Here is a 115,836-nt window from a genome sequence, read left to right as displayed (position 1 = left end):
CTTATTTTTCGTCTACCTACATTGTCAATATAATTAGTCAGTTTTTTTTTCGTTTGCCCGAAAAATCAATTATTATACAATTCCTCAAATGTTAACAGTTGCGAAGTTATCAGCGAAAAACGAAATCCCCTTTTTTTCAACTTAATAAATTCATTACTTTTGCAAATTTGTTTATTGCATGCTAGAAAATCCTTCCGGCCCATTTTTCTAGATGCCATTCCGAATCGAATGAGCTATGGCTCAAATTTTTAGGAACTTTGTATATAATATATAACTCGTTTTAAATATGCTGACTAGACTATTGAACACACTGACACTGAACACGTACTTGTCTGTCCCCCCTCCCAATGGATTGTTTCCAGTTTTCCTGAAAAATTGCTGACCTTACCTAAACTTACCTAAACCTTTACCGTTGTTCTTAGTTATATTATTGAATCTAAACTTTGGGTATAGTAATATGGTATGCTTTCAGTTTTGAAAGAAAATGCTAGCTAAGTTTATTAATGTAGAAACGAGCATAACTTCTTTTCTAAAATAAACACCATAGCCAAAGTATTGAAAAAAATCAGCACGAATCATGAACAATATAAAAATTAACTTTCCTTATTTCCATTACTTAATATTTTAGTTATTAGTCAAACAACTTAAATACAAATAAAACAAAACTACTAAATAATCAGTCAGATTAGCATCTGATCTTATCTTCATACAGACGTTTCTGTAGCATTTGATGAAGTTACCAACTCTATCTTGGAAAGGAAAATCAAAGTGATTGGCATATATTATTTAAATACACATAGATACCTTTTACGATCTGTAATATCCTATCTCTGTGAGTTCAGTCATTCTGTCACTACAATAGGATTCAGTTCTATGTTTACTCCGGTTACCTCAGACATACCGCAAGGCTCCCATTTGGCACCAATTTTATTTAAAATATAGCGTGAATGTGCACCATCTATTTTCACTTTCAAATGAAAAGGACACAGAGATAACAACTTTTTTGCACTTTTTTTCTAAACGTCTAAATAACCCTTTCCGCTTCGTCACATTCGTTTTTATTCATCATTTTTGTATGCTCATCTTTCTAAAATAAAGTGAAACAAGTAAAGCTTTCATTTCTCATGCAATTTTTACAATTCTTACAAAGTATAGATAGATTATTTAGAAAATTTTCGATTTTAAATATTTAATTTACTACAGTTTCGTGTTATGTTGTATACTATTTATTATTTTGTATGTTTTATTTGATTTTTACGTAGTTTTGTAAGCTTTTTTTATTCTGCAGGTAGGGAACCTGGAGTTTTATAATTTTGCGCCAAGTTGTGTATAAGGTTTTAAGTTTTCACGGCCACTATCAACACTTAATATACAAAACTTATCACATTTGTCCTTTTCAAACACTCGATGTTTCGATGACGTTGCAAAGGTTTATGATCATACAGACGTAAGTCTCAAAACCCAGCCTGCTCTGGTAGCCTGTAATGCGGCGAGTACTGCGGCGAGAACATTCGTAACGACCCTCGAGAACGGTTTATAGCAGTGTCTTAGAAGTGAGAAAGGTATGTAATTACTCGAGAGAGGTTTATCACTACCAATTTCCTATTACACTCCTGGATAACGCTACCAGCGTGGAACCTTGGTGAAAATTAAAAATAATCTTGTCGTACGGCGCAAGTTTGCCGTATTTTGGTGTACAGAAATAATTTAGAGGAATCTAATACTAATATTATGAAATCATGGAGTTTGTAAGATAGTTTTGTTTATAGGTCCTAAGCGTCTGTGTTCACCACACCACGGACTAAAACCTCTGGGGTGTTCCTTCGACACATCATCATTCATCATCATTACAGCCTATACAGTCCACTGCTGGACATAGGCATCCACAAGTTTACGCCAAAAATAACGTGAACTCATGTGTTTTGTCCATAGTCACCACGCTGGGCAGGCGGGTTGGTGACCGCAGTACTGGCTTTGTCGCACCGAAGACGCTGCTGCCCGTCTTCGGCCTGTGTATTTCAAAGCCAGCAGTTGGTTGTGGAACCTTGTTATCCCTTAGTCGCCTCTTACGACACCCACGGGAAGAGAGGGGGTGGCTAAATTCTTTAGTGCCGTAGCCACACAGCACGACTTCGACACGCTTAGGCGAAATCACGGTGACGCGGTTGCACTTCCGCGATGTGTTCACCACACCCCCTGCCCGATAGGTAAACTTGAGCCTGATTTAGCTACAGTTATTTTGTAAAGTAATTTATTAAACTTCTTACCAAAAAAATTTTTTTTTTCTTTTTTTTGTCAGCATTGTGGAAAACCGGGATGTTTGGCGCGAACTTGGGGCTACCTATGTCCAGTAGCGGATTGCAATAGGCAGAAGGAAAGGTGAAATAGCATTAATCCTTAAAAATAAAAGTTATTTCATCGTTGACGACCATTGTTCGAAGATAAACTTTGCCTTCAATATTAGGCTTATTATTAATGTTGGTGATACTGTGGCTAATTAATTCAAGGGTCAAGATCAAGTACTCAGTCTAGATTTGAGTTGCGGCTGAGACGAACGTCAGTGATCAGTCGCCAACATGAAACAAATACTACTACTGTTTGTGGGTATGTATGAATATTATTAACGGACTTGTTAAATTTTTTATTGAAGCACGTTTATAAATAGCTTCACTAGTTATATTATCATTTTTAATACAACGGCATAAAATATACAAATACAAATCTATACAAATAAATAAAATTAGAGTGTGTGTTTGTAACAAATAACCGCTTTTTACTAAATGCATAAGGATGTATACACGGTACATATACCAAAATAACATTTTTTACCATTTTTGTCTGTCCGTTTGTATGTCTGTTTGTTCCGGCTAATCTTTGAAACGGATTGGCCGATTTTGACGGGGTTTTCACTGGCAGATAGTTGATATAATGATGAGTAACTTCGAGTACTTTTATTGTAGAAATTTATTTATTTTATAACTCTGCAAACTGAACAATAGCTTTTTTATTAAATTCCACGCTGACGAAGTCGCGGGCACAGCTAATTTTAAATATTTTTTGTTAGTTTGTATTATTTATATAAAAGATATGAAGAAGCGTTTGTGAATTTGTTCGTAGGGGTTATCTTTGAAACAACTAAACCAACGTCATAAATACTTTGAATATTAAAAAGGTATTACTGCTAATACGTAGACGACAATTTAATTAATGTTTTATAATTGCTTATGTCTTGATTTAATAAAATATGTATAGTTTATTGTAACTATAGATTCTCTTAAAAGGTTAAATAAGTTAGTTAATTATGAATTCGTAAAAACAACAACGAATTAAATACGTATAAATAAAATTGAACTAACTATTAAGATTAATTTATGAATTGGAGATGTCTTCCAAAACGTACAGCCGGAGTGTTATTTATTGTTACCTAACACATATTCGTTCCACAGGGATCAATTCTTAGACTTTTTCTATTTTTATTATGTATTAATGATCTGCCGCTTTGTCGAAGGTATTTATTAAATCGTATAGTTTGCTTATTTTAAAATAAACCTACGGTCCGCCTGATACGGACACCTGAATATATCAAAATCATCGGACGCGCGTTGATTCTGCCATGTTTTGATTATGATCCACTAATCTATCTTATGCTGCATCACGACTCGATTTGAAAGGCCACAATATAATTTGCAAAATGATTTGTTGTTCTTATTGGTTTGTTAACCTTTGTTTTTGAAACCAGTTATTAGACTTATATAAGGTCACTGTCCTGCTTTTGTTTCCAGTTTCACTATATAAAATAAGTGAAATCTATACAACTGTGGCTACCTACCACATCGAACTATTATTACATAAGTAGTAATAGTAATTCAATGAGGCTACTACAAGATTACTTACCTGATACCTTTACCATTTAACCATACCGATACCTTTACCATTTAACCTTACCGATACCTTTACCATAAAAATACCTTCACCGTTCATAACCTTAACCATTACCGTTACCAAGATACATTGACGCATTCGTGAAACAGAAAGTACATAGCTCTGAAAAGAGCTGTTCTAATGTTCGTGAAACAAGATTGTTAGCTCTGAAAAGAACTGTTTCGAAGCACACCATGCAAGCGGATACACCAGCAATTACATGCACAGAAGTCTTCGAGCTAACTTGCACGTATTCTTCATGGATATCTTCACGAAGCACAATCACGCCGCCGCCGAGTGAAGTACACGTCAGAGATCCGTTCGCCGCGCCGATCGCCGCCGAAAAGGGCGAGACGCGGGAACGTATGATCTATTTATAGATATCGCTCCGCGCTACCGTGCCTCCGACTCGCGACGAAGCGCATGAGTAATCGACAGCGGCACGCGCGGAGAAAGAGATAGCCACGTGCGGAAAAGAGACGCAAGGCTTAAATAATAAAGATCTGCGATTGGTCATAAATCTTATCAACTATTGTAATACTTACTTTTTTATTGTTTATTATTTTATATAAATATTACCATTTTTTACGTAAATATATTCGATCGACACCTTCTGAGAAGACTTTCATTTCGACACAACAATAGTCCCTAAAGTGGTGACCCGACGAAGAACACGAAGAATCCCTGCTAGTAAAGAAGAAGAATCCCTGCTCGTGAAAAATGGATCAATCAAGAACCACCGAATCCCTGCCCGCCGCAGCCGCCACCGTCGACCAGCCGTCAGAAATCGCGAACATTTCGCTTTCACTGCGAATTCCACCTTTCTGGCGCGACCGTGTTCGATTATGGTTCTACAGCTTCGAAGCCGCCACTCACGACCAGAAGAAAAGCGAACAACAACTAGCGCAAATGATAACCGCTCGACTCGAGAAGCAAGATATCGAACAAATATCGGACCTTCTTTACAATCCACCCGAATCCAAGCCATACCAAGCGATTAAAGAACGTCTCATCACTGCATACGAAGAGTCAGACAACCGGCAATTTCAAAAGCTCTTGTCAGAAATGGAACTAGGGGATCAGAAACCATCACACCTACTACGACGAATGCGCGATCTCGCCCGCGATAGAATCCCTGATGCCACGCTACGCATCCTGTGGACCAACCACCTACCACCACACATCCGCTCAGTTCTAGCCGTGAGCGATTCCTTCAGCATGAAGACTGCGTTGGAAGAACTCGCACTGCTCGCTGACAAGATGCTAGAACAACACCGCGAAGTCGCCGCTGTCAGCACAACACTACCACCTCATACGTCCGCATCTCAGAATATTGATACAAACTTCTTAATAAACGAAATAAGAAAACTCTCCATAGAAATCGCAGAATTAAAATCAAGACAACCGCAACATAATTTCAGAAGAAACCGTTCTCGAAGCCGCTCCTACAACCCTCGATATAAATCTCGATCGAGAGACAACACACCATCGTCAGCGTGCTATTACCACCAACGTTACGGTGCCCAGGCAAGAAACTGCAGGTCACCGTGTTCCTTCGCGTCTCAAGGAAAGCAATCGGAAAACTAGAGAGAACGCTGGCAGAGGCGGAATCCGGCGCTCAAGAATACTCCTACCGCCTATTTGTCACAGACAAGAAAACAGGAATATCTTTCTTGGTAGACACGGGAGCTAACATATCCGTTCTACCTAGAAAAAAAACTCATTTCACTACACCGCTGCCATTCAAACTCTACGCCGCTAACAACACCACTATATCGACATACGGTGAAAAAACACTCGAACTAGACCTCAGCCTTCGCCGTCCATACAAGTGGAAGTTCATAGTCGCTGACGTATCAAAGCCGATACTAGGAGCCGATTTTCTAAAGCATCATCAACTCATCGTCGATCTAAAAAACAAGAAACTCATCGATAACGTTACTAACTTAACAGTCAAAGCACCCGTTCGAGCCACAACTATACCTACAGTACGAAGCATAGACAGCAATAATATTTACCACGATATCCTCTCAGAATTCCCCGGCATAACAAGACTGACTGCAATGAACATAAACGACAGCAAGATCAACGTCCAGCACTATATCGAAACCGAAGGACCACCCGTACATTGTCGTGCACGTCCTATACCACCGCATCGCTACGAACAAGTCAGGAAAGAATTTCAAAATATGATGGAACAAGGTCTATGTCGCCCCAGCAAGAGTCCATGGGCGTCACCCCTTCACGTCGTACCAAAGAAGAACGGAGACATACGCGTCTGTGGTGACTATCGCCGTTTAAACGCTATCACCAAGGCCGATCGATATCCGGTACCACGCGTCAAAGACTTCACATATCAACTCGCTGGGAAGACAATATTTTCAACAATAGACCTTAACAGAGCATACCAACAACTCTGCGTTCGCGAAGAGGATATTGAAAAGACTGCTATAATAACGCCAATGGGACTATTCGAATTCCCGAGAATGTGTCCAGGTTTAAAAAACGCAGGGCAGACATTCCAGCGATTCATACATCAAGTATTAAGCGGACTGCCTTACGTATTTCCTTTCATCGACGACGTACTTCTTGCATCTGAAAACGAAGATCTTCACCGAGAACACCTCAGAACCGTGCTACGAAGACTGGAAGAACACGGCATCACAATAAATCCATCGAAATGTCACTTCGGTCAAACAGAAGTTCAATTCTTAGGATACCACGTTTCAAAAGACGGTATCAAACCTCCAGCACAGAAGATCGACATCATCATGAAGTATCCGAAACCTACGAACATCGAAGAGTTACGTCGTTTCCTCGGTATGTTAAATTTTTATCGCGACCACATACCTAACGCCGCATCTATTCAAGCGCCACTCAATGCATACTTACACAACGTTAAGAAGCGAGACAAGACTGTCATACAATGGACCGAAGAGTCAACACAAGCATTCGAAGCATGCAAAAACAGCATCAGCAACGCTGCTTTGCTTGCTCATCCGTCACATAAAGCTACGTATGCGTTATTCTGCGACGCGTCCGACAAGTCAGCTGGCGCCGTCTTACAACAATACGTAAACAAATCATGGCAACCTCTCGGCTATTATTCAAAAAAATTCTCCGATGCGCAATCAAGATACTCAACATACGACAGAGAACTTCAAGCAATATACATGGCTGTGAAACACTTCCGCAAGATGTTCGAAGGACGACCACTCATCATATTCACCGATCACAAGCCACTCATATTCGCAATGCATAAGATTAACTCAACCACAGAAACACCAAGACGCACGAGACAGTTATTATTTATTAGCGAATTTACAACCGACATAAAACATGTAAGCGGCAAACAAAACATCGTTGCCGACGCTCTAAGTCGCATAGAAACAATTACATGTCCTTCTACAATCAATTACGAAGAAATAGCAACCTCACAGCAACAAGATCCTACTATTAAACAATTATTACTTCAAGAAAATATTAATCTAAAGAAAATAACTATCCCGAACACCGATATCGAACTATATTGTGAAACTTCATCATCGCATATACGACCATACATACCCGAACAACATCGTCAACATGTATTTAGGAGCGTACATAACATAAGCCACCCTGGAACGCGTACGACACGAAAGATGATATCACAAAAATATTTTTGGCCGTCAATGAATAGCGACATATCAATATGGACTAGAAGCTGCATCGATTGTCAAAAAAATAAGATTCAACGACATACACGCAGTGCTACATCGAAATTCCCGCCTACAGAACGTTTTCAACATATTCACGTCGATATCGTAGGACCTTTACCGACTACAACGCAAGGTTACCGCTATCTCATAACAATGATCGACAGAGAAACCAAATGGCCCGAAGCGATACCTACCGACGATATAACAGCTGAGACCGTCGCCGAAGCTATCTACAAACACTGGATAGTAAGATTCGGATGTCCATCGACACTAACTAGCGACCAAGGCCGTCAATTCGAAAGTCAACTATTTAATAACTTAATGAAAATTATGGGAATAACGAAAAATCGTACAACTCCGTATCATCCGCATAGCAACGGTATAGTCGAACGCTGGCATCGCACATTAAAAGCCGCGCTACGCACGAAACTCTCAAGTACAAGGTCATGGATCGACGAGCTACCTACTGTACTACTAGGATTACGAGCCACCCTACGCACAGACGCCGAAGTTAGCCCAGCCGAACTTACATACGGCTATAACCTACGTCTACCGGGTGATTTTTTCACTACATCGATACCTACAACTACGGACGACTATACTTACGTAAACAAGATAAGAACGGCAATAGAACAAAATAGACCGCAAGCAGCGACGACGCATCATAATAGCAAGCAATCTATTTTTATACATAAAGACTTACGCAACTGCAGCCACGTATTCGTTAGAGTCGACGCAATTAAAAAACCTTTACAACCACCCTACGAAGGACCGTATCGCGTAATAAGAAGAACAGAGAAAGTATATACGATACAACTACAAAATCACGAAACTAACATCTCAATAGATCGTCTCAAGCCCGCTTACTTATTACAAGAAAACATACCTAACGATACGTCACTACGAAATAGTACCTCGCCACAGAATACTTCCGACAAGCCGCACGGCAACGTGACGTCACAACCGACCGCGAATAATAATAAAGTCACAACGCGAGCCGGCCGCTCCGTCAAGCTTCCAGTACGTTTCACTTGAGGGGGAGCACTGTGGCTACCTACCACATCGAACTATTATTACATAAGTAGTAATAGTAATTCAATGAGGCTACTACAAGATTACTTACCTGATACCTTTACCATTTAACCATACCGATACCTTTACCATTTAACCTTACCGATACCTTTACCATAAAAATACCTTCACCGTTCATAACCTTAACCATTACCGTTACCAAGATACATTGACGCATTCGTGAAACAGAAAGTACATAGCTCTGAAAAGAGCTGTTCTAATGTTCGTGAAACAAGATTGTTAGCTCTGAAAAGAACTGTTTCGAAGCACACCATGCAAGCGGATACACCAGCAATTACATGCACAGAAGTCTTCGAGCTAACTTGCACGTATTCTTCATGGATATCTTCACGAAGCACAATCACGCCGCCGCCGAGTGAAGTACACGTCAGAGATCCGTTCGCCGCGCCGATCGCCGCCGAAAAGGGCGAGACGCGGGAACGTATGATCTATTTATAGATATCGCTCCGCGCTACCGTGCCTCCGACTCGCGACGAAGCGCATGAGTAATCGACAGCGGCACGCGCGGAGAAAGAGATAGCCACGTGCGGAAAAGAGACGCAAGGCTTAAATAATAAAGATCTGCGATTGGTCATAAATCTTATCAACTATTGTAATACTTACTTTTTTATTGTTTATTATTTTATATAAATATTACCATTTTTTACGTAAATATATTCGATCGACACCTTCTGAGAAGACTTTCATTTCGACACAACAATAGTCCCTAAACAACTTTATTCAAATAGGCTTCAAAAAGCACTTTCAAATCGTCATTTTACAATGTATAATTTTAAAGTGATTATTTTTAATATTTTTTAAGCAAAACTACCACCGATTCAGAATGTACATTCTGCAATGAAGAATCGGCAAGAAACTCCCGCAGATACTCTCTTGAAAATAATATACAAACTGCGTTTCAGTACGAAATTCATCCATGTAATTCTGCACCGAATAATACGCTTTATCTATTAATTTCTTCTTTAATAAGAACTTTAAATTTATGTTAAGACAATTGCAAAATTGTTTGTGGGATTTTATTATACATGCGAATACCAGAAACGAGACGCCTACTTTGCGCTGTCGCGCAAAACTTGGGAGTTACAATTTTGTTATTCCTCCCCGTGTACGACGATACGATTATTACTATTTATATTAAAAGATCAATATTTTTGTGAATATACATAATATTAATATATATATTAATATATATATTAATATATATATATATAACGCAATTGTTAATATGTCTACCTTATGTAAAACATTCTGTAGGGATACTCGAGCTCGAGATCATAAATGCAAAACACAAATACAATCTCAACTCTGTAGCATTACCCCACAGTAAAATACTGTAAGACATAACACTATGGAAATAGCTAAAATATATTTAGCGTGCAGTTTCAACGTCGGTCAGTTGTCGTACTTTTCTAAGTGAGAATGCTGCGGAGCTGAGTCTACCATTCAAAGATGACAAATGGGAATTCCACTGAAGTTTTGAGTCCAAATGGATCCCTAAGAAAACTGTAGTATCATTGAGAATAAGCCTCTCGTTATTTATTATAAAATTATAATTTGGATGCTTAACATTGGCCAACGCAAACATAACGCACTTGGTTTTTCTTGGCGTTCAACCAAGTTGTTTGATTTCAACTAACCTTGAATTCGTGACAAGGAACTGTTCACGTCATCATAATTTACTTTTTTCCTATCAACATTAAAAATCAGCAATAAGTAATATCACAACTACCAATAACATAAAATGGCAGATCATTTATATATATTAAAAAAAGAAAAGGACCTAGAGTCAATGCCTGTGGAACACCCATTTTAAGTAAGATCCAGAAGATATATATTTAAAAAATTTATGAATTACGTTATATCATCCTTTTAGTGTAGTGATCATCGAATTCATACCGTACTCACTTTACTTGGGAATTTAAATACGGTGAATATCGTTTGTTTCAGTTACCATTACGTCGACTATGTCGTTTGACATGTTTTCCAATTACAGAAGGACGGACCTTGGAAATTCAATTGACATCGCTTCCATGAAGCTTCTTAAAGTATGATAAGTAAAACAAAATTATAAAATTTAACAAGGAATGAATTTGCTCGTAAACCAAAGTGTTTTACCAAGATTGTTCCCAAGTAGTAATTGTCAATAAAAATAATTTATTCACAGGAAATATATGACAAATCCTCCGAAAAAAATGTTGTCACTTCTCCTCTAGGAGTGTTGACCCTCCTTTCGCTGTATGCGTCCGTATCTGAGGGAAAGAATCGTGAAGAGATCATGCGACTACTCGGTGCTAATGACTACAAAGACAAGCAGAACGTAGAATATTGGGTATATGTAAACAGATTAATAAATTATGATATGCAAAAACAGAAAACCGTTTAAGTTTAGTTATAAGTCTTGAATAAATTATCAAGTGACTTCTGGAAAACCATGAAACCATGAGATATATAGAGGGACAATAATTTACTCTATAGATCAACAGAATCGTTTGACAAATTTGTTTGTTCTTCTACAATAGATTTTAGTTATCTTCTCACTCAGCTTTCAGATTCCTATGAGCGACTAAGCGAACATTATTCTAAAATGGATCCAGGGTTCCTGAGTCTCGCTAATAAGGTGTTAGTATCAGATCGATTCACTCTGAACGACACGTTTGCTATTAAAGCGGGAGGATATAATACCGAAGTGTCCAGTATTGACTTTTCAGAACGGAAAGGTGCTGCCGATGCTATTAATACTTGGGTTTGTTTGAAGTTATTTCATATTAATTTGTACACCTAAATAAAAATGAGTTGCTCCATGCCTAAAGGATTTTTTTTGAAAATATTATTACTAATTACATTATAATTTAATAAGACATAATAGTTAAAATAAAGTTTAATTATTAATCCCTTGGTTCAAAACAGATATGATTAACACGATGGCCGTAACTGAATTTGATGAAATCATTTTTTGTTTTTAACAACTTTTTTTGACAATAAAGGATATATAAGCAAAATCACGAAGCGGAAAAGTTTTAGAAATAAAATTAGATGATTATGCATAAAGCATTACAACCATCTAATCATCGCATTTCTAAATCTATATTATACTCATAATAATAATAATATTACTGATCTATACAAATAAATAAAATTACTGTGTCTGTTTGTAATATTAAAATAACCGCTTTTTACCAAATCCATATGGATACACGGTACATATACCAAAATAACATTTTTTACAATTTTTGTGTGTCTATCTGTCTGCTTGTCTGTCTGTCTATTCTGGCTAATCTCCGAAACGGCTGGTCCAATTTTGACGGGACTTTCACTGGCAGATTGCTGATGCAATAAGGAGTAACTACTTTTACTTAGAAATTTATTTATTTTATAACTCTGCGAACTGAACAATATTTTTTTTTTTTGTTAAATTCCAAGCGAACGAAGTCACGGGACCCGCTAGTTTATGAATAAAAAGTTATAAAATTTCAAAACCATTTTTAATTCTTATTTTTTTTTTATTTCCAGTCATCCCAAAAATCGATAGGAAAGATCAACAATCCAGTTTCCGAATCTGACATTGACCCAGCTACAGTTATTGCTCTCCTTAATGTGATCTTCTTTCAGGTGTGTATCCAACGTAAAAACAAAATCCATTTTTGTGATATCTTAGAAATTTTCGTTTTGAATAATCTATAAATTCCTCAAAACTTGTACTACTAAATGTAAAAAAAAGTTTTTAAAATTCTCACCACCACATTTAGCTTGAGTTTGCCGTTTTCAAGCGAATCCTTCATCAGATTCACCCCCCGCTCCAGCCCCAAGCGACTCTAATCAACGAGTACAACATTGTAGGCATCATCATTAGCCACGTGGACTGGTTGTAGTAAATAGTTTTCACTAATGGTTATTCTATCTATGTTTATATTACACTCAGGGTCACTGGTTCGTACCATTTAACGCGAGCGAGACCAAAGAGAAGGAGTTCAACGTCGATCGATCCACGGTTGTCAAAGTACCTATGATGCATCTGGAGCAGTCGCTTTACTATCTGGAAGATAACAACATGGGTGTTCGGGTATAAAATTCCTCTAGGAAGTTCTGTTTATTATTTTTTAAGAGAATAGTTATAAATATATACTGTTAGACACTTTTAGCTACATTTTTGAGACTTTTTGGATTCATTTGAACAAAAATAGGGCACAGCATGTCATTAGGGGGATCCAATATCCCGAAGTGTCTGAAGACGAAAGTCTTCAACCAGTGTGTGTTGCCAGTGATGACATATGGATCCGAGACGTGGTCGCTAAATATGGGCCTCATAAGAAGGCTTAAAGTCGCTCAGCGGGCGATGGAGAGGGTAATGCTTGGTATTTCCCTACGTGACAAAGTCAGAAATGAGGAGATCCGTAGGAAAACCAAGGTAACCGACATTGCTCGAAGGATTGCACAGCTGAAGTGGCAATGGGCAGGACACATAGCTCGACGAACCGATGGCCGGATGGATGGGGCGGAAAGGTTCTCGAGTGGCGACCGCGTACCGGGCGTTGGCAGGCCCCCCACGAGGTGGACCGACGATCTGGTCAGGGTCGTGGGAAGCTGCTGAATGCGTGCTGCGCAGAACCGATCGTCATGGAAAGCTTTAGGGGAGGCTTATGCCCAACAGTGGGCGTCCGTGAACTGATGATGAGGGCACAGCAGGAATTACCCTACGCAACATTTGGCGCAGCCCAACTAGTAACTAAGTACGGTAGAACTTACTATACTGCTTTCAAGCAGTGTTGTGTTCCAGTGGTGAGTAAAGTGACCAGAACTTCCTTAGGAGATTGGAGGTAGGATTGGTAACCCTCTAGTGTTACAGGCGTCTATAACCTATGGTAATCGCTTACCATCACGTGAGCCGTATGCTTGTTTGCCGACCTAATTGTATAAATAATAATAATAGGGTTTTAAGTTCTTCAAAAAGATGGTTTCGTACATGAATATTTATTCAAGTTGTAAACTTAATGACAATCGATTTTGTGTAATGGTATGGATCTTTGCCCAGCAATAGATGTCCCATTGCTAAACAAAGGTCTCCTAGGTATAATTTGGCATTCATGAATCGATCATTCTTATTTGAAACTTATTTATTTCACTTTTTATGAATTTTGTGAATTTTTAAAGTGTGTTTATTTAATTAGTTAGACTTAAAATTATTTTTTTAAATTGATTTTATTGAATTGTTTAAATTATTTGTTAAATTTAATGTTATTTGTATACAAAAATCTGTAGATAGAGGTAGAATTTGTGATCAACTTAACTAACGCATTGGGTTCACTGTAATGTTAGTTTTAAGTTTTTTATGCATAAATAAATAAAACTTTTGTTTGTTATTGTTCTACTTACTTAATCAACTTTTCTACTGCGCAGATGATCGAGCTACCTTACCAGGAGACGAAATTCCGTATGATCATTGTGCTACCGAATGATATAGATGGTCTCCCGGAAGTATTAAGGAAGGCTTCTGAGAAGGGACTCCATGAAAGTATTTTCGAGATGTATCCTGTAGAAGAAGTTCATTTAGACTTGCCTAAATTTGAAATCAAGTCAAAGATAAATTTCAAAAGTATTCTGCAGAAGGTACGAAAAGTAAATGATTGAGTTTTTAAAAACAACCATGTTTTTTTTTTTTTGGTTCATCATTATGTTATTAACATCGAGAATTTACAATCTATTCATTGCGAAATTGTAAACCGTTCTTGAGTGTGTGTGTCCCAATGATTCTTTTATTATTTAGACCTTTTAATATGTTTTAAGTGTATATAATGTAACAGTAGAAAGAAATCATTTCAAGAAATAAATATATAAGATAAACTATCAATTTACAAAATTACGGATGAAATATTCTAGATTTAACAAATTAATCTTGACGTGTTGTTAATCGAGTAATTATTACATTTAGGTGGGCGTGTCGAGTATATTCAAAAATGAGTCAACTGGAATTGTGAAAGAAAGCAGCGTGGTTGTGTCGGAAGTGTTACAAGAAGCTTTTGTTAAAATTGACGAGGAAGGTGCAACGGCCGGAGCTTTCACAGGTATAGTCGGACTTTTTTACTCGAATGTTATATATTTAAATTAATAATTTTGGGGACTGAGTCGCCCTCGTCCGTAGGTGTATACCCCGTTGCGAAACCCTTCACATGGTCCCCGGTTGGTGCTAATTAGGTGACATACTGGTTGTAGGCTCTGGCCGACCGCTCGCGACCACCCACTGAACAAAGTCGTACCGTCAAGCGGTTTCGTGTTTCGGTACGTTGATCAGTGTAGCCGACTGTGAAGTTGGGTCGAAATAGTTGTTCCGCGCGAATTGACCAGACTGACTTGCACTGGTGCCGCTGCGCTGTGGTGATTGGAATTGGAGGGTAGCGGGATCCGAGGCACGGTGCACCGCTGGCCGACCGCAGATAGTTGGGGGCCCGATTTGTGCTAGCCACACATGAAAGGCTGCCCCGCCAACTGTCGAAAAATCCCGGGATGCGCCATCGTGCCGGTTGGCGACCGGATGAGAGGGCCCGGTGGACATCTCCGGGGGGGCTCGGGCGTCCCCGCAGTCTCCAGTCCAATCCCCTTTCCGGCGCGGTGATCCGGTGGTAGTCTGGGGGTTAGTTGCGTGGAGCCTCATTTCACTGCCTTCTTCTCGCCTTCCTTCACTCGTTTTATATGACTAAGAGGTACAAAAACAAGGCAGCACAGCGGTTGCACTCCCTCTCACTATCAGTGCACCTCTCCAACATTCGAGGTTTGTACTCCGATCTCGTTGCAGTCCACCACCATCTCGAGACTGAGAAACCGGCCCTATTGTTCCTCTCGGAGACGCAGATCGGCAGTCCGTCTGACACGGCATACTTACGTTACCCGGGATATACCTTGGAGCATAATTTTAAACCACGCGCGGGCGTTTGCTTATATACCCGCGACGACATATGCTGCCGGCGTCTCCGTAATCTTGAAGACCCCAACTTCTCCAACTTATGGGTTTTGGTGGATACAGGAGTGGCGAAAATTCTTTACGTCTGTGTTTACCGTTCACACAGCGGAGACGTGGAGACAACCAGGCTTATGCAACACCTTAGTGAGGCGGCTGACGCGGTTCAGCAGCGGTATCCTACTGCTCAATTGGTAATGCTGGGAGACTTTAACGCCCACCACCAAGAGTGGCTATTCCCATACCAGCACACTGACCACGCTGGTAGAGAGATTCGCAACCTCGCTTCAACGCTCAATCTCACCCAGCTAGTCCGAGAAGCAACTAGGGTACCCGATGTTGACTCGCATATTGCCAACTGTTTGGACCTACTGCTGACAACAGATCCTGACCGCTATTCGGTATCGGTCTCATCGCCTTTAGGCAACTCCGACCACTGTCTGGTGAAGTCTGTATCCGTTTATTCGCCGCCCTTTCCCTGCCCCAAAGGCACCCGGCGAATATGGCGATACGAGTCAGCAGATTGGGATGAGATGCGTTCTTTCTTTGCATCGTACCCGTGGCGGCAGATTTGCTTCTCCTCTGATGATCCTTCATCATGTGCGAATGCTGTGGCTGATGTGCTGCGTCAGGGAATGGAGTATTACATTCCATTCACTGACGCTTCAGCCTCCGTGGCAGCTCGACCCTGGTTCAACTCTGACTGTTCTCGTGCTGAAGCATGAAAAGAACACTGCTTACCTGGCCTGGGTCGATGCTCGTAACCACAAGACAACAGACGTGGGCCAGAGGAAGAAAGCCTATAATAGAGCTGCCAAGTCCTGCAAGAAGGCTCTGCGGAAGGCTCGATTTGACCACATTGGCAGAATTGGGACTAGAAGCTTTCGTCATACCCACCTGGTAGTAAGGCCTTTTGGTCCCTGGCTAAGTCGGTTGAGTCGAACTTCTGTCGCCCCTCACTACCTCCACTGCTAAAACCCGATGGATCACTAGCCCACACCGCAGAGGAGAAGGCAAACCTATTTGCAAATCTCTTTGCGGAATCCTCATGTTTAGACTCAGGCAGCGCCACACCTCCAATTTCTTCGATTCGATGCGAGACGTCTATGTCTGAAGTCCGAATTCGTCAAAAAGAGGTCCTTAAAACCTTGCGCAATCTGGACGTGAATAAAGCTAGTGGTCCTGACGGAATATCAGCCATAGTACTCAAAACTTGCGCACCTGAGTTGTCTCCAATCCTGACACGTTTTTTTCGTCTGTCTCTAGCGACAGGACAAGTGCCGAAAGCCTGGAAGCAAGCTAACGTGCAGCCTGTGCCCAAAAAGGGCAGTCGAGCTGACCCTGTCAATTACAGACCTATTTCCATAACGTCCATACTCTGTAAGAGTATGGAACGTATACTGAATAACCGGCTCCTGGCACACCTTGAGGAGAACGATCTTCTTAGCTACCGACAGTTCGGTTTTCGCCGCAAGCGGTCCACGGGTGATCTTCTCGCGTATACCACACACATTTGGAGTGAGGCTATCGAGAAACACGGGGAAGCCATAGCGGTCTCGCTCGACATCTCGAAGGCATTTGACAGGGTCTGGCATGATGGCCTTATTAGCAAACTTCCTTCATACGGCCTACCCGCTTCTCTCTGTGTTTGGATATCTGACTTCCTGAGGGATCGATCAATTCGCGTGGTTATAGACGGTTGCGAGTCCGATCGTTTGGTCATCAATGCCGGGGTCCCTCAGTCTTGCTGCACATCAACGACCCTCAGTCCCTCAGTCTCAGTCCCAGTCTCAGTCCCTCATTCTTGCTGCACATCAACGACCTGCTCAAACCCGGGACCTTTGGGTATGCAGATGACAGCACCGTTGTCGAGCGTTACATGTCCGATGCACGAGCGAGTGAGTCTGAGATCCAGTCGCTGAGGGAAGCCATGATTCAGCGACTGAACTTGTCCCTTAAAGCCGTCTCTGATTGGGGTGAAGCAAATCTGGTCAAGTTCAACGCCTCTAAGACCCAGGCGTGTCTCTTCTCGGCAAAACGGAGTCCTTTCCAACTGACTCCCTCTTTCCGAGGTGTGCCCGTGCCCATATCCGGCCACCTGGAGCTTCTTGGCGTTACTCTATCCTCCACCCTCAATTTTGGCTCGTACATAGAGGCAAAAGCTCAAACAGCTGCCAAAAAACTGGGCGTCCTCTCGAAGGTGAGACGGTACTTCACTCCGGAACAACTTCTGAATTTATATCAAGCACAAGTTCGATCATGCATGGAGTACTGCTCTCATCTTTGGGTTGGCTCAGCCAAGTACCAATTGGAGCTTCTTGAATCAATTGAGAGACGAACCAGGAGGCTCATCGGTGACGATGCACTGGTCGCCACAAAGCTGCAAAGCTTACATCATCGGTGTAGGGTGGCCGGCCTGTCGGTTTTTTATCGGATACACTTCGGAGAGTGTGCGCAAGAACTCCATGACCTGATTCCCCCTCCCCCTTCCATCATCGTACAACCAGACGCTCTGCGTTACGTCACCCTTATATGGTTGACATTCCCCCTATACGCACTAAGCGATTCGCTAGTACATTCTTGATCCGTACGGCCAAAGAATGGAACTCTCTACCAGCGTCTGTGTTTCCCGAAAGCTATGACCTGGGGATCTTTAAGTCGCGAGTGAATAGGTTACTTCTAGGTAAGCGTGCTCCATCTTAGACCGCATTTTCACTTATCATCAGGTGAAATAGCGGTCAAACGCCAGCCTATCTATGTATAAAAAAAAAAATATTTTTTCTATACACAGAAAGTGTATTATCCACCTAATGGTAAGTCGTTACCATAAACTATGGATGTCGGTAACACTACTACGTTACAACGTTGACATACTACAACAGTCGGACTGCTCTGATATTTTGAATAAGATATATCTGCTCTACTGTACGCCAATAAAAGTAGTGTTAATTCATCTTTTTTTATTCAGGTATATTTGCAGTACAGCCATCGGCTTTGATTGAACCTCCTCCACATATTATCTTCAAGGTAGACCGACCCTTCATGTTCGTGATCTTACATGATGACATCGTGATCTTCACTGGAACCTACTCAGGAAATAACATGAAATAAAGTTAATTAATTTCCAATACAATTTAATGTTTTTTATTAAATAAACTTTATAATAAAGAAAAATTGTTTAATTACTTTTTTCTTGTTTTTTTTATTATTATAATTTATTTGATCTACAACACATGTGGGATTCCTGTGTTAAATATACTTTTTAACTTTTGTTAAAAATGGCCGCTTTTATGTTTACACGGTACATATACCAAAATAACATTTTTTACAATTTGTGTCTGTCTGTCTGTCTGTCTGTCTGTCTCTCTGTCTGTATGTTTGTTCCGGCTAATCTCTGAAACGACTGGACCGATTTTGACGGTGCAGATAGCTGATGTAGTAAGGAGTAACTTAGGCTACTTTTATTTTACAAATTTATTTATTTTATAACTCTGCAAACTGAACAATAACTTTTTTGTTAAATCCCACACGGACGAAGTCTCACGGACACCTAGTTAATAAATATATATAATCGATATGTATAAATCGTGTCACAAAAGATGAGGACAAGGAAATGAGTGGTTGTTCGAGCTGTTAATGGATTAATTATTGCAATGAGTGACGGCAATTTGCTAAGCAAGTGATTTAAATCAGATAATGTAGCCAGGTAGCTCAGAGCGACTAGTGTAGTTTAATTTAGGCTAGTATCAAGTCAGTAAAGATGCCAGTTTTACCCTAACTGCAACAACCACGTGATTGAAGGCGGATGCAATTTTTTCCATTGCAGGCGTCATCCTGTGGCTATTTACGTGTTTCCATCACCAGTAGGTATAGGTACACGCAGGTCGTATATAACTACTGTTGGGTGCTTTGAATCCTCAATTTCACCCGTTCCTATAAATAACTGGTTCACAAGCTTAAAATAACAAAAAAGATTCATAGTGTTATCTGATTTCATTTTTATGTTATACTATTCGATCCAAAATTACAACCACAAAAAGGGGTTTATATATATATATATATATATATCAGCCGGCTGTTACCTTATAACACAAGCATTAAGTTGCTTATGTTATAAGATATTTATTTATATTTATACAAAATTACCGTTCAAAATTCATTAATTTTTGTATTCCACGTTTCTGATATCGACTATCTGGGGTTAGGTTATGCTAGATAATAAACAAAGTATAAATATTTTTAATACATACATAACGTTAATTTGATAAACGATTATGTAATATTTAGTTTTTACTTATTGTGGTGTCTTAAAAAGGAACACTGGCAGCCTAGACTTTAGTGGTATCAGACATAAGCGAAAGGTTCAGACGTGGACATGAAGGATATTTTATTTTACCTTGTGGGTAAGTTGTATTTATCAAATACGAAATTATTTCTGTATGCTTTTTATGTTCTTGTGAAACTTATTAAGCGTTATGAAATCAAATAAAAAAAAAGATAAAATATTCTTGTTGCTAATTTTTAGTAATAAATATTATGTGAAAATGCAAGGGCTTATACTAATATTTTAGAGAGGAAAGATTAGACTGTTTTTGTTTTTGGACAAACAGTAATTTTAAAAGTACTAGACCGGTTTCAAATTTTTTTTCACCAGCTAAATGCTTCGTTATCACTAAGTGACGTAAGTTATCTCTTAACGGAAGGAAACGGAACAGCCACTTGATTTGTGTAGCCCTGAGCCCAGACTCCTTAATTAAATGGACTGTGTATTTCTGCCCTAAACTTAATACAACGAAGTTATATTGAGGTAAGGCACAGCAGGAAATATCTTGGTCAAAATCTGAAGGAGTACCCCAACCTCACACAAGATCGCAGCAAAATAATACTGCTCTAAAGTATCATTTTGCTGCTCTAATGAATGAGGTAGCCAAAACTTTTGAAGAAGGTCAGGATTAGAATCAGCAACAAGATTGTGATGCAGCTATTGTTGCAAATACAGGAGCTGCGGTATCCGCACACCATCACACGGAAAATACCATTGTGTGTAAATAGCAATATTATCACCTTGAAAATCTTTTTGAAATTTTATTTGTTATAAGTACATGTGTACATATGCTGGTATTGTAGCAGTTTCTTAAGATTTCATATCTGCTGTGATCTACACTTATAAAATAACATGTCCGTATTCGCCGACTGACTGATTAATCACCGAGCGTAAATTGTTTGAAGTTCAACCCATGCGTTTTGTTTAGTAGTGTCATTTATTCACCAAGGATGGAGTTTTGGAATGTCTAACCCTAAGGGGGTGAAATAGTTAGTAAATCCATCACTTTTAAGTTATTATAAAATTATGCGTGGACTACAGTGAGTTAGTTACAAACGAAGATAAGCCATCTGGTTTCTTTTTTATGTTTCAGTTATCGCTTACGTCACAGCGGGATATGGCGAGAACTCAGCGCCTGGCATTGGCTCAATGGACATACCTTCCATGAAGCTTTTAAAAGTATATTTATACATTTATTCGACAGTCTTAATTTCTCTATTTAATTTATTGTTTCAAATAGAACTTACAATAATGTGTTTAAGATAAAATTTTTAATCTATAGCTTGGGCTTGGATAAAAATCATTTGCCTCAGTTTTGGGAAAACTATAAATTTGTACATTTCCAATGTTATTGATGTAGTAAAACCTAATTATTAATGTAGTTGTAGGTACGGGTGTATGTATGTTTTGTAGGTTCTATGTACGCATGAATGTATGTTCTCAATTGAACGTAATTCAAGAAAAGTAAGTAACGATAATATAAAATTTATTTGCAGAAATTATACGAAGAGTCACCTGACAAAAATGTGATAATATCTCCTATAGGCGTTTTCACCCTACTCTCACTGTACGCATCAGGGTCTGAAAAACAGAGTCGTGATGAAGTCATGCAGCTCCTCGGATTTAATGACTTTACGCAGGTTCGTTTCTGTATAAAACAGCAATTTGAATTAGCACCTAAAAAAATATAATAATATAAAAATTGAGAAATTATATACATAACAGCACATAAAAGCAACAGTATCTATTTGGATAAGAAATTTGTTAAGTTAAAAAAGTTTTGTAACCGCGCAATCTTTAGGAAACTAAAAATTACGTCCAAGTCAAATGTTACTTTGTGTTACATATCTACTAAAAGACTTGACTCAATCTTACTCTTTATTTAATTGAATAGATTGAAACATAAACTTACCAGGTAGTTTCAACCGTTCTCCAGAAATTTATTTTCATTAATAAAATGGCAATTGTGATGTTTCGTAAAATAACTGCGATTATTTTATTTAGCTTTCAGATTGCTACAGTGGATTGAGTGAAATGTTTAGTTACATGGATCAAAAATACATTATTCTAGCCAATAAAGTGTTTGTGTCTGACAAGTATACTATAAACGATGGATTTTCTTATACGACGAGCTTGTACAAGAGCGAAGTAGACAAAATAAATTTTGAAAATCAGACAGCAGCTGCAGAAGCTATTAATAAATGGGTATGTAACAATACATCTTTCACTTTTAGGTAAAGCAATAAACATTTAGATAGAACTAAGTTGGACATTTTTTTGCGACATCATTTAATTAATTAGTATATTATTTTTAGTTCACAAAATTTGTTGGTTAACGTACCATATTAGAAACGGTAGTGAGACATCTCATGCTTGGAAATGATAACAATTGAAAGTGAGAACATTTAAGCCCTAATTCTTCTCATTGACTGATCAGGACATTGAGAAGATTTATAGACTCCTTTTTTTCTTTGTTCTTATATAAAATACTTTTTTAGTCATCTGAAAAAACAAATGGAATTATCAACGAACCGGTGTCCGCGTCTGATATTGATGCCGATACGGCTGTGGCGCTCCTTAACGTTATTTTCCTCAAGGTATGTACTTGCTTTAAAGAATTACAATTTAATATAGAAAAGAAAACGTTTAGTTAATATGTAAAATTATAAATTAATAATATGCTCTTGGTCTTCAACAACAATAAGGCATCAATTTACATTTCTAAATATTTGCAGCAATTGTATTTTTTTTAAATAAGTAAATCTTTATCTATCATTAGGATAAGTGGTATGTTCCGTTCTCTGTCGCAAACACTAAGGATCAAGACTTTTATGTAGATCGGTCGACAGTTGTGAAGAGACCTATGATGCACTTAAAACATCCACTTTACTATTACGATGACAAAAACATGGGCGCCAAGGTTGGTATTAAGTACATACTTCTAGAAATCGAACGACAGGATATTAACACTTTTCTAAGAACAACTTAGCCTATCTTGCTTATGCATTTAGATGCTCCTTGTGTTGCATGCATCTATAAGCTACGGTAATCGTACGGTACCGTACGCTTGTTTGCCGATCTAATTGTATATAAAAAATTGATAATGTTATATTTGTATCATTTTTAAATCTGATCGTGAAAGTTTAGTTCGTGCCTTTAGGTCTATAACTGGAAACTTTTCGGGTCCATGCTCTAAGTATACAATAATAAAACAAGACGTCTTCGCTACGACTTTATTATACTTAGTTTAGCTGACCCAGCTACCTTCGTACTGCCGTATTTTCTATACAAATACATCGATATATTTTTTAATTTTCTTTTATATAAACCTGATAATAACGAACAAAAAAAAATTTCGTGCCATCATGCGAAAGTTACTTGGGTACATTTATTTTAGCTATTCATTTTTATTTATATTATAAAGAAACGTCGATGTAAATTATTCATTAATACATTTATATTCTATAGATGGTCATACTGCCTTATAAAGAGACGGGTTTCCGTATGGTCATTGTGTTACCTAATGAAGTGGATGGTCTCCCGCAAGTGTTGGAGAAATTTTCGGAAACAAGGCTTATGGATAGTGTCAACAAGATGCGCCCTCAAGGAGTTAAAGTGGACTTATATATGCCTAAATTTGAGGTCAAAACGAAGATAGATTTAAACGTCATTCTTCCGAAGGTACGTCGTAATAACATTTTAATTTTCCGGTAATATTGCAAAATTACAAAATAGTTCCGTACCTTTACCCTCGACAAAACAAATCACCTACTTTATTGCTAATTTCTACCTACTAATCATTTGTTTAAATGTGTAGGCAGTTGAATTAGTTTTGACTTCGTCAGTTCGGAGATATGTATCATGATTCATGACGAAGTTGTTGTTTACGTAAAAAATTAATAAATGAATAAATTTAATAATGCAACTGTTATAAATTACAATAAAATAATTTTTATTTAGTTGGGTGTGACTAGTATATTCGGACAAGGCTCGTCAGGAGTAGTTAAGGAGCGCACAGTGTCAGTTTCCAAGGCGTTGCAGCAGACCTTCATCAAAGTGAACGAAGAGGGCTCTACTGCCGGAGCCTTTACAGGTATTTTAACGATATCATTCGCCATTTTTTTTATACCTTAAAAAATTAATTCAACTATATAAATTCGAAAAATAAATTAACCAAATTTAAAGAATATAGCCACCTCTTCTCTTAACGTGGGTGTCGTAAGAGGCGACTAAAGGATAGCACGGTTCCGCTGCCACCTTGGAATTTATAAAGCCGACCGATGCGGGATAACCATCCAATTGCTGGCTTTGAAATACACAGGCCGAAGATGCGCAGGAGCGTCTTTGGCGCGACGGGGCCAGCCCTGCGGTCACAAACCTGCCCAGCGTGGTGACTATAGGCAACACACATGAGTTCACGCCATTTTTAGCGCGAACATGTGGAGGCCTATGTCCAGTAGTGGACTGCAATAGGCTGAAATGATGATGATGATGAAACCAAGGTTTATATAGAATACGAGCTGTGCCCGCGCCCGTTATTTTTCTCGTTTTTTTTTTATATATAATTAGCTTAAGTTAGTTCTTATTACATCACCTATCTGCCTGTGAAAGTCCCGTCAAAATCGGTCCAGCCGTTTTAGAGATTAGCCGGAATTGTCTTGGACCCTTAACGTAACCTTAACGTGCTCGCCGCGGCACGGAGGGGAGACCAACAAGGATAGATACCCAGACCTGAAGAAATATTTGTACCAATACAAATATCCATCCCGCCTGAATAAGAGCCCGCGACCGCCGATGTTTAGGCCCTGCACACGCACGCGCAACACTACACAAGAGCTATTAAAGCACAGCTATTAAAAAAATCTTTTGCAACACAGTTATGTTTGATAATTTTTATTTTGTTATCTAGGATTTCTATTGATGCCTACGTCACTGGAAAATCCCAAACCGGAACCGATCCCCTTCAAGGCGGACCACCCCTTCTTGTACGTGATCCTACAGAATGACTTCGTGCTTTTCGCTGGGACCTATACGCACTAATGAATAATTATTTTAGTTTTAATAATGATACAAGATTGTATCTTGAAATTGCTTCTGAATAAAAAATGTTAAATATCTTTCTGTCTTTTACTATTTTCAGATTTATTGCTCAATTAATCTTACTATCAACAAGTTTATTGACCTATGCAGATGAGAAACAAAATCCTTGATAATAATTTCATACTAATAAAACATTCTTGTGTGATACACATTTAATAGTGCGTCATGTAAGTTATCTAATAGTTAAGCGATTGTGTCATTTGTACAGTTACACTGTAGGTACCTTTTTGTTATTAATCTTAATAGTCAGATTACTTAAGGTCTACTGCGGTGCCAGACGAGCATCCTCTTTGCTTTTGTATAACGAAATGCCATTAATGCCGAGTGCATTTCGACACCAGCAATTTATACTAAGCTAACTCTTAAAAGTGAACTTTACAATAGAGGCTTATAAAAGGGAAAAACGTGATACCTTTTATATTAATTAAGAAACTTATTTGAAATTTGGTATCTTTAATAGTTAATTTATTCATTGCAATTTCACAATTCTTTTTTATTACATATAAAAACACATTTTATCAAGTTCGCATTAAAAAACAAACTTATCGAAAAATCGAATTGGCGTAGTATAAATTGTTGGTGTCGATTTATAGTCCGGTCAATTTAGACATTCGATGTTACCTAATTCCCACCAAGCTGAAAATCGGTAAGATTTTTATGATAAAACTTACCGTTTTGCTGAAAATCGCGAAAAACTCATTTTTTTACCTTTGACCTTGAATAAAATTTTTTCATTACAGGGGAAAGATGGGGAACTTTCAAATTTTGTTTTTAATGATATTTTAAACAATCTTACCGATTTTCAGCTTGGTGGGAATTTAGGTAACTTTACTCTTATTTTTTGGTCTAATTTGACCGGACTATTATTACCTTGGCCTACTGGTCACCTCCTACCTTATTTTTCAGCTTTTAACATTTAATGGCCACGATTCGTTGCATCTTTCAGCGCTTTGTTACGACAGGGGGAGATAGATTGCAATCACTACTTTTGCAATTAAAATAACTGTAATGATGGGAGACAAAAGTGCCAAGTATTTTAGAAACTTATAAGAGTTATAAGTGACTTTCACACAAAAAGTAAAACACAAAACTAAAATTGTTTTATGAACACTACAGAGTACTACGGCACTACTGCAGCGTCACGCTCTACAAAACTAGATTGTGTGATGTTCCTATGGAGTGGCGTAGTCCTTATAGACTAAATGTCCGTAAATAAATTTAAAAAAAAACTAAAGTAACTTTAAATACCAAGAGAATCAGGAGCTAAATTAACAAACTTTAAGTTTCTCTAATATAATTTTGAACATCGTCGGCTTAGAGTGTAAAAACGCTAACTGCATAGGTATATAAATTTTCAGGAGAGTCAAAAAATATTCATAAGCAAATACGAATAGATTTTATGTAAGGACTTTCATATTTTTAAACATCTATTAGTATTCCATATAATTTGAAATAAAAGAACGGTCATTTAATTTAGGATTTATTTATTTAATATTACTTTTGTGACTTAGAAGGTTTTCGTAATCAAATATTTTTTATATACTTAAACAGCTGGTTTTTCGTAAACAAAACAAATATTTTAAAAGTATTTAATAACAGTCATTAGTTCATTAAACAATATATTAAAATATTTTATTGGTTACATAAAGTTATTGTAGTAACGTATTATGTTAAATTTACCCTTTTACATTTTGGAATAGGTATTTTTTGAAGTAAAACTTTTTTACGCACGCTTGACACCTATTGACCGCCACGCCTCAAAACCATTCCCGTGCCCTGTACGCCAAGGCATAAAATAAACAAAAATACCTACGAAAAAAATAGTGCTGCCAAGAGTCGTTATCGAGTACCACACAGTGACTTGTTTTTGTTGGTTTTTATGCAATAAATGACTACTTATATAATCTAGGAAGGTTTATTTTTTAATATTTTTCTTGTGTTATCTTGCACTCGTTATATATACTTACAACAACATAAATAAAAAACAAACATTACAAAAATAATCGTAGTAAAGCACAACACTCTTTTCTATCGCCATGACGTCATTGTCACGACTGGACGACTACGGCGCAGCTGACCTACGGTCATAGAGCAACACGGAGGGGAGTAGCCATTGCGTCTGCTACCGATACAAAATAGTCTGTCATTTTTTGCGGGGGGAAATTACACACATGCACACTTTATCTAATTCCCACACAAAAATAATCGTCTGTCACTACGAAACTCACACATACTAAATTAAAATCACATTTACATTTTTCACACACACATAGATACATTCTGTGTCATTACAGTATAATGGCACGCCGCAACTACACTGACAAGTTTCTTACAGCCATAGTTGTAACTACTGTCGATATTCATTATCGATAAATTCAAGTACTCGGTTAGGGAAATAAGGTTTTTTAATTTGATACAAAGGTACGATGTTATTATAAAAATAGGCTTAATTTATTATATACTACAAATCAAACATCTTCATGTAAAATAAACGATTATAAAGAGTAAAGATTTGATTGTTTGTTTGTTAGCATAGAATAGGCTCCGAAACTACTGGACCGATTCAAAAATTATTTCACCGTTGAGAAGCTACATAATCCTTGAGCGACATAGGTTATACTATATTTTCAAAAATATTAGGGATCCTTACTAAAACTCCAATAATGTAACCCAAGGGATAAAAAAATAACCTAAAAAATTCCTTACATTGCGTACGCTGCAAAAACTAATGATAATAGAAATATATAATGTAGTAAGACTTTGTACAACACATCATTATCTACAATAATTGTATTTGCTCGCAAACGAAAACAAAACTGACTTCAATTACATCGACAAGTAATACAATATACGTAATATATACGCGTTATCAAAGGTTACTCAAAAAGTTGTTATCAGATCTCGATAAAATTTAAACGCGACCACATGATAAACATCAGCTTTCTATTAGATTAAAAATCATCATAATCGGTCCACCCAGTCAAAAGTTCTGAAGTAACATACATAAAAAATACAGTCGAATTGAGAACCTCCTCCCTTTTTGGAAGTCGGTTAAAAAGTATCGCGACAGCATATGTCTGACTATTATAATTATGTCACAATACGTTTGGTGCAACGTTGTTGTGCTAGATAGAATGATTTGTTGATGACTCTGAAAGGATGGACACTGTTAATTTTCAAAGTTGATAAATCTAAGCTTCATTTCACTACTATTACTAAGGTGAACCATATCTTGATTACCTTGTACATGAGACAAAAAAAAAAAAAAACTTACGGAATAAAAACAGTGTGGCGTTAGTGTTGGTTTGGTGCCCTCGACCTATTTCCTTCTATTGTTCGCCAACACTTTAAAGTTAGTGGTATTGATATGATCTGAACAAATTAAACTATTTTTTGGGGGCCTAGGTTAGTCTGTCTTTACAATTTTTTTCCATGTATCTCTTAAATTTGGATTTTTAGAAAACCTGCCAAATTTTTATATAAAACATTATGGTGGAAGTTCACATTAAGTAATTCTAGTAAAGTGTAATAATACTCATAATACGTGTATTATATTTAATTTACTGCAATTTTATTATATAACTATGTTTATTAAAAAAAGCTAGCAATATAATATTTTAAATAAATCAAAATCTCAAAAATGTCTGTCTCCTCTTTTGCATTTGCCGTTTTTATCGATAACCATCTACAATCGAACCGGTAACAACACTATCGCTCGGCGACAGTGACTTCTCGGAAATAGACTCCGATCAGTCGCTCGACCGATCCGCATATTGTATGCGGGCGAGCGGCCTGTGTTTGTAAACAAATCGAGTCATTACGAACGATAATATTTGTATTTTTTAAGTTTAAAAAAGGTTTAAAAGAAGTATACAAGTAATAATGTGATTAAAAAATACTTACGTATGAAAGGTAACGCCATGTTTTAGTCAATTTGACGTGGCAGATCTTTTTTTGCAGCAAAAAACAAAACAATTTGGCATTTTTTGAAGGACATCGATTCAATCGCGCAACTAGATTTAGTCTAGTGATCAGTGCGGCTGCAACTAGTTTTATTGTTTGCATATGGCCATTTGGCCTTATACCTTGACAGAGGGGAACGCCTCTACATGGCTACTCCCCTCCGTGTTGCTCTTTGCCTACGGTTATGAAACTCTCTTTAGAGACGTGCTGTGTCGCACGCAAGGATATATCGATTTCGAATCGAATCGATATATACATGAAAAGTAATTTAGAAAAAAATTAACCGAATTTAAATTTGTAATTTTTTAACCGACTTCAAAAAAGGAGGAGGCTACTCAATTCGACCGATTCGATATATATTTTATATTTTTTTTTATTTATGTTCGGGGATAACTTTGTCGTTTATTAAACGATTTTGATAATTCTTTTTTTGTTGGAAAGGAGATAACCCCGGTATAGTACCATGGTAAGGAAACCAGGATTTTATAATGAGATCTCGAAAATCTGCATAACTTTTACTGGGTGCACCGATTTTGATGATTTTTAATTTAATCGAAAGCCGATGTTTATCATGTAGTCACATTTAAAGGAGATGGAGAATTTTGGGCCAAAATGTAATGAGTAGAGATATTTTTTAAAAAATTGGTCATATTTTTTTATTTTAAAATATAAAATATCAGCTCAATTCTGAATCTAGAAGCGGAGAAAATTGAGAAAGATAGTTTTTATCAAATTATTTGGGTATCAATTCAACTATAATCGATTACAGAATTCAAAAAGAAAATGTTTGCACTAGTTAATTAACTCAAGATATTTAGATGCACAATTAAAGCTGTAAACAATAAAGTGCATTTAAATAAAGTTACATTAATATCGACAATATCAATTAATATCTGATAAACCAAAATGATTATCGATTTCATATCGATTTAAAATAAATCATTTTTTTAATGACAGCTTTGACAGACTAACAATGATACTCTGATACTGTGTCCGTCACTCGTTTCGTGTTTATTGTTTTCCGATGCATTCTGAGTCCATTCCTGATATTTATTTATGGTTTCAAGTGTATATCAATATTTGTAGTGAGTTTTCAAACAGTCTTCACTAAATATAACAAACATTAATGCTACAAGAACTTAGTGATCGGGTTTTTTTATAGACATTGTAACATAACCTCACTTTTACAAAAAGTCTAATAACTCCACTCTCAGATAGCCAAAATATAGATAATCTTCAGAGAGGGAGCAATAAGCCTAAATGCATTAATTGATACCATTTTCATTTCATTACATTTTGGCCCAAGAATGTATGGAATCGTATCATTCTTCTTTCATCCAAACCCGATTACAACTTTTTGATTGATCTTTGATAATGCGTATTTACTTGACTATTTTTTCGTTTACCTACGTTGTATTACTTGTCGATATAATTGAAGTTAGTTTTTTTCGTTTGCCTGCAAACACAATTATTATCTTATTAGATAATAGTTTATTATTTAAGGTTCATTAGAACAGTATTCCACTGTGCCCCGTTCCATAGTGCCCCATAAGGCCAACGTTATAACGAGTTTTATAAAAACTTAGGTTATTTTTTGAACTTTCCACACAATTGTCTCAATTGATTAAAATTAATGAAAAAAAAATATCATTTACCTATTCTTTAAACTTTTTTACTAAAAAGAAAGTACTTTGAAAAGAAATCTCAACTTTTGAACAAGAATTTGTGTTTGCTCGAATACAACGTAGATCGACGAAAAAATAGTCAAGTAACTATGCGTTATCAAAGATTACTCAAAAGTAGATATCAGATCTCAATGAAATTTATATGTGACCACATGATAAACATCAGCTTTTGATAAAATTAAAAATTATCAAAATCGGTATACCCAGTAAAAAGTTATTACGGATTTTCAAGAGTCCCTACGCGCTGTAATTGGTCGAAGCGTTACTACACGAATTAGTTTAGAATTCAAATTTTTATCGACACTGTTCTATAGTGCTCCGTGTTCCATTGTTCCCCAACTCAGTAGTTGATCCGATGAAGCAAATTAATATAATCGGTGCGGTCGATGCCAGCCTTAGTTTGAAAGAAATATTTACATGCGTTAAATATTTTTTTGCTTAGGTAGCAAATAGTACTAAAACAGTACTGAGTAAGTAGTATATTTCAAATCAAATATTTCACGACACACGACACGACATGGGTCTCAGAAAAAAAGCTTTTATGAGAGTGGGGGTTAGAGATGATATTGATGCTGCCAGATGATTTTGAGAATGAGAAAGAAAATCGTAATTTCGCTCTTAACCTTAGATAAAAAAATGAAAAAAAAAAAATATTTTATTGTATATTATTAAAATCATCGACATCGATATGTTCTAAGGTATCGCTCGTCTTGCACTTCACTAGTTTTCTCGCTATTCGCTTATGACGTCATCAGCGTGTCGTCTATACTTGACAACGGCGTGTAGAGAACGGATTAATGACTACGCGCTAGAGATGCGCCAGATTTGAGATATCAGATTTATTATGGCGATTTGATTGATTTTAGTTGATTTGATTTTTTATTCATTTGCTATTTATGTGTTAGCTGATGATAGCTTTATGTTTTTTACCTTCTGTTTTATTCAAATATTAAATTATTTATAGAAAATATAACACGTTTGAGTTGAATTTTGAATAGCTAATTGCAAAAATGACTTGTAATTATGATTTTTTTAAAGTGCAATAAAGAATATATAAATCATCTATACCATTTTGACTAGCCCGTTGGCGCAGTTTGTAGTGAGGAGGTTATGGGTTTGATTCCCACCCCGAGTCTGGGTATAATATATATTTATTTATATGTATGCTTATCAAAAAAAAAAATTGCTATACCAGTCAGCTGTTACCTATAACACAAGCATTAAGTTGCTTACTTTAGGAACAGATGACCGTGTGTGTATGTTGTAAATATTTATTTATTTATTATTTATTTATACCTCTTGCGTCACATCCCTAGCGGTCAACTATAGACGACTTCGGCGTTCTGGACATATCATTTACGTGGAATAAGAATGCATGTTTTTATTTCAATGTTTCTCAGTACGTGTAGCTCTAAAAGACTTGTTTTTTATACCTCAAATGTTGCGGGGATATTCTATTTTCATATTTTTTTAATAATTTTATTTAATATTTTTGTGGTCCGGGTTTTTCGTCACCTATAGACGTCGCTGGCGCATAGGACTCGCGATCCCTTGTCAAGTATAGGTGACTACGGCGGTCAAAAGGTTGAGTAAGCTGGTGAATGTGTGACGAGAGCGTTATGGTCTTTACTATCCTTGATATATATGGTAGGACTCTTCGTACGCAGTATATGAGATATTAAGGTTTTAGTACATAATTGTGTTTGCTCGCAAACGAAAAAAAACCGACTTCAATTACATCGACGAGTAATACAACGTAGATCGACGAAAAAATAGTCAAGTAACTACGCGTTATCAAAGATTACTCAAAAAGTAGTTATTAGATCTCAATAAAACTTATATGTGACCACATGATAAACACCAGCTTTCGATTAAATTAAAAATTATCAAAATCGGTACACCCAGTAAAAAGTTATTGCGGATTTTCGAGAGTTTCCCTCGATTTCTCTGGGATCCCATCATCAGATCCTGGTTTCCTTATCATGGCACCAAACTAGGGATATCCCTTTTTCAACAAAAAAAGAATTATCAAAATCGGTACATCCAGTAGAAAGTTATGCGATATAATACAACGTAGGTCGACGAAAAAAGCGTCAAGTAAAAACGCATTTTAAAAGTCCTCTCCTGTAAAATTAAGAAATGAGCTGTTTTGACTTTGTTGCATCGAAGGCGCGATATATATATATATATATATATATATATATATATATATATATCACTACATAGTATAAAACAAAGTCGCTTTCTCTGTCCCTATGTATCTATGTATGCTTAAATCTTTAAAACTACGCAACGGATTTTGATGAGGTTTTTGTTATTAGATAGAGTGATTGAAGAGGAAGGTTTATATGTATAATAACATCCATTAAATAGTGGAGAAATACTGTTATTTTTGAGGTTTCTAATGTGATGCGTATTCTTAACTATTTTTTCGTGTACCTACATTGTATCACTTGTCGATGTAATTGAAGTCGATTTTTTTTCGTTTGCCTGCAAACACAATTATTAATGAATTAACGCAAAATAAAAATAAAAAATAACGATAAATTAAAAATTGATACAAAATACACAATTACAACGTTTCAGCCTGTAATATCCCACTACTGGGCATAGGCCTCTTTCCCCATGTAGGAGAAGGATCATAACTTAATCCACCACGCTGCTCCAATGTGGGTTGGCGGATATATTCCCTACTGTGAGTAACGATCGCTATTAGGTGTACATGATAACAACCGGGGCCGACGGCTTAACGTGCTCTCCGAGGCACGGTGGGGAGACCCACAAGGACTGCACAAACACTCAGACCACGGCAAACACCTGTATGGCCAATACAAATGTTTGTCACGTGCGTGGATCGAACCCGCAACCGCCAGCGCAACAGGTACAATCCATGGCGTAACCGTTGCCCCAACGCATGTCACACACAATTACAAGATTGAGAGTAATTGCTTCTTAAAAACTGACAGGCGCTCCAACAAATCGTGTTTTTTTTCTGAATTACATATTTATAAAATATGAATAATATTTTTTTTACCGACAATAACAAAAAATATAAATAAATATAAAAAATCAAAAATAAAAAATAATTAATAAATAATAATGATAAAATATGAATTTTTCGATTTTACCGACATAATAATAAAAAATAAGAACAGCCTATTTAAATAAAAAATAACGAGTTCAATTAGAAAAAGAAAAAGAAAAAATAATTGATCACATGGGGATTTGAACCATGATTTTCTCGGTTGATCCCGGCCGACCGATTTCCCACCGAGCTATTTGCAACTGAATTGACAAATGCGAAATTTACCTTCGCATTCTAACGGTATATTTTTCACTCCCTAAAAACAGGAATAAAACGACATTTTCTGAAAATGAATCCTAGCTAGATAGATTTATCTCCCCCGAAACCCCCTATATACTAAATTTTATGAAAATCGTTGGAGCCGTTTCCGAAATCCAGATTCTATACAGGGTGACTGGTGAATTACTATCAATATTTACAGAGGATACTCGGTACATGATTCTCATTCGAATTATGTAAAAAAAAATAGGTACTTAATTTTTGACAAAATTCCCACACATTTCAATTTAAATAAATGAAATGTAGACACATTAATTTTCAGCCATAATGGCGGCGCGTGCGGCCTTGGCCTTGTACTGTGTCGCTTGCCGGCGCCCGCCGCAACCCCCGCCAATTCTAATTCCCCCCTAAATTCGATTAGTAGGTCACTAGGTCAGTTGGGCGAGCGCCGCCATAAGGTTTGTACGCCGGAGTACGTCCAACTTCCCGCGCGCGCGCCTAGTGATCGATCTTACGCGTATACCTAATGTCTTGTGTGAATGTGACCTGTCATAAGTAATTAGCTATGACTTATCAATACACAAATGCAGAGTACTTAAAAGTGACCCGTTCGTGTTATATCGTGTAAAAGACAATAAGTATGGTTCATTTATTACGTAAGACGATTAAGGGGGAGAGGGGGTCGATTATGTCTTTAGTCTCGATAGTTTTTAGGTAAAATTACAAAAATGCGCAAAGTGAAAATACCTTGAAAAATCGCGGGCAACCGCGCGAGTGCCGAGCTTAAGCGTAAGCGATTTCCATTTCCATGGCAACGAACCCGCGCCGCGACTAGTCGTCACTTGCTTTCGTAAACAATTCGTTATTTCTTTGATAAATTTTAATATTGTAGTTGAATAATAATTGGATTATTGAAGCGTGTGAATAGTTTCTTTTATTTGTTATTTATTATTATTTTTTTTGTTAAGCCTCTGGACTGAAAATCTTATGTCGGTAAAGATCATAATTAAAACCAAAAGTTTATTACTACCAAAAAAATAAAAATTATTAGTACCTACCTAAGTACAAATAAAAATAAACAATGAAACAAACCAAACGTGTATTCATTTTTTCGTTTAGATTCTTACGTAATAAATTAATATTTATCAAATTATCAAGGGGAAGGGGTCGGCCTAATCTTATTTTGGTATTTTTGCCTGTCCTAAGCTAAAATTAAAGTATGAAGGGGGATTAGATCATACTGGTTTATCAAAAGTAGCCTGCTACCCTGTTAACACTTGGCGGTGTTTGGACGTAGGTAAACGACCGCGCGATAACTAAATGTACCTATACCTACACACCTGCTTTGTGACGACTGCGCAGCTAGGGCGTCCAGACGACGCGTAATTAGCGAGATAACTGTTGGTTAACTTTTCTTAGAAGTTTATGAATATTTATTTTATATGTAATTTTTTTTCGTCATATATGATCCTCAAATAACACGTCCTCAAATATTGATAGTAATTCACCAGTCACCCTGTATATATATATATATATATATATATATATATATATATATATATATACAAGAATTGCTCGTTTAATAGTATAAGATATCCAAAAAATAACACGATTTACTAAAAATACCGAGTTATAAGCTCGGTCACCCAGGTACTGTAGCTTAAAGTAGTAGGTATACATATGACTAGCCAGTAGGCGCAGTTTGTATTGGCCCTGCTTTTTGCTCCAGGTTTCGATGTGGTGTTCGATTCCCGTTTGAGTCTGGGTGTAATAATTGTAGTTATATATATCAGCCGGCTGTTACCTATAACACAAGCATTAAGTTGCTTATGTTATAAGATATTTATTTATATTTATACAAAATTACCGTTCAAAATTCATTAATTTTTGTATTACACGTTTCTGATATCGACTATCTGGGGTTAGGTTATGCTAGATAATAAACAAAGTATAAACATTTTTAATACATACATAACGTTAATTTGATAAACGATTATGTAATATTTAGTTTTTACTTATTGTGGTGTCTTAAAAAGGAACACGTGGACATGAAGGATATTTTATTTTATTTTGTGGGTAAGTTGTATTTATCAAATACGAAATTATTTCTGTATGCTTTTTATGTTCTTGTGAAACTTATTAAACGATATGAAATCAAATAATTGTGTTTGCTCGCAAACGAAAAAAAAACCGACTTCAATTACATCGACGAGTAATACAACGTAGATCGACGAAAAAAATAGTCAAGTAACTACGCGTTATCAAAGATTACTCAAAAAGTAGTTATCAGATCTCGATAAAATTCATATGTGACCACATGATAAACATCAGCTTTCGATTAAATTAAAAATTATTAAAATCGGTTTACCCAGTAAAAAGTTATTGCGGATTTTCGAGAGTTTCTCTCGATTTCCCTGGGATCCCATCATCAGATCCTGGTTTCCTTATCATGGTACCAAACTAGGGATATCTTCTTTCCAACAAAAAAAGAATTATCAAAATCGGTACATCTAGTAGAAAGTTATGCGGTATAATACAACGTAGGTCGACGAACAAAGCGTCAAGTAAAAACGCATTATTAGATATAACTCGAAAAGTAGTTGTTAGATCTCAAATAAATTTAAATGGGACCAATTGGCACACACCACCTTTCGATTAAAACAAAATTAGTCGAAATCGGTCCACCCGATCAAAAGTTCTGATCTAACATACATAAAAAAAAAATACAGTCAAATTGAGAACCTCCTCCTTTTTTGGGAGTCGGTTGATAAAAAAAAGATAAAATATTCTTGTTACTAATAGTAGATATTATACTCTTGTTGGTAATTTTTAATAATAACTATTATGTGAAAATTTAAGGGCTTATACCAATATTTTAAAGAGGAAAATTAGACTTTTTTTTTGTTTTTGGACAAACAATAAAAGTACTGGACCTGAAAATTCTTTCACCAGCTCAATGCTTCGTTATCACTAAGTGACGTAAGTTATCTCTTAACGGAAGGAAACGGAACAGCCACTTGATTTGTGTAGCCAAGACTTCTTAATTAAATGGACTGTGTATTTCTGCCCTAAACTTAATACAACGAAGTTATATTGAGGTAAGGCACAGCAGGAAATATCTTGGTCAAAATCTGAAGGAGTACCCCAACCTCACACAAGATCGCAGCAAAATAATACTGCTCTAAAGTATCATTTTGCTGCTCTAATGAATGAGGTAGCCAAAACTTCTGAAGAAGGTCAGGATTAGGGTCAGCAACACGATTGTGATGCACCTATTATTGCAAATACAGGAGCTGCGATATTCGCTCAACATCACACGGAAAATACCATTGTGTGTGAATAGCAATATTATCACCTTGAAAATCTTGAGCTACACTTATAAAATAACATGTCCGTATTCGCCGACTGACTGATTTATCACCGAGCGTAAATTGTTTGAAATTCTTCCCATGATTTTTGCTTAGTAATGTCATTTATTCACCAAGGAAGGAGTTTTGGAATGTCTAACCCTAAGGGGGTGAAATAGTGGTTGAAAGTTTATAAGGAAATGCATCACTTATAAGTAATTATAAAATTATGCGTGGACGACAGTCAGTTAGTTACAAACGAAGATAAGCCATTCGGTTTCTTTTTTTATGTTTCAGTTATCGCTTACGTCACAGCGGGATATGGCGAGAACTCAGCGCCTGACCAATGCCAGGCGCTGAGTCCATTGAGCCAATGCCCAATGGACATACCTTCCATGAAGCTTTTAAAAGTATATTTATACATTTATTCGACAGTCTTAATTCATCTATTTAATTTATTGTTTCAAATAGAACTTACAATAATGTGTTTTAGATAAAGTTTTTAATCTATAGCTTGGGCTTGGATAAAAATAATTTTCCTCGGTTTTAGGAAAACTATAAATTTGTACATTTCCAATGTTATTAATGTATTAAAACCTAATTATTAATGTAGTTGTAGGTACGGGTGTATGTATGTTCTCAATTGAACGTAATTCAAGAAAAGTAAGTAACGATAATATAAAATTTATTTGCAGAAATTATACGAAGAGTCACCTGACAAAAATGTGATAATATCTCCTATAGGCGTTTTCACCCTACTCTCACTGTACGCATCAGGGTCTGAAAAACAGAGTCGTGATGAAGTCATGCAGCTCCTCGGATTTAATTACTTTACGCAGGTTCGTTTCTGTATAAAACAGCAATTTGAATTAGCACCTAAAAATTAAAATAAATTAAAAATTAAGAGATTATACACATAACAGCGCATAAAAGCAACAGTATCTATTTGGATAAGTAATTTTTTAAATTTTTTAAATGTTTGTATCCGCATAACGTTTAGTAAAATAAAAAGTACGTCTAAGTCAAATATGTTACTATACTAATTGTGTTTGCTTGCAAACGAAAAAAAAACCGACTTGAATTACATCGACGAGTAATACAGCGTAGATCGACGAAAAAATAGTCAAGTAACTACGCATTAACAAAGATTACTCCAAAAGTTGTAATCAGATCTCGATGAAATTTAAATGTGGCCACATGATAAACATCGGCTTTCGATTAAATTAAAAATCATCAAAATCGGTACACACAGTAAAAAGTTATGCGGATTTTCGAGAGTTTCCCTCGATTTCTCTGGGATCCTATCATCAGATCCTCATTTCCTTATCATGGTACCAAACTAAAGAATTATCAAAATCGGTACATCCAGTAGAAAGTTATGCGGTATATTACAACGTAGGTCGACGAAAAAAGCGTCAAGTAAAAACGTATTATTAGATATAACTCGAAAAGTAATTGTTAGATCTCAAAAATAAATTTAAATGGGACCAATTGACACACACCACCTTTCAATTAAAAAAAAAAAAAATTGTAGAAATCGGTCCACCCGGTCAAAAGTTCTGATGTAACATACATAAAAAAAATACAGTCGAATTAAGAACCTCCTCCTTTTTTGGAAGTCGGTTAATAAAAACATTATAATTGAATAGATTGAAACATAAACTAACCAGATAGTTTCAACCGTTCTCCAGAAATTTATTTTCATTAATAAAATGGCAATTGTGATGTTTCGTAAAATAACTGCGATTATTTTATTTAGCTTTTAGATTGCTACAGTGGATTGAGTGAAATGTTTAGTTTCATGAATCAAAAATACATTATTCTGGCCAATAAAGTGTTGGTGTCTGACAAGTATACTATAAACGATGGATTTTCTTATACGACGAGCTTGTACAAGAGCGAAGTAGACAAAAAAAATTTTGAAAATCAGACAGCAGCTGCAGAAGCTATTAATAAATGGGTATGTAACAATACATCTTTCACTTTTAGGTAAAGAAATAAACATTTAGATAGAACTAAGTTGGAGATTTCTTGCTACATAATTTAATGAATTAGTATATTATTATTAGTTCATAAAATTTGTTGGTTAACGTACCATATTGGAAACGGTATTGTTATGTATGAAAGTTTTTAAATCCTAAATTTGTTAAAATAGACATCACATGCTTGGAAATGATAAGAATTGAAAGTGGGAACATTTAAGCACAAATTCTTCTCATTGACTGATAAGGACCTTGTGAAGATTTATAGACCTTCTTTTTTCTTCGTTCTTATATAAAATACTTTTTTTAGTCATCTGAAAAAACAAATGGAATTATCAACGAACCGGTGTCCGCGTCTGATATTGATGCGGATATGGCTGTGGCGCTCTTTAACGTTATTTTCCTCAAGGTATGTACTTGCTTTACAGAGAATTACAATTGAATATAGAAAAGAAAACGTTTAGTAAATATGTAAAATTATAAATTAATAATATGCTCTTGGTCTTCAATAACAATAAGGCATCAATTTGCATTTCTGAATATTTGCAGCAATTATATTTTTTTTTAAGAAGCCGACCGATGGCGGGATAACCATCCAACTGCTGGCTTTGAAATACACAGGCCGAAGACGGGCAGCAGCGTCTTCGGTGCGACAAAGCCCGTACTGCGGTCACCAACCCGCCTGCCCAGCGTGGTGACTATGGGCAAAACACATGAGTTCACGTTGTTTTTGGCGTGAACTTGTGGAGGCCTATGTCCAGCAGTGGACTGTATAGGCTGTAATGATGATATTTTTTTTTAAATAAGTATATCTTTATTTATTATTAGGATAAGTGGCACGTTCCGTTCTCTGTCGCAAACACTAAGGATCAAGACTTTTATGTAGACCGGTCGACAGTTGTGAAGAGACCTATGATGCACTTAAAACATCCACTTTACTATTACGATGACAAAAACATGGGCGCCAAGGTTGGTATTAAGTACATACTTCTAGAAATCGAACGACAGGATATTAACACTTTTCTGAGAACAACTTAGCCTATCTTGCTTATGCATTTAGATGCTCCTTGTTGATGCTGCATGCATCTATAAGCTACGGTAATCGTACGGTACCGTACGCTTGTTTGCCGATCTAATTGTATATAAAAAATTGATAATGTTATATTTGTATCATTTTTAAATCTGATCGTGAAAGTTTAAATCGTGCCTTTAGGTCTATAACTGGAAACTTTTCAGGTCCATGCTCTAAGTATACAATAATAAAACAAGACGTCTTCGCTACGACTTTATTATACTTAGTTTAGCTGACCCAGCTAGCTTCGTACTGCCGTATTTTCTATACAAATACATCGATATTTTTTTTTAATTTTCTTTTATATAAGCCTGATAATAACGCACAAAAAAAAATTTCGTGCCATCATGCGGAAGTTACTTGCGTACATTTATTTTAGCTATTCATTTTTATTTATATTATAAAGAAACGTCCATATAGATTATTCATTAATACATGTATATTCTGTAGATGGTCATGCTGCCTTATAAAGGGACGGGTTTCCGTATGGTCATTGTGTTACCTAATGAAATGGATGGTCTCCCGCAAGTGCTGGAGAAATTTTCGGAAACAAGGCTTATGGATAGTGTCAACAAGATGCGCCCTCAAGGAGATAAAGTGTACTTATATATGCCTAAATTTGAGTTCAAAACGAAGATAGAATTAAACGACATTCTACCGAAGGTACGTCGTAATAAAGTTTTAATTTTCCGGTAATATTGCAAAATTACAAAATAGTTCCGTAGCTTTACCCTCGACAAAACAAATCACCTACTTTATTGCTCATTTTCTATCTACTGATCTTTGTTAAAATATGTAGTCAGTTGAATTAGTTTTGGCTTCGTCAGTTCGGAGATATGTATCATGATTCATGGCGAAGTTGTTGTTTACATAAAAAATGAATTAATTAATAAATTTAATAATGCAACTGCTATAATTTACAATAAAATAATTTTCATTTAGGTGGGTGTGACTAGTATATTCGAACAAGGCTCGTCAGGAGTAGTTAAGGAGCGCACAGTGTCAGTTTCCAAGGCGTTGCAGCAGACCTTCATCAAAGTGGACGAAGAGGGCTCTACTGCCGGAGCCTTTACAGGTATTTTAACGATATCATTCGCCATTTTACTATAACCAATTTTCAGTATTAATACTTCAAAAAATTAATTCAACTATATAAATTCGAAAAATAAATTAACCAAATTTAAAGAATATAGCCACCTCTTCTCTTAACGTGGGTGTCGTAAGAGGCGACTATGGGATAGCACGGTTCCGCTGCCACCTTGGAACTTATAAAGCCGATCGATGCGGGATAACCATCCAATTGCTGGCTTTGAAATACACAGGCCGAAGACGCGCAGCAGCGTCTTTAGCGCGATGGGGCCAGCCCTGCGATCACCAACCCACCTGCCCAGCGTGGTGACTATGGGCAACACACATGAGTTCACGCGATTTTTGGCGCGAACTTGTGGAGGCCTATGTCCAGCAGTGGACTGCAATAGGCTGAAATGATGATGATGATGAAACCAAGGTTTATATAGAATATGAGCTGTGCCCGCGACTTCGTCCGCGTGGAATTTAACAAAAAAGTGATTTTTCAGTTCGCAGAGTTACAAAATAAATATATTTCTTAAATATAAGTAGCTTAAGTTAGTCCTTATTACATCACCTATCTGCCACTGAAAGTCCCGTCAAAATCGGTCCAGCCGTTTTAGAGATTAGCCGGAATTGTCTTGGACCCTTAACGTCACCTTAACGTGCTCGCCGAGGCACAGAGGGGAGACCCACAAGGATAGATACCCAGACCTGAAGAAATATTTGTACCAATACAAATATCCATCCCGCCTGAAAATAGAGCCCGCGACCGCCGATGTTTAGGCCCTGCACACGCACGCGCAACACTACACAAGAGCTATTAAAGCACAGCTATTAAAAAAATCTTTTGCAACACAGTTATGTTTGATAATTTTTATTTTGTTATCTAGGATTTCTATTCATGCCTACGTCACTGGAAAACCCCAAATCGGAACCGATCCCCTTCAAGGCGCACCACCCCTTCTTGTACGTGATCCTACAGAATGACTTCGTGCTTTTCGCTGGAACCTATACGCACTAATGAATAATTATTTTAGTTTTAATAATGATACAAGATTGTATCTTGAAATTGTTTCTGAATAAAAAATGTTAAATATCTTTCTGTCTTTTATTATTTTCAGATTTATTGCTCAATTAATCTTACTATCAACAAGTTTATTTATCTATGCAGATGAGAAACAAAATCCTTGATAATAATTTCATACTAATATATAATAATATAATATAATAATAATATCTTTATTTCACAAACTTAGAACTATATTACAATGATAATGTGGCAACAATATCAGAAGTAATGAGATTAGCATCTGTAACCGAACTGGGCATAGCCTGTATTTCGGCTATCAGCACCATTCCCTTCCAGTAATTATTTATTATACCATAATAGGTGCCAGGAAATATATATCTTATACATTCATTTAATATATACATAGGCTTTAAGTTTGTAAGACGACGAGTACATAAACTTCTAATTTATTTCATGAATTGTTTTAATATGTGAGTTTGTGTGTTTAATAATAATAAATTCTTGTGTGATACACATTTAATAGTGACTCGTGTAAGTTATCTGATAGTTAAGCGATTGTTTCATTTGTACAGTTACACTGTAGGTACCTTTTTGTTATTAATCTTAATAGTCAGATTACTTAAGGTCTACTGCGCTGCCAGACGAGCAACCTCTTTGCTTTTGTATAACGAAATGCCATTAATGCCGAGTGCATTTATAGTCCGGTCAATTTAGACATTCGAAGTTACCTAAATTCCCACCAAGCTGAAAATCGGTAAAATTTTTATGATAAAACTTACCGTTTTGCTGAAAATCGCGAAAAACTCATTTTTTTACCTTTGACCTTGAATAAAAAATTTTCCTTACAGGGGAAAGATGGGGAACTTTCAAATTTTGTTTTTAATGATATTTTAAACAATCTTACCGATTTTCAGCTTGGTGGGAATTTAGGTAACTTTACTCTTATTTTTTGGTCTAATTTGACCGGACTATTATTACCTCGGCCTACTGGTCACCTCCTACCTTATTCTTCAGCTTTCAACATTTAATGGCCACGATTCATTGCATCTTTCAGCGCTTTGTTACGTCTGGAGGAGATAGATTGTAATCACTACTTTTGCAATTAAAATAACTGTAATAATAGGAGACAAAAGCGCCAAGTACTTTAGAAACTTATAAGAGCTATAAGTGACTTTGACACAAAAAGTATAACACAATACTAAAATTGTTTTATGAAAACTACAGCGTACTACGGCACTACTGCAGCGTCACGCTCTACAAAACTAGAATGTGTATTGTGTGATGTTCCTACAGTGCGTTCACAGTTATTTTACCTCTAGCTCTTATGTTGGCCAATGTGAGCGTTATGTTGCCATATTTAGCTCATATGACTGCTTTATACGAAATGTTAAATTTTTTATATGCAGTTATTATTTAACTATTGGTAATAATATCTATGCCTATTTTTTCTTACACAATAACATTGTAATGTTTATAATGAAATCTTTTGTTTTCAGGATGGATGAACGCATTTAAATTTTTCTTTTTAAGAAATCAGTTCGGTTGTACGAAAATTGGTTTAGCAAAGTTTAAATTTTGTTCTATTTGATATACAAAAGTAAAAATTCGTAAATTACATGAGCGTAATATATTAATTATTAAATATAAATTATAAACAGCCATTTGAATTATAAATATATTTTTTATTTTGAATAAGCATGATCCATGTGGAATGCCAATGATGAATAATCACTATCAGATGAATCCTCGGAACTGCTGTCAGATTCTGTATCAGACTCATTATTTAATTCTATTATGAACCTGTCCATTTCAGCGTCCATACACACATCTCTTTCACGAAGCTTGTCTTCAATGTGGCGCACATGTTCGCATTGTTTTTGCCAGTCTTCTGCAGTGATACTTTGAAAAGCTTCTTCAGCTAAATTAACTATATTGTTTGTTTCTTGTCCTACGTTTTTATTTGCTACTCGCCTTTTGACAAGACTGCACATAAATTCAATTGCGTTTAACTCGCAGTGATACGGCGGTACTCTAGCCACTTTGTGGCCATGAGCTTGAAGCATTTGATCGGCTTCATATATTGGAGCTTCTTTATGTTCTTTTATAATTTATAAAGTTGAGCTTTTATCATTGTAGGCAGATACGATAACCCCTTATTTATGATCCAGGTTTGCATTTCTGCTTTGGTAGAGCTTAATGTTGGTGCCTTGTTTAACTTTACCGTGTGATAAGGGGCATTATCCATAACCACTAAACTATTAGCCGGCAAATTAGGAATTAGTTTTTCCTGAAGCCATTTCATGAAATTTGTTTTGTTCATGTCATTATGGTAGTCACCTGATTTCGACTGGGATTTAAAAATTAATAAAGCATTTGGTATAAACCCCATTTCACCACCCGCATGAACAATTATCCATCGTGCACCGGCAGAATCGTTTTTTAGGACACCTTCATTTTCTATTTGCCAGCATTTATTCACTGTGTAAGACGCGTGAATATAAGTCTCGTCCAAGAATACAACAGGCCTACCTTCATCGCGATGTTGTTTCAAAATAGTTAAGTATCTGTATCTCCAAGCTACAATATCAGGCCTTTCCATAAGTAACTTCCTTTTTGACCCACATTTTTTAAATCGAAATCCAATTTGTCGGATAATTTTCCACAATGTAGTACGACCTCCACGAAAATTTATGTCAGTTTTTAACTCTGCTAAGAGTTTTCTCAAAGTCGGTACCTCCTTTCTGACGGTATACATTTCATGTATTTTATTTCGAACTGCACACAGATCAAAATCATCTAGTATAATTTTCTTTTCTTGCACGCGTTTCTTTCTTGGCGTAGAAATTTTTTGACATGACTCGCCTTCTTTGGTAATGGTGCTGACAGTTTTTTCAGATATACCTGAAACATGAAAAAAAGCTTTATTTGATAGTCTAGGTATTTCTTAGCCTATTTCTTCTCAATAATGTCCCTACTTACGTTTAAGGTACAATCATTCGCTTCTAAAGGAAAAGTGAAGTACTAATTGTTAGTACAAAATAGAGTACAGCTCGGACCCTTGTTTATTTTATTATATATTAAAAACAAATAGCAAGGACATGAAAATTAAATATAGAATTAAAGTCAACTGAATACAAAAACTCGACATGATACTATAAAAATAATACATAACAAAACATCACAAAATATTTGTTGTCCTCGTGAAGGTAGACTTACAATAAATACAAGCAGTCGAACATGCCTTGTGGTGTTAGCAAATCGAATATCATGTGACAGAACTATATATTATATTGATGGTGGTTATGGTTTAAATTAAAATAAAATTTAAATTGGGTAAAATGTTAAAGACTGGTAACCCTTTTTACATACCTGTCATGGCGGCTACTCGTTGACGAACATTTCCAAATGGAATTAAAGGAGCGTTATTGTCTTTTCCCTTTCACAAAAATCACGCACTGATAATACAATATTTCTTCCGCTACTTTGAATCCTTTTCGGCATGATTATAGATGAAATATCACAAATATTACAGAAAAACGCTAGGAACTTCAAAGGACGACTCGAAAGTAACGCCAACATAAAGAAAACATATTATGACATCTGTCAGAGGTAAAATAACTGTGAATGGACTGTATGGAGTGGCGTAGACCTTATGGACTAAATGTCCGTAAGTTAATTTAAAAAAAAAACTAAAGTAACTTTAAATACTGAGAGAATCAGGGGCTAAATTAACAAACTTTAAGTTTCTCTGATATTATTTTGAGCATCGTCGGCTTAGAGTGTAAAACCGCTAACTGCATAGGTATATAAATTTTCAGGAGAGTCAAAAAATATTCATAAGCAAATACGAATAGATTTTATGTAAGTACTTTCATATTTTTAAACATCTATTAGTATTCCATATAATTTGAAATAAAAGAACGGTCATTTAATTTAGGATTTATTTATTTAATATCACTTTTGTGACTTAGAAGGTTTTCGTAATCAAATATTTTTCATATACTTAAACAGCTGGTTTTTCGTAAACAAAACAAATATTTTAAAAGTATTTAATAACAGTCATTAACTCATTAAACAATATATTACAATATTTTATAGGTAACATAAAGTTATTGTAGTAGCATATTATGCTAAATTTACCATTTTACATTTTGGAATAGGTATTTTTTGAAGTAAAACTTTTTTACGCAGGCTTGACTTAATGAGTAAGCTGGTGAATGTGTGACGAGAGCGTTATGGTCTTGACTATCCTTGATATATATGGTAGGACTCTTCGTACGCAGTATATGAGATATTAAGGTTTTAGTACATAATTGTGTTTGCTCGCAAACGAAAAAAAACCGACTTCAATTACATCGACGAGTAATACAACGTAGATCGACGAAAAAATAGTCAAGCAACTACGCGTTATCAAAGATTACTCAAAAAGTAGTTATTAGATCTCGATGAAATTTAAATGATAAACATCGGCTTTCGATTAAATTAAAAATCATCAAAATCGGTACACACAATAAAAAGTTATGCGGATTTTCGAGAGTTTCCCTCGATTTCTCCGGGATCCTATCATCAGATTCTAGTTTCCTTATCATGGTACTAAACTAAGGATATCCCTTTTCCAACAAAAAAAGAATTATCAAAATCGGTACATCCAGTAGAAAGCTATGCGATATAATTCAACGTAGGTCGACGAAAAAAGCTTCAAGTAAAAACGCATTATTAGATATAACTCGAAAAGTAGTTGTTAGATCTCAAATAAATTTAAATGGGACCAATTGACACACACCACCTTTCGATTAAAAAAAATTTGTCGAAATCGGTCCACCCGCTCAAAAGTTCTGATGTAACGTACATAAAAAAAAATACAGTCGAATTGAGAACCTCCTCCTTTTTTGTAAGTCGGTTAAAAATAGAGGTAATTATGCGATTTTTTTGTATCGAGAAAATTTTATGGAATCGTGTTTTCGAAACATATGGAAGATAGTTTATGTCCTGAACTTTACCATACATAAATTTCAAACTTAAATAATCAGTAGTTTGGAAGATATGGACATCCTGCCGAGTGGAAAATAAGCAATTTGAGGTACCATACACTCTTAAGCATAAACTAATTGAAACCATTTTACACTTATATCAAAGTTTTCTTTTCACAAACTAATAAAATTTACGTGAGTACATAGGCTAATTTATGTCTCGATGTTATAATGAATCTCAACATTAGTGAATTACTAGTCACGAAGTAAATTATCATAATAATTACGATAGTAGGTTATTTTTAAATATTGCAGGTCATCCAATTTTATTTTAGTTATTTTCCTTCCAGTAAATGCTGATTTCGGAGAGCATGATTTTCGTTGCAGTAGTACGTATTCTTCTTTGAGTACATAACCATTTGGAGTGTACTGAAGAGCTTTAATGTAATAACTTATGGATATTTTAGCCCGTCCACGCAGTCCCGGTCATCTACGATTTTTAGAACCGGAGCATAAACTTGGTAGTGGCGCCTCCTTCCTTCAGCATTTAAGAAAAACTGTCAAAAGTAACAAATGAGTAGCATTTTTTGTGACCATTTGTGAAAATAATAATCATTACTTCAGCCTACGGCAGTCTACTGCTGGGCATGGACCTCCCCAAGTTCGCGGCAGACATCCCGGTTTTCCGCAATCCTCATCCAGCCTACACCGACAATCTTACGTAGATCGTCGGTCCAACGAGCCGGAGGACGTCCCACACTGCGTTTGTCAAAACGCGGTCTCCACTCCAGGACCCGTCTACTTCAACGGCCATCGGTCCTGCGACACAGATGACCAGCCTACTGCCACTTGAACTTGCTAATTCTGTGGGCTATGTCGGTTACTTTCGTTCTCTCGCGGATAGTCTAATTTCTAATCCTATCTTTGAGAGAAGCCCCAAGCATAGCCCGTTCCATTGCACGTTGAGTGACTTTAAATTTGTGGACCAGTCCCTTCGTCAGTGTCCACGTCTCGGCTCCGTATGTTAACACAGGCAGGACGCATTGCTCAAGACTTTTGTCTTCAAGCATTGCGGAATCTTCGAAGTGAAGACTCGACGAAGCCTGCCAAACGCCGCCCAGCCCAACCGAATTGAATAGTATGGCCTAGGTAAATATAATCCTGAACAACTTCGAGAAGAATACCATCGACCGATACCGGTCTCGGTATGACTTGGTTGTTAAATATAACTTTCGTTTTGTCCAAGTTCATACAGAGACCGACACACTGGGAGGACTCGTTTAGGCCGGCCAGTAGTGGCCTAACTCATCCAACGTCTCCATAAAGATGACAATATCGTCGGCGAAACGAAGGTGAGAGATGAATTCACCTTTGAGTTAATGCCTCGTACTCCCCAATCTAAGGTCTTAAAGACATCCTCCAGCGCAGTGGTAAACAGTTTCGGTGATATTACATCTCCCTGTCTTACCCCATGCCGAAGGGCAATAGGTCCTGTTCTCTGGTCCTGGACATGAACAGTCATCGTCGCCGCGTCGTACATACATTTCAGTATCTCGATATATCGCCAGTCGATATGACATCTCTGCAGAGAGTCCAGGACAGCCCAGGTCTCGACAGAGTCGAAGGCTTTCTCGTAGTCCACAAATGCCATACACAGCGGTTGATTATGTTCTTGTGTTTTGAATAAAAACTGATCGTCAATGGCTAGCTTTAGTCTTATATTGTCTGTGGAGTATTCATATGGCATTTTAGCAATTATGTTTTTGATTGATTTTTGAATCAGTACCAGTAACCTCAAACCTGTGAATTGGATTGAAAATACCTATTATAGAATTATCGTAAAATCGTGCAATAATTTCTAATGAGAAGAATGGCTTCGATAAGAAAATACATAGGTTAATTTACTTTAAATATATTTATTACAATAAGTTAATTTTGTATAGGTAATAACAATAAATAATTGTTTTGTTTAAGATATCGGCGCAAATTTGACCGATGAAATGTATCAAGGGATATACCATGGTTCTAAAAAACATGAGCCCGATTTAGAGATGGTTTTAAACCGCAGCTGGGCTGCTGGAATGGATAAAATGATTATCACCGGCGGTAGTCTCGTGGATAGCAAAAAGGCTATTGAACTCTCTGGTACTGACTGTAAGTTTATTTTAAATTTATTTTCCAAAAAATACTGAAATAAGTAATACTTAAATGGTACGATTTATTATACTCCAATCCTTTACCTACCATCCTCTTACCGATGACCCATGATCGACCCATCATCAAACGGCAATTAGCATCAAGAAATTCGTTGCTTGTAGTAATGATAGTTAATAAGTAGTCTTGTTACTAGTGCTTCGAACTTGTCTATATTATCCATTGCTTTATTAATTTTTAATTGTTTCAGTATTCCATTAAATTTGATCAAAAATTATACAAAAAAATCTTTATATATCTTCATAACAGAAAAGTTTCTACTCAGCAGTTAAAACTAAATAAAATTTAAGTGCAATATAATTTTCAGCACGATTATTTTCTACCGTAGGATGTCACCCAACACGATGTAATGACTTTGTTCAGGACTCGGACGCATATCTCAATGATCTTAGACAATTGATAAAAGAAAATAGAGACAAAGTTGTGGCAATTGGTGAATGTGGACTTGACTATGAAAGATTACATTTTTGTGTGAAGGATGTCCAACTAAAGTTAGTATGAATCGATGATCCATATGGATGCATTCTAATTATTTTATTTTACAACTAGACTTGCATATGAGTGTATAGCCGCACCCAATGGTAAGCAGTTAACATATAGATGCCTGCATCACCCAAACACATTGCAGAACCTAAACCTGGCCCTCCACAGAAGTTCCAGCCACCTTACTCACCACAGGAACACAACACCACTTGAGAACAATATTATTTAGCTGTGTGTATTATCTTCTGTAAGGTTGAGGTACTTCCCCAGACAGGATGAAGTTGATTTGTACGTTAGATTTTTTTTATTATGTGCCAACTATTTTTTTTTTTAGATATTTTGAATTGCAATTGCAACTGAGCAAAGAATTCCAACTGCCTCTGTTTCTTCATTGCCGAGCGGCGGCAGACGATCTTGTTGACATATTGAGCAGGAACAAGGAACATGTAATAGGTGGTGTGGTGCATTCTTTTGACGGATCGCAGGAGGCATTGGATAAGATTCTTAATTTAGACTTGTATATTGGTATCAATGGATGGTAGGTATATCATATTCATGTATAGTTTTATTTGATAATTTATTTCAATTTAAGAATAGAAGTTTTCTATTTCAGAAGAAAAAGTTGATACATAGATATGAAAGTTTCTTCGCTAATGTAAATTTATGTTAGTACTTTTTTAATAACTAAGATTTTCACTTAGTATTATCTAAATAAAAAATAAGATAGTCATTTATTATACTACATAGTTAAAAAGCATTAGTTTTAAAATTATTTATTTGCGAAACATCCTTTCACATTAATCTATTCTTTGATTTATACAAGTATTTTTTTATGGTTGTTATTATACAACTAACAGTGTAGTTTAGTATACTAAATATTTTAATTCTAGCTCACTCAGGACTAAAGAAAATTTAGAAGTAGCAGCTAAGATACCCCAGGACAGATTAATGATAGAAACAGATTGCCCGTGGTGTGAAGTGAAACCCACTCACCCTGGTTATAGCCATGTCATCACAAAGTTTCCCTCTGTCAAGAAGGAAAAATACTCTGTTGACTCAAATAATCAAGTAAAAGGGAGGAATGAACCTATAAATATTGTGTAAGTATAATTATATTCAATTTGATTTTATTATAGTTTAAAAAATTGTCATTGTTGACAATTTTTTGTCTTATATTTTTCAAGCTTTCATGGTAATTATTAATACTTTCGTTAAAACAAGACATACCATGATTATAATTTTGAGGTTTTCGATAATTCGGCGACGTTTTATATGACATTGATACAGAATAACAGCTCTTTATATTGTTCTACGCTATTCTATATTTATGCTTCAGCCTATAATATCCCACTTCTGGGCATAGGCCTCTTTCCCCATGTAGGAGAAGGATCAGAGCTTAATCCACCTCGCTGCTCCAATGCAGATTGGCGGATATACTCCCTACTATGAGTAACGATCGCTATCAGGTGTACATGATAACAACCGGGACCGACGGCTTAATGTGCTCTCCGAGGCACAGTGGGGAGACCCACAAGGACTGCACAAACACCCAGACCACGGCAAACACCTGTATAGCCAATACAAATGTTTGTCATGAGCGGGGATCGAACCCGCAACCGCCAACGCAACAGGTATAGTTCGCGTCATGTAAAAAGAACGCTGGCCTTGAAGCTGCGCAGAAGCGATTTATCGGTCTATTTGGTGGTACGGGGTAGGGGGACGGGAGTGTTTATCACTGTCGCATGCTTGCCGGTGTGCTATTGGTTGACAGCGGTTGACAGTTCGACGTCGACTCAAATTATTATCGCGCACAAAAGTTTTAAATTACAAAATTCTCCATTTACTATTTATTTCACTAAAAAACAATTATCAATTTATCATTTTAAACACATAAAACCTATTAAGATACGAATATCGAGAGTACAGATAATTATTATTTTTGAATACGACATTTCAATAACTAAAAAAATTTGTTATTGCTTTTGTTTAAAAAAAAATTGTGATTTTGTAAAGTGATAATTATTATACTTATTTAGTCCGAATTATTCGCACTTGTATTTCTAGTATTTTTTAATGTACCTACCAATAACCATTATACGAAGCCGCGAGTGAAAGCCTAATTAAAAAATAAAACAGTAGTACTTGTGCGCGAGTATACCCATGCGCAAACGCACCCCCTCCAGTTTCTTTCAGCGTTCTTTTTACATGACGCGAACTATACAATCCATGGCTGTAACCGTTGCGCCAACGCGGCGTCTATTCTATATTTAATGAATCTCAACTATCCCGTTTAAATGAAAGTCATATCTTGATTTAAAAAATGAGTCAATTAATGGCTTTAAAACATTATTTTGTTTTAGGCAAGTTCTGGAGATACTGTCTGCAATAAGAAAAGAAAATATCGATGAACTAGCAGATGCCATTTATAAAAACACAAACAAATTGTTCTTTAGTAATAAGTATTAGTTCGATAGTAGTTGACTATTTATCAGCCATATTTTTAATATTTATTTGAATTGTATACATTTAGAACTTCGGCTTGTCCGGATAAGCTCTTGTGAGTTTTTGTGGCAGGCTTATGTATAAGTTTTAACTATGTGTTTTTTTGTATTTTGAACAAATAAAAAAAAAAAAAAAAAAAAAAACTTTTTTTAGCATTGAAATAAAGGTAGCATTGTTTATCAAATATAATATTTCAATTTCTTAACTAGTTCTTTTATTTACACGTGCTCATTTTTGGTTTCCATAATTTAATTAAGACCGTCTTGCTATTTTAGAACACATTGTAGGAAATCTTATTCTGTGTTAAATTGATTCATTGTTTCAGGAAACGTTTTGTAGTTGTTAACCTTTAGTTAGGCGAGCTAAAAAAATAACGTTTGTGGTCGCGCGGGGTGATGTCACATAATAAACACTATAGGTAATATATAACAAATTTTAATTATTCTAACTAATAAGTAAACACTTATTAGTTTGTATAATTTTAGAAAATAGTATAGGTAGTAAGGGACATTAAAAGTAAAAAGGCATCTACGCATTCTAATTTATGTTTTTATCGGTTTTTAACCGACTTCCAAAAAAGGAGGAGGTTCTCAATTCGACTGTATTTTTTTTTATGTATGTTACATCAGAACTTTTGACCGGGTTGACCGATTTCGACAATTTTTTTTTTAATCGAAAGGTGGTGTGTGTCAATTGGTCCTATTTGAATATATTTGAGATCTGACAACTACTTTTCGAGTTATATCTAATAATGCGTTTTTACTTGACGCTTTTTTCGTCGACCTATGTTGTATTATACCGCATAACTTTCTACTGGATGTACCGATTTTGATAATTCTTTTTTTGTTGGAAAGAAGATATCCCTAGTTTAGTACCATGATAAGGAAACCAGGATCTGATGATGGGATACCAGATAAATCGAGGGAAACTTGAAAATCCGTAATAACTTTTTACTGGGTGTACCGATTTTAATAATTTTTAATTTAATCGAAAGCTGATGTTTGTATGATGATCTGATAACTACTTTTTGAGTAATCTTTGATAACGCGTAGTTACTTGACTATTTTTTCGTCGATCTATGTTGTATTACTCGTCGATGTAATTGAAGTCGGTTTTTTTTTCGTTTGCGAGCCAACACAATTATTTTTAAAAAAATGCCTTTTTTAAGACAAATATAGTAACAAAATTATCGTCGTAGCAGAAAAAACTGAAACTAATTAATAAAATAAATACGTAGTATATGGTTAACACGAGCAAATAATATAAGAAGCCGTCCACAAAATACGTCATAAATATTACGATTTGGGATCGCTTTCTTTAACACTCTTACACATTCATTGTCTCTAGCAAATATAACGTCACAAAAACTAGCCCTCCCTACTACCTATAAAAGATGTTTGTCAATTGTCATAAAAAAAATATATATATATATATAAGATCCTCTTGTTTGCAAACTTATTTTATTTTGAGCCCCTAATAGAGATGAAAATTTGAAATAAGCACTTCTAATTTTTATGAAAAAAACATTGCGCTTACATAGTAATAAACAGTTTTACTCTATAAAAATTGATAAAATAAAATAAAAAAATATTTAATATTCTTTAAGTATTCACGTGAGAAACTCATAGAACAATATGCGTCTGTCAAATACAAATGTATCTTAATTAAAATAAAACAACATAGAAATTCATCCCTCTATAATTTCAATTCAGTATTCACATTAAAACACACGAACCTTCATCAACACAAATAAATACACTACAAAAACTTATTAACATCTTACTTTTCACAAAATAAAAGTTATAGCAAAGAGGACTTATATTATTAAATTATTGCCAAATTAATTACGATTTCAAAATGCATCTGAAGGAATGTATTTATTAAAATACTGACATTTTGTTGCGATACAGCCTTAATTGTCATGTTTGTTCTAACCACTAATTATGATATAGGACAAAAAATTGCTTTTATTGTGATGAATGAAATGGTTCATTTCGTTGTATACATAATTTATACTTGATTTATTAGTTATCTACATATAAATGCACAATGAACAAGTTTAAGAAATAGATGTATGAACAATCATAGCTTTGTTTAAAATAAAGATATATAAACAAATTTGACTTGATTTTAATTTTTTTTTTTATAGAATATATCATGTAATTAACATTTTTTACATATTGTATTGAATTAAAATGTTTATTTATAAATACAATTCCCATTTTAATTTAAAAAAAAACAATCATTTTTAGTGGTCACAAATTATTGTGTTAATAATAAACAACGTAAACTCGTAACTACTGAATTTCAAATTAAACGAAATTATTTGTAACTTATTTACTAAAATTATTGTGTGAGATTAACAAATGAAAGACTGAAGCTAACTGGCACCCCTGAAAAATAAATCTTTTACAGCATTCGACAAAGTCTTTCGCTTCACAACACACATTTAGCTTCAGGGTATCTCTGAGTATAAGTCTACTTGTTTCCTGAACCAATGGAAGTACGATGACATGTGGGTTCGAGTAGCATTCAGAGCCAACTGTGTCTTGTTTTGAAGGATTTCTGGTGCCCATTCTCCACTAAAAGACAAAAAACAATTATTTAAATGTTGTCATAATAATAAATATCATAGTCTGCCAATTTCTAACGCTGGTTGCTATAATCTATAATATAAAAATGAGTCGCTGAATGTGTTGCTAAGCGCAAAACTCGAGAACGGTTGGACCGATTTCGCTAATTATTTTTTTAAAATATTCCTTGAAGTACGAGGATGGTTCTTACGGAGAGAAAAATTCTAAAAAAAAAATAAAATTTAAATTTCCTGAAAAAGTCTAAAAACAACACTTTTCTATACTCCCATACAAAAGATTTGTGATAATACTTAAAAGTCAATTTGAACTTTAATACCATACGATAAAGTTTGTGTTAGGCGATACGAAGTTCGCCGGGTCAGCTAGTAGGATAATAAAATATTCATCTCAGAATTTATTCTAAAATTTTTTTCTGCAAAAAAATGTTTGGACCATCTGATGCTAAGTGGTTATGTTTATATTTTTTTACATGATAAGTAATTACATATCATATAGCTACTAAAGTCTTCTCTGAAACACGCTTCATCTTATGGTATAAATATTATTCCGATCAGTTCAGTAGTTTTCACAGTATAACCAAACAATAAAAATCAGCTCTCATTTATTACTATAGATTTATTTACTTTCCTTTACTAATGCTAGAAAATTTCAGACTACTATTGTTCTTACACATATCACAAAGAAATGAAATAAAGTGTACATAACACACAAAATATTGATAGAAATAGAAAACTTACACAAACACTTTCGTCTTAAAATACTCTAGTGTGACTTGGTAATAATCGTTCGAATATTTCTTGATAGTTGTGTACCCACTAACAACGTAACTCTGTATGGTATCTATGACACCTGGAGCGTACTGGTCTATAGTAGCCACCACTACTGGTGTCTTCTCGACAACATAATCTTTCATATTGCCATATAAAGATCCCATTTTCTTGCCAGCTACTATGACAAGTTCCTTTGAAAGTTGTGCGTAAGGGGCGCAAGTTTCAACTGTTGTGGCATAGTAAATTGGTACATTTGTTTCCAGCCATAAGTAACCCCGAGCTGAAGTAGATAACGTCTTTCTCCATGCATGCTGACTCTGTTCAAGGATACCAAGATCATTCAGGAGTTTTCCTGTTGCACTTTCTGTAATAAAAGCAAAATAATTTAAAATCTATTTTAGCAAAATTTATTTCACAATTATGATTATTAAATTTTTGGTATGGTAACAATGCACAAATTAATACAAACTCATACCATATTTCTAAATTTGTCTTAAAATGGAAATAGAGAACAAAGTGCAAATTAAATCTAACCATCAACATAGTTGCTTTGTTTACATTAAAAAGTCACATATAAACTGAAATAAATTAATAATAGTATTAGATAAATCTACACTAATATTATAAAGGTGAAGAGTTTGTTAGTTTGGACTGACGATCTATGTAAAATTGTCGGTGTAGACTGGATGGGGATTACAGAAAACTGGAATGCCTATCGTGATCTTGGGGGGGCTAGTTCAGCAGTGGACTGGGATAGGCTGAAGTGATGATGGTGATAATGATGAAGAGTTTGTTTGTTTGTTTGAACACACAATTTCAGGAATATTTTTAACAGTCTTGGAATTGAAAAACTTTGTGTTGGATTACCCATTTACCAAGGAAGGCCACATAATATTTTCATATATTTTTTCCTCAAATTAACGCAAATGAAACCTTGGGGCAAGGTGATGTTTATATATTCATAATTAAATGTAACATTGTGTTTTTTTTTAAACAAACATGATAAAAAGTGATAGAGTGCAACACAGTAAGTAAAGTCAATAGGTTAAACAGCCAATATCTAATCTAGTGTTCATTTTCTAAATGGATCTCCTTTATCTGTGTGATAAATGAAATTGTTCAACAAGTTTAACGATGCTTGTGTATCATTATCGGTGCATTCTATTGATTAATTGAATAGGACTATTTTTTGGTAAAAAAATCCACATAATTTGTGTATAAAATAGTCATACGTAAATAAATAAATTAAATAAGTCAAATAAAATAATAATAGCTATGCATATAGCTACATTAAAAATTATTTAAAACAACAAACAGAAAATTTTAGATATAAGAATTTAAATCTAGTAGTAAAATTTTTCCAGCATAAATATTAAATTAGTTATTACTAGAATTTGCATAGATCTATCAGACTTGTTTTTAGCAAATATCTGACCTTGATCAATGTTATTTACTATGAATCTTCAATTATGAATATTTTATTTCATGATTGAATTTTTGATTTTGATTTGATCAAGCAATAACTAGTTTTGTTAAATTTAAACCTAAAAATTATTGTAACTACTTTTTTGTTTCATTAGTTTTTAATAAATAATAATGAATCTTGATAGTGATAAATATCATCATCTTATATATAAAATCCTCGTTTCACAATAGTTAAAATACTCCCCCTAAACGGCTGGACCAATTTTTATGAAATTTTGTGTACATATCTGGTAGGTCTGAGAATTGGCCAACTACTATTTTTCATACCCCTTAGTTACAAGGGGGAGGGGGGATTAAGAAGGTTAACAATATATATGGTAAACAATGTTTTACGCGGTCAGCTAGTATCTATATAAATACACTGTACACTGTTGTATTTTTCTTTGTAAAATAAATTTAAAAAGAAATTAATGGGAAAATGTGTCGCTGAATGCAAAACTTGAGAAATATCCTGTTCCAATGTACGTTTAATTATTATTTTTAAAATATTGTATGTATTTAGTCACTCGATTTATTTCCTGCACAGTCTGGGTTTTCTGTTGACTAGAAACAACCAATCCGAATCGAGTGCGCCATAGTGTTGTTAGTATTTTTCAATTAAAGATTCGGAAACAGTGGACGAGGATCTTTCGATTACCAGAGCAAGAAGCCAATGCTGATCTACTCCGTAATTATTTATTGCAGTGTTAGAATAAAGTAACATCAGTCAATTATACCAGTTGTTAAATCGGTTGTGATGCTTCTGGTATGGCACACATCTAGGCACAGTTTACCATATCTACTTACTATCAAGAAAACCATAAACTTGTTTGGTACAACTTGTGTATGTAAAAAAAAGAAAAACAACCAATACTTACTAGGAAAATTGCCATTAACCCTTGAAACATCATATGAAATCAGTCCAGCGATACCAACCAGCAGGAAGAAGCTGGCCCATAGCCAAGGGAACTTTCTAGTACTGGTGGTCATGTTGTCTAGAATACCCTGAAAACAGTTAACATGTTTCATTGCTAGAATTTTCACAGCCAAATTTATGAAACATACATGATGAACTTCAGTCTCACAAATATTGCTACCCGATTATGGCAAAGCCAAAGGGACCCTCCCTTTAGCTTTTTTATAATTTAGTGAACAGTGGTCCTTAAAAAAAGTATTTTTTTTTATACAATGATAAACTTGCGTTTGACCACTATTTCACCTGATGATAAGTGAAAATGCGGTCTAAGATGGAGCACGCTTACCTAGAAGTAACCTATTCACTCGCGACTTTAAGATCTCCAGGTTATAGTTTTCCGGAAACACAGACGCTGGTAGAGAGTTCTATTTTTTGGCCGTACGGATCAAGAATGTACTAGCGAATCGCTTAGTACGTATAGGGGGAATCTCAACCATATAAGGGTGGCTTAACGCAGAGCGTCTGGTTGTACGATGGATGGAATACGATGGTGCATCATCACCAATGAGCCTTCTGGCTCATTTCTCAATTGACTTAAGAAGCTCCAGATGAGAGCCATTCCAATTGAGAGCCATCCCAGAAGAGAGCAGTACTCCATGCATAATCGAACTTGCGTTTGATATAAATTTAGAAGCTGTTCCGGAGTGAAGTACTGTCTCACCTTCAAGAGGACGCTCAGTTTTTTGGCAGCTGTTTGAGCCTTTGCCTCTATGTGTAAGCCAAAATTGAGCGTAGATGACAAAGTAACGCCAAGAAGCTCCAGGTGGCCGGTTATGGGCACGAGCACATCTCGGAAAGAGGGAGTCAGATGAAAAGGACTCCGCTTTGCCGAAAAGAGACACACCTGGGTCTTAGAGGCGTTAAACTTGACCGGGTTTGTGTCACCCCATTCAGAGACAGCTTTAAGGGACAAGTTCTGAATCATGGCTTCCCTCAGCGACTGGATCTCAGACCCACTCGCTCGTCCGTCGGACATGTAACACTTGACAACGGTGCTGTCATCTGAATACCCAAAGGTTATAAGCAGGTCGTTTATGTGCAGCATGAATAGCGGTGCCGAGAGTATAGACCCCTGAGGGACCCCGGCATTGATGGTATCAAAATCTTTTTGTTGAAATTGTAGAAAATAAAAAAAAATATCTCATCTATCCATCCATTCTACAAACAACCATCCATCAAACAAAAACAACTTATTTTAGTAATGTCATACTACACATCACAGAAATATAAACACAATAAGAATTTTATCAGTGAAGGTTTGTCCTTACTGGAAATAATTAAACTAATTAATTTTATAATATTAACAGAACATTATAACAGCCGGAAAATAGCCTCACCACAGTACAATTATATTGTGTTGATAAATTCACTAATTGCATACATATACCAGTAATTATTTGGGTTTTAATCATTAAAGAGGATTAAGGAAAGGTAATCAGAATTGATAAGTTACAGACTGGGAGTCTAGAAAAAACATGAATGAGACAGAAATTGGGTTTCATCTATAGAATGACACAATATTGTAAATAATTTCATTTAGGAATGTCTTTAAAGTTTTTTATTTAAAATTTTAGTCCTAGCCTAGATTAGTTACGTAAATTAAATTTATGTAAGTTTAATTTAAAGCAATATAAAATAACATTTTTTATGAGTAAATTCATATGAACTGCATGTTGACGTCAGTTATAAATTAATGTTACTAATGAGAACAATTATTTTTGATTACAATAAATAAATCAAAAATATTTTACATTACTCTTAGCCATAGCCATAAAACAATTTTTATCACTGCTTTTAATGACCAAATAGACTACGTAATAAAAATAATAGATGTAAGTACACAAATTTAGCTTTCTTATTAGATTCTATTACACAACGGATTAAGAATGAATATAATTATATGAATATTACAACATCATTACGATTAATTTCCCAATGGAATTTTTATACAAAAAAACTGCGCGCTACTTACGCACCTTGTTTAGAAAACAAACGATGTTTGTGTATATAAATGTATCCTAAGAAAAACAATCTATTTGCTTTGTATCCGAAAATAAGAAGCAAGTCTCCCACTAAGTTCGATTAACGGATGTAACACGTCAAAAGTTAACTATTATTCTGAATATACCTACGGCGCGAAAGACGTACGTAGATAAGTCGTAAATCTTGTTTCGACTATGAAAAAGGTACTTTTAGTTGACGTACGTTGCTCAAAATGCGGTACGCCCATAAAATGCTATGGAAACTTTCGCGATATACTCGTAACGGATACACAAAATGATTTTTCGTACTTACTTTTAAATATTTATGAACAAGATGTATATAAATTTACAGATAAAACAACTTAATTCGTTCGTATTTCTTTATCAAGAAAAAAGAAACAAATCAATTTCGATCGACACTCTACACAAACGTCCAATTCGATTACTTTTGGCATTGAAACTAAATAATGGTGTGACCATACGAAAAAAAAATAATTGCCTAAGTATACCATACTCAACATTTTTTAATTACCATTTATTATTTAACATTGATAAAGAGCAGTAGTGATAAGTTTAAAAATAAACCTTGCTTTTTTTATCGCTTAAATATAGTTATAAAATAAAACAAACAAGTATTATTGCACATTGTGACAGCTTTACAAGTGAAGAAATATAAACATAGCGAATATCATAATTAAATCTATATTTATCAGTCAAATCAATTAAAAAAATATATAAATAATTATATAACTAACCTGGCATATTTTTTTGGTTTTAACAACTGTCTCGTCCTTTTTCTTGCCTTTCAGTGTGTCTCCACATACTTCCATGTATTGCATTAATGTCACTTTCAATGATTTCATATTTAATCTCGGACTTGCTCTATCCCAATTCTCATCTTATAAAGAAAAATAATTTTTACTGCTTTTTTTTTATTTCTTTTAAATATAATTTTGTAAGTATTTTATTAACTATGCTTTATTAACAGGATAGGATACAGGATTTTTCAAAATCTGGAGTAGCCTGACTAGAGAAGTACCTTAACCTTACAGAAAATCACAGTCAAATAATACTGCTTTCAACTTTTCAAACAGTGTTGTGTTCTTGTTGTAAGGTGACCAGTTGATTGGGGATAGGGTCAGCAACATGCTTCTGGTGCTTTTGATGTTGCAGGTCTATAAGCTACGGTAACCACATACCATCAGGTGACTGTACAGTGTGTGGTGGCAGTACTCTTGTTTACCGACCTACTACTTTTAACAAATACCTTATTCACTTTTGCTACTTACTTATATGCTCTATCAAGGTAGCTGACTGTTTACTGCATTTATGGAAGAGTTGTCTCCATGTCATATTGCAAGAATCATCTAGTTCCAAACATTCAATTAAGCTGTCTAATATGACTTCATTATAGGGGTCCACGTTTGACCCACTAAGATATTGGTTAGGTAGTTTCTTCATTAGCTGGTTGAATGCCACTTGTAACTTGTTGCCGCTATTCTTGAAGTACATTTCCTGTGGTAAAAGTTTTAACCAGTTCTATTAGCCAGTAAATCTATACAAATAAATAAAATTGGAGTGTCTGTTTGTAATGTTAAAATAACCACTTTTTACTAAATACATATGGATGTATACACGGTACATGTATCAAAATAACATTTTATGTCTGTCTGTCTGTCTGTTTGTTTGTTCCGACTAATCTCTGAAACGCCTGGACCGATTTTGACGTGACTTTCATTGGCCAGATAGCTGATATAGTAAGGAGTAACTTAGGCTACTAACTAACTAACTAACTAACTTTTATTTTAGAAATTTATTTAACTTTTTTGTTAAATTCCACACGGATTACGTCACAGGCACAGCTAGTGTTAAAATATACTAGATAAGTCTTTAATGTTCAGATAGTAGGATTTTTGACGCAAAGCGCTTTAAATTATAACGGGAAAAAGATTTTTACTAACAATATAATCATAATTACCTTAAGTTTAAATAATTGACTGGTAAGATCGCTTGACAGATCCTTTGAGAGAGCATTCTTTTTATTGTTAACCATGTCCAACATAGCGAAATATTTTTCTTGTGTCACTTTTTCGTCTTTATGTAGGTCTAGCAAAATATTTAAGTATGTTATCACGTACTTAGAGTAATTCTTTAGTTCCATGAGGGGAAGGAATACATCATTCCAGACTGAAAAAAATGTATAATAAATATCTTAACATACACAAAATTATAATGAACCTGTTTTTAGGAATTGACAATAAAGTTGTTTAAAAATAATAGAAGAATTATTTTAATAAAATATCCAATAATATAATGTTTTTTTTTTAACAGACTTAAAAAAAACGAAGGAAATTCTCAATTTGACTGTATTATATAGTATAAAGGTGTTAACTTGCTAACAACATCCGCTCTGGTGTAGTGGTGTGTGTAGTCACCTAAAAGATCGACGGTTTGTGGGTTCGATTCTCGCTCGGGATGGTATTGGTATTTATACATATATTTCCTTCCAGTTTGTATGTTCTTGTGGGTCTCCCCACCGTGCTTCAGAGAGCAGGTTAAGCCGTTGGTCCCGGTTGCTATCACAAAGACGATAGCGATCGTAACTCATAGTAGGGAACATATTCGCCAATCCGCAGTGGAGCAGCATAATGGATTAAGCTCCAATGGACGCTTATAGTGGAACGCCCAGTGATACGCCCAGCAGTGGAATTTTACAGGCTAAATTTTAACTTATTTTACTTAAGAGTATAATTTTACTGCAGCACCTATCAAATCATAATGTTATCTTAATGGTTAAGACAATGCAGTATTCAATTAAAGTATAAAATAAATTTCTTATCTTTTCCAAAAGCAAAATTATTGTATACATGACAATATGAACTTACATAATTTACTAACAAAATTTTTCAACAGCTATATGAATGTTTAATTTTTAGCTTTAGTCCAAGGCCAATTAAAATAAAACAATTTTTTTTTACCCCTTGATAGTGAGATGTTAAATAAAAGTCAAAAAATTAGTAATTAAACTTACAAGTCACAGAAATACAGGTTATCTAACTTGGGAGTTTACTAGACGATAAAAGATAAGGCCAAGTGTGTCAAGAAAGTATAAAATGGTGGTATAGAGTTTAAAACGACGTTATCTTTGCTTTTACTTTAATAAACAGAAAATAGTAATAATAAAATTAAGCTAAAGGATGTATGCCATTTTTACATGTATGCCATTTTTACATGTATGCCATTTTTACATGTATGAGATACAAAAAATTTCAATAAAACTTTTCTCTCTAAAATGTTACTATACTAAAGAGGTTTTAATCACGAATTATTAAAAATCTGAATCTTAAGTGGATTAAACTGCACCCAAATGTGTGTAATATAATAATAATAATAATGTGTGTTAAACATGGTCGTGATATTATAAATTCAGATAGGTATTTTATACATAAGACTGTCTGTTTGTTCAAAAAACTATTGGATATAAAAATACACTAACAAATGAAACCTATAAAATATAAGATTAATTATTAAGATTTATTATTATTGATGCCCGTGCAATACAAAGTAATTGGGCTGTTTGACTATCATACTCCATTTTTTTTTTTTTTTTTTTTACTAAATATATATGTCATTAGTACAGGTCATTGATTGCTCGTCTGGTTAGATGAGACCTTGTAAAATGTAAGGATCCTAGAGGTTTGAGCACTTGCAAAATTTGCAGTGGATACCCCTCTCAGAAATCAGGTGCTTTAAAGAGTGTAAGACACACTGTGAGCAATTAAGTGAGAAGCGTTTATTTACTACCATCAAAATTTCAACAGGATTTAATTCTTCAGCTAATGCATTAATTTTTCAAATTTAGCAGATACTGTGTCACCAATGTGATAAGGAAAGGAAAAGGCATAGAAAAAAATATCTTTGGTATGGTCATTACTAACACAAACAATAAAAATACTATAATAAATGATTCACACTCAGCGGTTCCTACTAGGATTTATTCTGGAGTGGAGGAGTACGGAAACACACAATACAATAGCATAAATGCCAAGACCACAGCAAAGATCTGTATGGCTGATACAAGTGTATACCATCTGCGGGGATCGAACACACACACGCAGCCATAAAATAGTGTTATGACTTTACGCTAACATATTTATACATTGATACAATATACCTTTAAATCCAACAGCAAAGTTTTCTACTCCACCCTGTCCTAATGCCCAAAGCAAAGAGAGGCAAATTGGTGGTCTGTTTTGATACGAGTTTCTAAGACTGATAATCTTCTGTATGGAGGCCACGCAGAATTCGGGGTTATCTCTGGCCAGCATTTGAAGTAATAATCTATGTCCATGAGCAGGCTGACCTGATAAAAAATATAACATACTTTTACAAGTAATACAGTTTCACAACAACCATGAAGCCATATGAAATATCATTTAGGAGTAATTTTCAAATCTTTATTATATTAAAAAAAAAAGTTTTCAATTTAACATCACAATGATACATACTTTTTTATTTTAGTCATAATAGAAACAATGACTGAGTTGGAAACAACATTTATAACTGATTGCTTCAGCCTGTAACATCCTACTAATAGGTAAAAGAACTTTATCTGTGTTATAATACAAAAAAAGTATTAAGCAACTTACTTAAAATATTGTTAAATTACTACTATATTTTCAATGACCTTTGTCAAGTTAATAATAATAAATATTGCATACAAACCTCTACTCATGTCATTGGCTAAGGCAGTGAGTGTAATATCAAAAAATAACTGATCATCCTGCCAACCTGCATCTTCCAGCAATTTCTTTAATATAATTTTTACATCATCTGGTATAGCAGAAAGTGGGTAGTTTGGATGATAGTTAGAGAAGGTTGGGTCATCAATTTCAATTTGTATTTTTGAATTTAGAAAATTGGCAACTTCTTTCAACCAAACCAGGGGTGCATTAGAAAATCTAACTTTATTCGTAGTTATAATGCTGGCCAACTCAGTTAGGTCAATCTACAAAAAAGGAAATAATTGATTATCTGTACAAAAAAATAATAATAATTCAATACCTATTTCTATATATTTACATAATTGTTACAATCATTTTTATATAACCAGTCATTATTTTATCACTGAACATTGTGTAACAACAGTTTACGTTCTTTTTAAATCAAGTGAAAGTACTGAGTACCAACATGATTCATATATTATTTATATTTTATAAGTATCCATATATAAAAAAATAAAAAAACAAAATATAATAAATTTATTAATTATACTATATTACTTTATCTAAGCCTTTAAAAATAAAAGCAGTATGTCATGTAGTTGTTTTTCTTTTGAATATTATGTAGCAGTACTTATAAGAGTAATAAATATGTGTATTAGAGAAATATAGGTAGAGAGTACTTAAGAGAGTGATAACAGTATCCTTATATCCTGTACTAGAATACAGAGTAAAAAGTTTTTATTCAACTTACTTCATAAACAGCATCTTCTATATATTTAGGTTTAGGCTTAGTGGGCTCGGATTTTTTATCTTGCTTTTTATTTTTCTTTTCTCCGCCCTTCTTTTGCTCCTTTGGCGGCTTACTGGTGTCATCGATCTCCATACCAGCATAGTAAGACTTTATCGGCGAATGAGGTACTGAAAAATAACATGATAAGCCATAATATGAAAAGTGTATAAGGAAAAATTAACCAATACAATTTAAATAAATATAAATCGCAATTCAATGTTATTTGATTTACCAATATCTTCAAGTTTTGTTCCGTTTTTAGTCGGCTTTTTCTCGTCATCTTTAGGGTTTTTAACTTTACCGTTTTGAGCCTTCTTACTTTTTCCAACAACTTCCCATTGACCGCTCGACATATTTAAGCAGTTTTAAAATATTAATGAATTATTTTGTTGTAGATACAGAGAAAGCGACAAGATTCGGCAAAAACAAAGCAAAAACGTCAAACTGAAAACTGAAGTATATTCTCATTGGCTTCCACTTGGACAAAACGTGGCATTGGGTTTAGTGCACACGATTGCATTTCATAGAGTTGCATCACTTAGACTTAGAGGAATAAAAGCAAATCTCGAACAAAAGAATTAAAACCCAAGATTAATATTTACGTACTTATAAGAGTATAAATTATAATATAAAAGTAAAATATAATATTGATTTTTTAAAAATCGGTAAATAACGATTTTTGAAGTTTAGATTTAAAAACGTAAATCGTAATTCGTAACTGTCAGAAGATGCTAAAAATTGTACGATTCTCTATGCTCCATGATACGATTGTACCAGCGTGACCAGATTTAGTAGATTTCTACTTTTATGGTAGATTTCTAGTTACCGAGATCATTTACTGTGTGGCTACGGTACTAAAGAATATTGCCACCCCTTTTTTCCCGTAGGTGTCGTAAGAAGTGACTAAGGGATAGCAGAGTTCCGCTACCACCTTGGAACTTGAGGGGCCGACCGGTGGCGGGATGGCAATCGGTTGCTGGCTTTGAAATGCACAGGCCGAAGACGGGCAGCAGCGTCTACGGTGCGACAAAGCCAGTACTACGGTCACCAACCAGCCTGCCCAGCGTGGTGACTATGGGCAAAACACATGAATTCACGTTATTTTTGGCGTAAACTTGTGAGGCCTATGTCCAGCAGTGGATTGTATAGGCTGTAATGATGAGATCAGTATCTACTAGGTAAAATATATTTGGTATACTTTGGTAGATTTCACGCTTTTCAACTATTCTGGTACTTTTTTCTTTCTTAAGGCAAACCTCTCGAAAAAATGCGGGCTATTTCCCTTTTTATTGAATGGATCGTTACTATCTTTTTCTAATATTAATTGTTCGAGGGGGAAAGCTGTTGGGGGAATCCAACAGCTTTCCCCCTCGAACAATTAATGAAAAACATGTCTTGGCAAACGCAGTGTGGGACGTCCTCCGGCCCGTTGGACCGACGATCTACGTAAGATTGCCGGTGTAGGCTGGATGAGAATTGCGGAAGACCGGGATGTGTGGCGCGAACTTGGGGAGGCCTATGTCCAGCAGTGGACTGCGATAGGCTGAAGTGAGTGAATGTATTGAAAAAAAATTGATTAAGTAGGTATATCTTTAATTTTTATTTTTTTCGTAACCATTCATGCTATGAGCCAATAATGTAAAAGTTACCGATTTATCGGTCGAACTCGCGATTTTGTTGAATATACCGGTGAAACGATTTTAGGGTATAATCTCCCGATTAACTCTACTTTAGCACATGAAACTTAAATTATATGAATTTTCAGGTTTGTAACACTGTTTGTACCTAAATTTAACAGTACATAATATATAGTACTTCCAGAGGCATTTTATATGAGCCTCTAATTAAACAAGCCAATTTAAGCTGTATTTTATAGGTACTAATGAATGCATATTATTGGCGTTGGAATGTAGAGGCTTCCCACAGTTATTAATTCCGAGTGAAACACAAAATTTCAATAAAAAGTAGAATGGGTGTTAAAGGAAATTAATGGACTCAAACAGCTTTATGACAATGTTACCCAACATAAAGAAGAAGAACATAACTGGATCACAATTTAAAAATAGCTATATTTCTGTAGATTTTAATTTCATGTAATAAACATTGATTTATCTAATTTGTGATGTTTTCTTTGTTCATCATATTGTTTTATCGTTATAATCAAGAGAACAATATTAGGGCTCATCGTTGTAACATAACAGCGAATAAATGTAGTAATAGATTTTTAGTGTTTTCTCGTTCTCTTTTGGTAGAATTTAGTAGTTTTTAACCTACACAAGCAGTAGATTCGTTAAATGAAATCTGGTCACACTCGATTATACCTACTACATTATTTGACTATTTGTTTTCTGTACTCAGGTCCTGTACGAGTGTACGTAGTGTCTTGTCTTATGAGAAATTAAGGAGATTTCTGGACTTGTAACAAAATAATATCAAGTTAATAACAAGTGCAACCATTGGAATATACAGTTGTATTTTATTTACAAAAAAATAAATGTTATAATGGAGGATAAATTAATGCTGGACGATATATCCAGCAGTTTGCGAGAGAGGGTGTTTTTCGCTGCAAGGGATGGAATGTCTTTGACTTTATACGCTTTGTTATGTGAGAAAACTACGGACGACATAGATGATCTTCTGAACAGCGTGAGTACAAGTTATTATAATTTCGTGTAAGGGTTTGACGGTATTATTTTTATAATTCGTCCAATGTCACGAGATGAAAAATAATGGAAGTAACGTCTATAATATCTATTTTTATCAACATAAATCAGATGATAGAATCAGATTATTTTGCGAGTCATGTGCGCTCTATAACTTTTTTTTGCGTCGTTTGTGTATTTCTGATTCCGTGTAAAGTATGAAAAATTGTGTAAATTTATAATTTTATTCATGCGATCGCTTTAGTTAAATTAATCCTTTATTTTCAAGGTTTAGATGCTTATCTTTGTTTTAAAAACTGAAATCTGATGCAATATTAGAAAGATATACATATTTATTCTTTGATCAAAAGAGGAATACAATGAGAAAGCATAATTATAAAGTATATAATAATACTGTACTAAACAGTCAATGTCATGGTATTATATGTACGTAGTACGTTAGTAGTAGTAGTTTACTTTGTGTTTATTTATATCTTAAGATGAAAATGTTTAAGTTCAATGACACTCGAATAATGTATGAAGAGAAATGTGACTGATAACAAAACATTGTATAGATTTTGTAAATTTTAAGATTAAAATCTTTATGTATACAATTTTAATAAAATATATGTATATACTACATACCCCTCATGTGTCATAGTATGATGAGTGACTTCTGGGCTAGACCTTCCTTGAGTTCCTGTTGTGTTGTTGTAAGATATTGCCATTTTATTGCCTTCCTAGTTGATAGAAATAAAGTTTATTTATTATAAACAAATAGAGATATTTTTCTTATTTATATAACTTATTTAGATACAATGTATCTGAATAAATATTTTAATTAAAATAATTAAATATTTGACTTAATAATAAATATAGATATAAGAAAAAACTTCAATATTTTAAATAAAAAATATATCAATTAATATAACATATAAATATTACATTTAAAGTGACTAATAAGGAAATAAAAAATTTATCTATTGAAATATTTATATTTGATCCTGGATTATAATAATATAAATCCTAAATAATTTTATCAACTAAATCTCAGTACAAAAAATATAATATTTATTATTTATATAAAATTTCAATGATTTTGTATCTTATGTGTTAGTAATACTCTCTATTTTCTGGGATTTTATAAAATCTATTTCTTTTCACAAAATGACAAACCAATAATAATTGTATATTTCATCAGTTATATTTAAATGATTTTTTAATTTCTTTTTCTATTATATTATAAATATTTTAAAAGACAATACCTTTTGTATATGGTTTTATGATATTTTAATATTAGTTTGAATATAAGAGTTAGTAAATAGATAAAATATTATTACATTCATGCTTAGTGACCATTAACTGATATTGAAAGTTGTGCCGACAAGAAATAAATCTATAGATATGATTGACATACCCTGTCATGGGTGGCTATTCCTAAAGAAGGGAACTTAATCATAGTGGTTTGGGTCATATATGGTTGATATAGATAATTTGATACAATTTTTTTTGTAATAAATGTACATAAAAAAATTATATGTATATAAATATATATCACAACCACTCTCAGGGCACAAATTGAATTCAAAACATCTGAAGTAGAAAGCGATGTTACTGTAAACTATGTCAAAGGGGTAGTCCAAACTTAAACCCCCATTAAACTTAACCCATAAATTTTCAGTTCCCGAAATATACTAGTTAAAACTGGCTAACTAGATTTGAAGTTATGAATTTTATTTTATATGACTAGGTCGGCAAACAAGCATGCGGCCCACCTGATGGTAAGTGGCCTATGGACGTCTGCAACCCCCTGATTCTCCCTAAAAGCTCTGGTTACCTTATTCACCAAATGAATACAACGCTACTTGAGAGCAATATTATTTATATTCCTTAGTCTGCTGTGCCCTAACCCCAATAAAATAAATAACCTTGTGTTGTTGATTACAGGATGTTTGTTGTGATGGAGTGAAGTGTACTCCATTGATAGCAGCGTCAAGACAAGGCCGCGACGGTGCAGTTAGGATACTTCTAGAAAAGTTCCGTCCACCAGTTAGACTGGAGACGGAGGGAACGGTTAAGTTTGATGAATATGTTATTGAAGGTTAGTAATTTCCGAACGATTGTACTACTGGCTGACCTGAAAAACTGTAATGTTTTTTTTTTCGTGAATACATGGTTTTTTTTTAATTTCCGTTTACATTAGGACTCCTTAAGGAAATAAGGACGCTCCGAGAAGCCTGTGAACGCCCCAGGAGGCTTCTGAGCTTCTGGAAGGAGCTGGGCTGGCTGAACTAGCCAGCCCACTTTTCACGCATAATGGACCACCTTTGCGTCTAAATGTGGAAAACCGAGCCCAATACAAATACAAATTACATTAGGACTTTTGTCCTAGTGTGATATTGACTAAAGTCTGGTAGAGATGACCTCTGCTTGACTGATATCCATACTTGAATATTTTTATTGCAATAGATATAAAAACTTAAGGTTTTTATTTATGACGACGTGGGTATTGCGCTGTTCAGGGGTTCGATCTCAGCTTGTGCCAAATATTTGTATAATTTATTAAGCTTATAGTGATCTGGGTGTTTGTGTACATACATAAGTAAATCTACATAGGAGTAAAAACAGTAAACAATGATCTCTTAAGTCTCGTAAGTCTTATGTAATTAATAATTGTTATTCATTGTTATGTAATCTTATTATGTATATGGCAAATCGTGACTTGCAACTATAGTATACTCGTATTGGGAAAAGATATCGAGGGTACCTATTATGATTATTGGGAAAAGATATCGAGGGTACCTATTATGATATTATATATATCATATTAAAAAAACAAAATATGAGATTCTTCTCCTTTCTAAAGTATCGTAGTCAAAATATAAATTCATCATTGAGTTTGTTCTCGAACAAAAAAAAAGACTTCTTTCAAAGTAATAAAATGAAAACATCAACAAATGAAATAAATACGCATTTTAGGCGTAGCTTAAAATTTAAATTTCACTCGTCAGCTCTCTATTAAATTTAAACAGGACCACATACCACATGATAAGGACCAGCTTTCGATTAAAAGAAGTACCATCAAACAAAATCACATTTAAAAAAGTACAGTCCAATTTAGTATGTCCACCTTTTTTAGAAGTCAGTTAAGAATGAAATAATTAACACATCTTCTATTTACTTGTGTACCAGACAGTAATATAATTTTGTGTATTTTTTTTTTGGCATTTAATTACCTCGTGTATTGTAGTAGTTTTAGTGAAACTATACATCAAAATTAAGAAAAGTTAAAAATTATTTTTTGATAATTGTATGTACAGGATTTCAAAAATATCTGCATTGATAATTGATCTATGTATCATATTTGGAAAAAAACTATTGGTTCTGTAAAATTGTCAAAATATAATCAATGTACAGAATTAATACGTCTTGTTGAAGTTTTATAGTCAAGATTAACATTTTGAACAACAAAGTACTCAGCTGTTTTTTTTTATAACTAGGTCGGCAAACAAGCGTACGGTTCACCTGATGGTAAGCAATTACCGTAGCTTATAAACGCCTGCGGAAGCATAGCAAGCGCGTTGCCGACACTACCCTCAACCCTCCCCAGGAGCTCTGTTGTTTTTATGTTTTAATATTACGTTTAGTAGTTGTTTTATTTAAAATTACAACAATATGTAGAAATATACTCTTTGAAATAAGCCCTAACAATTTGTTTTACCTCTAGCCGATAAAGCCTATCAGTAACTTATGTGCGAGATAAAAGAGTATTATTATTTTTATACGTATATTTTTTGTTGTACGCACCACATGTTTATTGTTAAAGTTAAGTTCATTTTATAAAAATGAACAACTTAAAGAAGTTTTTATAATCCTGTATCCTATATATAATCGTATGCCCAAAATTTTTCCTTTATTTAATTCTTTTTTCTTTATGAATACGTTTTTGTGTATGAATAAAGAGTTTTATATTGTAACTCACGTGGAAATAGTATGGTTTTGTTAAGTAAGACTAGAATGTTTGAAAACAAAATTTAAGTCTGTTCTCTGTGTCAACATTTTTTTTTTTTTATATTAGGGTTCCTGGTTTTAAAAATAACTATTATAAGGTCACTATTGTTCTGGCAACTTTCCGCGCAATTATTTATAAAACGTAGTAACATTTTCTGCAAACAATTTCTTAATGTTTAAATTAATCCTTTCTTGGAACTTAATTTTTTCATATTAACAGAAAGCGTGTTTGGAAATTGGGCCAGAACCTACACTATTTACATAATATGATAATATCCAACTATGTTTAGTTGGAATCTTATCTTCCTATTAAATAACATCAAAATATAAATTTCTCGTTAAGACTAAAATTCTGGATGTATTATCATCATAATATATATTAATACGCTAAGGTAAAAGATTTTATGCCTCTCTTTTTAGAAAAAAACCTCACAATTACTCCGCATAAATTATATCATTTTATAGACATTTGCTTGCTCTACAGGCAATCCACAACTAATAATGTATTATTGCTTTTGTTTTTGTAAATTAATTAATTATTAATATTATATAATTATATAGATATACATTGAGAAACAATACAGCAATGCTGCCATCGGCTTTAATTATGAAACAACGTGAACATGATTGACGGTCGATCTACACTCCGAATATTGTTTATGAAGAAGTTTTGCAATAAAGAATAACATATTTTTTTTTTAATTTTGTAAAGTTATAATTATTACACTTATTTAGTGCGAATTATTCACACGGGCATTGCTAGTTATTGTATATTATATATTGTACACCAGAAATAAAGAGCAAAAACAAAATTAGGACAAAGGTCGGTGTTATCGAATAGAGCAATTGGTTAAATAATGTCGTTGCAACAAATAGGTACCTAGTTACTTTTAAAAAATATTTTACGCATTCTCAAGGTCTTGTAACAGTTTAATTTTATGCGCCCGTGCCGATTTCAAAATGCGCGCTATAGGTATGTTAGCAGCTGTTGCATCTCATACGCAATAAAAGTCTTTATGACTCGAAATTAATAATTAACAAAAAAATACATTTTAAATTACGAGTTGCTAACATAGGTATTCAGTTACCATATGTATTTTTTTTTTATTTGAAGTTTACACGCAGTTCCATAAAGGCTAAGGTGTACAACAGTATATTTATTTATAAACGACTAAAATTGTATATTAAAAATATTTATTTCCGTAAAACTGGTCGTAATTATCGCGCGAAAGACCAATGACTTCAGTCTGAGGATGGACCGCGTGGCGATTTATAATTAGACGTTTTGTTCACAAAGAAACCGAATTGTAACGCATCTTAACTTTTCTTCGCTTGGCACATCACCAGATCTTTGTTTTCATATGATTTATTGCAATTAATCCTCAATTGTAAATTCGTTTCCAAATGCACGCCTCTGACTCCTAGTGAATTAGCAAATACACGCCTCTGACTATTCCTAGTGAATACAAGCGTTCGTAGAAGGACTAGTAGATGAGTCTGAAATGATCGTTTCCGCGAATACAAAAGTGTCAAGTCAGTAATTAAATCATTAAATTATTTAATGGTATGAGATTGAATTAAATTTTCGCGTTATCGTAAATTGTTACGATTTATACTTCTAAGTAATCTTATATTCCGGTTATGTTCATTGACTTCTAAGGAACTGGTTTTTATTTTTAGTAAATATGTTGTAAAATACATACAGATGAACGTGATCGTAGGCCATACAATCGTCTGTATGTATCCGCTCTTTTTTTTTAGAAGATCAAAGAAATGACTCAGTTACTTAAAATAATTTCGTTAATTTGAATAAAATTACTTTAAATAATCTCGAACGTAAATAATCTAACTTAAATCAATGATAGTAAAAGATTGCTATATAAAAATGTGACTTTCATCGAGAACAGAAGGTATGTCGCGATAAGAAAATACGTACAAGTTACTCATCGTTAAACACTTCGTGACATCGCTAGAACCGTTATTTATTTTAAAACGTGAATACAAAGTATTTCGGAATCTATTATATCTCATAATACGTAAAATTTTTATAAATACTCAATTACTTATCTTACCTTTGCCAAATATGCTGCTTTATTTTTGTTTGTGATTAAGGGATTAAAATTTTCTTCTTCTGGTAAGCGATAACGTGACCAGGCGTATCGTTTTGAACGGGACCGTTTTGTTTTTCGGTTATGTGTCATGGTGTCCATAAAGATAACAATGGGACGCAAAAATATCCCGCTCTTCGAATCACCATATTTTTTTTAAGACAACTACGTCGGTAAACTAGCGTACCGCACACCTGATAGTAAGCGATTACCGTAGCCTATAGATGCCTGCAACATCGCAAGCGCGTTGCCGACCTTATCCCCAATCCCCCCAGGAGCTCTGGTCACCTTACTCACCAACGGGAACACAATACTGCTTGAAAACAGTATTATTTAGCTGTGGTCTTCTGTAAGGTCAGGGTACTACCTCAGTCGGAGTGCTCCATATTTGGAGCAAGAATTTTCCTGCTGTGCCCTACCTCAGGTTTTTTCTTGTGTACTTCATTAGGCAATTTTAGGGTGTCCGTGTCTCAGTCTTCCCGTGACCATGGTTGCTGTAAAGTATCCAAAGCGTCAGGCATGTAAAAAACCTAATAAACCGCGATAAAATCCGAAAGAGTTGTTTCATTATAATGAGTAATTTCGCGTAAAGTTTAGAAAACAATTTCCGCCCTTTTTAAGTCAGTTAATACATAAATAGCATTTAGCCTGTAATATTCCACTGCTGGACATAGGCATCTTTCTTCATGTACGTAAATAAATCCTCCTTCTCATATGAAAAAACTGCTGTGCCGATTTGAACCAAAAAAAAATGGTGGAGTTATTTTATACATATTCTAATATTATTAAACCTATCAATTCGTATTTTATAATGAGTTGATTTTTCTTAATGTGGCATACAAGTAGATAATAAATAAATAATCTATATTTTATTTCCAGGTGCTACAGCACTATGGTGTGCAGCCGGTGCAGGTCACTTGGGTATAGTCAAGCGATTGGTTCGCGCCGGCGCGAATGTAAACCACGCGACAAAGACACTGAGCACGCCCCTAAGAGCAGCTTGCTTCGACGGAAGACTAGATATAGTGAAGTACCTCGTGCGACACGGGGCGGACATACACAAGGCGAACAAGTATAATAATACTTGTCTCATGATCGCCTCCTACAAGGGACATTTGGATGTGGTAAGTATTACCCTACTTGCACCAGAGGAGGATCGGAGCTATAGGGTCGGCAACGCGCTTGCGATACTTCTAATGTTGCAGGCGTCTAAAAGCTATGATAATTTCTTAGTATCAGGCAGACCGTATGCTTATTTTTTACCTTTATAATAAAAATACTTAATGTATGGATCAAGGGGTATATGGATCAAGAGGTATTAATTAAACCACATTTATAAACATATAATTTGTTATCTTAAAAAAATAGCCAAGTAAAAGACGTACTTTAGGCACTAGACAGGTTTACGAAATACAAATAAACTTGCAACAAATGCTTTTAGTTGACGGTATTCACCAAACAAGAGTATTCAAAACTATACGGTTTAATGTATTGTAAATAAATTAAGAATTAACCTCAGATTCCTCTCCCGTATGGCTCGAGAAAAAGGCTTATGCCCAGCAGTAAGTAGGCTGCAGCGTAAAAAAATAATATTTACGTTATAATGTAACACAAAGCTTATAAAAAAAGAAAAAAAAATCAAAGAAAAATAAACAACCCACTTTTTTGGACATAATAAACAGACACTATAGTTTACTTTTGTGGTTTAACCTTAAAATGCAATATGCGGGTATTTGCATATCATTTGTTATCATCGCTTTAAAATATATGTCAATATCATGATTTAGACCAGCCTTTTCCAAAGTGGGCGATAACGTCCCCTTGTGGGCGCTGCAGGCCTAAAGGGGTAAGAGACCCAGAAAAAAAAATAGTGGCGTTGTGTAGAGGCTTGGGGGGCGATTTAAATCATCCGTCACATTAGTTTTTATATTAGAATCGATTGTTTGTTTTATTTTGAATAAAAGATACTCTATCTAAATACAATAAAGTGACGTTTCAATAATCAATCTCATAGGTGTTGCCCGTAAGAGTTAGTAGGTAGTACACAGCGGCGCTCAGGTCTCAAGTTAACTCTTGCGGGTTATAGTAAAAGTCTCGTTTAGAATTAATGTTTAATCTCCGCTAATATAGCTCGCAATAATTAATTTAAATTGAAGTTATAGTCGTTTTAAGTTGGTGAAAAAACGGGGGCACTATAAAATAATTTATCCTCAAAGTGGGCAGACAATATAAGTTTGGGAACCTCTGATGTAGACAATGTTTCACCAACGTGTGTTTATATCAGTGTGATTAAGTGTTTATTTTTCAACAGAATCTACTTTCCGAATCGATGATAGCTTCGCAATAATATCACACAATAAATAAATAAAATGACGATTTAAACTGCTTATTAAATTTTGTGAAAAGGTAAATTTTGATTCTTATAAATGAAATTGAAAGAAAATAGGTTTTTTTTTATATCGCAACATTTTTTTGCGAAAAAGAGACAAATATATTTTTATCTCGATAATCATTCTTAAGGAGTAAGCTCCAGCCGCGTGTGACAGTCGATACACATACTTTTTTCTCTGTTTCTTTTTGTCACACTTTACACACTTGTAGAGGTAGTTAAGGCACAAGATAGGTATAAAACTAAACATAAATTACTGTTTCTTCTTAATAAACATCAAAAAAGTAGGAGGTTATTCAATTCGACCGTATATATGTTTTTTGAACCGATTTTGATAATTTTTTTTTGTTGCAAAGGAGGTTGTTTGTCCCAAGGGTGGTACGGTACCATGATAATGAAATCAAGATCTGATGATGGAATCCCAGAGAAATTAGGGGAAACCCTCGAAAATCATAGTGACGACTAGTGCGTTTGTTAATTTTTTTCGTTTACTTACGTTGTATTACTTGTCGATGTAATGAAGTCTGTTTTTTCGTTTATCTAGCAAACACAATTATTGTATGTAGCTCAGAAATGGAAGTATATGTGGTTAAATTTAATGCTTTCGCTTGTATATAATTTGTAAAACTAAAGGCAGACAGTAAATCTTTTCTAGAGAATAGTAAAATAACCATATCCAGTTGTTTATGTACAGTCAGTTTACAGTGAGTTTTTTTTTAGTGTGAGTTTTATTGCAACATGGTAGTACCTAGTATATCGTAGTAGTATCGTAGTATAGGTAGTATCGTAGTATTTTCTTATATATAAATTTATCTATTGTTTATTGGTTTAAAGTATTGTTTACTTTCACTGTCGATAAATGTATCTTGTTTACAATGTTGTTTAGCATTCAAGATGAATAGAGAATATTCCTAAACATGTCATTAAATTCGTTTCAATCGTTATTGTTAACTGCGCATCAGCTGCCAGAACCAGGATAGTGTGTCGTTAAATATTATTATTTGTTATAAATAAAATTGTGTTTGTTATTATCAAATAAAAGAAAAAAAAAGTTTTCAAATTCCATTGACCAGTATTGTTAGATATAACTCGAAAAGTACTTATTGGATCTCAAATAAATTGTAAATGGGACCATATGTCACGCACTACCTTTCGATTAAAAAAAAATCATCGAAATTGGCCCACCTAGTCAAAAGTTCTAAGGTTGATCTGAATTAATTAAACTTATTAAAACAAAACATCATGAAAACCGATACACCCAGTAAAAAGTCCCATACTAAAAACACAATCGAACTGAGAACCTGCTCCTTTTTTTTTGAAGTCTGTTTAAAATGAATTGATATAATCGTAGGTCATGCTTTCGGCAGATTTTATTGACACTGGTGTTGGTGCCTATTCTATTGTCCCGCGATGGTCCACGGAGGCCAGCTACTCGTGTTATCTGAACGCACGAGACGTAGTGATGTGCCACTGAATCTTTTTTTTTATGTCACTAGGTCGGCAAACAAGCGTACGGCTCACCTAATGGTAAGCGATTACCGTAGCTTATAGACACCTACAACACCAGAAGCATCGCAAGTGCGTTGCCGACCCAATCCCCAATCCCCCCAGGAGCTCTGGTCACCTTACTCACCAACAGGAACACAATACTGCTTGAAAACAGTATTATTTAGCTGTGATCTTCTGTAAGGTCGAGGTACTACCCCAGTCGGGCTGCTCCATATTTTGAGCAGGAAATTCCTGCTGTGCCCTACCTCAGAAATTCGTGTCGCAGGTCCAGTTCCTGCTGGACAGCGGCGCGCGCGTGGACGACCGCGCGCTGTGCGGCGCCACCGCGCTTCACTTCGCGTCCGAGTGCGGGCACGCGGCCGTCGTGTGCGCGCTCATCGACCACAACGCGAAGATACTCGCCAACGAAAACGGTACACTTTGCATTGCATTTTAGCGCATGAAGTAATGATAAAATCTTTGATATCTGCACTTTTTATTAAAGAATAATAAAATCGTAAAAAAAGTTCACGTAGCAAAATATATTATAGAATGAATAGAAACATGTTGCCGATTTGGAAGCTGGTATATTTCTGATTCTCACACAGTATGTTATTACATTCGTGTCTCTTTAAAACGAGTCCAAGAATCAATTAATATCAATGTTTTGTCTCACGGAGTTAATTCTATGAACTGCCCGGTGGCAATGCTAGGTCAGCGGAAGTCACGTACTAATCTAACACGAAGGTCTGGGGTGCAAGCATAACTAGATTGTAAATATAAAATTTAAAGAAGTATTCAAAATACAAACTCTTAACACCTATCAAAAAATATTTTTTATAAAAAAATAAAATGAGGTTTGATTATTATTCTGATTTAAAAAGTTTGTATGTGGATACTTTACAACAATCTACTACATAGTGTTGGTACCGGAACGGGTAGTGAGAGTTGGCTTCAACATTACTTCATAATTTTATGGTCGTTTCATTTGTGGTATATAACTGATGGTGAGCTATTAAAGTAGCTTATAGACGCCTGCAACCACACCCCCGACAAAATAAATTTTACATTTTATTTATTCGTGTTTTTGCACAGAACAAAATTATATTCAAAAAAACTGTTCGCGACCTCTGCACAACGCGCAAAGCAATTTCATTCTGTCGCTGCACGCTCAATATTTTTTAATCTAATTTCTTTCCTATTCATAGAAGGTAGCTTCAAATTAACCAACTAACTTATACTACCTTTATAATTGTAATTTAGACAGATAACATTGCTCTTAAGTAGAGTTGTTTTCTTGTGGTTAGTAAGGTACCCAACGTTCCTGGAGGGGTCAAGGATAGGGTCGGCGACGCGTTGACAATGCTCAATGTATTGCTGGCGTCCATAAGCTATGATATCCGCTTACTATCTGCACATTTTGCGCTTGGTATAGCTACATAAAAAGAAACATTGTAATCTAGGGGATATAATTACCAAAAAATGTCCACTATATGACTTATATTTGTTGTTGCAGGCATGACACCGCTGCAGTGTGCAGCGGAACGAGCTCGAGCGTCCGTGGTAGAACTGCTGGCAGCGAGACCAGAGGTTACACGAGCGCAGGCTATAGAGGCTTATGAGCTACTGGGCGCCTCCTTCGCAAACGATAAGGAGTACTACTGCCTCAGGGTGAGCTCACCACTTCTCTGTACATATTGTAACATTTTGGTAGCAAATTATTAGCGCGACACTCCTAAGTAAAAATGTCTTTGGGAATGACCTAAGGTCCCAAATATCCATCCTTATTGTTTTTTTTTTTTTTTTTATATAACAATATATATCCACGGGCTCATAATGCCCGTGCTTTTATTATTCCAATATTAGTTTGTTAGTTTCTATAACTTGGTACTTACACATGCAACTTAGAGGACTAATTAAACTAGACTTAGTATCTCTAATCCTACGTGAGTCCACCGACCAAAAATTTAAAGTTATACTAAATTTACTTCTATATATATTAATTACTATATATTATATATTTTTTGTATTCCTACTGTCAGTTTTATTATCTAAGTTTATATTTACACTTATATACTAGTTACCGTATATGTACACTTATGTCCTAGTTACCTTATATATACACTTATGGCCTGCTGGCCTACTTACAATATACACTTAGCCTAGGTTACTGTTAGTAAGACTTTTTTTTTTTTTTTTTTTTTTTTTTTTGTAGTCAATATTATATAATTTATCCTAATTAATTTGGTACACATGTAAAATTATTTTGCACACGTTTTGTAATATGTAATTAATACTATTTAATTTAACACTAACTTTATATGTTTATGTACACCCTATTTCTTTACTGAAACAAATTTCTTCACACGCCAAAAGTTTTCAACATATCGAGCACACTCTCAGTGACGGCTGCGTCTCTATGATGAATCGCCATCTTGAGACTGTGCTCGAGTATTTCCTTGTCCGTGGTCTCCACTGCCCTCGCCACAAAGCGACCAATTGCGTCGTCCCTGTCGTCGGTGTAATAGACACAGGTGTTGGTGTTTCTAGTCACCGCGACTACAGCGTGCGAAACGCTGTCGTGAATCCTGAGCCTCCTCGTCTTCGTCTGGAGGACTATGACGTCCTCGTAGGTCTGGCCCTGCGCCTCGTGGATGGTTAAGACGCGCGATCCCTCCCCGGATCCGTATCCCTGGTCAGTCAGCAACCTCTTCTCCTCTTGCGTAAAGACCAGGTATAAGGTCCGGTCTCTTCCTGCAGGAATACGCGCGCCCGTGAGGCTCTCCACTCGCAAAGATCGGATCTTTGAGCTTGAGCTGTACACGTCCTTATAAACTTCGCTGATGGCAAGGGCGACGTCTTTGGGATTACGATGCGTGCATGACAACTCGCACGAGATGGTTGTTATCTGGGTTGGTCTGCAGTACCGCATTTCGAACAGGTTGTCCCTGTCGATGTACGGCAGCTGGTTTATGTCTCCGATGAGGACCACCTTCTGTGCTCCCGATAGTCGGGCGGCCATTACTATGGCTCCGAAGTGGTTCATGAGGGCCTCGTCCACCGTTAGGCGGTTGATTTTTGAGCCCTCTTTGAAACCATTAACTAGTACGGAGGCCATAGTGCGCACCTTTTGCTTGGCTTTGTTGCCGTAGCGGTGCGCCAGTTTTTCTTTCAAGTCTTTGGCCGCCTCGACTGTGGTCGTAATCACGACCTCCGTGTCCTCATCGAAGTCCCCGACTATGCGAGTTGTCTTGCCGCATCCCGGTACCCCGTTTATCCACTCCAGTGATGGTAGTTCCCAGGGCACGGTCAGTAAGCCGTCCCGGTCGCCTGAGATGGTTTTCGCCATCCGTAGCATCCGGTCTCCCAGCATTACCTTCGTGCATCTGGCCACTACCACCACTGGGTCCCCTTCAGGTGTTTCGAAGGTTTGTGGCTCCTCGTCATTCCCCTCCGACTCGACTGCGCTCACGAAGCCTGCAGTGCTGTTATACGCTGCCATATACCTACCCGACATCTTGCCCTTGAGTGTTTGTCGGGTTTCACTGTTGTATATGGCCGCTTCGGCTTCCTCGAGTTCCACCTCCAGTAATCTTTGGTGATCATACTGGTAGGCCTGCATGATCTTTTTGCAGGTGGCAAGGCTTACCTCGCGGTTTGCCTTTATTATCGCCAGGAACTCGATTAGGGCGTTCTCCGCATGTTGTAGCGGTGTGGTCGCAGGTCGAAGTCTCGGCGGTGTTACATGTCCCATGTCGGCCTTAGTACGAGCGGCCGGTGACGCCTCCGGGTGCCTCGGACTACTGTCTCTGGTGAACCTGCTCAGCGCCGCCGATTGCCGCTCACCCTGTCCAGTCTTTTTGGGAGAGAGGTGATGCGGGAGCTTGCCTGGTTTTGGGGAGATGGTTGCGTGGATAAAGGTCGCCAGTGGCATCGAGCTCAGTTCAGGTGCAGCCTTTGCCTTAATTCGCTCTGCCTTCTGGGTCTCGATCCGTTGCTGTAGGCGCTCCGAGCCGCTGAGCGTGGACTCGTCGACAGCCGGAGATGCAGGAGGTGTCGGTGTTATGGATTTCGGTCTTAGATATCCGAGATCCTCCCCCCTGTCTTCGTAGACTATGACCTCACTGTACTTGGAGGCCATTAGGCAACCGTACCTATCAGATACGTCACCTCTATCATATCCGACCCTCATCGAATCCACGCTAATTCTTTTGGGGACTCCACCGGGGGTCTCGCTCAACCGGCGTAGCCACACACTAGACTGCGCGAAGGGGGACGTCTCTCCCCACTCGAACAACGCGATGCATTTGTTGTTCAAACGCACCAGACGGTAGGTCGAGTCGCCCTCCCGTTCTTGCGATAGCGCTGTGATTTTAGTGCGCTTTATACTTGTCTTTTGCGTGCTACCCTTTAACAGTAAAGCGAGCCCCGGCGAAATCGCCAGCCGATCGCGTCCTTCGGAACGACAGAAACTTATTCCCATCCTCTCTACTTCGCTGTCCATGAACAGAGCCACGCATCTGGTTTTAATTCCCACTTCTTCGCTTCCGTTCCCTTCGCTAAGCGAGGATTGTGTCATCCCGCTGTGGGTCGGTTGCGGAGGTGCGTTTTGGTCGGCTCTATTCCTGAACAGCTTCTGCAGCGAGGAGGGCATGGCCTTTGTTATTTGACCCAGAAGGGTGCGGCCAGGAGTCATCCGCGGACCCGTTGAGCTGTTACTCTGGGTGGCTTGTTGGACACAGTTTTGTTGTGTTTGTGGTTGTGCGTTGTGTGTTTGGGCGTGTCATTCGTGTGTGTGTGTTGCGTGGACGACGGTGTTAGCGCTCTGCGTGGGTATTACAGCAGGTGGTGGAGCGGTCGTGCTGTTCCTTTTTGTGGCTATATTGACGGCCTTTCTCGCGAATGTGAGGAAGACAGTTCTGTTTGTTTCGCTCTCCAGGATGGTATGGAGCGAGGTCTGCTCAAGTTTGGTCTGGAGTTTGAGTTCCAGATCCAGCCTATCCTTACTAAATCTCGGACAGTCCAGTATAACATGCAGAACTGTCTCCTCACAATTCGGATCGCAGATACACGAAGGACTGTCAGTGAGGTGGAATCTGTGGAGATACGCCGCAAATCCTCCGTGGCCGGTCAGAATTTTTGTGTCGACAGCTGTTGGTGCCGATTTCCTTACCAGCCTGCAAGCGGTCTTTACATCCGGTAGGAATATTTTCGTGACCGAGCCCGTCTCCGAAGAATTGTATCTTTCCTGCCACATCCTGACAGTCTCTTCCCTGATCTGCCTTCTGACATACGAGACGGGTACTCTGTCGTAGTCAGGTGCCGTCTTTTTTGTCAAGGCCGCTTTTTTGGCCAACCCGTCCGCTCTCTCATTGCCCGGTGTTCCAACATGGGCCCTCAACCAAAAGAACCGCACTGTCTTATTCTCCTCCCGGAGCTGTCTGATTCGACTCTTCATTTCCAGGGCCAGAGGGTGAGTCACTGAGGGGCTCCTCAGCAGATCTAAAGATGACCTCGAGTCGCTCAGGATGTTAATGGAGCGTGACTTTGAGGTTTTTGCCATGTCCACGGCTCTGAAGAGTGCGTACATCTCCGATTGAAAGACAGTGTTGTGCGGCTCTAACCGGAAAGTAGAGTATCTTACTTCCCTGCCTTGGTCCCAGCATGTGAGGGCGGCTCCTACTTTACCCTCTATTTTACTACCGTCGGTAAAGATGAGGGGCCCGACGATGTTGTGTTCTTCAAGGACTTCGGGGTTCAGATTCTCTAAGCGCTCGTACTCTGTTGTCATGAGTAGGGAAGGGTGGGGATTTTGCATTGGTCCCACCCTGCGCTCTAGCTCTCTTCCCGGTGGAAGAAGATCCGTGCTGTGGCTTTTTTTGGTTTTGAATAGTATGGCCGCCTCTCGAACGCGAAGGTCTAACGGGAGCAGGCCGGTGAGGACTAGTGCCGATGTCAGAGACACCGTTCTGTACGCCCTGCACATTTTTTGTGCAAATCCTCTCTGCAGTGAGTCTAGCTGCTTCCTTATCGATAGCTTCTCTGCTGCAGGGGACCATACGCTCGCTGCGTACAGAACGATGGGCTCTATCACCGCCACATATATGGTCCGTACGATCTCCCCATTCAGACCCCAACTCACTCTCGCCGCGCGCGCAAGCTGTTTATAAATGTCCGCCGCTTTTTTACATACGGCGGATACGTGCGCGTTGAAAGTGAGCTTTGAGTCCAAAATGAGCCCCAGCAGTTTTATTTTATCTACAAGCCTCAGTCGAGTGCCGGACATATGGATTATGGGGGTGTCGTATTTGAGTTTTTTAGTGAGCACCATCGCATTGGTTTTGTGCGCGGCGAAGCTCAGCTTATTACGTATACCCCACTCTTGTACGGCCGCTAAGGTGGTTTCGGCTGAGGTCTGTAGGTTGCTGGTTTTTTGGCTGGAGAAAACGAGGACAACGTCGTCCGCAAAGGCCTGACAGTAAACTCCCATCGCGCTGATCTCTCTCAGAAGCGAATCCAGTATGAGGTTCCAGAAGGTCGGCCCGCCAATGGATCCTTGGACACAACCCTTCGTGGTCTCCTTTTCACTGGTCGCTCTGGCGTAATTTACGATGACCTTTCGGTCCTGGAGGTATGAGGCGACCATAGCGTAAAGGTTTCTCGGGCAATGCTTGTCCACTAGCTGTTTTTTGAGAGCCGGCCACCATGCATTGTCGAAAGCGCCCTCTATGTCAAGCGATACCAGAAGTACTATCTTCTTGGACTTAATTTCTTGCCTGATATGCTCGACGAGATCGTAGAGGGCGTCTTCCGTTCCCCTCTGTGGCATGAATCCGTACTGGCTTCGGTGCAGCGTGGGGAAGAGTCTCCACTGAAGTCTACCTATAAGCATTTTCTCAACTGTCTTTCCTAGGATTGACAGGAGTCCTATAGGTCTATAGGACTTCGGGTGGGTGTAGTCCTCTTTGGCTGGTTTGCGGAGGATGCGTACGTGGGCGACTTTCCACTGCTTGGGGAAGTGGGACAGCGATAGGCATTTGTTCGCCAGCGCTAGGAATAACTCCCTGTTGCAGTTTATTGCCGCCGCGCATATATCCGACGTTAACCCGTCTGGGCCTGGAGCTTTTTTGGGATTTTGGCTCAAAAGAACCTGTTCCAGCTCTGCGGCCGTAAACGGCGGGTCGTCGTCGGACAGATCTTCTAACTCCGCGGGAGTTCTGCCTTCTACGGCCTCTCGGATCTGTTTGTGATGGGCGGTTTCGGTCTCTACAGAGTCGTCAGGGTAGAACGTTTTTGCTAGGAGTTTAGCCGACTGTTCTGGTGACAGTGTTTCGCCTGATTCGTTCCTTAGCAATGCGTCCTCGTGTCTACGAGAGGTCTTCCTGATGACTCTGTAGATGCCGTCCCACACGCTTTCACGGTCCTGTGCCATCCTTATTGTTTGAAGCACACTTTAATTGTTGCTTTTGGGTTTTATTTTTTGTTAAGTGTAACCAGTGCTACAAAATTATTCACTGGTATTGCGTGAACTGGTCTTAAGTGAATTTAATATAGCCTATAAAATTCTGAACAAATACTTGTTTTAGTATTAGTAATTGTGTAGTAATTGTGTCATATTCAAATGTCTGTTTTGCAGATGGCTTATCAATACCTACACAGAGCGATGGCGATGCGGTACGACACTCGCTATGGGTTGCTTTTGAAGAAACCTGCAGAACCAATTCCTGCTTATGATAATTGGAGAGAGAGTACTACACTAGAGGTACATGACAATACTGCTTCGTATAATATGCACTAATAATATAGTTTATTTATAGTATGTCTATATATGTATGTATGTATATGATTTTAGAGTCGTTTTGAGTGTGAGTTAACCGTCATGACTGACAGCCGAAGTGTATTTCTATTAAATGTTTCTGAATAACGCGTAGCTGTTAGCCCTGTCTGCGCGTCTTAGTGTTTTTTAGTTTTGCGCCGCCATCCGCTACGTATTTTTTGTATACGTATTCTGCGGCAATTAGCATTAATATGTCTCGTGCTGCTACTCGCTGAACTGTCAGCGCCGACGGTCGGTGCATTCAGTGGGACTCAAAAATCAGCCTATCTATTATAAAATAATCATTAAATGTCGATGTGGCATATACGTCATTATTAACTAGCTGTGCTCCGTGATTTCACCCGCGTTGATTTAAGAAAAAAATAGCCAATAATTAAAAGCTGGCGTTCAAACAAACAAAGAAACTTTTCGAGTTTATAATATTGGTATAGATGTAGACGTGTAACCCCCAGGACGTGGAGCGGCTGGCGGGCGACCCGCACGGGCTGCACATGGAGGGGCTGGCGGTGCGCGAGCGGCTGCTGGGCCGCGCCTGCCCCGACCTGCCGCACCCCGTCGTGTTCCGCGGCGCCGTGTTCGCGGACGAGGCGCGCTTCGACCGCTGCCTCGCGCTCTGGAGGCACGCGCTCGCGCTGCGTCACCAGAACCAGGTGAGGGGCTGGCGGTGCGCGAGCGGCTGCTGGGCCGCGCCTGCCCCGACCTGCCGCACCCCGTCGTGTTCCGCGGCGCCGTGTTCGCGGACGAGGCGCGCTTCGACCGCTGCCTCGCGCTCTGGAGGCACGCGCTCGCGCTGCGTCACCAGAACCAGGTGAGGGGCTGGCGGTGCGCGAGCGGCTGCTGGGCCGCGCCTGCCCCGACCTGCCGCACCCCGTCGTGTTCCGCGGCGCCGTGTTCGCGGACGAGGCGCGCTTCGACCGCTGCCTCGCGCTCTGGAGGCACGCGCTCGCGCTGCGTCACCAGAACCAGGTGAGGGGCTGGCGGTGCGCGAGCGGCTGCTGGGCCGCGCCTGCCCCGACCTGCCGCACCCCGTCGTGTTCCGCGGCGCCGTGTTCGCGGACGAGGCGCGCTTCGACCGCTGCCTCGCGCTCTGGAGGCACGCGCTCGCGCTGCGTCACCAGAACCAGGTGAGGGGCTGGCGGTGCGCGAGCGGCTGCTGGGCCGCGCCTGCCCCGACCTGCCGCACCCCGTCGTGTTCCGCGGCGCCGTGTTCGCGGACGAGGCGCGCTTCGACCGCTGCCTCGCGCTCTGGAGGCACGCGCTCGCGCTGCGTCACCAGAACCAGGTGAGGGGCTGGCGGTGCGCGAGCGGCTGCTGGGCCGCGCCTGCCCCGACCTGCCGCACCCCGTCGTGTTCCGCGGCGCCGTGTTCGCGGACGAGGCGCGCTTCGACCGCTGCCTCGCGCTCTGGAGGCACGCGCTCGCGCTGCGTCACCAGAACCAGGTGAGGGCGCGGGCCACCGGGATCGGGTGAGGGGCGTAAGGAGATAGGAGGAGCTCCTTACGTCATCGAAATCAGGTGAAGGGCGCGGGGAGCGAGACGTGACGAGCACTGTAAGCGATTCAAATCAGATAAGAGGCGCTATGCACCACTAGAAGGTGAGCGAAGCGAGGCTCAGGATGGGCGCTCTGTGTCACCAGAACCAAATTAGGGATGCGCCGCCCAGACCTTCCTCATCGAGGACAGGCAAAGGGGTGAAGCAACTAGAAATCTAATAAAAAATATAACGGTTAGTAGTTCCAGAGCCGCCTTGACATCCTGGACCTGGCAGCAGACCAGTAGTTATCAATTAGTCCAAAGGAGTATCTGACCGAAACGAGGTTATTGAAATCGAGTTTCAGTTTCACCGAAACTTTGACCGTTTTTTGACTGAAGTCGAAACTACAGCCGGAAGTAGATTTTTTGGCCTTCTTGTACAGTACTTCTTGTTGTCGTTTTTAGTTCATGGAAATTCAATGTGGTGAATTTAAAATTAAACCTTTTGTTTCAGGTTTCCGTTGTTAAGGATTTACTGAGATTTGCACAAGTTTTCTCACAGATGATTCACATTGGAATTGAACTGCCACTAGATCAGGTAACTACCTCTACCTATTGGTTTAATACAAATAAAAAAAAAATACTGGTTATTGTTTTATAGAATTTACTAAATTTATTGTACATAATAGTACTTTAATTTTTTTTGTAGGAGTATTAAAAACCCATAGCTGTTTTATGTGCTTTTAATTAGTAGTTTTTTTTGTACTTTGTGCATTGAAGTTATGTGTCGTTTCTAACTTAGTAATGTATAGTTTTAAATGTGGTTCCACTTTTTACAGGTTTGTTACGTGCTAGAAGCTTGTTCAGAGGAACTAAAGCGAGGCATCATTAGGATAGAAAAACCACATATGAATCATGACCCGGATGCTTTAATTGTAAGTAAAAATTCTATTCTAAGAGGGTTCAATCTTTAATAAAGAGATAAAAAACTTATCCTGGAAAGTTCTTGGAAATCGGATTCTAGGCAGAATATTAGTTTATCAATATTTTGATAAAGAATTATTTGTTATAAAAAAATAAGGACGCTGGTAATAAATGACTGTAAACCTGACTTTATGAGATCAAAGTGTCACGATGCAACTAACATGTATATAAAGTAGCTACAAAAGTTGGCTTTTGCCGAAATTGTTTAATTGTAACTATTGTTTTAGTACTATTTACGAAATCGTGTGTATTGTATATTGGTGTTTAATTACGTCAGGAGGAATACGAGAGTAACGTCCGAACGGCGCTATACTTAGTAGCAGTTGCTGCGAGACTTCTAGAAAACTCTGGTAATGACGAAGTAAGTATTTACAATTTTTACATGGATAGTAATAATTTAAATAAATCTAGTTAAAATATAGTAAATTTTTTGTCATATTTTAATCGCCGTAATCTTTAAATATTTTGTCTATTATCAACATTTAGGTTAAAATAAAACCCAAAAGAATACATATTGTCAGCTTTCATTCCTAGTTTCGGTTTGTTAGTTTTCAATATTGCAATGTTAGCAGGGATGTACGTCAAATTTAACTTCATAGCAATTGTCAACGGCATGTCTTGGGGCCGCTAAGCCCTTTTTGGTCCCTCGAGCCGGATCATTATCATGTCAGGCTGGGTATAGGTGTCTTTCTCCATGTAGGAGAAGGATCATTAAATATTTTTACGGGTTACCGCACATTCAACAATGTGATTGTCTTTGCAAACTAATAATCTCCTTTAACTTAGGTTATTTCATACGAAATTGCTGTTTGCCTGATGCAGATGACGCCTGAACTTCTGCCTACTCAAAATAAACTTAGTGTTAGATCGACTTTCATTGGGTTCGGTATCCCTCTTGACCTTCCCTCATACGTCGTCCCTCACTCACCTGTAGATTGTATTCAATACACCTTTTATTATATTTTCAGGAGACTATAGGTGCGGTTCACAGAGCTGTGTTCAGGTTGCGACACGCGTCGCTGAGGTCGGGCCAGACGCTACTACACCTCGCTGTGGACAGGCGGACGCCGGTCGACGACTTTCATACGAGTGACGTTTGTCAGTAAGTTGTTTTTTAATGTCGATAATGTTATTATTTTACTCGAAATGCTTCATATGATATCTTTTGATTGTTGAAGTCAAACTGTTCGTCTGCAGCACGCAAATATGCTGCGCGTTTTAGTAAGTCCATTTAAACAGTCTAATAGTGTATTTCGTATCGAAAACTGGTACATTAACAAATTGTCCTTTGAGTTGGATAGTATCAAACAGACTTAGTTTCCAATCTACTACTTTTTTAAAAGCATGAAGTCATTGATACACATTGTCAGTGAATGTTACACATATTGTACATACTAAATATCTTAAATTGTTTATGTTCTAAGTAAATAAATAAAGTATGTTACGCTACCATCTTGAATTATTGTTGAATAGTAAGTGTAGCTCAATCTTTGCACAGAATCCCATATCTACCATTTTAGTTGAAACAGGTCCAAAAATTATAACTCGGTTTTCTCAGATTTCGATATTTCTACTGTACTGCTATTTAACTAAGTACAAGTTACTACTACTTACTACTCGAGTTATTGTCGAATAGTACTAATTTCAACTTGGTAATATTTGCACAGGTTCCCGTGTCCTCGTAGTACGCGGCTGTTACTAGCGTGCGGTGCGCACGTAGACGCATCGGATGACGTGCGCCGCACGCCACTACACATAGCCCTTATATCCTTTCAGCTAGTACCTGGTGAGTAAATACTTTTTTATACAACTAGGTCGGCAAATAAACGTACGGCTCACCTGATGGTAAGAGATTACCATAGCTTATAGACGTCTGCCATACCAGAAGCATCGCAAGCGCGTTGGTAAGGCCATCCCCAATTTCCCCTAGGAGCTCTGGTCACCTTACCACAAGAATACGACACTGCTTGAGAGTAGTACTATTTAACTGTGATCTTCCGTAAGGACGAGGCATTTCCCCAATAACGCTGATTCAGATTTAGAACAGGATATTTTCTGCTTTACGCCACGTTGGCGCAGCGGTCACAGCCATGGATTGTACCCGTTGCGCTGGCGGTTGCGGGTTCGGTCCCCGTACATAACAAACATTTGTATTGGCCATACATGTGTTTGTCGTTGTCTGGGTGTTTGTGTAGTCCTAGTGGGTCTCCCCACCGTGCCTCGGAAAGCACGTTAAGCCGTCGGTCCCGGTTGTTATCATGTACACCTGATAGCGATTGTTACTATAGTAGGGAATATATCCGGCAACCCGCATTGGAGCAGCGTGGTAGATTAAGCTCTGATCCTTCTCCTACATTGGGAAAGAGGCCTATGCCCAGTAGTGGGATATTACAGCCTGAAGCGAAATTTTCTGCTTTGCCCTTCCCCAATAAATATAATTATTAATTCAATTGGATATTTGTATGTGCACAAATATTTCTTTCCGGTCTGAATCTTTGTCATTGAGGTTGTCAGTAAAAAAATGTTTTACTTTGGATATCGTTTCGCAGACGATCGATCGCAGTGTCGTGAAGCGATGTGCGACTGTGTGTGTGAGCTGTTAACTCACGGAGCGCACGTGGACGCCGTGGACTCCGCCGGGATCACTCCTCTAGTTGCCGCTATCGGTGGTAAGAACTTTATCTTTAATCATCTTCTTTTTTTCGGTGCTATCCTATTCTTTAATTAGAAAAAAGTCGGTGTGTCAGTTTCAATATGCGATATATAAAAATAAAAATGTTCTCTTACATGAATTAATTTATAAAAAAAAAACGAGTGTGCTTTAGACCACACAACTCAAGTAAAACTTCTGCACAATAGGCTTGCACTATGTCTTATACCAAAACGTATGAAAGAATGAGAGACAAAAAAGGTGTGCTCGCACCTTTCTCTCTTGCTCCGTTCGCTTCGTCCGATTACATTTTTTTGTAACGCTCTCGTCACGCATTCACCAGCTTATTCCCCGAGACAAGCGAGGTTTAACCTTTAAAAAAAGTGCTATCATATCATAATACCTATCGCTTCAGCCTGTAATATCCCACTACTGTGTGGCTACGGCACTAAAGAATTTAGCCACCCCCTCTCTTCCCGTGGGTGTCGTAAGAGGCGACTAAGGGATAACAAGGTTCCACAACCATCTTGGAACTTAAGAAGCCGACCGATGGCGGGATAACCATCCAACTGCTGGCTTTGAAATACACAGGCCGAAGACGGGCAGCAGCGTCTTCGGTGCGACAAAGCCAGCCAGTACTGCGGTCACCTACCCGCCTGCCCAGCGTGGTGACTATGGGCAAAACACATGAGTTCACGTTATTTTTGGTGTAAACTTGTGGAGGCCTATGTCCAGCAGTGGATTGTATAGGCTGTAATGATGATCCCACTACTGGGCATAGGCCTCTTTCCCCATGCAGGAGAAGGATCAGAGCTTAATCCACCACGCTGTTCCAATGCGGGTTGGCGGATATATTCCCTACTATGAGTAACGATCGCTATCAGGTGTACACGATAATAGCTATAAAAACGCTTTAAAACGTCACTCAGCGTTAATATCGATGGCTCCTAAGTATACTGAGTCAACTAACAACTTTTGACTATTTCATTTTTTTAAGATATTAATAACATTTACTTCATTTCCTATTTACCCATGTAACAAAAAAATAAAGTTATTAGAAGTAGAGTTGACTCATTATACTTAGGAGCCATCGATATGGATGGGCGTCAGTCGTTTCATCCCCCCCCCCCCGCCCCCAGGGCCGGCGGAGGCCGTGGTCCGCGCGGCGCTCCGGCCGCGCCTGGCGTGCCTGGCGGCGGCCGCGCTCGCCGCGCACGGCGCCCGCTACGCGCCGCCGGCCGTGCCGCGCGTGCTGCACGCCTTCCTCGCCATGCACGGCGTCGAGCCCAGCTAGGCGCACACTCGCCCACACACACACATACATCCCGTATAAACTTACTCAGTTACACCTACATGTACACTAGTCATGCCATCTACCGGACACACACACACACACACACAGTCACACCTACATGTACACTAGTCATGACCATCTACATATACATACATTACTCACATACACCAACTTACTGAAGGTTATACGCACACTCGCCTACGGACACCCACACACGCACACATGCCGTATAAACTTACTCAGTTACACCTACATGTACACTAGTCATGACCATCTACATATACATACACTACTCACACACATCAACTTACTGAAAGTTATATCCACTGTACACAACACGTATGGATATTGAGCGCTGACTTGAGCGCTGACCTGAGCGCTTCGACTTGACTTTAACATTTTATGAATATTTTTATGTTGAATGAGTAAATACTTCGAAATTTTATTTATTTTTATTTTTCTACTGAAGAAAATTGTTTTTGTTTGCGAAACTTGTATAATGAGAAAAGCTATCCCCACTCTGTCGCCGAGCGCTCAATATTCGTCCAAGTACCTATAAACGTCTTACACTTATATTTTTAGTAATGTAACATACATTTAAGTTACAAACTCAAACTAAGAATTACATTTACAAATTCAGAATCAGAAGAACAAAATCAAAACCAATCATCTTCGTAATAAAATAAGATGAATTAGAAATAAAAATGGAAAGTTTGATCCCGATTTTAGTAAATGTACAAGAGTACATTTTTCAAAATCGCACTAATAAACAACAAGCATATAACTTTTAAGCGATTCTGGTTCTCGCTCGTTGTTGATGTGTGTGCTACATTTACACTCAAACACACAGCTACACAGCGTTGTATATGTATTTCTTCAGTCTATCTTACTAAACTATCCTAAATTACTGTCTTCGTTAAATTGTCAATTCTCGATCAGTCAATCTCAAGTCAAATATTCTAATCATACACCTAAAATGTTGACTTATTATTTAAAAAAGTTTTTTAGTTTTTTGTTTTACTTTATTCTAAATACGGGTATGGTTAGTAATTTATTTTCCACTTATAATGATTAATACTCTATTTTGTATTAGTCTGAAATACTAATTATATTTCAGATTTAGATGAAGGAAATTATTTGCCACAATCTTTACAATAAATGATTTCCCAAGCATATCATTAAGACTAGCGCTTGTGATTTTGTCTTAGTTCGTCATTAATTTTGACATGATTTTCATAATATTTTTTTATGATTTAGTACATTTCTTATGATACTTCTCGTATAGACAGAGTGGATACTGACGAGGGTATTAAATTAAAACACAAATATACCGTTTATAAGATGTAAAAAAATCAGTTGACTAATCAACTTAGAAATGTTACGAACTAACGCTCTCGCTTTTATCCACTCTGTATTGCGTATTTCTTTATTTAGCACAAATGTTTCGTAGATAAAAATTAGAACAATTTGATATTAGAATTGAATTAATTTTTCGACTGACACAGTGTATTCCTAATTTTGTTAACATATTTAAGAATAATATTATCGCAGTTGCTATGGCCTTAGTGTATAAATATGACTGAAAAGTAGGCTATATAATCTTATGTTCATGTTTTTTTTTATCTTTTATCCTATTCCAAGATACTAAAGCTAGAAGAGACGAAGCGTCCAGAGGCTCTTTATGATTTCTATTTTAAAAGATTCGAAGGTTCCAGAAAAACGGAACAGTAAAATTGGTCGAACACAGGGTCTGCATGTGTTCTGATCAAATGAATATAATATCGAAGGCTCAAATCGATTAAATTAGACGCTGTATAGAAGCGAATGAAAATGTGATAATTACTAGGCGTAGTATTAGGTTAAGGATAAATTAGGTGACTTAAATACTACAATAGTTTGAAAAGATTTATTTTCTTCACGTTTAGTATGACAAATATTGCCATATAAACCTTTTTCTTATGGGTGTGTTATGAAATATCTAAAAATCAAATAAATCAAAATCAAAAATATCTAAATAGCCAGTGTTGATGACACTGAATCGACAAAAATGTCTATCAAATAAACTCGAGACATCTTTAGACACCAAAAAATCTCAATAAATAATTTAGTCATTTCTAAAATGAGGCTAAAATTGATGTGATTTAATGCAGATATATTGTTTTTATTTAGATTTTTTTTTTTTAAATATTTGAGGCTTAGATTTAATTTCCAAATTCTATTAATTGTTCCTTGTATTTCATATAAATGTGATTTTATTTTGATTTTACGTATATTTACATATTTTTTAATATAAAATAAGTTATTCAATTAAATATTTAAAAAATGAAGAATGGATTTTTTGAATTGATTTATATTTTAAAAACTACCGTACTTACAATTTAAATTATAATTTAAATTGTAAATAAAATTACGTTCTTCATAGAATTTGTTTGGGCTTAAGTGTGTAGATTATTATATTAATGTAATTAATACTTTATATATATAATGCTGTTTTGTTTTTTAATTAATGCATATATTGTAAATTGAACTAGTCACTAATTTAATTAAATTATAATATTTTCAAATAAAAATCATATAATGTATAAATATATTCTACCTTGTATTATGAACCAAATATGGACGTGACAAATAAACAGTGGCGTAGTTAGGCGTGGAGGAAGTAGGCTTTCGTCCATGGTCTCGCATTTAAAGAGGCGATGCGATGCCCCGGGACTATTACAGGCGATTAATTACTTTTATCATTTTTACACTTGAAAAATAACATTACAAATTTAAAAGCATTTTATTTGAGGCCTCGTAAGAACAACTCCTTTAAGTGCGAGACGTTCGAAGACTGCTACCGTTAAATCTTTGGAAAAAAATTTGTTTTCGCTGATACGACTTCGTCCACGTCTATGTAAGCTCAAGCTGCGCTTCTACAAATTAACTCAGGACCGGATTCAACAATGTAGTGCCCCGGATATAAATCACAAATCGGGGGCGCCTTTTTTATCAATGCCAAATATTTGAAGTATTAACAAGACATACTTTACGAGGACTAAAAATAACATAACATACAAAGAAAAGCAAGACTAATTTTTGAGAATGAGACCTATGAAATAATCCACTTATAAATTTTAAGTTTCTGAAATGAACTGAGCCGGCCAGTAAATTTTATATTTACAACTCTGGTGAACTGCGGGTACTAGCGAATAATTTCCTTACTAGAGGCTCCAAATTAAACCACACATAACATTTGTATGTTATATTACAAAAAAATTACAAAAAATCATTCTTATAGAAATAGGAGTAGAGGCACAAGATGTGTATTTAGTTTAGATATATACCGAAAAGAAAGTGTGTGTTTTGTAGGTTTCATTTTTTTTTACTCTCACTCTTCCATCCACTTCTATTCGTATGTATGTCTACGTCAGTTGATATGGCTCGTTTAAGATGTATGTATATTAATGTATATACATAGCAAGTTACCATACTCAGTCTAATTGATAGCCTTTATCAAAGATAATTCGTAATGTTTGCAACACCGCACGAATAATTATAATATTAAAAAGAATGGAAAGCGTTGACCATTTCATAACAAGAGTTTTGATACGCCACGGCCGGAACAAAGAACATTAATTTTAATACGGTACATAATTGTTAATGTTAATTCGTTGTTTAAAACAATTCGGATTACGATAACTATTTTAATTTCATATTTTTTTATAACGAAAACATGACTACAGTAGGTTAATGTTATAAAAATTAGTTTTTGTTAACATATTATGTATTAATATGCTCATTTTGCGTAATGTGTTATAACACAGAGTATGTCGAAATGATCAAATGTTTAAGACACGGAAAAAACCATATGATTATTATGTCGACTTCTGTATACAATTATCTTCAATTTTACTTTGACCTTTATTTAAAAAAAATATTTGATTATAATTGTTTTTAATTTAATCGCTGTAATTCACTTACTGTAGCGTCAAAACCGCCAAAAATTACTTTCTTGATATTAATGCCTTACCAAACGATTAATTAGTATACTCGGTTAAAACTAAAAATTGTACAAAAAATTTTAAATTTTGAAATAATTACTTTTTAAAATTACCTTCTGATTGGCTATTGTATAATTGTCATTGTTACATTTATAGATGACTCTAGCCCGTCTAGTGTAGTATCTGGCCTATTCTCACTTGCTTTATAATTATGATTAAAATGATACTTTTAAATGTGTAAATGTAGATTATATGTAGAGGGTAGTTTGAGAAATATAGTGATAAATAATAATAATCTTTTAGACATCTCTCAAAAATTTGCTAATCTGTCAATCGTTATCGCAACATTTCTTTTTTATTAAGAAAGTAATACGAAAAGTGAGACAGATAATTGCATTATTTTTATAAAATTTAAGAAATCAGAGTCAGAATTAAACTATACTAGGTACCAACAGGTGAAAGGCCTTAAGTAAATTGCTAATATATATATATATATATATATATATATATATATATATTATCTGTGTCGTCACGTTACTATGTAATTTCGTCATGTATCTGCGTACAAAGCAATAAACACCGTTAAAAAAATTACATGGTATGAAAATGTAACGCAGTAGTGAAAATATTTTTTTTATTGTTAAGTAGAGGAAAATTAACGATAATCACCAAAAGCCATATAGAGGTTTTTAATGAGTATATTTAATGATTTCATTTACGAAGTATTTTATAAGGTGGGATATTTTTGTTTTATGGCGATCAATGAGGCTACACATATTGTGTTATAAAGAGATTAAATCGTAAATAAGGTTTTACATAACACGCACAAACGATACGACGATAATTACATCATAAGTTATATAATATATAATTAAATACAATTGTTCTTTTATGGCTTTTGTTCGTAATATGACATTTGCATAAATAACTTTTTTTGACAGTCATGTGACACGTTGTTTAAGTCTTGGACTAGGGCAATGTTTGGACAAAATATAAATTCGTTATAGATATCTTTAAAATACTACTAAAATTAGACCAAAGAAAAAAGTTTTATTTTGCCCTTTAGAATGTAATTCTATTAATATCTATTTTTTTCTCTTTTACAAAAAAATAATGCTTTGCGCAAATAAATAAAAATTATAAAAAAAAACTTATCAAGTGTGAAAATTCAGTTTTCAGTCATCAACATACATATCTTATACGTTCTCTTGAGTTTAACTCCCATAATCATCTAAAGCGGAAATTTACTAGAATTACGCATCGCGTACAGTTATTACCATGAGCGTTAAACTATACATTTATGATACATTCACGAGGCGAATCTACTAAAGTCTGATTCCTATATTCAAGAAAAGAGTCGTTTTCCTAACGGACCGTTCTTTTTCGGATACATTTTCGGTTTTTGAATATTTAGTATATAAAAAAAGTAATGTACATATATATACATACATTTATTAGTACTACACTAAAATTTTGTTTTTTATTTGATACATGTTAATTTCCTGGGAACTTGGCATTTGGTAAATTTGTGAAGTAAAAATAGAAATTAACACTGAATTACTTCAACTAAATTAAATTTATATTATTTGAGGACAATTGAATTTTTATTCGAATGATCTGGTACGGAAAATTTATTTCTTTTGTTTTATAGCATATATCAGTTACTATGTTTACTATGACTTAATATTTGATTAAAATATAATTTTAAAAATGTATATTGAAATGATTTTGACATTAAAATTCGTAAATCTTTACATCGTACACGTAAAAAAACGTATATAAATCTATTATTTTAGTACCAAAATAAAATTGTATAATTATTACAAATTGCCTTTAATATCAAAATTTGATTTAATGTTATATCTATGGAATCTCACATACATACATAGCATACATAGCATATTGAAAAAATGTTATAAGCTTAAAATTTTGCACTTGTTAGCAATAATACACAATAAGGTTATCAATAAAAAGTCGTCATATATATCGTATTTTTATACAGAGATATATATATATAATGCTATGTTAACACTTTTGCTATAAACGTATTTTTTTTAACCGCCGTCTGAAGCGCCAAAGTATTTTAAAAATATAATAACAAGGCTAGCGTAAGATTTCTCACTAATTAGAATTTTAGAACAAGAAATATTGTATATATTTTAGTCGGTAAATGACGGAGGAAAGTTTATGTAAGTGTAAATTGTACTGCATATTGTAAATAAGAATATTTATCTTGATTATACATAGTGTTTATTTTTTTTGTCCAAAATGAAACGAAATAAAATAAAGGTCTAAATTATGTAATAGTGTTTTTATTTTATATTTCCTTCTTATAGTAAAACAAATTTTTCGGATTTTTTCGCGGTTTTTAAGTTGTTTAGATGACGTCGTTCACGGGAGGACTGAAAAACTTAATAAACTGCGATAAAATGCGAAAAAAATGTTACATTTCATCAAACATTAAAAAACAATAATTCCTTTTTTTAAGCCTGGATATGAATCAGTAGCGATACCTATATATCTATATTCTGAAATATGATTACGGTACCTTTCAGCGCAACTGATAAATTTAACTGACTCCAAGAAGGATGAGGTTTTTAATTCTCGATTGTGTGAGTAATTCGACTATTTTTTGTGTGATACCTCATAACTTTACTGGGTGGACTGATTACAATGATTATTTAATCGAATGGTGGTGTTTGTTATGTGGTACAATTAAAATTAACCGTTTAAATTTAATCGAGATCTGACAAGTACTTTTTGAGTTATCACTAATATTGCGTATTTACTTGATTATTTTTGGCTACCCACGTTGTAGTACTGGTCGTTGTAATTGAAGTCGTTTTTTCATTTCGCAGCAAACATGAATTCATAAGTTATAAATAGAAATATTTAAGAGGTAAAATGGAGATTATGGGGTTTGATTAGCGCGCAGTTTGTAGTGACTCGGCTTCGGGGTTGGGGGTTCGATTCCCACCCCAAGTCTGGGTGTAATATGTAGTGAGTAGACGAGTCCTGGAGTGGAGACTGCGTCTTGGCAAACGCAGTATGGGACGTCCTCCGGCCCGTTGGACCGACGATCTACGTAAGATTGCCGGTGTAGGCTGGATGAGGATTGCGGAAAACCGGGATGTCTGGCGCGAACTTGGGGAGGCCTGTGTCTAGCAGTGGACTGCCATAGGCTGAAGTGATGATGATGATGATGATGATGATGAGTAGTACTCGTGGTTATATTAATTACTAGCTCTGCCCGCGACTTCGTCCGCGTGAAATTTAACCAAAAGTTATTTTTCAGTTCGCAGAGTTATAAAATAAATAAATTTCTAAAATAAAAGTAGCTTAAGTTACTCCTTACTACATCAGCTATCTGCCAGTGAAAGTCCCCTCAAAATCGGTCCAGCTGTTTCAGAGATTTGCCGGAACGAACAGACAGACAACAATCTTAAAAAATGTTATTTTGGTATATATATCGTGTTTACATAAATATGCATTTAGTAAAAAGCGGTTGTTTTAATATTATAAACAGACACTCCAATTTTATTTATTTGTATAGAAGTCTGGAGCTACGAAATGTTGCTATAGTAGCTTTTTGTAGCTGCGTAACTTGGTGTAGTAGCTACGTCCTATTTTGTACACTTATACCTAGTTACTCTACTATGTACTAAATTAAAAATTTATTCTTAAACTAGCCGTGGCCGCGACTTCGTCCGCGTGGAATTCAACAAAATAGTAATTGTTCAGTTCGCAGAGTTAAAATGTTATTTTTGTATATGTACCGTGTATACATACATATTAATTTAGTAAAAAGCGTTTTTTTTAAATATTAAAAACAGACACTCCAGTTTAATTTATCTGTATAGATAAAATAGAAAAAAAAATAGGTTTTTTTTCTTGTTTTAATAACAACACTAGAAACCAATAACAACAATTTAATACTACATTATACATTCTTTCTCTCTTGTGATGTTTTTTTTTTTATTTATTTATTTAGAGCAGTAGCTACGGATGTATAAAAATATTTCTAAAGAATATGCGTGTAATTTAGAAAATAAGGTGAGTGTCTCAGCTAGTTGGGTACGGACTACGGGCGTAAAGATCGCTCGCCGTGATAGTACCTAATTGTTTTTTAATAGTTGTTTAAAAAAAAATCGGATTTAAACTAAACACAAGTTATTGGGGCGAGTAAAGAAATTATATAGTTAACAGATGTTTAATGTGGTTTACTATTGTCATTTACGTATTTTGGAATAGTAATCTACTCTTATTTTTTAGTTTCAGCGGTGGTTTAAGGTTATGGTTTATATAAACTTTATCCAGAACTGATGAAACAAGCCCTTATAACTAAATAGAATCGTAACTGTCCCACAGTTGGGCAGATGCGTTTTACTCAAAAAACAGAAGCGTTAAAGCTTAACCCGAAACGTTGCTCCACTACGAGTTGGATCTCTATCAGAGACACTTCCGTTATCTGGTGTTTTTGATGGCCAGCGAGACATAGTCTCATAATTATACGAGTCATAGTCTTACGAGTTTTCTACAGTATGGTGGGATATAAGTCAACGTTTCTTATCCATAAAGTCCGAACTACGTTTTTTTTTAAACATGATTTAATGTTATGAGAACTATGTTGTACCGTACTTTATTACTGTATATTATCGCTTCAGCCTGTAATATCCCACTACTGGGCATAGGCCTCTTTCCCCATGTAGAAGGATCAGAGCATAATCCACCACGCTACTCCAATGCGGGTTGGCGCATATTCTCTTACTGTGATTAACGATCGCTATCAGGTGTACATGATAACAACCGGGACCGACGGCGTAACGTGCTCTCCGAGGCACGGTGGGGAGACCTTCTAGGACTGCAAAAACACCCAGACCATGGCAAACACCTGTATGACCAATACAAATGTTTGTGATGTACGGGGATCGAACCCGCAACCGCCAGCGCAACAGGTACAATCCATGGCTGTGACCTCTGCGTCAACGCAGCGTCTATTTTTAAGAAAATATTAATATTGATTAAATTAGGTACTAGGTAAGTTTCGATGTTGTGTGTAGAAGGCCTCAACATTTTGTGGCACAACACACAGTTGCAGACGGAATTTGTTATTATTTTTTTTAAAGTGAAACTTCTTTAGGCGCCTAAGGTGTAAAAATTTTTCGGATCAAACGCGTCACGGCGTCACGAGTCACGGATTTTTAAACGTCCATACCACGTTGAATACACCGGTTCTCGTTCGATAACAGAAGTTAAGCAACGACGGGCGAGACGTTGGCCTTTTTTTCAATTCGCTTTTTTTTAATTAGTTTTTTTATTAGTTTGCCAAAGAAGTTTCACTTCTGACATGTTTACTTTGTACGCACGCAACTTTTTTTTTCAATTCGTTTTTTTTTTTTAAATTAGTTTGCCGAAGAAGTTTCACTTCTGACTCTTATTTTGGTTTTTTCGTTACTGTTATTGGTACTTTTAATTTATACTCTTATTTTTTTACTTGGTGTTTTTTTTTAAATTCAAATGTAGTTAATAACTGTTTATATTAATTATTTAGATTTTTATGTGTAAAATATTTCCTGTGTGATGTGTTAAGTGTGATGTCCCAAAAAAGTTGTTTCTCACTAGCCTGTTCTACGTAGCCCCGCGAGTCTGAGTGTAATATTTGTTATTTATATATTTATACAAGAATTATTGCTATGTATATTTATTTGTCAAAAATAATGTAGTTATAACAGTCGGCTTTTACCTATAACACAAGTATTAAGTTTCCCACCATAGGAATAGACGACCGTGTGTATGTTATAAGATATTTATATGTATTTATATTTCTAAAAAAATATAAATCCGCGGTCTTACTTTATTCGAGCTTTTCGCACTGCTATAACAGAACGGTTATCGGGTATAGAACCTTAGGTAGGTTCTATCTCTCAATATTTCCCAATATTAGTCTTTATGATATAACAATAACTGTATTTACAAATATCAAGGCATTTACAATATAAAGAAATGTACGTCGCATATAAACCGAAGCGAATCGACAATGTCTTCCGACTTCCGTGTGATGTTAAGACAATGAGGCGGATCACGAGGGTATTAGTAACATCCGGTGAACTTACCACAGATTATGTACGTTATTACAATAAAAATATATCTACGACTGACTCGTAATCAAATGTCAAATTACTTTTTTTACAGGTCAGTCGACCAGTTATATGTTAGCGATTATTTTAATAGCTTTTACCGTGTTAATAGATGCGTTAAAGTTTTAGATATTTATCGTAGAAGAACATTTAGACAATATCTGCTTCACATTATTTAATAATGAATTGTTTATTAATGAATTATTTACAATATTAATTATTATACAATCTACGTAAGATTGCCGGTGTAGGCTGGATGAGGATTGCGGAAGACCGGGATGTCTGGCGCGAACTTGGGGAGGACTATGTCCAGCAGTGGACTGCGATAGGCTGAAGTGTATATGTATGAATTATTTAGGATGTAGAAATAACTTAAAATTATTGTAGTAAATTAAAGTATAAATATGGGATTTGGAGATAATATAAACAACAATTTGTATGGTCTGTAAAAAAATGTCATGACATGAGTATGGATCGAATCCGCAAGGGCTAGCGCAGTAAAAAATTGATGTGACCACTGCTTCAATGCGTCGTTCAAGTAAATCTAAATCTTCTTTTCTTTCTTGTTTTGAGATACATTGATCGAAATGTGTAACTAGAGTTAAAATAAAAATCTAAAAACAAAAATAAACACTTGTGTATTCTTTCTAGCATAATTAATATGATGGAATATGTCTACTCATACATAAACTTTTTCTCATTTCTTAGGAAGTTTCAAGTTGTGTTAATTTGAAACGTTAAAACTGCCAATCAATATGCTCATTAGTAAATTAGATAAATTTCCATAAACATCATTACGGAAAAAAAACAATAGAAAAAATTAATTAGTTCCTAGCTAACGTTTCCTTACGATTTCGTAATTTTTAAAATGACGTTGTCAACAGAACACACATCAAACAATGGCGGATGTGTGTATGAAAATGGGATTAATGCTAATCGTCATTACCTAACGTCTGCGGCTTCGGGTGGGGTGGACGGGAATCACTTTCAGTTTCTGTAGCTTACTTGCTCCGCAAACACGCCTTACGTAACGCACCGCCTGGTTTGACGGCCCGCATGACATACTTTTTTAAATTCATCGATAAATTTTTAACAGAATTGAAAATAGTAGCAGGTTGTCAATTCGACTATTTTTTTTAATATAACGATTTCGAACATTACAATATGATACGAATTTTCAATTATCATCTGTAACAGTTATTACAATATAGATAACAAATTTTGTTTATCGAAGTTTTCCCGCCTTTATATATTGACAGTTAGAAATTTAAAACCTTATTTTTGTATTTGTTTGTGTTTTGAAGTAATGTGTAAAAGAACTCTGTGTTTCTTTAATTGTGTTCAAGTGCGATATGTGTGTTTTGTTTAGTGATCTTTTTTAAATCACCATCTGTCGAAAAGTAAGTATGGTTTTTTTAATGATTTTTTTTTAAATCTAAATTAAAAATAATAATACCTATATAAACATATGAATGGATGCCATGAATTACATTTTATTATTACATCGCCATTTTTTTTTTACTCAAAATCTTATAAATTTATAAAAGACAAAGAAATTCAAATTAAATTTAATCATCTTAGATTATTGATTTCGTCACATAGTCAGATTCTTACTCGTTTAATCGCCAATTTTTTTTCTTTCAAAAAAAAATAAATAAACATTAGTAAACTTAATTACAGATAATTATACATTTTTGCATGCTAATACAATCTTTTCTCTTAATTCTATTAACAATATTTTTTAATATTATAAATATTGACTGATATATATATGATGCGTAGAACTACATAATTATATGCAAAAGCTGAGTGCAAAAGGTTTAAAAATGTAATTAGTATACATATATTCAAACGATACCTAATATCAGATATGGAATGCTCATTATTTATATTTCTATTATTATAAAAAATACTATACTTAACTAAATATTAAGCTGAATTTTTTTATTTAGGTGCTTTTGGCCAGTAACATGTTCTGGATAAATTTTATCCTTCACATAAGCTACGAATAGACTATAACAGCAGATTCTTTAATAGGCCAATAGAACCTGTTTACTCTCAATAAAACACATACACATTTTTGCCGCCAACTACCGCATTGGAGCAGCGTGGTGGATTAAGCTCTGATCCTTCTCCCGCATGGGGGAAAAGGCATTTGTCCCAGCTGTGAGATATTACATGCTGAAGCGTAATAGATACACATTTACGAATCGAAATATCTCATAAATATAATGGAATTCGATGGTAAGAAAGATCAATAATATATCATAAAGATTTATCCGTTGGATACCTTCATCCGTCAAATAATGTTTTGTTTTAAAATTTAATGAATAATGTCAAAGTTTTTAATTTATGCTAGCTGGTCTTTTTTGCTGAAATACGTCGAATTTATATTACGGAAAAAAAATCCTTAAGAAGGAAGTTTTTCTCTCAAATACCTACTTAGTGAGTATTATGCTGAAAATAGTATAAAAAACTAAAAAAAAATATATAAAATATATTCAGGAACAAAAATTATAGATAAATAAGAATTAAAATAATATAATTATTACGATATATTTTATTTTTTAAATGTGGTTTATCTTAATAATGAATACTGCTTAGATTATTTTTTATTTTTACAATTATTACAAAGCTTAAAAATTATAAAATTAATTTAATAGCATTAGAAGTTTTACAACGGAAGCCGCAACCTTGTGTGTGCATCTTACGTTTACTGAAAAGTAGTTTTCATTATCTATCTTGTATACAATTAATATAGAAAAATACCAACTACGTATTGCCTTTTTTACAAGAACTTATTTTCTATTCATCAGCTATTTAAAATATTCACACATTTTATATGTAACTTTTGTATTGTGTCTAATAACTGTATTAAGTACTGATTCGCTACATTCAAACACTTTAAATATTATATTACTTATCGCTTTACATACCTCTAATGATTATGTAAAAATTATATGACAAAAAAATCGCTAATCCGGTTCGTAGTAAATGAGAATCCTCGAGGATCAACGGGGACGGGCACCATGACCAACAACTGTATGACCTACATAAAATTTTGCGTGACAGCTGTCGCTTGCTAATTTGACGACAAATTACAACACCTTAGTCATTTCCTATAACGTTTGTGAATTGTGTCAAAAATCTTTATACAAAGTTGTCTTGCATCTGATATGAATCTAGCTATCATAATTAAATCTAATCTAATCAGTCTAAGGAGCGTTCACTGTACTGACTGATGCACTGGCGGTTGCTGATTGATTGATTGGTTCATGGAAAACATTTTTCCACCGTACATACTCTAGGCTACCTGACATATATTATTTGTTTATGTATATTATATTAATTTGTATTACACATATATTAACTTTTATTATTTAATTTATAAAATATTATTTTATATATATTTAATAAACAAGCATATTCGCACGATACCCGTAGTATACGGCGTATTTGACATTACTTATTTCTCCCACAATTTTTAAATTGGAAATAATTTGGCATTTCTAAAAGAACGCTCTAGAAAGAGCTCAGAGCGCATAATCAAGAATTTTTGACAAGGGCTAACGAGAAAAACGTAATTTGGTTTGGTAATAAATAAAATTGTGGATATCGAATATATATTCTTTGAGTGCTAAACTGTAAATAAATATATTGTTGAACTCCTAAAATACGAATACGCTTATCGTGATCTGGACCTTTGTGTTTGTATTATTTATTATTATTTCAATTACATGTAATTAATAAGTATGATAAACATAATAACTGCGTTTTATTAGAAGAAATCAATAAAAATATGTAATAATATTGTGATAACATTAAACAAACGAATACATCTGTAATGTTACGCAATAAGTAGTAACATAACATTGTATCATCTTCCTCGATTTTATTTAACCGCACAACACGTAACGTTACCCACATAATAGCCAATCGCAAATAATACATTACAGGGTTAATCGTGATTTACCGATTAAAGGGTTAATCATGAATTACCGATTACCGATTACCGGTGAATTATTACCGGTTATAGGGCTAAGTGTGAAATATTGACGGAATATGTTTCACACATTACCGAGTTAATAGCGCTCGGCCCTTGTAATCCGTAAACAAGGTCCTTACACATATTTCGTGACTGATATTTTTTACGTTTATTTAAAGGTTTTCCGATCACTGCAAATATGAAGGAATTATTGAATTACGTCACAGAAAATATATTTTTACTAAGACTATTTAACTAAAGATATATTTTATTCTAACCTTCATCGACATCGAACTCTATTGTGCCAAATACATATCTCGGTTCTTAATCTTTCTGATCTAGAGAGAAATCCTCTCCAAGACATGTCTGCACCAGCGGTCATCAGTCTTGAGATTCACATGACCAGCCTACTGCCAAAATACTCCTACGGATAAGGACGGTTACTTTGATTCTCTCGCGAAAAACCTCACTGATTTATCTTTCCTCACTGATTTATCTATGAGAGAGACTTCAACCGAACAAAGGCTACCTATTTTAAAGTATCACTGAATGACACGTATTAAAGAAGCATTCAACCAAAAACATCGAGTAATTGATTAAGGTGCTTATAGGATTATGTAAAATCGATTTGATTGTTAAGCTATTCCGATTTATAGCTATTATCAAACAAGTATAAACGGTAAAGTAGACAATTCTTACACTAAGATCTTTAATTTGTATCGTAACAGAGTGCAGTTGATAATCCAGTAGACATCCCGTGCAGTTCAAAATCTTTTTTTGTTTAAAATCTTTATTTAACTATCATATACACACAAAATCCGCCCACTCATTCACAAAGAGTCGACAAACAGAAGATCCTACGGCATTTTTTTCGTAAACGAAGGCTCTGTTTTGAGTGATAGGTGAGGCCAAGAATAGCCAAGACTACATCCTCCGCAGACCATACTGGTATCGGGTCAAAAATAACATTGCAAGGGATTAATAACAATTGAGTTATTATCCATTTAACGAAACCAAATAAGGTAAAGCAGATAAGTATCTTTAAGTTTAGGCATCTCGTACTCTTGCGAAATAACTCGAAGGTCGTATAAAAATATAATATATTCGAATTCGCATATACTGGTTCTGTTTCAATTAGATTTTCGACTGTTTCTGTAGTTGGAATTTTTTAAATGTTTTCGATCGAATTCCTTATGATCACTTGTCGGCGAAAGTATTTGGATAAATTTGTGGTATCGATTAACATGCCAAAATAAATATACTGTAAATTGAAGTCTTAAGCTTATAAATATCGTTATACTAGAGTGTAACCGTGATCTTACTTGCGTACAATTTCGTTCCTTCTTATTTAACTTCTACCACCACCAATTGTTCAAGTTCGTAAAAAAATGGGGTTAAACCGAATTATTTGGTGTTTTCCGAGGTATACGGTTTTCACAGTCATTTAATGTTATCGTTAAATACCAGTTAGCTACAGTTAATATCCTTTCATACGATAACATAGTCAAATTACAATGTTATATAAATCAAGTCATCCTTTGTTTCCACACAGATCGGGTTAATGTATCAAATAATGTCATTCGATAGCCAGAGATCGATCGAACTGTCTTAATTACATGTTATTGTATCAGTTTTGTCAGGTCAAGTACGGAACATGTTTAATTATTGATTAGTTTGAACTGACCTTTTTGTTGAAGGAAGTTTTTTGTCTTCTATAACGAGAGGTTGGAATGCCAGCCCAATTGTAAACGGTTATCACTACATAGTATAAAACAAAGTCGCTTTCTCTGTCCCTGCACATGTATGTACGCTTAGATCTTTAAAACTACGCAACGGATTTTGATGCGGTTTTTTTTTATAGATAGATTGATTCAAGAGGAAGGTTTATATGTATAATAACATCCATTAAATAGTGGAGAAATACTGTTATTTTTGAGTTTTCTAATGTTATGTCGTAAATAATTATTTTTTTTTCGCTTAAATTGCAAACGCAGGCTGAACCCTACGAGATTTATCAAAATAATGTACTAAGTATTGTACACATTGAAAAGGTCTACAGAAAACTCCGCGATGGTATATACATATCTCTTATGGATATCCCACAATAACATTTTTTTGACATTTACTTTTTACGACAAATAATGGCTAATTTTCGAAGCGATTTTAACCAATACAGCATTAATCCTTATCCAATTAAATACCTTAAATATGTTTTTTATTTAATATAGATCTATATGGCCCTTTACAGCATATGATTTAAATGAATATTTTCGAAGATATTACAGATTTAAAAATCGCGGTACGTAGCGTTTGCGGCGGTTCCGGCCGGCTTTTACTTTAAGTTAACGCGTGCGGGCCACGGGCAGTAATGAATAAATCAAAACTACTGGATCGATTTTAATCATTTTTTCAGTGAATGACATAGGCTATAATTATATTTTATACCCGTGCGAAGCCGGAGCGGGTCGCTAGTTGTGAAATATATGCTTGCAACAGCATCGCAATTGTACTACCGACATCGCAATTGTACCCTTATACTCTTATGGGTTTTGACCACCTACCCACTTATTACAAGAACACAAAACTTGCGAGCAGTATTATTTGGCTGCGATCGTCTGATCTATTATATCGTTCTGATCTATGATATTGTTCAGATATTACCCTATTCGAACTAATTCAGATATTGAATACTCTCCTTGAAAGTTTTCAATTAAACGGGTACCTAATTCTAGAAAACTGTGCATCGGTAATTTTAAAAACTGCTTTAACGTGTACAACGAACATTTTTTTTTTTTTTAATAAATAAATAAATATCTACACAATACACGCACAGTCGTCTGTTCCTAAAGTAAGCAACTTAATGCTTGTGTTATAGGTTACAGCCGACTGATGTATAGCTACATTTTTTTTTCGATAAACATACTTATAAATAATACATATATAAATATATAAATAAATATTTATATTACACCCAGACTCGGGGTGGGAATCGAACCCACAACCCTCGGAGCAGAAAGCAGGGTCACTACAAACTGCGCCAACGGGCTAGTCGAAATTCTGGATATATTTTGAGTTTACGAATCGATCTGACAGGACAATTCTTCTTGAAAATCAATTTCAAGATCTAAGTTTTGGTTTATGTCTAAGCTCTTTAACGTAGGTCTTTGAGGGTCTTTTTTTCTACCAATTATTTGACAGGAGTTTGGCTTTCAGTACTTGGTAAGAGCAACAGCTAGGAAATAAAAACTAAGAAGCATAAGTGTACGAACCAAGTCGTACATTTGCGATCCGGCTCGAAGGACCATAAAAGGATGTAGCGTCCTTGATTGACTCTACACACTTTTTACTTGTTAATAGGGAATAAAACCGAATCACAATTAATTAAATAAATTAATTTATTGATCCTTGATAATGATCAAATGACCCGGTGTGCGAGCACGCGCGATCGCCTTGATAGATCGAAACGTACTAAATAATTATTATATTAATAGCCAATTTATTTCATAAATTCGCTGATTCGCAAATGTACGACTTGGTTCGTACAATAAGTTACAATAGGCAAGTAGCCAACAAAACACAAGTACAAGCGCCCAGACCACGACAAAAATTTATATGATCTCTACAAATGTTCTTCACTTGCGGGGATCGAACCCGCGACTGCATGCGCAACAACCAGTGCTGTGACAAATTTAAGTGTGTGAAATATTTTTTTTACTTTGCACAATTTGGAAAATGTTTATTATAATCTATTCTCGTTAAGAAAAAAATGATTCGTCACTATAATTTAGCTTATACACCAATTAAACATAGACCAATTTGACCCGCATGTTACTCGTAAAATGGAACAGTTGAAGAAAGCTCTTCAGATATTATTGAGGGTAAACCCGCATGGATTACATAGTCTAGAATATTCTCTAGTTGTATTCGAGCAACAAGTAAAATCGCGGTCACAAGCTTATAAACATATAATTCTTATTTAAATTCATAATATACATATATGTCACTGGCTAGTTGATATTTCGTACGGAATTTGCTAAATAACATCTGTCTGTCCCGTTTCCTGGCGTGGCAGTAAGTTTTGCAATTTGTCGGCGGGGCTACTCATTGCTTGATTCTGAAATGAGTTATTGCATTGATGTATGAATGGCGACAGAACCTGTCTTAGGGTCCCTTGCATTTGAATTTGTGGAACCTTGCTGTGAGGAATTGGATATAATTAATTCTAAATGTCAAACAATTTAAATACCTATTTTACATAATTATATATACCAATATCACTTCACTTCACTTCAGCCTAATACAGTCCACTGCTGGACATAGGTCTGTGGATGATATTGATTACTACCTGACATATCGATTTTTTTTTGATTTTTTTACAAACCTTATCCTGTTAATAACGAACACGTAAAAAAATGAAAAATAGCTTATTTGAAGTAGTCGTTTGGAGTACTTATGTGGGTGTACATTATTTAGGCGAATTATTTTGAAGTTATACTTCTTTTGGCGCGCTAGGGAAAATGATGAGAGTAAATTTTTACGTGTCTTTCTGCGTGTTTTGTCACAAAAAACCGACACCATGAAGCTAGCTAGTCAACGAAGAAGAAGTTAGCAACGTGAAGTCAGCTAGCCAATGAAGTATAAATTCTTACGTGCATACATAAGTACACACACACTTTTTTATCTACATAAACTAGAAAAATGACTAAAATGAAACTAAAAAAGAAAATTAATAAAATGCAACACAATTTCTTTTTCCTGCAGATGGCAAAAGTAAAAACATTTATGACAATTTATGCGACCAAATAAGCGTTTGCTAGCAAAAGAAAAAAAAATCGACTCCAGTTTACATCGACAAGTAATGCAACTTAGGTAGTCGAAAAAATAATGACAGAAATAAACATTAGTAATTACTCAAAAAGTACTCGTTAGACTTCGATTAAATTTAAATAGGCCTACATTACAAGCAACGGCTTAAAATCGGTTCACCCAATAAAAAAAATGTTATGAGGACACATAAAAATACAGTCGAATTGGGAAACTCCTCCTTTTTTGAAGTTGGTAAAAAATGTAAAGTAGATAAATATGTTTCTCTTAAATAACCTTACTTTTTAACTATAAATAATTATTTATTATCGATGCTTTGTACGGAATGTGCTTTGTATCATAATTTATAAATGCCAATCAAATTTCAACCTTAACGTGGGTGAAACGGCGAGGGTCATCTAGTTATGTTTTAAGGCGCCATTTAATAAGGTAACCGATAAGATAGGATTCCTGTGAACTGGTTAATACTGGAACTTGATTAATATGCATCGCATTTTTTCTTATATTACTTATATACCGAAAAATGTGATATTATCTTGTTCTCAATATTAAAATTTTTGACTCAAAGCTGTACAGTTCCAAAATATTTTGTTAACCGACTTCCAAAAAAGGAGGAGGTTCTCAATTCGACTGTATTTTTTTTTTAATGTATGTTACATCAGAACTTTTGACCGGGTAGACCGATTTCGACAAATTTTGTTTTAATCGAAAGGTGGTGTGTGCCAATTGGTCCCATTTAAATTTATTTGAGATCTAACAACTACTTTTCGAGTTATATCTAATAATGCGTTTATACTTGACGCTTTTTTCGTCGACCTACGTTGTATTATACCTCACAACTTTCTACTGGATGTACCGATTTTAATAATTCTTTTTTTGTTGGAAAGGGGATATCCCTAGTCTAGTACCATGATAAGGAAACCATGATCGGATGATGGGATCCCAGGGAAATCGAGGGAAACTCTCGAAAATCCGCAATAACTTTTTACTGGGTGTACCGATTTTGATAATTTTTAATTTAATCGAAAGCTGGTGTTTATCATGTGGTCACATATAAATTTTATCGAGATTTGATAACTACTTTTTGAGTAATCTTTGATAACGCGTAGTTGCTTGACTATTTTTTCGTCGATCTACGTTGTATTACTTGTCGATGTAATTGAAGTCGGTTTTTTTTTTCGTTTGCGAGCAAACACAATTATTAAATATACATAGTAAAATTTTAAGCCTAGTTTAGCATATATTCTCAAAACTTATGATTCTGATGTATTGTGATGTTCACGGCCTAATTTAGGTAAAAGTATGTTAGTGCAGTTGTTAATGATGACGCCGTTTTCAGCTCTAGGATTTTGAATCCGATTGCTGTCCCGAGGTTGGAATCATAATTATAAATATGGGCATCTACTACATTTATATTTATACATTAGGAACATGCGACCGTGTCGAACACATTTTTTACTTAATGATTTATATATCTTTTAGGATATTGAGCATAAACATGCTTCATTGCAGATTTACCATAATCAATGTTTCATAATTAGGTCCTTCCATGGAAGATGGGCTGGGTGCTGGTATGGGATGCAACCTGTTCAGACACGCTGGCCCCTTCCCATCTAAATGGAATGAACAACAGAGCTGGTGCGGCTTGTGAAGCGGCTGAAAAAACAAAAGCAGACAAATACAGGGGTCTAGGCTCCGAATATGATTTTGTCCCATTCGGCGTCGAGACCCTTGGTCCGTGGGGTCCGAGTGCTATATATACACTATTTAAGGAAATAGCAAAAAGGTTATTCGACGTCACAGGAGACCGAAGAGCTGGCAGCTACTTCGGACAAAGAATTAGTCTAGCTATCCAAAAGGGGAACGCTGCCAGTATCTTCGGAACCTTGCCTAAAGGGACTCCTTTTAATAATATTTTTTAGTAATTATATTATGTATTAATATATATACTTAAGGTTTTTTTTTTAGTTTAATGTAATAAATGTAAAATATATATATTCTAATTAGGTCCTTCCGGAACATGTAGTTTTTATAACGACATATTTCTTCATCGTTGACCTTGAGATTCATTTTTAAAAATAAAATTAGCGTTTGAAACTTTGTCGTGCAACACGGACCAAATGGACGCTTCAGATTTGAAGTCTATTTAGTTTAAACTGTTTCACAGTGGATATACGTATATTGGTACAGTAAATAATTAAGAGAGATTGGTGTTAGAATTACTTATTTTGATATTGGTTGTGAGCTTTAAAGGTTTCTTATTTATTTGAACACTAATTCCGTTAATGGCGTTAATCCACGATATTAAAAAAAAAATGAGTGCGCTTTAGATCACATGACTGAAGTAAAACTTACGAAACATATAGCTCTCTCTCACTTTTTATCTTAACTAACTTCTATCTCCCTCTCAACTTCCGTTCGCTTCGCTGGATCACACTTTTTGTAACGCTCTCGTCACACCAGATCACTCCCCAACTCAAGCGTGCTTAAAGAAGTTTACTTCAACAATTGTTCTTGCGTTAAAAGCCTTGTTTCTTGTTAACGTAACAGGCTGTAAAATATCACACTATAACTAAAAATATCACAGTAATAACTATAAAGATCAACTTAGTCAATTTAATGAATACAGGTGAAATCGTAAAACTATCAGTTCTTGTATATTTATTATCTTTATTTTAAAATTAAATCTTTGATATCCATTTCTATGACTAGCCCGTTGGCGCAGTTTGTAGTGACCCTGCTTTCTGCTCCGGAGGTTGTTGGTTCGATTTCCACCCTGAGCCTGGGTATAATAAATAAATTTGTTTATATATATATATATGTATTATTTATAATATGTATGTTTATCGAAAAAAAATATGTAGCTTTACCAGTCGGCTGTTACCTATAACACAAGCATTAAGTTGCTTACTTTAGGAACAGATGACCGTGTGTGTATGTTGGAAATATTTATTTATTTATTTATTATTTGTTGAGTTAATTTAGTGAAATGAAACTCAATAGACAAGTTAGCTAGAACAGCAATCAAACCCGGCTGAATGTTTGTGCGTTATGAAATGTGGCCTCATTCCCTGTGCTGATGCCACTTATCAGTTCCATGTAAACGTAAATTGTGTGTACATGGAGTAATCATTAACTATAATGGTTTTTCAAATTGCTTATTTTTGCTTGTAAACGTTGGTAGTGGGTACATAAAGTATCTATATATTAAGTACGTTTTAAGAACATTGCGCGGACGGAGGAGTATGAAATTTCGTACAGTTATAGTTTATATAGAGAAGGAGTGCAGAAAGCTAATATATATTTTTTTAATTATGCAGAAAATATATTAAATCAATAAAAAACTTTATACTCACTACCATGTATTTGACACACACACGCATATTTATACTCTTTTGTTGATTGTTAAAGTCTGTAGTCAAATTGAAATTTTTTAAAAAAGGTTCTTTATTTTCATTATTTTTTGTTTTTCTTTAATTTAAATTTTTAATTATGGTTCAATTTCGAAGTCGTTCGTTGTTAATTAATATTTGGTTTAACTATTTCCCTCTTTTTATGAAACGAATCACCAACGAACTTACATTTAATCTACTATGACGCTAATTCTATGAAAATAAATACAGTTAGGTACATTTTTTTGCCGAAAGAAATGTATTAAGTTTCTTAATATTTTTTCCTTGTGTTTAGAAATATATAAATCGTATGTTCTATACGAGTATACTATAAATTACCGTATTATACACATCACAAACAGACACGTTTCAATAATGTTATCTAAATTTAAACTGCTATCTATTTAGGTAAAACATATTATACTGCCTTCTAGCCGTTTTTCCATTTCCACGCAAACTTTTTCTAATATTTCGCACTTAATTGGAATACATAATATATTCGTTTATAATTATATTACTATACAGAAGTTTTAATAAACTCGCTGCAAATTTTATTTTATTTATGCATGTTTTATGTGTTTTATTTATGTGTGAAATACATAAATGTAAATCGTGTCCTAACTTTCTAATCA

General features: G+C 35.6%; 6 protein-coding genes and 1 pseudogene across 6 annotated transcripts; 5 read left to right on the top strand and 2 right to left on the bottom strand.

Annotated features, from left to right (window-relative positions):
- The first annotated feature begins 2,524 nt into the window (after positions 1 to 2,524).
- Positions 2,525 to 18,834, top strand: LOC123661558 (antichymotrypsin-1-like). The gene is made up of 9 exons (XM_045596515.1): positions 2,525 to 2,604; positions 10,659 to 10,756; positions 10,876 to 11,040; positions 11,254 to 11,454; positions 12,222 to 12,320; positions 12,631 to 12,771; positions 14,106 to 14,315; positions 14,638 to 14,770; positions 18,629 to 18,834. The coding sequence occupies exons 1-9, from the start codon at positions 2,577 to 2,579 to the stop codon at positions 18,769 to 18,771; spliced, it is 1,218 nt and encodes a 405-aa protein (XP_045452471.1). The 5' UTR covers positions 2,525 to 2,576; the 3' UTR covers positions 18,772 to 18,834.
- A 1,163-nt stretch (positions 18,835 to 19,997) lies between these two features.
- LOC123661498 (antichymotrypsin-1-like) lies at positions 19,998 to 25,101 on the top strand. Its single transcript, XM_045596459.1, has 9 exons — positions 19,998 to 20,063; positions 21,078 to 21,163; positions 21,481 to 21,624; positions 21,989 to 22,189; positions 22,483 to 22,581; positions 22,764 to 22,904; positions 23,453 to 23,665; positions 23,945 to 24,077; positions 24,894 to 25,101. Exons 1-9 carry the CDS (start codon positions 20,036 to 20,038, stop codon positions 25,022 to 25,024), a joined length of 1,176 nt encoding a protein of 391 aa, XP_045452415.1. The 5' UTR covers positions 19,998 to 20,035; the 3' UTR covers positions 25,025 to 25,101.
- Positions 25,102 to 36,069: 10,968 nt separating this feature from the next.
- LOC123661497 (antichymotrypsin-1-like) lies at positions 36,070 to 42,606 on the top strand. The gene is made up of 9 exons (XM_045596458.1): positions 36,070 to 36,112; positions 37,681 to 37,793; positions 38,079 to 38,222; positions 39,143 to 39,343; positions 39,676 to 39,774; positions 40,194 to 40,334; positions 40,888 to 41,100; positions 41,380 to 41,512; positions 42,399 to 42,606. The coding sequence occupies exons 1-9, from the start codon at positions 36,085 to 36,087 to the stop codon at positions 42,527 to 42,529; spliced, it is 1,203 nt and encodes a 400-aa protein (XP_045452414.1). The 5' UTR covers positions 36,070 to 36,084; the 3' UTR covers positions 42,530 to 42,606.
- A 1,593-nt stretch (positions 42,607 to 44,199) lies between these two features.
- On the bottom strand, positions 44,200 to 46,158 carry LOC123661423 (annotated as a pseudogene).
- Positions 46,159 to 49,508: 3,350 nt separating this feature from the next.
- On the top strand, positions 49,509 to 52,912 carry LOC123661621 (putative deoxyribonuclease TATDN1). Its single transcript, XM_045596577.1, has 6 exons — positions 49,509 to 49,662; positions 50,030 to 50,213; positions 50,540 to 50,743; positions 51,096 to 51,305; positions 52,566 to 52,732; positions 52,847 to 52,912. Exons 1-5 carry the CDS (start codon positions 49,509 to 49,511, stop codon positions 52,669 to 52,671), a joined length of 858 nt encoding a protein of 285 aa, XP_045452533.1. The 3' UTR covers positions 52,672 to 52,732; positions 52,847 to 52,912.
- Positions 52,913 to 54,389: 1,477 nt separating this feature from the next.
- LOC123661479 (transmembrane protein 214) lies at positions 54,390 to 66,550 on the bottom strand. The gene is made up of 10 exons (XM_045596433.1): positions 66,240 to 66,550; positions 65,969 to 66,135; positions 65,219 to 65,501; positions 64,668 to 64,856; positions 62,472 to 62,680; positions 61,783 to 62,008; positions 61,249 to 61,391; positions 58,414 to 58,540; positions 56,039 to 56,435; positions 54,390 to 55,289 (listed from the first exon to the last, which is right to left on the bottom strand). Exons 1-10 carry the CDS (start codon positions 66,358 to 66,360, stop codon positions 55,163 to 55,165), a joined length of 1,989 nt encoding a protein of 662 aa, XP_045452389.1. The 5' UTR covers positions 66,361 to 66,550; the 3' UTR covers positions 54,390 to 55,162.
- A 1,801-nt stretch (positions 66,551 to 68,351) lies between these two features.
- On the top strand, positions 68,352 to 93,569 carry LOC123661753 (protein fem-1 homolog B). The gene is given in 15 exon segments (XM_045596693.1): positions 68,352 to 68,653; positions 70,597 to 70,750; positions 75,648 to 75,892; positions 78,932 to 79,079; positions 80,162 to 80,316; positions 86,282 to 86,407; positions 86,935 to 87,132; positions 88,470 to 88,553; positions 88,795 to 88,894; positions 89,167 to 89,300; positions 89,908 to 90,041; positions 90,607 to 90,729; positions 90,873 to 90,877; positions 91,489 to 91,608; positions 92,729 to 93,569. Coding segments are annotated over 15 exon segments (2,025 nt in total). The 5' UTR covers positions 68,352 to 68,509; the 3' UTR covers positions 92,884 to 93,569.
- Positions 93,570 to 115,836: the final 22,267 nt, after the last annotated feature.

Source organism: Melitaea cinxia, chromosome 17 (assembly GCF_905220565.1).
Source record: "Melitaea cinxia chromosome 17, ilMelCinx1.1, whole genome shotgun sequence".
NCBI lineage: Eukaryota > Metazoa > Arthropoda > Insecta > Lepidoptera > Nymphalidae > Melitaea > Melitaea cinxia.
This window is presented reverse-complemented; position numbering and strand designations above follow the sequence as displayed.

Coding starts and splice junctions, on each gene's coding strand:
- LOC123661558 (XM_045596515.1), top strand. CDS start 2,577: ATGAAACAAATACTACTACTGTTTGTGG. Junction 2,605..10,658: donor AATACTACTACTGTTTGTGG/GTATGTATGAAT, acceptor CGTTTGTTTCAG/TTACCATTACGTCGACTATG. Junction 11,041..11,253: donor AGCAGAACGTAGAATATTGG/GTATATGTAAAC, acceptor CTTCTCACTCAG/CTTTCAGATTCCTATGAGCG.
- LOC123661497 (XM_045596458.1), top strand. CDS start 36,085: ATGAAGGATATTTTATTTTATTTTGTGG. Junction 39,344..39,675: donor CAGAAGCTATTAATAAATGG/GTATGTAACAAT, acceptor TACTTTTTTTAG/TCATCTGAAAAAACAAATGG. Junction 40,335..40,887: donor ACAAAAACATGGGCGCCAAG/GTTGGTATTAAG, acceptor TATATTCTGTAG/ATGGTCATGCTGCCTTATAA.
- LOC123661479 (XM_045596433.1), bottom strand. CDS start 66,360: ATGTCGAGCGGTCAATGGGAAGTTGTTGGAAAAAGTAAGAAGGCTCAA. Junction 62,681..64,667: donor CTTTGCTGTTGGATTTAAAG/GTATATTGTATC, acceptor CATTTTTTTCAG/TCTGGAATGATGTATTCCTT. Junction 55,290..56,038: donor TTTAAGACGAAAGTGTTTGT/GTAAGTTTTCTA, acceptor TTTGTCTTTTAG/TGGAGAATGGGCACCAGAAA.
- LOC123661621 (XM_045596577.1), top strand. CDS start 49,509: ATGTATCAAGGGATATACCATGGTTCTAAAAAACATGAGCCCGATTTA. Junction 50,214..50,539: donor GTGAAGGATGTCCAACTAAA/GTTAGTATGAAT, acceptor TTTTTTTTTTAG/ATATTTTGAATTGCAATTGC. Junction 50,744..51,095: donor TATATTGGTATCAATGGATG/GTAGGTATATCA, acceptor TTTTAATTCTAG/CTCACTCAGGACTAAAGAAA.
- LOC123661498 (XM_045596459.1), top strand. CDS start 20,036: ATGAAGGATATTTTATTTTACCTTGTGG. Junction 20,064..21,077: donor TATTTTATTTTACCTTGTGG/GTAAGTTGTATT, acceptor TTTATGTTTCAG/TTATCGCTTACGTCACAGCG. Junction 21,164..21,480: donor CTTCCATGAAGCTTTTAAAA/GTATATTTATAC, acceptor ATTTATTTGCAG/AAATTATACGAAGAGTCACC.